General features: G+C 39.4%; 8 protein-coding genes and 1 long non-coding RNA gene across 10 annotated transcripts; 8 read left to right on the top strand and 1 right to left on the bottom strand.

The window, feature by feature from the left end:
* The first annotated feature begins 7,187 nt into the window (after nt 1-7,187).
* Nucleotides 7,188-8,976, top strand: LOC117299684. Its single transcript, XR_004520091.1, has 2 exons — nt 7,188-7,348; nt 8,767-8,976. It is a non-coding gene; the product is annotated as an uncharacterized LOC117299684 (long non-coding RNA).
* A 7,244-nt stretch (nt 8,977-16,220) lies between these two features.
* On the top strand, nt 16,221-16,580 carry LOC117299656 (perlucin-like protein). The gene has a single exon (XM_033783204.1). It carries the CDS (start codon nt 16,221-16,223, stop codon nt 16,578-16,580), a length of 360 nt encoding a protein of 119 aa, XP_033639095.1.
* Nucleotides 16,581-21,030: 4,450 nt separating this feature from the next.
* LOC117299657 (low affinity immunoglobulin epsilon Fc receptor-like) lies at nt 21,031-21,540 on the top strand. The gene has a single exon (XM_033783206.1). It carries the CDS (start codon nt 21,031-21,033, stop codon nt 21,538-21,540), a length of 510 nt encoding a protein of 169 aa, XP_033639097.1.
* Nucleotides 21,541-23,228: 1,688 nt separating this feature from the next.
* On the top strand, nt 23,229-23,642 carry LOC117299658 (perlucin-like protein). The gene has a single exon (XM_033783207.1). The coding sequence runs from the start codon at nt 23,229-23,231 to the stop codon at nt 23,640-23,642; it is 414 nt and encodes a 137-aa protein (XP_033639098.1).
* A 4,202-nt stretch (nt 23,643-27,844) lies between these two features.
* On the top strand, nt 27,845-35,467 carry LOC117299660 (lactose-binding lectin l-2-like). Its single transcript, XM_033783209.1, has 3 exons — nt 27,845-28,204; nt 32,127-32,290; nt 35,401-35,467. The coding sequence occupies exons 1-3, from the start codon at nt 27,845-27,847 to the stop codon at nt 35,465-35,467; spliced, it is 591 nt and encodes a 196-aa protein (XP_033639100.1).
* Nucleotides 35,468-36,339: 872 nt separating this feature from the next.
* LOC117299661 (perlucin-like protein) lies at nt 36,340-36,852 on the top strand. Its single transcript, XM_033783210.1, has one exon. It carries the CDS (start codon nt 36,340-36,342, stop codon nt 36,850-36,852), a length of 513 nt encoding a protein of 170 aa, XP_033639101.1.
* A 4,078-nt stretch (nt 36,853-40,930) lies between these two features.
* On the top strand, nt 40,931-41,353 carry LOC117299662 (perlucin-like protein). Its single transcript, XM_033783211.1, has one exon. It carries the CDS (start codon nt 40,931-40,933, stop codon nt 41,351-41,353), a length of 423 nt encoding a protein of 140 aa, XP_033639102.1.
* Nucleotides 41,354-46,615: 5,262 nt separating this feature from the next.
* On the bottom strand, nt 46,616-103,671 carry LOC117299286 (NACHT domain- and WD repeat-containing protein 1-like). Of its 2 annotated transcripts, none has more exons than XM_033782774.1 (24): nt 103,578-103,671; nt 86,387-86,485; nt 84,911-84,991; nt 82,802-82,909; nt 81,503-82,391; nt 79,441-79,643; nt 77,186-77,346; nt 75,071-75,247; nt 73,174-73,248; nt 69,389-69,544; nt 67,434-67,579; nt 65,201-65,415; nt 64,145-64,377; nt 62,850-63,008; nt 61,845-61,974; nt 60,954-61,172; nt 60,139-60,394; nt 59,051-59,348; nt 57,733-57,896; nt 56,017-56,612; nt 53,229-53,600; nt 51,622-51,787; nt 50,835-50,986; nt 46,616-48,492 (listed from the first exon to the last, which is right to left on the bottom strand). In XM_033782774.1, the coding sequence occupies exons 1-24, from the start codon at nt 103,632-103,634 to the stop codon at nt 46,954-46,956; spliced, it is 6,651 nt and encodes a 2,216-aa protein (XP_033638665.1). In that variant the 5' UTR covers nt 103,635-103,671; the 3' UTR covers nt 46,616-46,953. The 2 variants fall into 2 exon arrangements, with proteins under 2 accessions (XP_033638665.1, XP_033638666.1); XM_033782775.1 differs by lacking the exon at nt 103,578-103,671 and adding an exon at nt 87,103-87,476.
* Nucleotides 103,672-113,512: 9,841 nt separating this feature from the next.
* Nucleotides 113,513-113,980, top strand: LOC117299663 (piggyBac transposable element-derived protein 3-like). The gene has a single exon (XM_033783212.1). It carries the CDS (start codon nt 113,513-113,515, stop codon nt 113,978-113,980), a length of 468 nt encoding a protein of 155 aa, XP_033639103.1.
* Nucleotides 113,981-120,570: the final 6,590 nt, after the last annotated feature.

Below are 120,570 nucleotides of genomic sequence, written 5' to 3' on the forward strand. Positions count from 1 at the left end.
AGAAAGATACACAATTCTCTAATCTCTTGAAAAACAAACGACGATATTCCAATAATATTTTCGCGTTGCCCAGCCGCGACCCAACTGGTAGCGCAGCCAAAGGCAATTAATAGTAATGTCGTACACGAAATAGTAAATGTATATTACGGGCAACTGAACACAGGTAATGGCCTAGTACGATGCAATGCTTAGGGATTTACAGTTCGGCCAGTCGGTATTCACTGCTGGTTAATGACCTTGATTGGTTGCTGACCGCTGCTAATGGACCTAGCCGATGCTCGGCTCCATTAAAGGGGCTGAACGCTATTGGTAATTTCTCAAAATAACTGTTGGCCCGAAAACTTACTTGGTAACGGGCAATGTAGAGCTGATGTTTGTATAAAACAGTGTGAGAAACTGCTCTCCTCTGAAGTTGCGTGGTTTTTAAGAAAGAGGTAATTTCAATAATATAAATACTTAAAGACACTGGACACCTTTATAATTTGTCAAGACCAGTCTTCTCACTTGGGTATCTCAACATCTACACAAAATAACAAACCTGTGAAAAATTTGAGCTCAATTGGTCGTCGAAGATGCGAGAGAATGGACGAAAAAACACCCTTGTACAAGTTGTATGCTTTCAGATGCTTGAATTCGCGATCTCGGCAGCTGAGGTCTCTTAGATTCAATTTTAGTGAGGAACTATGTCTTTCTCAAAAACTACAATACTTTAGAGGGAGCCGTTTCTCACAACGTTTTTGTTTTAAGATATCAACAGCTCCATTGCTCGTTACCAAGCAATTTTTGATGCTACTAATAATTATTTTGAGCAAGGATCAATGTTGTCCTATGCCTTTCACAGCGGACAGCCACTCACCATGAACTATAAACTGTTATCATCTAAGCGAACCATTAATGTACTATGAAACAGCAAACGGCCATCCGATAATCATATTTCAGCATGAGGTCACGCCCATGAAAAACAATACTTCCTTGTTCCGCTTAGCCTAGGTATAAAAAACAATCAGATGTATGCACTGCTTCATTAGCGCCCTGGCCTACGACTTCTAAAAACTTCCACTAGCCACGATAAGCAAAATCACAAAGAACAACGTCAACATGAAGACTGTACTATTTGCTCTCGTATTTACTTCGTGTGTTGGTAAGTTACCTCGTAGAACATTTTAGTTATTACATAACTTTAAAGGCAGTGGACACTATTGGTCATCACTCAAAATAATTATTAGATGAAAACTTTACTTGGTAACGAGTAATGGGGAGCTGTTGATAGTAAAACAAAATACAAAAACATTGTGAGAAGCGGCTCCCTCTGAAATAACGTAGTTTTCAAGAAAGAAGTAATTTTCCACGACATTGATTACGAGAACTCAAAATTAGATTTTGAGGTCTCGAAATCAAGCATCTGAAAGCACACAACTTCGTGTGAAAAGGGTGTTTTTTCTTTCATAATAACTCGCGAATTTGACGACCATTGAATTCAAATTTTCACAGGTTTGTTATTTTATCCCTAATATGTTGAGCTACACCAAGTGAGAAGACTGGCCTTTAACAATTACCAATAGTGTCCATTGTCTTTCAAGTGAATACTATTTGCGACCTTATGAATGTGAATTATCGAATTTGACCACTGCCAAACTTAAATGAGATGGATGTTACGTTGATAGAGTGTTTTTTCGTTGTTAAAATTGGCAAGGAAAAAAATAGTTGAAACTGGACGGGAAAACTGTTGTTGAAATTTGTCAGGAAAATCTTGTTGAGTTTGGCCGGTAAAACCTTTTTGAAATTGGCCGGTAAAACATGACTGAAATTGGCCGGCAAAACTTTGTTGAAGTTGGATGGTAAAACCTTGGAGAAATTGGCAGGAACAACTTCATTGAGTGTCCAGGAAAATCTTTTAGAATTTGGCCTGGAAAATCTTGTAGAAATCGTCCGGTAAAACCTGGTTGATTGGAGCCCACAGTCTATTGGTTAATATTAGTACTACATGGCACTGATCAGACAATTGTATTACCATGTTGAGAAATTTTGTTGCCCAATCGTGAAGTAAAAACACAACGCTTGCAGGCAACCCTGCGCTTTTATTGTTGCCACGTTTTAAGGGAAGGTACTCCTTCACGTGGTCTCTTTCGTAAACCCAAGTGTGCAAACTACGTTTTTACAACCTTTTCAAAATCACGGCTTGTGCTTGGGGTTCGGCTTGGGTTACATCCGTTCGGTTCAGGAAGTAACCGATGGAGCTCAAGAACGAAATGTAGTTTCAAAAAGGGCCCGTGTAAAAGGCGCCCAGTGAAGGGCTACTCGTGTTACGTTGGGCGGATGTGATTTCTAACCTTCTAAACTGTGAGGTATATCCACTTGCAGTGATTTTTAAAAGCATTCGTGCTGCAGCGAAGTCAAGGCTCAGCAATCTGCAAGATATTCATTTCATTCAAGTTTCAGCATATCACTGTTAAAGGCACTGAACGCGTTTGGTAATTGTCAAAGACCACCTGGTGTATCTCAACATATGCATAAATTAACAAACCTGTGAAAATTTGAGCTCAATTGGTAATTGAAGTTTCAAGAAAATGATGAAAGAAAAAAAAAAACTGGTAGTACAAAATAGTGTGGGTTAGGATAGGAATAAAAAGCTTCTGGTACGGAAGTCTTTCATTAGTTTAGTGAGAAATTACCTCTTTCTCAAAAACTTTCTTCAAGTTTCAGCATATCACTGTTAAAGGCACTGAACGCGTTTTGGTAATTGTCAAAGACCACCTGGTGTATCTCAACATATGCATAAATTAACAAACCTGTGAAAATTTGAGCTCAATTGGTAATTGAAGTTTCAAGAAAATGATGAAAGAAAAAAAAAATGGTAGTACAAAATAGTGTGGGTTAAGATAGTAATAAAAAGCTTCTGGTACGGAAGTCTTTCATTAGTTTAGTGAGAAATTACCTCTTTCTCAAAAAACTACTTTACTTCTTAGGGAGTCGTTTCTCACAATGTTTTACACTATCAATAGCTCTCCATTGATTGTTACCAAGTATTACCACGTAAGGTTTTATGCTAATATAGATTTTGAGTATTACCAATAGTGTCCAGTGCCTTTAACCCGTGCAGTGATGCACTGTCCCTGTCAGATATACACGACTGACATTGGTTTAATTGCAGTCTAAAGAATCAAATTTTTGTGGATATAAATTTATGTTATATTCAAATAACCTGTACTTAGATGTTAAAAGTTTCCCAAAAGCATTGTAATTACCTGAAACATGCTTTTCTTTAAAAAAAATAGATAATTTCACACTCATTTATGCTTCCGGACTGAAGCCTTTTATTCGGCATCAGAAAACACACAACATTGTGCAACACGAGTGTTTTCCCTCGCATTATAATTCATTGCAACTTAGATGAGTCCGAATGTTAACAGATTCGTTATTGTATGCATGTTGGGATATACCAAGTGAGAATACTGGTCTTTGACAATTACCATGTGTTCAGGGCCATTAAGCACAGAATAGTATTGCTTAAAGGGAAGGTACACGTTTGGTAATTACTCAAAACAAATATTGACTTAAAAACTGACTTGTTAACGAGCATTGGAGAGCTGTTGATAGTATAAAACATTGTGGGAAACGATTCCGGTTTTCGAGAAAGAGGTAATTTCTCTCTAAAATAATAAAATACTTCTAGCTAGAAGTCTTTTATTCTTATTTGAAAGCACACAAATGCGTCCAACAAGGGTGTTTTTTCTGTCATCATTTTCTCGCAACTTCAATGACCGATTGAGCCCAAATTTTCACAGGCTTGTTATTTTATGGTTATGATGGGACACACCAAGTGAGAAGGCTGGTATTTGACAATTACCAAACATGTACCTTCCCTTTAACAGAAACAAGTTTGTACTAGCCCTTGTTTTCATTGTTGTGGCTGGTGCCAAACTCTGAGATCTTTCTCTCCCGCACTTTATCTGTGATACAGCTTTTGTATAAGAGTGCCATCTTATTTTGCTAAGCAACAACATTTTGGCTAGCAGTATTTTCTGCTTAAAGAGCTCTGTGGAATACTAAGCTTTGACAAAGACCAAATGTGTCCAGTGCCTTTAATGAGTTGATTGCGTTCGATTACTTGTAATAATATAACCAATACAAACATAACCAGTTTCTTAGCAGTTTCATTTTTTCACGCCCGATAGGCGTCTCAAAGCGCTTCCAACATTACTACCACTTTGGTCACTGGGCCGAACTAAATCATTCCTTTAACCATCTCAGCTACCTGGGCAGTGTACAGCCCTGTGCAACACTGATATGCGCTAATCGGCTAAACCAATCACAAGAATCATCTCTGCCCTCACATGTACCCATTTTACCCATGGATAGAGAGTTCAGATAGGTGTCTTTGCTCAGGGACACAAGTGTCACGAACGGGACTCGAACCCACACGCTGCTGAAACACCAGAGCTTGAATGATGTGCCTTTTTTCTGAGTTGCCACGACACCATACATGCTCTCTTATGGTTTGAATACGAAACTCATGGTCTGGTGTTTTTGTTCAGCAGGGTTGTGGGTTTGAGTCCCTGTCACGACACGCTGCCACAGTGTCGGGCTTTCGGGACGCTTGGTGGCAGCAGACCTAGCAGGTAAAGTCAATTGTTCTCGGTAATACGCGCATGCTCAGAGCTACGTAAACAATGGACATTTACCTGGTAAGTCTGCTGCCACCTAGCGTTCCAAAGTCCCTCATTAGTCACAATTATTGTAATTCCCGTTTGCAGGGAGTCTGTTTGCCGTCGAATGCTACACCTGCCTCTACTCGCCCGGGTCAGGGGGTGGTTTTTTTGGTAGTTCATCGCAACTTCCCAATCGACCGTATCGTGTAACGGCGCGTGTGCTGTAAGTGCAATTCTGCATCTATTTTAAGTGTTGTCTTAGGTCAATGCTTTAGTCCTTTTTTTCACCGTGAGGCCATCTTGAATTTCTCCAATTGGTATCAATTTAACAAACCGAGGCTGGAAGAACCAAATAGTCTGGTTCCTATTTTCAACATGAGTATAGCCTTCATTATTGTTATCCTATAACCGATGTGACCTCTGACGTCACACGAAAACCGTCAGCCAGCTAGAAAGTGTATGCAATCTTACCATGACTACGCGTCTTTTTGCCCTGTGAAACATTACGTATACAGTGTTTTCAACAGAGGGCGGTTTTAATGTAAACATAGGTCACATTGTATACAGTTACGAAGAACAAGATGGAGGCAGCATGATAACGGTCTCGAGACCTTTATCGTAAGTCCTAAGATTAAACCAAGTTAGGAAGAATTTTGCTGGAACAACGAATGGCACGTAAACCGATGACATAAACGAGACTTAAAGGCACTGGACACTATTATTGGTAACTACTCAACATTATTGTTAGCATAAAAACTTAACGAGTAATGGAGAGCTGTTGATAGTATTAAGCATTGTGAGAAAGGCTCCCTCTGAAGTAACGCAGTTTTTGAGAAAGAATTAATTTCTCACTGAAATATTTGAATTGAATTCAAACCTCAGCCGATAAGGTCTCGAATTCAAACATTTGAAAGCACAAAACTTGTGGGACAAGGGTGTTTTTCTACTGTTATCTTCTCGCAACTTTGGTGAATTTGTGAAAGAAAGACAACGCGTTATTGTTGCATTACTTTGTGTGTTTTCAGATACATAAGAACAGGTTTCAATTGAAGTCTTTTACTATTTGAGTGAGAAGTTACCTCCTTCTTAAAAAGTACGTTACTTCAGAGGGAGCCGTTTCTCACAATGTTTTATACTACCTTTAGCTACCGGGAAATATCGATGGTCTAGTTGGTAAATACGACACTGCTCTAGAATTGCAAAGGTCATGGGTTCGAATTCCACCCCAGTATTGTGCCTATGATCAACGACTCCCCATTACTTCTCACCAAGTAAGGCTTTTGCAAACAATTATTTTGAGTAAAATTACCAACAGTGTCCAGTGCCTTAAAGCCATTGGACCCTTTCGGTTCAGAAAACAAAATAAAAATTCACAGATTTACAAATAACTACAGAAGGCAATGGTGAAAGACTGCGCTTGAAATATTATTCCATGAAATGCTTTACTTTATGAGAAAACAGCAAAACAATATAAATTCTCAAACACATGCCATGACACGGCGAAACGCGCGGAAACAAGGGTGGGTTTTTCCGTTGTTTTCTTCCGACTCTGATGACCGATTGAGCCTAATTAATTTTCACAGGTTTGTTATTTTATATATAAGTTGTGGTACACAAACTGTGGGCCTTGGACAACACTGTTTACCGAAAGGGTCCAATGGCTTTAAAAGTAACATTCATAAATACCCTAGACAGTTTATCTACTCCTTTTGGTGTAGAGCGCGTCACGTGGGGGCGTTTAAACGGTTGATAATTACCAGTGTGTATAACCGGCTGGCTTCCGCGTGTCAGGCGCGCAAGATTATCACGCGGAATGCAATTCATAGCTATTAGTAACAATGCGTAATCTACTTCTAAGCGCGCGCGTAATCTATTTCTAAGCGCGCGCGTGTTCATACAACCCTCGCGCAACAGACTCTTCACAAAGTTTTTGAAACAAAATATTTCAAACCTTGAACTTTCAATTGTCAAAGTGTCTTTCATTGTAGTTTTCAACGTTGTTTAATGAAAAGGCATTTATGAATGGGAATAAAATGGTAGCGACGAGTTCTTACTCAGCCGTTGAAAGCCGGCAGGGTCGAATTGCCGTGTAATAAAGGCCCTAGCCGAAGGCGAGGGTCTTTAGCGCACGGCAGCGACCCTGCAAGGTTTTAAACGGACGTATAAGAACGAGTAAAACTAGTAAAATTGGCTTTTGTTAAACATTTGCTGGCAGTGTAAGTACTTTATGCAACCCACCATATAAATGAACTGACAAACCCGTAGAAGTTTGAGGTCGATCGGCCATCTGGGTCACCGGTCACGAGAGTATGACATTTCAGACTGATATATTTCAAGAGATGTTTTCTACTATCATCAGAATTAGAGCGTGCAAGGTTTATGTAAATCTGTGATCTTCACGATTGGTGTTTCTTACCAGCTCTGTATTACGTTCCTTTAACATTATATGACTATACATTTAATCATGTATGTTTCGTTTCAGAAAATTTCTAACCGTACAAACGGTGAGATCACGATTCTTGCTCGCGCGTGTCTCCCAGCAGGGCAATGCCCAGAGGCCTGCACCTCAATTGGGAACAACACCGAGATCTGTGTGTATTGCTGTATTGGGGACAAAAATGCAATGGCGCATCCACCGTGACTTTTTGTCTGATGACGGCTTGCGTCACTGCACTCGCGGTCTGGATGAACTCAGCCTGGTAAGAAAGTTATAGGCTTTTACCAGGGTGCAGCAATCTTGAATTCTTTCCCATTGATATCAAATGTAACCGTAACTAAAGCCCTGTTTGCGTTGGACTTAATTTGGGTAAACTAACCAAGCCAATGGGTAACTTACCCGTTTTAAGTCCACTGCGAACAGCCCAGGAAAGTTACCCGACCCGAATGGGTAGTTTAACCGAGCCAAATGTGCCCAGGAAGATTGACCAGGTCAGTTTAACCGAGCCAGAAAGTCCAATGCGGACGCGACGACTCGGTTAAATCTCCCATCCGTCTGTGGCCCGAAGAAGCTGACATGTTTTGTCATGGGAGAATAATATTTTCGTGATTATCGAACTATTCAATGTCACGCAGGGGGGCCAGCTCGGTTAGTTTACCCACGGTCTCGGTTAGTTTACCTGAGTCAAATAAATCCAAGTGCGGACGCTGGTAAGTTTCCCCTTTTGAAATGTTAACCACTGTCTCGGTAAAACGTTAGTCCAATGCGAACACGGCTCAAGACGAGGCTGGAAGTACAAAGAAGTCTGGTTTCATATTTGCAAAATGATTATTAGCATCCATTATAGTTATTCGATATAAGGATCTTGACCAAGATGGAGACAGCATGAAAATGGTCAGTTAGAAACTCGTATGTCTTTATTTTCATTTAATATTACAGGCACTGGACACCTTTTGTTATTGTCTAAGACCAGTATTTATGTTCAGTGTATCCCAAGCATACGCGTTAAAACCAAATATGTGAAAATGTTTACCAATCGGTCATCGAATGGCAAGAGAACAATGAAAGAAAAAACACCCTTGATGCTCAAGTTTGTTTGCTTCATATCCAGATGCAAAAAGGTGCATCAGGCCGGAAGTATTTTAATAATGAAGTGAACAATTAACCTTTTCCATTGGGAGTAATTTTTCACGGTGTTTTACACAACCACTCTCTAATGATCGCTTATACCAATAATTGTAAGGATAGTAATGACATTTTAGTAATTACAAATAGTTTCCAGTGCCTTTAAGTCATAACAAATAAAAACACATTTTAAGACAAATATTAACTAAAGTTATTCATGACAAATATATGTTCGCATATAGAAGTCGATAAATCAATTTGCCATTTTGTTTAATGAGCATTTAACCAGCTTTAGTTTCCTCGGAGTTTCAATGACAATTTTTGTCATAAGGAAAGTAAGCAAAATCAGGATTGTCTTAACACTTTTCATTTATGTTATACTACGGTGTATTGGAAAAAAAACAAAAAAAAACCAGACCCGCAATCTCACCATGTCAGCTGTTTGTTTGTGATGTTTGGGGAATGTATGTTTGTTTGTATGTTTTGGCTATTTGGGGTTTAGCTATCTGAAAAGTGTTTCAACCTCGTTCTCAACCCTCTTTCATTTCTCTACAGAGTTGCTGGATCAACATGTCACTTATGGGACTAGAGAGGAGCCAAGCTTCGCTACGAACCATCCTTGGCTCTCCCCCATCTGCTTCTAGTCTTTCATATTATTGTAGATAGCATGCTCCATATGTAGGGATGGGGGGGGGGGTAGGTTTACCTAGTCGCGTCTTTTACCTGAGTTTAGTTCCTCCTTTGTAAGTTTTAGAAGAGGAAAAAAGAAATGCAGGTTAATTTTAAAGGCAGTGGACACTATTGGTAATTACTCAAAATAATGATTAGCATAAAACCTTACTTGGTAACGAGTAGTAATTGGGAGAAGTTGATAGAACACAACAGTGTGAGAAGCGGCTGAAGTGATGTAGTTCTCGAGAAAGAAGTAATTTTCAACGAATTTGATTTCGAGACCTCAGATTAAGAATTTTGAGGTCTCGAAATCAAGCATCTGAAAGCACACAGCTTTGTGTGACAAGGATGTTTTTTTCTTTCATTGTTATCTCGCAACTTCGACGCTCAAAATTTCGCAGGTTTGTTATGTTATGAGTTATGTTGAGATACACCAAGTGAAAAGACTGGTCTTTGACGATTACCAATGGTAAATAGTGTCTTTAAGGCTGTTTGCTTCTTTATGATTTTGTCTGCACAAAGCCACCCAAAACACCTCAAATTGGACTTTTATAAACAGCTTTTGTTTCGGAAGCTGAAACTTTATCAACTTGTCTGATGGAGAGAGCTCTCTAGTTACTTTATTGTTACTAATCCTAAATAATTTATGAGCTTTAGGACCATTAAAGGCAGTGTACACTATTGGTAATTACTCAAAATATTTATTAGCATAAAACCTTTCTTGGTGACGAGTAATGGGGAGAGGTTGATGGTATAAAATATTGTGAGAAACGGCTCCCTCTGAAGTGCTATAGTTTTTGAGAAAGAAGTAATTTTCCACGAATTTGATTTGAGGTCTCGAAATCAACCATCTAAACGCACAGAACTTCGTGCGAAAAGGGTTTTTTTTTTTCATTATTATCTCGCAAGTTCGACGACCGGTTGGGCTCAAATTTTCACAGGTTTGTTATTTTATGCATATGTTGAGATACACCAACTCTGAAGGCTAGTCTTTGACAATTACCAATAGTGTCCACTGGCTTTAAATATTTTGTATGCAACTAATTATTTGAAATCAACAGTTATGTGTTTGAACCTGGTGAAATAATGTTAGCATCATTTTCATATGCAATTTTTTTTCTATCAGCATCCCTTTAATGAGTGTGTCTGACGTGGCGATACTTTTGTGAAGATGCGGTTTCTATGGAAACTGAAGTATGACGTCAGTGGTTCACTCAAACATGAAATAACCCCTGAGTGTATGTTTTTGGAATATGTTGAACAGAAACAAAGACATCTTATTTTATCAAAAACTGGCTGGTCTTTTCTTTTATTGTCATGACCCACTTTCGAATGGGAAACTTTTGGACTGCTTTTTCTCACATTTTGCACCAGGGCCCAATTTCATGGCTTTGCATATCGATCTCCATTCTCCGCTTACGATGCAAGCGCAGAATTTCTCACCTAGCTTGGGTAAGCCTAGACTACCTAGTAACGTAAAGTCCGCAAGCGCAGAAGCCAAAATTCCTCGTTAACCCGTGAAATACGCTTGACGTTAGCAGGGAAATTTCCTGCTTCCGTAAGCGCCGATTATTTGCTTACGGTAAGCAGAGCCATGAAATTTGGCCCGTTATTGCGCCTGCTCAGACCCACGTGCGCAATACTGAGCATGTACGCGCAAAATCAGAGTCGCAAAAAGGACCTTTAAATCTGCTGCCGCCAGCGTCTCAAAAGTCCCCAATTGCGGTCCCACCCGTTTTGTTTGTGTAAGCCAATACAGTAAAGTATCGAGTAATGCAAGAAAATAGATGACACTGTTGACCAAGTTAATACAGACCGTATCTTCAATTGTGAGATTTATAATTGCCGGCTTTGTCTTTTTTATCCCATCCTTAAAATTCACGGTAAATGTAAACTATTATTGCATTATTAACTAAGCAAAGGCTTGATTATGTGGAATGATGGGATGTCAATCATCAACAAATGAGCAAGAGTGCACGCCCTCATGTGATTCAGCTGTAAAAAGAAACACTATTTGACTGAATTCCAAAAATTCGTTGGTCTCGTATAGTTGCCTTTAAACGTTTAGACACAACGAGGGCAGGCGATGAAGCTCTACGCCCTCTATTGACCAGTATGAAAAAAGCTTGAAAATCCATTCGCTCGTCCCCAGTGCCTTGCTGTTAATGCGCAGTCCCATCCTGCATCACACTCACACTGCGCCATATTTATAAGCACTGTATGCATGACGTACTTCCTGAGCAAGAATGTCTGCGTTCGATTAGCTTCCCTGTTGGGTCAACCCCGCGGTGCTCACTCGGGTGAGCCCATGTCATGCGCTAATCGAACGATCACACTCGCCCTCTCGTGGTGATGTCATGCACCTCCGGTCACCCCCAAGTGACAAGGAGGCCACTGACCCGGGTGAGCCTTTGGAATGACGTCTAAGCTATTTGAATGCACCGGGGGCTGACCGGGGTGCGAATTTTTTTTTTCAAGGACGGTAAAGGTCAATAAATTTGCATACACGATCCCATTGGCTGCCACGCACTTGACGCTGAATTATTCATCAGTGGGAATTCAGCTATTGCCTTAATACACAACCACGAATTGTGTGTGTACCATAGAGCATGTATGCACTGTATATTGCTCTATGGTGGTACATACCATGGAGGAAGATGATTGTACACGTATTATGGCTGCAATTCATAGCTCTGTGCTGCAATAACCTAAAAGTAAAATCCACAATGTGTGGCCTAAACTACGTACGCGAACGAACGCCACTCACGTCATAGCAATTCTCTGAACTTTGCAAAAAAACACTAGATTTGAATTTCAAACTTTAATAATTCACAGTTGACTGCGGCTGTTTTGGCAGTGCATCAACCTTGGCTCCATTATCAGTGTGATATGCCTGCAAACAGCTCTTATTTCGGGAAGTCCCATGATGTGTTTTTCGCTCAAATGGCTCTGCTAGGCCTCCATGCTGCCGTAAGCAAAAAAACAACGCTTGCGGAAGCAGGGAATTCTGTGCTTACCTCAAGAGTATTTCACAAGTTGTGGGGGGATTTTGGCTTGTGCGCAAGTGCCTGCTCCTCGTCAGCACTGGCAGCCCATATTTTCAATCGACGCTTGGAAGCAGGGAATTCTTTGTTTCTTTCCAGCGTTTTACGGGTTAGCGAGGGATTTTGTACTCAACTTTAGCATTCTACGCTTACACAGCTAGCGCAGAAATTTGGCGCTTGCTTGCATATTAGCGGAGGATAAGGATCCTAAGCGCAGAATTTGGCGGTAAGCAGAGTCATCAAAGAGAAATTGTATCTCGACAGTGTTCTGTGCCAAATTTCATAGCTCTGCTTACCGCCAAATTCTGCGCTTAGGATTGTGAAGTATCACCGATGTGTGAGATGGAAATAAGTCACCAATATGAGAGGAATCACCAAAGTGTAGAATAATAGATTTGCCTTAACGATAATTGTTTTATTGCTCAACAACATTAACTCGTGAACTGCAATAATTGTGTGTCTGCATTGCATGTGCATTAAAACAAGAAATTTCTTCACTAGCTTTGTAAGCATAGAATTCCTCGTAACATGGAGTAGGCATGCGCACAAGCCAAAATCCCCTGTTAAACCGAGAAATACACTTGACATTAGCGAAGAATTTTCTTTTTCGCAAGCGTAAATTCTTTGTTTACGGTAAGCAGAGCCAATAAAATTGGGCCCTATAATTGCACGACAAGCGCAAAATTTCTGCGCTAGCTGTGTAAGCTTAGAATACTTAAGTTGAGTACCAAAATCCCTTGCCAACCTGTAAAACGCTTGACAGAAACAAAGAATTCCTTGCGTAAGCTTCGATTCTTTGCCCTTGCGGTAAGCAGCTGAAATTACGGGCTGCCAGTGCTGACGTGGAGCACGCATGCGAACAAGCCAAAATCCCCCCCCCCCACTATCTTATGAAATACTCTTGACGTAAGCACAGAATTCCCTGCTTCCGCAAGCGTTGATTTTTTGCTTACGGCAAGGCATGGAGGTAGCAGAGCCATTTGAGCGAAAACCCCATCATGGGGACTTCCCGAAATAAGAGCTGTTTGCAGGCATATCACACTGATGATGGAGCCAAGGTTGATGCACTGCCAAAACAGCCGCAGTCAACTGTGAATTATTAAAGTTTGAAATCTCGTGTCTTTTTGCAAAGTTCAGATAATTGCTATGACTATGAGTGGCGTTCGTTCGCGTACATAGTGTAGGCTACACATTGTGTATTGCTATTAGGCTATTGCAGCATAGAGCCATGTTCTTATGTATTGCAGACATAATTAATACGTTACCACCATAGAGCAATATACAGTGCATACATGGTACACACACACTTCGTGGTTGTGTAGCTGAATTCCCACTGATGAATAATTCAGCGTCAAGTGCGTGGCAGCCAATGGGAGCGTGTATGCAAATCTATTGGCCTTTACCATCCTTGAAAAAAATTCGCGACCGGGGTCGACCCAGGGAGGCTAACAATACACGAAACGCACCCTGTGTATGTAAGCGATCCCATCCAAGCGGTCCTGGATAGACTGGCCGCTGGGGCCGATCGAAGCAAAGCCCCATCCCTGTGGTTTGTTTTGAAACCTCGGCGAGGGTTGTTGTATATGTAAACTGTAAATTCTTGTCTTGATCAGAAGACTATACGTGGCAACGCTTTTTGAAATAATCATAATTATACTGGGTTTGCGCGTATAACATACATATATAAGAACAGCTGGACATGCCAAAACGTCATGACCTATCTGCCCTATACGCTGAGTATATACAGACTTTCAAGAAAGATAGGTTATTGCAGTGATGAATTCTGAGACCCATTTATGTAGCACCCTAAATAGTTTACAAGGTGCTACGGAGCATTCAGCCAGGAACACCGGGTGAACCCCTTCTCATTTCGAAAAGTGCACTTGGTCCTTTTATATAAGCGTTATACACAACACATGACAAACGGCTTTTACGAAGCAAAGGTCAAAACGGCCGGGAATCGAACCCATACTCTGATGATCAGAAACACCAAAGTTTGAATTCAGTGCTCTTAACCGCACGGCCACGACACTTCACCACGACACTTTAGGCTTCTCTACACAAAATACCGAAGTTTTACAGTGTAGACACATACTTAAAGGCAGTGGACACTATTGGTAATTACTCAAAATAATGATCATCATAAAACCTTTCTTGATTACGAGTAATGGGGAGAGATTGATAATATAAAACATTGTGAGAAACAGCTCCCTCTAAAGTAACGTAGTTTTCGAGAAAGGAGTAATTTTCCACGAATTTGATTTCGAGACCTCAAGTTTAGAAATTAAGGTCTCAAAATCAAGCATCAAAAAGCACACAACTTCGTGTGACAAGGGTGTTTTTTCTTTCATTACTATCTCGCAAATTCGACGACCGATTGAGCTAAAATTTCCACAGGTTTGTTATTTTATGCATATGTTGAGATACACCAAGTGAGAAGTATACTCTTTGACAATTACCAATAGTGTCCAGTGTCTTTAACTAATAGCTTTACAAAACTTTGCAACTGTATATTTGTAAACAAAAAATTGTTAAACTGAATAGAAACGCCTCGAAACTAATAGACATGGGATAAATAACACCTGTAAAATGGTGAGCTGGGTTCATGGTGCTTGGGTGTCTAGTTTGATTCAGGGCACACAAAGCACAGTGTTTGTATTTACGTTTCTAGGTAACAAACACCTTGATGTCAGGACACATCAAGGACATCGGTTTATCATTTTTAACAACGTGACTTGCACAATTTAAGACAGATACCCAGTGGGTTTGTGCTATTCCCCATGGGCGAAAAGGTCTTTTTGATCGCCGGTGTGGATTGGAGTAATAGTGAATGTCACGTGAAGTAAGTTCCACCAATCAAATGACAAGGATCTGTATGTCAGTTATATAATATAAAACATTGTGATAAACGGCTCACAATGAAATAACATAGTTTAGTTTGGGAGAAAGAGTTAATTTCTCACTCAAATAATAAAAAAAATTTAGCTGCAGCCTTTTATTCGGAATCTGAAAGCACACAACGTAATGCAACAAGGGTGTTTTTCTTTCATCATTGTCTTGCAAATTCGATGACCAATTGAACCCAAATTTTCACAGATTGGTTATTTCATGCATATTGTTGGATACACAAAGTAAGAATACTGGTCTTTGACAACAAACGTGTCCAGTGAATTTCAAAAAGTGTGTTGGTTGACACTTTTTTACATCAATAAACTTGTATTGTTAGTAAGTTGCAACGATTAAAAGCACTTATTTGAGTGAGTTGAAACTATAAAGGCACTAAACTTGATATTTTAATAATATATTCATATGTGTATTAACATTTGTAGGATGTAGTATTTTATTGCGATTAAATTATTGTTGGAAAATGTTAACTTCACAACAATAGACTTGCATCGTACAGTGGATGAATTTATTTGGACCCCGGGTAGCATACACACATTAAACAGGAAAAGATGCAATAGACCTCCACCCCCCCCCCCCCACCCCAAGCAACAAGAAAAAGAAAACACAATGCTAACTTTATTTGTGTAGATTGAAATAGCTGCATGCATAGATCTAACCATGCCAGACAGCAGCACTGTTGTATTAATAGTCACTGTAGGACGTGTTCTATAACGAGGTCTATAACGTGATTACAACAAATATTTGCGTGTGAATGGTTAGACGGCAGTTGGTGTTCATGTTTATTCATGATTAATCGTTGGCGTCAGCCAATCAAAGTGTGCGCATTTTAGAAGGAGAAATCAAGATCCCGGGTGGTTGCGAAATAGAAATAGGAGATATCACAACTTCGTCTGCGATGCAACCGTTTGGGTTAACATTGTCTTTCTGAGAAGAACCCCAATCGTTATATGGAGAGCTGAACCTTTTATCAATTCGCGTAGACCGACGTTGTGTGTTCGTGTACGGCGAGCTATTTCATTGATGTGGAAACCCCATTGCAACTCTTTTTAAGTAACCGCAATATGATTTGACTCTTGAGCATACAGGGAGGGAAACTCAATACGAGAGAACCATGCCAGCGCGCACATGGAACAGTCTGCCCAGGGAATAGTACAATAAATATGACATCGTTTACAACGTTGTTTGTACCAAGGGCCGATACAATTCAACTTACAGTGTGAACATTGTCTCATTTTGTTGTGTTTTCTTACCTTAATAATTTCAACGGTTTTGCTAAAAACCTCTTGTTTTGGAGTGGTTGCATCACAAGACCAGCAATGCTATACATTTAAGTACAACGATTCATCCTGTCCGGAGTCTTGGCATTACTGGGGAATCTCATGCTACATGGTCACTGACACGGCATTTACCTGGGCAGATGCAAGAGACGAGTGTATAAACCTGGGCGGTGTTCTGGCGGTACCAAGCTCTGATCAAGAAAACGAGTTCACTTTGCAATTATCTGATGAGATAGTATGGATCGACTGTAATGATCGAGAGGTGGAGGGGAGATGGAAGTGCAAAGAGGGTAAGGTTGAGGTTGCTTACAGAATCTGGAACCCTAACGAACCGAACAACCACGGAGATGAAGATTGTGCGGCCTTCTATACTGCCTCATGGGGAAACCGTAAATGGAATGATGTGAGTTGCAGCAAAGTAGAGAGAGCTCTTTGCAAAATGGCTGGCAGACCAGTCCTTCACGTGTGACAATTTAAAGTTTTGAGTCGATGCAGATATTTTAAATCTAGGCATGTTAATGGAAAATTCGCCAGAGCTCAACTTATCCAACAGTTGCATGTGACGAAGAAGTTGTTGCTACTAAAGCTCATGCAGTTTGTAGGAGAAAGTCTCTAACATTCAGCAGAGGAAAACAAATATGGAGGAAACGAGAAAAAAAACAAGTACATACGAAGAGGACAACAACTGGTAAAAAGAAAAACAAATAGTTACATGTGCGATGACTTACACAGAAATGTTTTGATAAGAGTCTTGAAAATGTGTGGCGATGGTTGCTTGTTTGATGTAATTCCGTGATAAATGAGGTACAGCAAACCGACACTCTGTTCAATAAAATATGCTTTGATCGCAAAGGTTGGAATAACTAGGTTGTCTTTGTTTGCAGAACAGGCGATTACTGACAAGTATGAGGTGAGCAGATCACTATTAGGGTAAATTAACACAATTAAAGACTAACAGATGAAACAAACATTTGGAAAGAGGCGATATCCGAGTGCGTGAATGATGGCGGTATTTGTTTGTGTATAATATTCAATCAATGTATATATAATCATTTATTGTTACTTAATCGACGTAACCACTTGTAATCCATGTGACTATTGTTAACAGTTTTGTGGGCAGTCATCGACGCATGGTGGCGCGCTATATAATGCACACTCCTACCGTTTAATAAAACACGAACTAAGTCTACCCATTGCGAAATGTGTCTTTCCCAATTACATTTTCATCATTTAGGAGCAGTCCGTTTATTTTGGTCAGTCCGTTTTGTAATAAAAAAAATTACGAATTCAGCTAAAGCCTTTTATTGTGTATCTGAAAGTACACAATTAAAGCTGTGTAACAATGTTTTTTTTCATCATTCTCATGCAAATTCGATGACCAATTGAACCAAAATTTTCACAGATTTGTTATAAAATTATATGCATTTGTTCGGATACACCAAGTAAGAATACTGGTCAGTGACAAGAAACGTGTCCAGTGCATTGTATGTGTTGGTGTGCACTATTTACATCAAAATGACTTGTATTTAATAAGTTGAATATATTTAAAGCACTTGTTGGAGTGCGTTAAAACTATATAAGCACTAAACTTGACATTTTAACAATAATGTATTCATTTGTGTATTAACAATTTGAGGATGTAATAGTGTTATTACGATTAACTAGTTGGAAAATGTGAATTTCTAAACAATAGACTTGCATCATACAGTTGATGTATTTATTTGATTCCCATGTAACCTACACATACTAAACAGGAAAAATATGCAATAGAACACCCCTCCCCCCAAAAAAAAGAAAAAAAAAGAAAGAAAAAAAAAGATAGTTATTATATTTTTAAGGCCGACAAAACTGCATGCACATATCGAGTCATGCCAGACAGCAGAACTGACGTGTTAATAGTCACTTCATAACGTATAAGAGCAACCTTTGAGTAATTATATTCTGAGTGGTGCAGAAAATTTGAGACCTTGCCTGGGTAAAATCATGGTAAAATCAATCAACTCTCTGACGAGTGCATTTCCACACGTGCACCTCAACTCGATAACAACACCTTTAATCAGTGACAGTTCTCTTACTTCTTTCCTGTCCCTTTGTTCAGGGTGGCCTTGCTAGTAATGGCGCGCGCTGCACAATCAAGTAGTATTGGCAGGTCCGAATGACAAACCCCATACCGACAATATGATTGGTTAACTATTTTGGTCACAAAGCTGCAATCGCTGCTTATTGGTGTAGCTAGGTAGGCCACACCTTCATCGGTTGCCATGTTTATTCATGAGGTACTACAGTAAAGGGCAAGCTATTAATAAAGAGGAAAGCAATTAGGACTTGAAACTTTGCATGGTGGATATACGATATTGAAAGGTTTGCGGTAACACCATGTTATGACTATCTCTAAAAGAGTTCGGGTGGTGTGAGTATGATCTGATCTTCTTCTGGAGAGAGCTGATTCGTACTCTAACGCTTTCGGTACAACGCGCCCGTTTAATAGCGTCGATATGTATAATGTGTTCCTCGTATCGCTCACTGCATTGCTATTTAGCTGTTATTTTGGAGTGGTTGCATCTCAAGATCAGCAATGTTCCACTTGTATGAGTGATGGCGACGCATCCTGTCCGGAGTCTTGGCATTACTGGGGAAACTCATGCTACGTGGTCACCGAGACGAGATTTACCTGGTCAGATGCTAAACGGGAGTGTAGAAACCTGGGTGGTGTTCTTGGTGTACCAAGCTCTGATCAAGAAAACTATTTTGTTGTAAACTTCATGCCAGAGGATAGCATTGTTTGGCTTGACTGTAATGATCTAGAGGTGGAGGGGAGATGGAAGTGCAGAGAGGGTAAGGTAGAGGTCGCTTACAGAAACTGGTATGATGGAGAACCAAATAACCAAGAAGGTGAAGATTGCGCAGTTCTGGCTACGAAGTATGCACATAATCGAACCTGGGATGTGAGTTGCAGTAGACTAGAGAGAGCCCTTTGCAAAATAAAGGGCAGACCAGTCCTTCACGTGTGACAATTTAACAATATTGTAACTGGAATTCATTGCAGTAAACTGAAAAATTCCTGAGGTTAAAACGACATCAAATTGACTTTATAACAAAGTAATTTCCAGGGGCGGGATTGTCCAAGATAAGTAACTGTCATAACCATCGCTTAACATTTTAAAACGAGATGACTGCAATAAATGACTCAAACTGGAACCCGTTTGTTATATTGATTTTGATACAACTTGTAGTCAACAATTGGAGCTACTCAGTGGACTACAATGGGAAAAAGAGCCAATGTTCTGCGTGTCAATCCAAGATGATTTGGAAGAAGTAAAGAGCTGTGTATATCACATTGGGTGCTACTTCAGATGTTCAGTCATCAAATGCAAACTTGCTATGTAGGGCGCCACAAGGAGTGTCATGGCACTCATGGTGTCAACAATCTAGCTCTCCGCGTTTACAATTTACGTTTTATTGCCCGTTAAAGGCAGTGGACACTATTGTTAATTACTCAAAATTATTCTTTGCATAAAACCATTCTTGGTGACGAGTAATGGGTAGAGTTTGATGGAATAAAACACTGTGAGAAACGGCTCCCTCTGAAGTGTCATAGCTTTCGAGAAAGATGTATGTTTCCAAAATTTGATTTCGAGACCTCAGAATTAGAACTTGAGGTCTCGAAATCAACCATCTAAACGCACACAACTTCGTGTGGTAATGATTATTTTTCTGTCACTATTATCTTGAAACTTCGATGACCGATTGAGCTAAAATATCACAGGTTTGTTACTTTATGCATATGTTGAGATACACAAACTGTGAAGACTTGTGTTTGACAATTACCAATAGTGTGTATTGCCTTTAAATTAATATCGAACCGAGAGCCGATTAATTTTACCCAGGCGCCAATATTGCTCTGAGCTACTTTGTGGAATCGACCAATGGTTCCTTTGTTGTGTGTGTGGGTGCTGTGAGGTGCCGAATGGAGGCCAAAATAAGAGATCGTAATTTCTCCGGGCGTGCTTTCAAGCTTTTTGAAAATCACACCATGACAAGATCTATAGAATCATTACGGAGTAACGGAGTGCGTCACATGATTCCCGTCATGTATTGGGAATCTAAATTAGTATCGAGCCCCCTTGAATTGTGTGGGCGGCGCGTGAGTTACGTAGGTGTGTACGCTGTGAGTTGCAAAATGGAGGCCGAAATGATCAATCTAAATTTCTCTGGGCGTGCTTTTTCAAGCATGTGAAGATGGATTAATTATAAAACCGCGAGCAGATAAATGTCCATTACGGAGTATGTGCATGCACGGAAATTACGTCGCATCGTGTTGAACTTTCGGCACCGTAGCTTTCCTCGCTTCTGAGTGGCTTGGTTATAATGTGTGTTCATGTTTTATTCATGAGTCAATAACAGTCCAGCCAATCAAAGTGTGCGCATTTTAGCAGACGATATCAGGCGGGCTGCAAAAGAGAAAAAGGAGACCACAACTTGTGTGCGATGCAACCGTTTGGGTTGACTCTGTCTCTCTGAAAAGAACTTCATTTGTATCAACAGCGAGCTGTACCATATCTCGTTGCGTGTAAGCTGCCATTTTGGGTGTTCATCTTCGCAGAACTGTTCATCGGTGCATCAACATAAAGTGTTCACCCAAATCAGTTGGTTTGTTTTCCTTCGTCACCTTATATGGAGAACGGACCTCCAATTGTTACAAGTTAACAGGTCATCTTTGTAGATTTGTTGGACATATACAGGTAGACGTCAAAACTGCAACTTTAATTATGAATGACAAATATGTAGTCTTATAGTAACATCAACCTGATGGGAAACACTTTCGGTGTCTCAACTTCAACTACTAATCATCAAAACAACTATGATGGTTCAAAAATGGACAACTAATATACTAGGTAGAAATAATTAGTAGCGTCAAAATGTATGTTTTGCTCCTCGTAACGTTCACTGCATTGCTAGATAGCTCTTGTATTCGAGCGGTTGTATCTCAAGATCAGCAATGTTCTACTTTTATGAGAGACGACTCAACATGTCCAGAGTCTTGGCATTACTGGGGAATCTCATGCTACAAGATCACTGAGACGGCATTTACCTGGGCAGATGCTAAAGAAGAGTGCAGAAACCTGGGTGGCGTTCTGGCTGCACTTAGCTCCAATCAAGAAAACGAGTTTATAGCGCAAGTGGTTTCAGCTGATTGGATATGGATCGACTGTAATGATCTAGAGGTGGAGGGGAGATGGAAGTGCAGAGATGGTAACGTCGAGGTCGCTTACAGAAACTGGTTTGAAGGAGAACCGAATAGCGCAGGCGTAGGTGAAGATTGTGCGGTCGTAGCTACATGGGGAGACAAGCAATGGCATGATGTTAGTTGCAGCCGAAAGGAGAAAGCTATTTGTAAAATGGCTGGCAGACCAGTCCTTCACAAGTGAATAATTCAACATCGAAGCTTATGAGTCATGGTACTCAGTTGATATCAAGGTGCGTTTTAAAAGCAGTGGACACTATTGGTTATTACTCAAAATAATTATTAGCATTTTCCACAGGTTTATTATCTTATGCATATGTTGAGATACACCAACTGTAAAGGCTAGTCTTTGACAATTTCCAATGGTGTCCACTGCCTTTAAGTAACGTTTCTCGATCGGTGTATTCCTATCATGTTTTATTCATCTTATTCGCTACGGATTTTCGGCGATATCCCCAAAACGCAACCAGATTTTAAAATTTAACTTTCCATATGTAAGTTTTATTGAACACATCTTTACAATTAATTATAAGAGATTCGAAAGGATACAAAAACCCAAGACTTTGCCTTAAAATCTCGCGGCAAAGATTGATGTTGAAGAGATTTTCGTGATCTTGTCTTTTAGCCCTTCCCGGGTTCCGTATCACAGTCTGTTTGAAAACAAGTTTCTTTGTTTGCATAATTTCCAACTCGTTACTTCATATCATATTTTTATGCCGGCGACTTATGTGGCTGACCAAAATACACGATGGCATACGTCACTACTGAGTGGTACTTGAATAAACTTATTTCTGGAGTAACCCTGGCCGTATATTGCAGGTTTTAATATCAATATCAAGCGACGTGACTTTAATTAGCTTCGGTTTGTATCGATAGATAGAGTTTGTTGAGGCGTTTCCTTGACCTTATTTCCTGTTTGTCAGTATCTTGCCTTTGTCGATGGATTACAGATTTGTGTTACTCGTGGAGCGTACAATTGTTTGGAGGCTAAGTTTGTAGAGATTTTATATAATTTCCAATCCAGATAGAATACCAAACACGTTTGGTTTGTGACTAAAGCTAATTGGTCTATAACGTCATCACAACAAATAGTGGCGTGTGAATGGTTAGACCGCTGTTCGTGCTCATGTTTATTCATGAATTATCGTTGGCGTTAGCCAATCAAAGTGTGCGCATTTTAGAAGGAGAAATCAGGATCCCGGGCGGTTGCGAAACAGAAATAGGAGATAACACAACTTGTCTGCGATACAACCGTTTGGGTCGACTTTGTCTCCCTGAGAAGAACATCATCGTATGAAGAGCTGTATATTATGTTATTATATCGTGTCAGCTGCAGTTGGATGTTCATCTGAGAAGAACATTATTCTGAGACATTGTATCTTATTATGCCATATCGAGTAAACTGTCATCGTGTGTCCATCTTCGCTGTACGTCATTATTGTTACAACATTAATTTGTCACACCATTCAGAGAAGGTGACTCTACACCAACGAATCACCACTTATTTGAGAGTTTGTTCGCCCAGGCAGCTTGAGTATTTCCTCCGAAGCTTCCCAAGGGGTAAGGATCTCGAAACTTCAACACGGCAGAAAGGACATGTTTGTCAAAACCTAACATAAACTCATAAATGAAATACATGATGTGAGTCAAAAGAATAATTATCAACATCCATGCGACAGATGCAACCTTCGGTAAATTCTTCTGGATGGTCAACAGTTTAAACAGTTCAAATTTACAAATAGTTACAAATTAATCTGATGTCCACTCATCAACTACAGCGTCAACATGTTCATGTTCTTCATATTATTATTCACTGCCGTGCTAGAAAGCTGCTGTTTTGAAACTTCTCAAGACCAGCAATGCTATACATTTATGTATGACGACTCATCATGTCCGGAGTCTTGGCATTACTGGGGAAATTCATGCTACCAGATCACTGAGACGGCATTTACCTGGTCAGATGCTAAACGGGAGTGTAGAAACATGGGTGGTGTTCTGGGTGTACCAAGCTCTGATGAAGAAAACGAGTTTATAGGGCAATTAGCTGATGGGGTAGTATGGATCGACTGTAATGATTTAGAGGAGGAGGGGAGATGGAAGTGCAGAGAGGGTAACGTAGAGGTCGCTTACAGAAACTGGATGTCCGGAGAACCGAATGACGTGGACGATGAAGATTGTGCGTTCGTTACTCCAAGGGGAAACAATCATCAATGGTTTGATTGGAGTTGCAGTAGATCAGTGAGAGCAATTTGCAAAATGGCTGCTAGACCAGTCCTTCACGCTTGAGCATGTTAAACATTGAAGTTTCGTGTCGTCGTACTTTTAGTTGAAATATGTGTTGAAATGGAGAACTCCCTAAACCCAAAACGACACCAATGAGCGCTTATTGTTTAAACCAAATCGGTCCAACTCATAATTGTGGCATAGCTTCTGGTTGAGTTTGAAGTGGCAAGACATTTCAAGTACAGGGTGGTGTTGAACAATCCCTCCAGGGGAATCGAGTATTTATGACATTTATGAAGAAATATCATGCTTAGCAAATTGTTTTAATGGGCAGCTCTATGAAGTTGGGCCCGGATTCTTAGTGAGAACAAGTTTTCCGTGAAAGCTAATTTCACGAAATACTTGGTAATGTTTTCAGTAACAACAGCTGCGTCTGAAAGCAGTCTCGGTGTTCAAGATTTATTTTTTTTCCTGAAACTTTCTGAGTCCGTTGCGTATTAAAATAAATTACTGAGTTTATTATTGGTAATTACTCAAAAAAATAAAACCTTTCTTGATTACCAGTAATTGGGAGAGGTTGATGGTATTGAACATTGTGAGAAACAGCTCCCTCTGAAGTGACGTTTTTTTTCGAGAAAGAAGTAATTTTCCACACATTTGATTTCGAGACCTCAAATTTAGAATTTGAGGTCTCGAAATCAAGCATCAGAAAGCACACAACTTCGTATGACGAGGGTGTTTTTTCTTTCACTATTATCTCGCAACTTCGACGACCGATTGAGCTAACATTTTCACAAGTTTGTTATGTTATGCATATGTTGAGGTACACCAACTGTGAAGACAAATCCTCGACAATTATCAATAGTGTCCACTGTCTTTAGGAACAAAGTACAGTAGACACCAGGTGCAGCAGTTCTTGCTTTCATTACATTTCTTTGTGTCAATTTAGAATTCTAATTGAAATTTGTGTTGTTACGGTGTGTACTAGACAGTACTCAGAAACTTTATGACGTATTAATTCAGAGCAAAAATAGTGTCAGAAGTTTTGGAACGCTGGGACTTTGCTAAGATCATCCCATAACAACGATTACTTTTGTTTAGTAGACACTATAGTGGTTGCTTTTATCAAACCTCTTGTGTTAAAGGCAGCGGACACTATTGGTAATTACTCAAAATAACTGTTAGCATAAAACCTTACTTGGTAACGAGTAATGGGAGAGGGTGATAGTATAAAACATTGTGGGAAACGGCTCCCTCTGAAGTTAGCTAGTTTTCGAGAAAGAAAAAAAAAGGAATTTTCTACGAATTTGATTTGGAGACCTCAAGTCTAGAATTTGAGGTGTCGAAATCAATCATCTAAAAGCACACAACTTCGTGTGACAAGGGTGTGATTTTCTTTCATAGTTATCTCGCAACTCCGATAACCAATCGAGCTAAATTTCTTACAGGTTTGTTATTTTATGCATATGTTGAGATACACCACGTGAGAAAACTGGTCTTTGACATTTACCAATAGTGTCCATTGTCTTTAAATCAATGAATATTTTTTGTGATCTATAGTCGTACAGCTTGTAGTGTTTGTAAAGTCAGTCTAACAGATAATTAAGAAACAAAATGATTATGTTTATCAGAATTGATGTTGTGATGTTGTTGTATCAGACAGTACTTAAATGTTTCACAAAACGTATTATTTAAAATGTTTAAAACAATCGCTATGACGGTCATATTGGCTTTATTTATTAGTTAGTATACAAAAACAACGGAACACGTTTTATTGTTCTCAAAAGGGTTGCGTTTGTGTTAAACACATTCATGTTTAAGTTGCTGCAATCATTTGCTGATTTGTTTTTAACATGCTATTTCCCCCACTTTGTACATTATGTCAGGCAGAAATTAGAAAAGAATAGGGAACCACCAACATGAACTTAATGAAGAATATCAAACTGAAACTAGAAATGTTTTCATGTGAAAAAAAGGGATTTGTTTCTCTTAAACATCAGTCAAAATGAGAACACATTGGTCAGGTTGTTAATCATCTTCTTGTGAGCAATTAAAGTGAAAATTGTGAGTTATTGTAGTTTTAAGAGTGGAATGGGAGGAATATTATCGCAAGGTAAAATTTTGACTGTTCCATTTCACTCGGCTTCGCCTCGTGAAATGGAACAGTCCAAATTTTACCGAGCGATAATATTCCTTCCAGTCCATGAATAAAAGCAACTCAATATTTATTTTATATAACTGACATATAGATCTCTGTCATTATTTTGATGTATTTTAAAAGTTACGTAGAACATTATGAAAAAATCACACAAATTACTGACAACCAAAAGTAATATAGTAACAATGCACAAATCGGATCACAACCTTTTGCACAGTGCTCCTATGTTTTACCAGCGGCGCGGCGGTGCTGTACTGCTCAAAAACATTGGGAACAAGGATGATCCTAACTGTTGAATGGGAAATGCTATTCCCCATGGGCGAATAGGTCTTTTTGATCGCCGGTGCGGATGGGAGTAATAGTGAATGTCAAGTGAAGTAAGTTCCACCAATCAAATGACAATGATATGTATGTCAGTTATACAATATAAAACATTGTGATAAACCGCTCACATTGAAATATCATAGTTTGGGAGAAAGAGTTAATTTCTCACTCAAATAATAAAATACTTCAGCTGAAGCCTTTTATTCGGCATCTAAAAGCACACAAAGTAATGCAACAAGGAATTTTTTTTTTTATATTCTCTTGCAAATTCGATGAACTATTGAACTCAAATTAATTTCACATATTTGTTATTTTATGCATATGTTGGGATAAACCAAGTAATATTACTGGTCTTTGACAACAAACGTGTGAAGTGAATTTAAAAAATGTGTTGCATGGTTGACACTATTTACACCAATAAACTTGTGTTTAGTAAGTTGAAACTATTTAAAGCACTTGTTTGAGGGAGTTTAAAACTAGAAAGGCACTCAACTTGATATGTTAATAATATATTCATATGTGTATTAAAAATTGTAGTATGTAATAGGTAAGTGTTATTGTGATTTAATTAATGTTGGAAAATGTGAATAGACTTGCATCGTACAGCGGATGGATTGATTTGGACCCCAGGTAGCCTTCACACATTAAACAGGAAAACATGCAATAGACCCCCCCCCCGCTAATTTCATGTTTTTAGGTTGAAATAGCTGCATGCATAGATCGAACCACGCCAGACAGCAGCACTGTTGTATTAATAGTCACTTAAAGGACGTGTTAGAGCATCCTTGGCATTAATATCAAATTAATATATTTTTCTGAGTGATGTAGGAAATTTGAGACCATGACCGGGTATAATAAATCAACTCACTGAAGTGTGAAGCAACCTATTATTTCCACACGTACATCACGACTCGATAACAATGGCTTTAGTCAGTGACCGTAACAAACTAAAACAAATCATTGTTCCACTCTCTTACTGCTTTCATATTCCTTTTTTAAGGGTGGCCTCGCTTACTAGTAATGGAGCACGCTCCATAAGCAGTTTAGGAATTTCGGACTCGAATGACAAACCCCATACCGACAATATGATTGGTTGACTATTTTGGTCACAGAACTGCAACCGCTGCTTATTGGTCTAACTATTGTAAGCCCCGCCTCTAGTGGTAATGATTATTCATGAGGCACTACTGTGAAGGGCAGTTTGCTTTATAGGCTTATACGCTCGAATTTATCAATATTCATGATTAAGTGTTGGTGTTAGCCAATCAAAGTGTGCGCATTACAGCAGGCGATATCAGAATCGGGCTTGGTTGCGAAACAGAATTATGAGATATCACAACTCGTCTGCGATGCAACCGTTTGGGTTGACTTTGTCTTTCTGAGAAGAACCCCATTCGTTATATGGAGAGCTGAACCTTTTAACAATTCGCGTAGACCGACGTTGTGTGTTCGTGTACCGCGAGCTATTCCATTGATGTGAAAACCCCATTGCAACTCTTTTTAAGAAACCGCGATATGATTTGACTCTTGAGCATACAGAGAGGGAAACTCAATACGAGAGAACCATGCCAGCGTGCACATGGAACAGTCTGCCCAGGGAATAGTACAATAAAGATGATATCGTTTGCAACGTTGTTTGTACCAAGGGCCGATACAATTCAACTTACAGTGTGAACATTGTCTCATTATGTTGTGTTTTCTGACCTTAATAATTTCAACGGTTTTGCTAAATACCTCTTGTTTTGGAGTGGTTGCATCACAAGACCAGCAATGCCATACATTTATGTATGACGACTCATCATGTCCGGAGTCTTGGCATTACTGGGGAATCTCATGCTACATGATCACTGGGACGAAATTTACCTGGGCAGATGCTAAAGAAGAGTGTATAAGCATGGGTGGCGTTCTGGCAGTACCAAGCTCTGATCAAGAACACGATGTTATTGTAAACTTGATGCTAGAGAATACCAATGTGTTGATCGACTGTAATGATCTACAGGTGGAGCGGAGTTGGAAGTGTGGAGAGGGTAACGTAGAGGTCGCTTACAGAAACTGGCGTTCCGGAGAACCGAATAACGCAGGCGAAGGTGAAGATTGTGCAACCATGTCTACATCTTGGGGAACTAAGGGTCAATGGATTGATGTGAGTTGTAGTAAATTATACACAGCTATTTGCAAAATGGCTGGCAGACCAGTCATTCACGTGTAACAGTTTCAGCATCAAAGCCAATCAAGTTAAGCAGGTACTTGACATTTTAGCATGTTAATGGAAAGCTCAAACAACACAAAATTACCTTTCTTTTTAAAACCGTGGACTTTGTTAAAGTATGGATTCCAAGCATCGTCCGATGATTTTTCCCTGATTGAACTGAAAAGTAACAATATTTCAGTAACTAACATTTGCCCATCGTCAGACATTTGACTGGATTGTTTACACTTGCACAATGCTTAAACAAAACCCCAAACCCACAACCTACTGAGGACTTCGCAGATGCTCACTGCCACGTGGATCGGTTATTGCATATTACACACAGCAATGGGACACTCAGTCAGTTCATGAAAACCGAAGGCATCGAGTGCCAAAACCTCCGCGGCTGCGTCGCAGTCTTCTGCGACGAATCTACATTCAGCGACCAAAACAGACGGTTGGAACTGGTGTCCGATAACCTGGTCCACGCGGCAGTGGGATACCACCCAAAACAAGCGGCAAATTTTACTCCCAAGTCCAAACAAACAATCATACACCGGATGAACCACCCGAAAGTTTGCGCATTGGGAGAAATTGGGCTTGACTACTCGGGCAGACACATTCGAACCAAGTTAGTCCAGCAGACGGTTTACAAACGTCTCCTGAAGCTTGCAGTTGAGTTAGACAAACCAATAGTAGTGCATTGTCGGGATGCAGAAGACGACTGTTTGAAAATTGCCATAGAAACCATCCCCCGAAATTGGAAAATTCACTTACATTGTTTTACTCAAGATTGGGGAAGGGCTAAAAAATGGTTGGCACATTTCCCTAATTTGTTCATAGGGCTGACCCTGCTTGTCTCTGGGAAAAATGCGGGCGTGAGGAGTGTCGCCTAACAGATTCCCCTCAGCCGACTCCTGTTGGAGACGGATGCCCCGTATTTTCCTCACAAGCATGGTAAGTCCTACAGCAATCCGACCATAGCTAAACTGCTGGCCCTAGAAATAGCCCACATTCGAAACATTCCCATCCAAGAAGTCCTCGCCCACTGCCTCAGAAACACATAGACGGTTTACAACAAAAATTTGCCATGATATTAAGTTAATTCTTGATGTTTGAGCAATCGCTAAGAGCACGACTCTGTGTATAACAACATAACAGAAGATAAATACACCACAAGTTGAACGGAATTTGTTTGCTCATGTGATAATAATGGGCTCAAGGTACGTACGTGCGCTGTGATGTGACAAACGTTTAGTACAAACCTTACCTTAGGTTGCACACTGAAGTACAAGTGCCCTGAACTACACCAAGATAAGTCATTTTTCAATGAAAGCTAATAACACTATTTACTTGGTTAAGAATGGCATGTAAGCTGCATCTGAAACCAGTCTCTATCTGAGATTTATGTGTTATTATTCCTGAAATTTTCTGAGTCCGTTTCGTATTAAAATAAATCACTCATTTACATCTTATGAAGCAAGTTAACAGACTGCGCAATGGCGCCTTTATTGATGAAGAATATAGTACAGTAGACACAAGTGCATTAGTTGTTTCTTTCATTACATATCTTTATAACAATATTTAGTAAAAACTAAATTGCAATTTGTGGTTTTAGTGTCCGTGATGTTAGTCTTCTGGAACATTTTGAAATCAATCAATGCTCATTAATATTTATGTTGTAACAGTCTTTATCAGACAGTACCCAGAGACTTCATGAACATTTCAATTAGAGCCAGAAAAGTTACAAGAAATGGGATAACGGTGGTACTTTGCTTCGATCATCTCATGAAAAAAATACTTAATTCAATAGACACACAAGTGCAACAGTGGTTACTTTTATCACACCTCTTGGGTTGATTCAGTGAATATTAGTTGTGATCTATAGTTGTACAACTTGTAGTGGTGGTGATGTCAGTCTTACAGATATTTAGGAAACAACATGATCATGTTTTATTGTAATTGCTGTTTTAATGGTGTTGTAGCAGAGAGTACTCACAGATTTCATCAAATTTTGTTGTCGATTCTTTTTAAACAATTGCAATAACGGTCATAAATTATCTCTTTCTTGTAAAACAAAAACTGGAAAGCTTTCAGGTCTTCACAAGGGATGCGTTTGTTTTCAACACATGCTTGTTTTAATTGCTGAAGTCAAAATGAGAACACATTGGTCAGGTTGTTAATCATCATCTTGTGAGTATTAGAGTGAAAATTGTGAGTTATTGTAGTCTTAACTTTAACTTTAAAAAGTGATTGATTCAGTTCAATGTATCATGTAAAGAGACCCCATGCACTTCGACTTTACTACCTAAAGGCACCTGAAACTATTGGTAATTCCTAAAAAAATAATTGTTAGCAATGCAGGGGTAAAGTATACAAATATTGAGTGGCTCAGAGTGGAATGGGAGGAATATTATCGCAAGGTAAAATTTTGACTGTTCCATTTCACGAGGCAAAGCCGAGTGAAATGGAGCAGTCTAAATTGTAACGAGCGATAATATTCCTTCCAATCCACGAATTAAAGCCACTCAATACTTGTTATATATAACTGACATATAGATCCTTGTTATTTGATGTATTTCCAAATATAGCGCCGCGTAGCGGCAACAATGCACAAATCTGATCACAACCTTTTGCACAGGTGCTCCTATGTTTTACCAGCGGCGCGGCAGCGTTGTACTGCTCAAAAACATTGGGAACAAGGAAGATCCTAACTGTTGAATGGGAAATGCTATTCCCCATGGGCGAATAGGTCTTTTTGATCGCCGGTGTGGATGGGAGTAATAGTGAATGTCACGTGAAGTAAGTTCCACCAATCAAATGACAAGGATCTGTATGTCAGTTTATAATTATAAAACATTGTGATAAACGGCTCACAATGAAATAACATAGTTTGGGAGAAAGAGTTAATTTCTCACTCAAATAATATAAAAAAAAATCAACTGCAGGCTTTTATTCGGAATCTGAAAGCACACAACGTAATGCAACAAGGGTGTTTTTCTTTCAGCATTGTCTTGCAAATTCGATGACCAATTGAACCCAAATTTTCACAGATTGGTTATTTCATGCATATTGTTGGATACACAAAGTAAGAATACTGGTCTTTGACAACAAACGTGTCCAGTGAATTTAAAAAATGTGTTGGTTGACACTTTTTTACATCAATAAACTTGTATTGTTAGTAAGTTGCAACGATTAAAAGCACTTATTTGAACGAGTTGAAACTATAAAGGCACTAAACTTGATATTTTAATAATATATTCATATGTGTATTAACATTTGTAGGATGTAGTATTTTATTGCGATTAAATTATTGTTGGAAAATGTGAACCTCACAACAATAGACTTGCATCGTACAGTGGATGAACTTATTTGGACCCCAGGTAGCATACACACATTAAACAGGAAAAGATGCAATAGACCTCCCCCCACCACAAGCAACAAGAAAAAGAAAAAACAATGCTAATTTTATTTGTGTAGATTGAAATAGCTGCATGCATAGATCTAACCATGCCAGACAGCAGCACTGTTGTATTAATAGTCACTGTAGGACGTGTTGTTAGAGCAACCTTGGCGTTAATATCAAATTAAGATATTTTTTCCCTGAGCGATGCAGAGATTTTAGACCGTGACCGGGTATAAGCAATCAACTCTCTGAAGTGTGAAGCAACCTATTATTTCCACACGTACACCAGGACTCGACAACAATGGCTTTAGTCAGTGACCGTAACAAATTAAAAACTTAATTGGTCCGCTGTAGACGAGTGTAGAAACCTGGGTGGTGTCCTGGCGGTACCAAGCTCCGATCGACAAAACGAGTTTAAAGGGCAATTTGTACCAAAGGATGAAAATGTATGGTTTGACTGTAATGATCTAGAGGAGGAGGGGATGTGGAAGGGCAGAGAGGGTAACGTTGAGGTCGCTTACAGAAACTGGCGCACCGGAGAACCGAATAACTGGCAAGATGAAGATTGTGTGGTCTTGTCTATGGGTTTGGGTGCAGATAAGCGCCAATGGGTTGATGGGAGTTGCAGTAATTCAGTGAGGGCCATTTGCAAAATGGCTGGCAGACCTGTCCTACACGTTTGACAATTTCAACATCCAGTCATTAGCGCGTTTTAACCAGACGCGTTTTAACGGAAAACTCAGACAATATTTGAAAACAAAGGAATTTATGGAGTAAGGGATTTCTACCAACGGTCCACATTAACCCTGATTTGCTTTCCTTCATGAAAACTTGAAATAAGAAGTTACATGGTTTTATTAACTACCGTAACATATCACCCGATATTCGAATAATTCTGAGTAATTACCACTAGTGTCAAGTGGCTTTGACGCGACACAATACATACATTCGACAAGATAATAGACTTGATTCAAGTCCCATTCACGTGTAAAATGTCCCTAAGCATATCGCGCCAACTAAACTACTAGCAAACAATCCGTATAGCAGTGTGCGCTCGACGTAAAAATGTGGTCCCGAAAATGTTGGGGTGTCGGGGAATGCAGAGCTTTATAAAACAATAGTTTTCTGGTGATTGCACGGGATTGGGACTTGAGTCAAGTGTAGACGAGATAGGACGCTTTGTTTAAGTGACGATTAGATTAGTTTGTTTAATTAAAAGTCACTCTTAAAAAGACCTGCTTGAACGAATATGCCAAGTCGTAAACTTTGCTGAAATTCACTTAAAATGCTTTCAAAGAATAGGGAAATCCAGTCATATGACTATAAAAAGATTTCAATTGTGTGAAAAAACAATCATTTTGAATGCCCTTGTCCAGGGCTTTTCTGAGAGATTTGCGAAAAGCCCTGTTACGTAATCACTCTCTAATACGTCATCTCTAGGAGCTCCAATTTGTAAAGCCGCTTTGTTTCAGCGTGGAGGCATAACAAAGCAAGCTCCTAGAGATGACGTCAGCGGCATTGTCCTTTGACGTGCGCTCTCAACGGCAGAAGTGTTTTTATTTTTACAAAACCTTTCGGTTGGGGCCTGATTTTGTAATCGATAATTACGAAAAATTCAGAAGTGTGCACATATCAAAACTACATTAAAATGGTGAAAAAGTGCATTATAAACAAGTTAAAATACCATTTCCGTTGAAAACATTCCGCTCAGGTAGCTGTTTAAAAGAATGGCAACAAAAGCTTTTGGTGAAAAGTCTACAACATTTCAGTCTGATTTGATTTGGCTCTCTTAGCATATATTTGTTTTTATGGCCCACAAATAGTTAATCTGAAAAACGCTACTGTAAGAAACGTTTCTCGGGCGGTGTATAATCAGAGATTGTTCATCCTGCGTGGACATTATTATTCATTCCGGATTTTAGGCGATATCCCCAAAAACGCAACCACCTTTTAATACTGAACTTTCCAGAATTGTTTATGTTAGTTTTTATTGAACACATCTTTACAATTAATTATTAGACATTCGAACGGCTCCAAAACTCCGAGACTTTGCCTTAAAATATCGCGGCCACGACTGATGTTGAAGAAATTTTACGTGATTGTGTCCTTCATATCCCTTCCTGGGTTCCGTATCCAAGCCTGTACGAAAACAAATTGATTTTTTTCCCCTTGATTACCAACAAGTAACTTCATATTTTCATGCCGGCATCTTCTGTGGCTGACCCAAATACACGACGGCAGACGTCACTAATGAGATATTGGTACTCGAATCGACTTATTGTTGGAGTAGCCTTGGCCGTATTTTGCAGATTTTTATATCAATATCAAGCGACGTGACTTTAATTAGTTTCAGTTTATATCGATGGAAAAAGTTAGTTAAGGCGTTACCTTGACAAGATTTCCCGTTTGTCAGTCCCTTGCCTGTATCGATGGATTACAGATTTGTCTTACTCGTGAAACGTATAATTTTTTGGAGGCTAAATTGGGAAATATTATATATTATTTTCAATCCAGACAAGATACCAAAACACGTGCCGTTTGTGGCTAAAGCTGACTGGTATATAACGTCATTACTGGAAATAGTGGCGTTTGAATGGTTCAAGGGCAGTTTTTGCTCATGTTTATTCATGATCATCGTTTGCGTTAGCCAATGAAAGTGTGCGCATTTTAGCAAGAGAAATCAGGATCCCGAGTTGTTGCGACATAGAAATAGGAGATATCACAACTCCACTGCGATGCAACCGTTTGGGTCGACTTTGTCTCTCTGAAAAGAACATCATTCGAAGATTTGTATCTTGTGTCAAATCAAGTAAACTGCCATCGTGTGTTCAACTTCGCTGAACGTCATTATTGTCACAACATTTGTCAATAACATTCAGAGAAGGTGACTCTACACAAACGAATAACCACTTATTTGAGAGTTCGTTCACCCAGGTAGCTTCATATTTGTCTGCAAAGGTTCTTCTTGGGAAAAGATATCCATTAGACAACAGCAGAAAAATATAGGAGATATCACAACTCGTCTGCGATGCAACCGTTTGGGTCGACTTTGTCTCTCTGAGAAAAACAGCATTCGAAACTTGTGGAGAACTGTTTACCGTTTCATATCAAGTAAACTGCCTTTGGATGTTCATGTTTGCTGAATTGTTCATTATTGCCTACACGTATATTCACATACGGTTGTCAGTAACAGCCAGAAGTTATACAACTTGTTTCAGAATATGCTAAACCCAGTTGAGTAGACCAGCAAAAGGTAACATTACACAGCCTGCGTAAGAACAACTCAAAAGCAAATCTTTCTCAATTTCCAGAACTTCACGAAGTTTCAAGAACTAAAAACTGCAAATACATCAGTGTCTGAAGTTTAAAAACTCAAAGAGAACGTGGATATGTATGCCGTGTTCCTCGTATCGTTCACTGCATTGCTAGTCAGCTCTTGTATACGAGTGGTTGCATCTCAAGATCACCAATGTTCTACTTTTATGGTTGACGACTCATCCTGTCCAGAGTCTTGGCATTACTGGTGAAACTCATGCTACATGATCACTGAGACGAGATTTACCTGGTCAGGCGCTAAAGACGAGTGTAGAAACCTGGGTGGTGTTCTTGCTGCACCAAGCTCTGATCAAGAAAACGATTTTATAGCGCAAGTGGTTTCAGCTGATTGGATGTGGATCGACTGTAATGATCTAAAGGTGGAGGGGAAATTGAAGTGCAGAGAGGGTAACGTAGAGGTTGGTTAAAGAAACTGGTTTGATGGAGAACCGGATAACGAAGGCGTAGGTGAAGATTGTGCGGTCTTGGATCCATAACCAGACACAAATAAAATGACTTGCGTAAAGTCTCACAAGGTATCGACTCATCAGTTCGGGGGAGTCGAGATGGAGAATCTATATTTTCACATATTTATTGGAGTGTATTGAAGTACGCGTAACATCAAAGACGCATTCAATGGTTTTCTTCGCGAACTACAATTTCAACAGAAGTAAATCAATTTTGCAGCCATCGTCAAAAACACAGCCAGGTATCGCTTGTGGCTGATGTTGATTGGTCAATATCGTCTTTACAAATTCATCGTGGCTTTTGAATGGTTAGACGGCAGTTTGTGTTCATGTTTATTCATGATTCATTGTTGGCGTTAGCCAGTCAAAGTGTGCGCATTTTAGCAGGAGAAATCAAGATCCCGGCGGTTGCGAAACCGAAACCGGATATATCACAACTCGTCTGTGTGGCAACCGCTTGGGTCGACTTTGCCTCTCTGAGAAGAAGGTGTAAACTGCAGTCGGATGTTCACTAATGGTACAACCTGTTTGAGAACTTGCTAATTCCAGTTGGTTTTTCTCCTGCGTCGATTATTAACGTTAAAGGACAACGGATCGGCAAAAAGGCAACAGTTCACTGCCTGTAAAACACAGCCCCTAGCAAATCTGTCTTAATTTGTAGACCTTCGCAAGATTTCTAGAAGTCATAACTGCAACTACAAACATCAATGAAAAAAGATGTAGCTAAATCAGAAACATCAACCTACTTGGAAACACGGTGTGTCAATTTCAAATACCCAAATTCGAACTAACTACCAGACTTTGAGAAAAAGACATATAATAATCGGTAGATTAACCTCAGTACACTCGTACTTATGTTATGGCGTTTTCTGTACAATTTGCCGGTTTATAATAGCGTCGATATGTATGCTGTGTTCCTCGTATCACTCACTGCCTTGCTATTTAGCTGTTATTTTGGAGTGGTTGCATCTCAAAATCGGCAATGTTCCACTTTTATAAGTGATGGCGACTCATCCTGTCCGGAGTCTTGGCATGTCTGGGGAATATCATGCTACAAGATCACCGAGAAGGCATTTACCTGGTCAGATGCTAGAGACGAGTGTATAGACCTAGGTGGTGTTCTGGCGGTACCAAGCTCTGATCAAGAAAACGAGTTTACAGCGCAATTATCTAATGAGATAGTATGGATCGACTGTAATGATCGAGAGGTGGAGGGGAGATGGAAGTGCAAAGAGGGTAAGGTTGAGGTTGCTTACAGAAACTGGGACCCTAACGAACCGAACAACCAGGGAGAAGAAGATTGTGCTGCCTTTGATACTCAGTTTGATGGAAACCGGCAATGGAATGATTTGGAATGTAGCAGACTAGAGAAAGCTCTGTGCAAAACGGCTGGCAGACCAGTCCTTCAAGTGTGAAAAAAGAACATCAAGAAAGCTTCGAGACCTTGTACTTAGTTGAAATTTAGGGGAAACGGAAAACAAATACTTACATGTACAGTGACTTAAATGGAGATGTTTTGATAAGAGTCTTGAAATGTGTTTTGCTTGTTTGATGATTGTTCCATACTTGAGGTTCAACAAACTGACGCTGCGTTGACTATATGCTTTGTACCCAACAGTTAGAATAACAAGGTTGTATTTGTTTGCAGAACACAGGGTTCTTGAAAGGTATGTAAATGGTGAGCATATCACTTTTAGGGTATCAGTAAAGTAAATTCAGTATCACTCAAGACTTACCGGAAAATACACATTTGGAAAGAGGCAATAGTCGTGTGCCTAAATGTTGGCTGTACTTGATTGTTTTAGTATCCAAACAATAATATAATACAATTAATCATTATTTAATCCATGTGAAGCAAATGTAACTAGCTTTGTGGAAACTGGGCAGTCATCGACGCATGGTGGCGTGCTATATTGTGCACCCAATATCCCCCGTCGAATTAATGTTAGTCATGGCGAAATATACCTTCCCCATTACATTTACTTTGAAAGCAGCTGCCCATTGAACAAGTTGATATTGTAAATTAAACAGAAGTTGTTCGTCCATCTGATGTGTACTCTGTGGACGTACGCTGTGTCAACCTTTTTGTTCAGACCTAAGCACACAAATTTGCTTAGCATGACATCTCTTCCTTGATAAAAACAGATTTACCAACCAAATTTCCATGTGATTTTCAGGATCTAGCAAATAAAAGCTGGATACCAGTTGCAAGCACTATTCAACAAATGAAAATTTGGCTGGTTATCCTATTACAAATGAATTGAATTTAATGTATTTAATTTATTTTTAAATTTGATTTATTTCATCGGTGAAGAAATGTCATGCTTAACAAATTGTTGAAAGCAGTCTCTGTGCTCAAGATTTATTATATTTTTCCTGAAATTTGCTTACTCGGTTTCGTATTCAAATAAATAATTGAGTTACATTTTGTGAAGCACGTTAACACACTGCGCAGTGACGCATTTATTGATTAAGAACATAGTACAGTAGACACCAGGTGCAGCAGTTGTTGTTTTCATTACATTTCTTTGTGTCAATTTAGAAACAATGTATTGCAACTTGTGGATTTAGTGTTGGTGATGTTAGTATTAAAGACATTTTAGAAAAAATCAATAATTTTTCATTGAAATTTATGTTGTTACGGTGTGTACTAGACAGTACTCAGAAACGTTATGACGTTTTAATTCAGAGCAAAAATAGTTGTCAGAAATTCGAGAACGGTGGGACTTTGCTAAGATCATACCATAACAACAATTACTTTTGTTCAATTTACACTAGTGGTTGATTTTATCACACCTCTTTTGTTAAATCAGTGAATGATATTTGTGATCTATAGTCGTACAACTTGTATTATTGGTGACGTCAGTCTTACACATAATTAGGAAACAAAATGATCTTGTTTATCAGAATTGATGTTGTGATGTTGTTGTATCACACAGTACTTAAATTGTTCATAAAACGTAATATTTAAAATGTTTAAAACAATCGCTATGATGACGGTCTCAATGGCTTTATTTATTAGTTAGTATACAAAAACAACGGACAAACGTTTCATTGTTCTCAAAAGGGTTGCGTTTGTGTTAAACACATTCATGTTTAAATTGATGCAATCATTTGCTGATTAGTCGTTAACATGCTATTTCCTCGACTTTGTACATAATGTCAGGCAGAAATTAGAAAAGAATAGGGAACCACCAACATGAACTTAATAAAGAATATCAAACTGAAACTAGAAATGTTTTCATGAGAAAAAAAGGGGTGCGTTTTTCTTCAACTTCAGTCAAAATGTGAACACATTGGTCAGGTTGTTAATCATCTTCTTGTGAGCAATTTAAGTGAAAATTGTGAGTTATTGTAGTTTTAACTTAAAGTGATTGATTCAGTTCAATGTATCATGTAAAGAGACTCCATGCACTTCGAATTTACTACTTCAAGGCATCTGAAACTACTGGTATTTCCTAAAAATAATTGTTAACAATGTAGGGGTATAGTATACAAACATTGAGTGGCTCAGAGTGGAACGGGAGGAATATTATCGCTCGGTAAAATTTGGACTGTTCCATTTCACAAGGCGAAGCCGAGTGACGTGGAACAGTCCAAATTTTACAGAGCGATAATATTCCTTCCAGTCCACGAATTAAAGCCACTCAATATTTGTTTTATATAACTGACATATAGATTTCTGTCATTATTTTGATGTATTTTAAAAGTAGAACAATATGAAAAAATCACACAAATTACTGACAACCAAAAGTAATATAGCGCCGCGTAGCGGCAACAATGCACAAATCGGATCACAACCTTTTGCACAGTGCTCCTATGTTTTACCAGCGGCGCGGCGGTGCTGTACTGCTCAAAAACATTGGGAACAAGGATGATCCTAACTGTTGAATGGGAAATGCTATTTCCCATGGGCGAATAGGTCTTTTTGATCGCCGGTGCGGATGGGAGTAATAGTGAATGTCAAGTGAAGTAAGTTCCACCAATCAAATGACAATGATATGTATGTCAGTTATACAATATAAAACATTGTGATAAACCGCTCACATTGAAATATCATAGTTTGGGAGAAAGAGCTAATTTCTCACTCAAATAATAAAATACTTCAGCTGAAGCCTTTTATTCGGCATCTGAAAGCACACAAAGTAATGCAACAAGGTTTTTTTTTTATATTCTCTTGCAAATTCGATGAACTATTGAACTCAAATTAATTTCACATATTTGTTATTTTATGCATATGTTGGGATAAACCAAGTAATATTACTGGTCTTTGACAACAAACGTGTGAAGTGAATTAACAAAAATGTGTTGCATGGTTGACACTATTTACACCAATAAACTTGCGTTTAGTAAGTTGAAACTATTTAAAGCACTTGTTTGAGGGAGTTTAAAACTATAAAGGCACTAATGCTTGATAAGTTAATAATATATTCATATGTGTATTAAAAATTGTAGGATGTAATAGTGTTATTGTGATTAAATTAATGTTGGAAAATGTGTTAGAGCATCCTTGGCATTAATATCAAATTAATATATTTTTCTAAGTGATGTAGGAAATTTGAGACCATGACCGGGTATAATAAATCAACTCACTGAAGTGTGAAGCAAATTATTATTTCCACACGTACATCACGACTCGATAACAATGGCTTTAGTCAGTGACCGTAGCACTAAAAAAATCATTGTTCCACTCTCTTACTGCTTTCATGTCCCTTTGTTAAGGGTGGCCTCGCTTACTAGTAATGGAGCACGCTCCATAAGCAGTTTAGGAATTTCGGGTTCGAATGACAAACCCCATACCGACAATATGATTGGTTGACTATTTTGGTCACAGAACTGCAACCGCTGCTTATTGGTCTAGCTATTATAAGCCCCACCTCTAGTGGTAATGATTATTCATGAGGCACTACTGTGAAGGGCAGTTTGCTTTCTAGGCTTACACTCAAATTGATCAATATTCATGATTAATTGTTGGTGTTAGCCAATCAAAGTGTGCGCATTACAGCAGGCGATATCAGAATCGGGCTTGGTTGCGAAACAGAAATAGGAGATATCACAAAACTCGTCTGCGATGCAACCGTTTGGGTCGACTTTGTCTTTCTGAGAGGAACCCCATTCGTTATATGGAGAGCTGAACCTTTTATCAATTCGCGTAGACCGACTTCTTGTGTTCGTGTACGGCGAGCTATTTCATTGATGTGGAAACCCCATTAAGTAACCGCAATATGATTTGACTCTTGAGCATACAGAGAGGGAAACTCAATACGAGAGAACCATGCCAGCGTGCACATGGAACAGTCTGCCCAGGGAATAGTACAATAAAGATGACATCGTTTACAACGTTGTTTGTACCAAGGGCCGATACAATTCAACTTACAGTGTGAACATTGTCTCATTATGTTGTGTTTTCTGACCTTAATAATTTCAACGGTTTTGCTAAATACCTCTTGTTTTGGAGTGGTTGCATCACAAGACCAGCAATGCTATACATTTATGTATGACGACTCATCATGTCCGGAGTCTTGGCATTACTGGGGAAACTCATGCTACAAGATCACTGAGTTGAAAGTTACTTGGGCAGATGCTAAAGACGAGTGTAGAAACATGGGTGGTGTTCTGGCTGCACCAAGCTCCAATCAAGAAAACGAGTTTATAGCGCAGTTGGTTCCAGATTATTGGATATGGATCGACTGTAATGATCTAGAGGTGGAGGGGATATGGAAGTGCAGAGATGATAGCGTGGAGGTCGCTTATAGAAACTGGCATGATGGAGAACCGAATAACGCGATAGAGGAAGATTGTGCGGCCGTGGCTGCTTGTGCTACATGGGGAAACAACCAATGGTTTGATAGGAGTTGCATTATATCAGAGAGAGCTCTTTGCAAAGTGGCTGGCAGACCAGTCCTTCACGTTTGACAATTTGAATATCAAGGCAAGACGCGTGTACTTTTTTGTAACACAAAACACACTGTCCACAGATTTACATTAAAATTACACCATTTGAAGATACAATGATAGTAGAAAGCGTACCTTAAAATATTAGTTTTTGAGGCGCTGTATTTTTTTGAGAAATGAGTTAACAATGTCATGAGAATGTTAACATGCTAAAATTATTTTCGTCTCATGATCACTGAGACAAAAATTATTTTCATGACATTGTCATACTCATTTCTCAAAAACTACAGCCCCTCAGCAAGTAATATATTCAGGGAAGCTTTCTACTATTATTTACGAACTGTAAGTTTAGTGTAAATCTGTAGACATCGTGGTTTTTGTCCTACATAAAGTACCTAGAGAGCCTTTAACGGAAAACTGCACGATTTGAAAATAACATTTTATCATGTAGTAAGGAACTCAACCATCGGTCCAATTCATCATTTTTAGGATTTGCTTTATTGCTTGAAGTTAGAAGTTACAATGGTTTTCTACACAACCATAGATGTTTAATCCGACATTCCATGTACGAGATGACTTCACTAATATAAAATGCTCCTTCGCTTTGCTTATACGGTTTACTATGACCGATAATCACAAACTAAAACCATATCTACCAATTGGAAACAAAAATTTCACTGGCTGAAAAAAATGTACATGTATTTCTTATTTGCCCTGTGGAAACCTCCCAATAAAAAAAAAAACCTTGTTTTCAGAGGTAGCAAAGCATCTACGAATACGTTGAATTTTTTTAATTTTGTGTTAATTAATTTTGAATGAAGGCAGCGGGTACTGCAACTATGTGTAAAGAACACCAATAGTTTTACATCGGTGTGTGCTAACCAAAGATTATATAGCGCCGCAAGGAGCAAGATGCGGAGCTCGGGCTGGAATGCGAAATCCCACTGGACGCCATTTCGGCAAGTAACTATTTTGATACAACAGTAGATCAGTGCAGATCAGTGCAGACAATGACCATTCCTATCAATGGGAAACAAAACATTCACTTGCTGAAATGGCGCCCATGCGTATTTCACGTTCCAACAATAGATAAAGCTTCGGTTCCGCATCTTGCGCCTTGCGGCGCTCTATAATCTTTGGTGCTAACTCACCCTCTCCGGCGGAGTCTTGGCATTTCTTCTGAAACTCTTTAGACAGCCTCACTAGGGACGAGGTTTTTTGCTCGTCATGGAACTGTAGGCCGTGTTGACGTCCCGATGGTTGGTGCATAGAGAAAGGACCACGGAAGGAATTCGAACTTCCTTTTCTTCACTAGAAACTTGATCACAGCCGATTATACATTTCAGTCACTATGTGACTGCTGACACAAATATTTGAATTTTTTTTAAGACAGCCTAACCGGAGGCTAATGTGTTTTTGATCGTCTATAACTGTACGTAACAGCCTGACGGTTGGTGGATAGAGAAAGGACCACAGAATGAGTTCGAACTTCCTTACTTAAGAGATTCCTGCCGCTAATACATTGCAGTCAATTCTGACTGCTGACACAAACCTTTGGGAAATTCTTCAGACAGCCACTACGGGCTGATGTGTTTTTGATTGTCAATATACTGTACGTGTTAACAGCCCGATGGTTGTTGCGTGCATGTATAAATAGACCACGGAAGGGGTTCGAACTTCCTTACTTCAAAAGAAGCACGTTCGTCGCCGCTAATCCGTTGCAGTCATATGCTAATCATATTGTCACTGCTGACACAAACTATTAGGAAATCTTAAGACAGCCTTGTGTAAAATGCCGCGACGCACCTCCTCCAAAAAGGGTTCGTGTGGCTCATTGACTTCTATATTGCCCGGGAAGTTCGAACTCCAATTCCGTGGTCCTTTCTCCGTGGTTGGTGTGAACGCGAGTATACCAAAGCCCAATTTCATGGCTCTGCTTACCGCCGAATTCTGCGCTTACGATCGCGATTCCCCGCTTACGTGCAAGCGCCGAATTTCTGCGCTAGCCTTGTAAGCGTAGAATGCCTGGTAACGTGAAGTACGCACGCGCAGAAGCCCAAATTCGCCGGTAACCCGTGAAATACGCTTTCCGTAAGCACATAATACCCTGCTTCCGTAAGCGCTGATTCTGTGCTTACGGTAAGCAGAGCCATGAAATTGGACCCTGTTGATGTCAGTCTGTAAAGGCAGTGGACACTAAGTAATGCAACAAGGGTGTTGCTCTTAAAGGCAGTGGCCACTATTGGTAATTGTCAAAGACTAGCCTTCACAGTTTGGGTATTTCAACTTATGCATAAAATAACAAACCTGTGAAAATTTGAGCTCAATCGGTCATCGAACTTGCGAGATAATAATGAAAGAAAAAAACACCTGTGTCACACGAAGTTGTGTGTGTTTAGATGGTTGATTTCGAGACCTCAAGTTCTCAACTTGAGGTCTCGAAATCAAATTCGTGGAAAATTACTTCTTCCTCGAAAACTATGGCACTTCAGAGGGAGCCATTTCTCACAATTTCTTCTAAACTTGAAGCAAGCAATCTTTTACATAAGTTGCAATAACATTTAGTTGTACGTCACTTAGGCCGGTAGCAGTAACAAGATATTCCTTTGCATCGAGACAAATATTTGTGTGCTTCGGGGCTTACAAAGATTTAGGCTAAAAAAATTATCAATTCATGATGTGGATAAGAAGCGAGGTGTTTAAATGCTTCATAAAACCACGTTGATTGATATCGGTCTACGTCTAGAATCTGGGTCATATTGACCCTATAAGGGTATTCCACATTAAATCCCGACTCGGGAAAGATCACAAAGTGTAAACAGGCCGTGACTTTGTGCAGGTCATACGTAAAAGTGTATAAGTAGTTTAACAAGTTATTGTTTTAAAGGCAGTGGACACTATTGGTAATTACTAATATAATTATTATCATAAATCCTTTCTATGTACGAGTAATGGGGAGAGGTTGATAGTTTAAAACACTGTGAGAAACGGCTCCCTCTGAAGTGACGTAGTTTTCGAGAAAGAAGTAGTTTTCCACGAATTTGATTTCAGATTTAAAATTTGAGGTCTCGAAATCAAGCATCTGAAAGCACACAACTTCGTTAATATCTCGCAACTTCGACGACCGATTGAGCTCAAATTTCCACAGGCGAGTTATTTTATGCATATGTTGAGAAACACCAACAGTGAAGACTAGTCTTTGACAATTACCAAGTGTCCAGTGTCTTTAAAAACATAGCATTGAGTCAATGTGGAAGCTTGTAAATGCAAGGTATTTTTAAAATGTTGCGAGCGGTAATGTTTTGAGAGCTTAGTGTAGTAGTACGCCTCTTGCTGTTCAGTATATATTTTTAGAATGATGTAATTTAGAAACAAAGTCAGAGGGGGGCTGCATCCGCTCACAAAATCACTACACCTCTAAATCTAGACTTGATTCAAGTCCCTTGATCGTGTAAGGTCCGAAACACAGCGCGCCAGCAGTCAAGTACATAGACCTTTTCGCAAATTCCATTACGCAAGCGCAGACTGTTGAATGAGGTGCATTGTGGGATATATATATGGAGCAAATTTGAATACACGCAAGACCACAATGCACCTAATTCCAAGCTTTATGCGCGCGCCCCGGTATTTGCGAAAAGGTCTAAACGGCTCTGAGTCACATAAGACAAGTGCGCCCCCATCGTCAAAATGTAGTTAGAACAGGTTGGGGCCCGGAAAACAATTATTTTCTGTGGCGCTGGCACGGGACTGGGACTTGAGTCAAGTCTACTCTAAATCTGAAACGATTCACGGTATATTTGAACAGAATATCGTTCGAAAAAGTGTGGTTTTCTTTTTACTTCGTGAACTAATACAGTCCCGGCCGCCCTTTTGTATAACCAAATGGTGGAACTGCTTCTGTAGAGCAAAGCAAAATAATACAAACAAAAAGGAAGAACATAATACTGTACACTAAAGTCAAGCGAATTAAACTGATTGATTTACAATTGATATGGTTTATTAATAAGTCACTATCAGTATCTACACTATGTTTATACATGGCTTACATTATCAAAATACATTATAGGCATTTCAGTTTATTTAATTGTTTTGTTACAACAGGCTCTTCATACTATTAACAAGAACTGAGCTGCGCTTGCGAGAGGCAAATTTGGATTGGTCAAAAGGTTTATAAAATAAGCGTACAAGGTGCCTTCTTTTGATCATCGATTACAATATAATTTGCATAATTTGCATGAAATTTGTTAGTTCTGATCGGCAATGTTATATAAAAAATAGGTTTCATGCAAATTTTATCTTTTAACATAGACTTTACTGGAAAGTGCCATTAAAGAATATCCAAGTTTGGCCACAAAAACTGAGAGCCCACCTTTTTCAGTGAGTGTTTGTGTTAACATTGAATTACTTGGGTCATTAAACAAAGAGATCAGCAGTTCATCTGCAAGTCAGTAGCCCTACTGGTTTGTGGATGATCCAATTAAATCCACAGTCTGGAAAAGGAGTTACTTGAAGATAACAGGTGTGAGTTGACAGATACAAATGATGTTTCATTATGGCCTCTTTCTTTACACATGCTATACAATAATGAATTAATGCCTGAGAAATTTGCTCTGGTAAAGGCAGTAAACACTATTTTTAAATACTCAAAATAATTATTAGCATAAAACCTTAATTAGTAACGAGTAATGTGGAGCTGTTGATAGTAATAAAACAGTCTGAAGTGAAGCCATGCGCACATCATTCCCTTATAAGGAGTTGTTTACCCGAGGGCCTTACCATTTCATAGCTGGAGGGGTGTTGTGTTGAAAGAAATCATTGAACAATTAAAATTGTTGCATTTATTTTACTTTTTGATCAAAAAGTGTTGATGTTTTTTGACCAAAAAGTATTTATGAATGGAAATCAAATTGGTCAAAAAGTAAAATAAATGCAAAAATTATAATTGTTCAATGATTTATTTCAACACAACACCCCTCCAGCTATGAAATGGTAAAGCCCTCCACCGCCCTCTGGTACACAACTCCTTGTAAGGGAATGCTGTGCGCGTCGCGCGCATCGCGTGATCTGGCACAACTGTTCCAGCTGTTTCTCTCGACCAATAGGAATGAAGAAACTGTCTTCTAAGAACAGGTGCAAGCTTGCGTGTCACGCCCATGTTTCAACACTTTTTACTGGTCATAAACAAAGGTTTATACACACCCACGTGACGCACTCTCCACCAATAGGAATAGAGAAACTGTCTGAGGTATTTATGAATACATTTTAAAACTAACATCTGAAGCCTTGATCGTTTCTCCAGGCATGCAACTCTTCAGAAGAAAAAGAAAACGCAGAAAATTAAAACAAACTTATATTTTCCGTGAACCAGACTGAAACTAGCCGCATATTGCGCTTGGATTTCTGTTTTAAGAACCGTTAATCCGTGGAAGAGTTGCATGCTTGTTTCTGATAACAAAGGCCCATTTCCAAACTACGACTTCGGCTTTGGATTCGTATTGAGGCTCTGTTCTCTCGTCTGAAGCCCTAGGTGCGCGCATACGTAAAGCAAGAGCAAATTGTCAAATCAACCAGCAGGGCCAGAAGCCCATGCCGTCGTTTCGAAAAGGGCAATAGACTTGATCTTAATAGGATTGTTCTGATCCTTTATTTGACGCAACTTCACTCTCCTCTTCATCTTCCTCGTCTTCTTCTTCTGTCGTGTCGCCCGTCGTCTCACCGAACAGTTCCTCTCCTCCAGCTCCAGAGATCAAATCAACCGCTTTGATATCACGCCCTCGGAGTTTCAGCGTGATGAGATCTGCGCTTTCTCTCAACCCCAACACAATGAGTTTCCCGCTCATCACCACTTCCACACATGTGATGCGTATATCGGGAGTGAAGAGAGCTACCATTGTTCCACGATCGAGGTCCCAGAGTGAGATGTCAGTGGCAAAGACGATCGCCCTGGCTCCATCGTCGATCATGAATATCTTGCTCTCCATCGTGAGCTTCATGCCCTTGTAGCCTCGTAGCTTACGGAGAGTAGATTTCCGTCGGACGTCCCAAATTTTGAGGATGTTGCTCTCCTTACCGAAGAAGACACGTGTTGCGTCGCTGTTGATCCCGACGCAGCAAACATTCGGCTCGTTCTTGATGCGCTTCCTGACCTGCCCGCTTTGTAAGTCCCAGAGTGTGACGTAACTACACTTTGCACAGTCGTCGTAGTTAGCATGGGCCAGGAAACTTCCGGTGTGCGTCAGCGCAGAGTTGAAGAGATAAAGCATGGAGCTCTCATTCTCCAGCGTCTGTAAGTGAGACTGGGTCTCAACATCGAAGACGCACATGTGATGAGCGAAGTAACAGCAGACGATGACCTTCTCATCTTTGCTCATGACATATTGCTCGATGGCGTTCTCTTTCTCCTTCCTCAAATCATCCAACCTCTTCTTCTCTTCGCTGAATTCGCTGTCCCGCCGTCGCTGCCTGGCAGTGTGAGATTCCGACCTCCGATCCCATGGAGTCATCTTGGCACTTGTCCCTCTCTTAGTTCTCTGCCTCAAGGCTTCCTCTTCATCTCGCCTCATCCCTCGCCATCTCTCCAACTCCTTGAACTTACTCTTAATCCTAAACTTAATATGCCCTGTCACTAAACTCCAACAGATCAGATGGTCCCGGCTCTCTGATAACCCGAGCAAGAGCTCCCCATCCAGGAGACGGTACTCGTGCGCCGGGGACGGAACGATAAAGACACCCGTAAGCTTACGGTAATACTTCTTAAGCTTCAAATTATACATGAAGACCGTCTGGAAGACTGGCGTCGGCTTCTCGCTGACGGACGACATACCGCGGTCGGACAAGATCACAGCTTTGTGATTACGGATCAGAAACACGTCATGCTGGTCGACCAAACCTCGCTCTATGCGGACAGCATTCCCAGAGCATTTCCCTTTCAGGACGTTCCAAACACTCAGAGGGCCATTGTCGATGGACTTCGCGACGACGTACCTAGGGTTGTTTATCATTGGGACGAGGCTGGACACTCCTTCTCGTTTCTTACTTTTGGAGTCGGTACCCTCACGGTCGTTGACGTTCTTACTGATGTTCCAGATGCGTAACGCTTTGTCCTGTCTGGAGGCACTCAGGCAGAAGCTCAGATCAACGCAAGCTCCCATGGTAGACATCTAGGAAAATAATGGTAAAGAATTAGCTGAAGTTGCTGGCTAATCTTATCTTAAAAACACATGCAGTATATTAGAGATGTTAAATTTGCATCGAGATAAAGAATTTTTTTTTTTTTTTTTAGTGTGTTTGGTTTTTACCCATACACGGATGTATGGGTAAAAAAACCAGAATAAACACAAAGCAGTTTATGACAATTAACTGTTAGCTTTTTCTTAAACAAGCCCAGAGGCCAGTAAATTGTTTAGTTTTACTATCCCGTATTTGAAACTTGTGTCATAAATATATCTTTCTGATATAATAAAGGTAGTGATCACTGCTTTCCAAGCTTTTCCAGTTTTTAAAGAATGAAAAAGTTGTCCAAATCAAGGAACTTTTCTTGCAGATATGACCAGGATATCAGTTAAAGACAGTATTAGCGCATAGTGGAGTTCTAAGTGGAACAACAGTGGAATTACGGCACTTTTACTAAACAGAGTAAGTTATCTTTTGTTTGTGTTTAATTATAACGTGTATGATATGCAAGAGAATCTCTCTGATGGCAGGACAATAAACTGAATTGAATTGAGTAGACAGGTACCTGTGCATGTTTAGCCATATGTTTGTGATCTTCTGTCTCTAGATTCCAGACTGATATATGGCTGGTGTTGGATTGTGCCGATGGGCAGAGACTGAATAAACTGAATTGAATTGAGTAGACTGGTACCTGTGCATGTTTAGCCATATGTTTGTGATCTTCTGTCTCTAGATTCCAGACTGATATATGGCTGGTGTTGGATTGTGCCGATGGGCAGAGACTGATTAAACTGAATTGAATTGAGTAGACTGGTACCTGTGCATGTTTAGCCATATGTTTGTGATCTTCTGTCTCTAGATTCCAGACTGATATATGGCTGGTGTTGGATTGTGCCGATGGGCAGAGACTGAATAAACTGAATTGAATTGAGTAGACTGGTACCTGTGCATGTTTAGCCATATGTTTGTGATCTTCTGTCTCTAGATTCCAGACTGATATATGGCTGGTGTTGGATTGTGCCGATGGGCAGAGACTGAATAAACTGAATTGAATTGAGTAGACTGGTACCTGTACATGTTTAGCCATATGTTTGTGATCTTCTGTCTCTAGATTCCAGACTGATATATGGCTGGTGTTGGATTGTGCCGATGGGCAGAGACTGAATAAACTGAATTGAATTGAGTAGACTGGTACCTGTGCATGTTTAGCCATATGTTTGTGATCTTCTGTCTCTAGATTCCAGACTGATATATGGCTGGTGTTGGATTGTGCCGATGGGCAGAGACTGAATAAACTGAATTGAATTGAGTAGACTGGTACCTGTGCATGTTTAGCCATATGTTTGTGATCTTCTGTCTCTAGATTCCAGACTGATATATGGCTGGTGTTGGATTGTGCCGATGGGCAGAGACTGAATAAACTGAATTGAATTGAGTAGACTGGTACCTGTGCATGTTTAGCCATATGTTTGTGATCTTCTGTCTCTAGATTCCAGACTGATATATGGCTTGTGTTGGATTGTGCCGATGGGCAGAGACTGAATAAACTGAATTGAATTGAGTAGACTGGTACCTGTGCATGTTTAGCCATATGTTTGTGATCTTCTGTCTCTAGATTCCAGACTGATATATGGCTGGTGTTGGAATGTGCCGATGGGCAGAGACTGAATAAACTGAATTGAATTGAGTAGACTGGTACCTGTGCATGTTTAGCAATATGTTTGTGATCTTCTGTCTCTAGATTCCAGACTGATATATGGCTGGTGTTGGATTGTGCCGATGGGCAGAGACTGAATAAACTGAATTGAATTGAGTAGACTGGTACCTGTGCATGTTTAGCCATATGTTTGTGATCTTCTGTCTCTAGATTCCAGACTGATACATGGCTGGTGTTGGATTGTGCCGATGGGCAGAGACTGAATAAACTGAATTGAATTGAGTAGACTGGTACCTGTGCATGTTTAGCCATATGTTTGTGATCTTCTGTCTCTAGATTCCAGACTGATATATGGCTGGTGTTGGATTGTGCCGATGGGCAGAGACTGAATAAACTGAATTGAATTGAGTAGACTGGTACCTGTGCATGTTTAGCCATATGTTTGTGATCTTCTGTCTCTAGATTCCAGACTGATATATGGCTGGTGTTGGATTGTGCCGATGGGCAGAGACTGAATAAACTGAATTGAATTGAGTAGACTGGTACCTGTGCATGTTTAGCCATATGTTTGTGATCTTCTGTCTCTAGATTCCAGACTGATATATGGCTGGTGTTGGATTGTGCCGATGGGCAGAGACTGAATAAACTGAATTGAATTGAGTAGACTGGTACCTGTGCATGTTTAGCCATATGTTTGTGATCTTCTGTCTCTAGATTCCAGACTGATATATGGCTGGTGTTGGATTGTGCCGATGGGCAGAGACACAAAGCATGGGATCCCATACGATTGACGTACAGCTCGTTCACAACGTCATGAGTACAACCTAATCAAACAAAGAAAACAAACAAATCAATTATTATTAGATTCAAAGGGCTAATATCACTACCAGTTGTGTGTTCTACATGTATGTAACGCGCCAAGTTTGCTAGAAGATAAATATGTTATCACACGCCCGCTCGTGGAATAACGGAAAATAAAGCGTGTCTGCATCCCATACACAACGAGGTCAGGTCACGTTGGATATGGGACGCAGAAGCGCTATATTTTTCCGTATTCCGCTCATGCTTGTATGATAACTTATAATAAGCAGCAAACGGAAATTTGGTTGGTAATCCTGTTGTTTTCCAGGAAGAAATTTCATGCAACTATTTTGTCAACTCCAACAACCCTATTCCTTTCAGGGCCCAATTTCATAGAGCTGCTAGGCACGAAAATTTGCTTAGCATGAAATTTCTTTTCTTGACAAAAACAGGATTACCAACAAAATGTTTATTTGTTGCATATTGCTTGTTACTGGTAATCAGCTGTTGTTTGCTTATCCTGAAAATCACGTGGAAATTTGGTTGGTAATACTGTTTTTATCAAGAAAAGAAATTTCATGCTAAGCAGATGAAACAAATAAAATAAAAACACTGAGCACATCACCGATGCAGTAATATGACTAAACGGGTGTCATACCTTTGACAGCTCGTTCGTACTTTCCGGTCTTGACGTCGTAGAGTTCCAATTGGTGGATCTCAGAGAGCTTCATGTAGAGATAACGACACACCACGATGTAGTAATCTTTGGAGATCCCCAGAGCGGTCACAGAAGCAGCCTGACCCGGTGCTTTTAACTCATGCAGCTATAAAAACAAGAAACTATGTTGAAAGGAACAGTACAAAATTGGTTAGCAGAAAGTTGTCTGATAACACACTTACATAAAACTTACACGGTCTACTGATGGTGATAGAAACATGGGGTGTCGTGGCCAAGCGGATAACAACATCGAACTCAAGCTCTGCTGTTTCTGTTCAGCAGAGTGTGAGTTTGAATCCCGGTCGTGACACTTGTGTCCTTGAGCAAGACACTTAACTATAATTTCTTCTTTCCACCCAGGGGTAAATGGGTACCTGTGAGCATGGTGAGGGCAGAGATGGTTCTTGTGATTGGTTAAGCCGAGTAGCGCATTTTAATGTTGCACAGGCTGCGTACTCCCCACCAGGGAGCTGAGATGGTTTAAGGAGTGATTTAAGGCCCAGTGACCAGGGGTAATAATGTGAAGCGCTTTGAGACGCCCTTCGGGTGTGAAAAGCACTATATAAAAACGGGTTATTATTATTACTATTATTATTATTATTATTATTATTATTATTATCCCTTGAAATATTTCTCTTATCTGAAATGTCTTGATTATTCTGTGCGAATAAATAACACTAATATGTCTGTCATACACACTGGGGAGAGACAATGAAGTGTTTTCTAAAGCAAAAGTAGGATTATATAACAGAAGTGATCTTAGCCACATTTCACAACCCCTAACCTGAAACAATATAATAATAATTTAAATGCACCAATTCCAGACTACGCAACAAAGAGGTAGCAATAAAAGTATACATTACAATGTTTAACATTTCTGAAAACGACCAAGACAACTTGAAAAAGAGACAACAAGAAATTAAGAGCTCAAGTTGAGGCAAGGCAACGTGAATTTAAAACATTCACTTGAAGAGATATGTTGACATTATTTGGCATTTAAAGAAAAATTAAATTTTTACATGAAAAACGAAATCTAAATGAAAATTTTCAACAACACTGTCTAGAAAATCTTGTTCTATCACCCCCATTCTGAAACAACTACACTGGCTCCCTATCTCTCAACGAATCATCTTCAAGCTGATGCTCATTGTCCACAAAGCTCTAAATGGCAAGGCTCCCCACTATATTTCTGAACTGCTTCAAGTTTACACTCCATCAAGAAATCTTCGACCAAGTTCCATGCTTCTCCTCATTGAACCCAAGTCTCGACACTCATGGGGTGACAGGTCTTTTTTTTCAGCCGCGCCACGCATCTGGAACTCTCTACCACTTAATCTTTGATCTTGTCTTTGTACCGCAAAGTTCAAGTCTCTTCTCAAATCTTATCTTATGTCACAGGTTTTCAAGGATTAATTTTGTTGTGTCTGTTTTTCTTTGTGTTATGTTTTGTTTTTTTTGGTTTAACTGCGCCTTGAACACCCAGCAGGGTGGATATGTGCGCATTACAAGTCTTATTATTATTATTATTACTATTATTAACAACTTACTCTCTGTCCTGTCTTAGCATTCACAACGTAAGCCTTGTTGTCGCTCCGGAAAGCATACAGCACTTTCTCCCCAGACGTTCCGATGGAGACGCACACCGACTGGTCCTTATGTATCCCCTCCCCAGCGATCTCCCTTCCCGCCACCAAGCAGCACTCCCCACCCCCAAGCTCCCACGTCCTCATGGCGTTGATCCCGCTGAAGAACGCGCAGAGGTACTGCTCGTCCTCTCCAGCGATGGTTATACTTGGGGGGTCGATGTATTCTTCCATGGTGCCGACGAGGATACATTTATCCAGATCCCAGACGTGGATTTTGTTGTATGTGACTGCAATAAGGATGTGGTTCCGTAGGGCAAAGCGGATGATGCTCACCTAAAATAATAATAATAGTAATAATCAGTCAATCGATCAATAAATAAATCAATAGTCAATTATAGAGCTTAAAAATCAAAAGGTTTGCTCTAAGTCGCTGGGACACTGTTTGAATAATTTTGGGGAAAATTGCAAAACTAAACATGCGGTATTCGCTCCGGTACCTGTGTCTCTTCCTGCGGTACCGGTGTAGCGTTTGGTGAAACTTAGTATAAATAGATTCTTGTAAACTAGAATAATCGTCATACATGAGAGGTCATTCCAGGCTCATTTAAGACACTGGACACTATTGGTAATTGTCAAAGACCAGTCTTCTTAATACTTGGTGTATCTCAACATATGCGTAAATTAACAATCGGTCAATCGGTCGTCGAAGTTGCGAAATATTAATGAAAGAAAAAATACCCTTGTCAGACGGTGTTGTGTGCTTTCAGATGCTTGATTTCGAGACCTCAAATTCTAAATCTGAGGTCTCGAAATCAAATTCATGGAAATTTACTTCTTTCTCAAAAACTACGTCACTTCAGAGGGAGCCGTTTCTCACAATGTTTTTTACTATCAACCTCTCCCCATTACTCATTACCAAGTAAGCTTTTATGCTAATAATTATTTTGAGTAATTACCAATAGTGTCCACTGCCTTTAAGAAGATGCGACTACTCAAAAGGACTATGGTTTCAATGGCTTGAGGTTTTTAGGACAATACTTTATTATTACATTTGCTTTGTTTCTTTGTCCTGTCTTGTCATTGTCTCCATGAGCTATTTAAAGGCAGTGGACACTATTGGTAATTACTCAAAATAACCAGTATCACAAAACCTTTCTTGATTATGAGTAATGGGGAGAGGTTGGATGGTATAAAACATTGTGAGAAACAGCTCCCTTTGAAGTAACATAGATTTTGAGAAAGAAGTAATTTTGCACGAATTTGATTTCAAGACCTCAGATTTAGAACTTGACGTCTCGAAATCAAGCATCTGAAAACTCACAACTTAGTTTGACAAGGGTGTTTCTTGCTTCCATTATTATTTTGCAACTTCGACGACCGATTGAGCTTAAATTTTCACAGGTTTGTTATTTTATGCATATGATGAGATACCCCAAGTGTGAAGACTGGTCTTTGACAAATACCAAAGGTGTCCAGTGTATTTAAAAGGACAATACTTTATTATGACATGTCCTGTCTCGTCCTTGTCTCTACGTTCTGTTTAAGTTCTGTTCAGAAGTCCACTATGTTGTTGTATAAGGCATCTCTTTACAAGACTTTGTCTTTTGAATATGCCTCCATAATATTATTGCCTCTATTTCATGAATTTATTTGAATTATTTTGAGGGGGGGAGGGGTCACCAAGGTAAGCTTGGGCGGTTCCTTCGGTTACCCGGTTCTACCCGGTTCCAAATTGAAAACCGGACCGGCGGTTCCACTCTTCTGTGGAACCGGGTACCCGCTTTTGTCAGTTCCGATTTTTTAAGAGTCCCAACTATAAAAGGCTCTGTGGAGCCGATCCTGCGAAGAACCGGCTCTAGAAATTGAGGCTTGATGTTGAAAGCGGTGACCGCAGACACAGTGTGCAAAGGCTTCAAGCCGACATGAGTATCAACTATCACGTGTGGCTGCATACACAGTGCACAGCCCCCTCCAATGCATAGGCATCTATACATGTATATCTCATGCATATACATGTACATGTACAGAGTCCAAAGTCCAAATAGACAGCACGTTGTGATTGACTGCCGATATATCCATATTCATAAAAGCTTGCCCCATGCACAAAACACACAGTACTGTATGCATGTACAGGCATGTACAGGCATGTACACTTGTATGTACAGAGACGACTCACTGCTACACAACGGACGTACTGCCGGCTAAATCAAAGACTTTTTTAAATGCAGGGAGAATAGGTGCTCGGTGGCATGATGTCTGATTGACTTGGGGTGGGTTTTCTGGTATTTTCGTTAAAAATAGATCGGCTCCAATTGTGTGTGTGTGAGCTCGGGACCGATGTCTGATTAACTTGGTTATTTTCAGTTAAAATAGATCGGCTCAATTGTGTGTGTGTGAGCTCGGGACGGGCGGCTTATGTTTTATATTGAATTGGAACCGGGTATGTCTCAGAACCGAGCTTTTTTTCGGAACCGGAACCGAGCCCCAAATTTCTGGAACCGCCCAAGCTTACACCAAGGTGGTGGGTACCAGATATCCGGTTAAAATCGAAGAAATCTTAACCCTTGTTTTAACACAAATTTTTACTCATTCAAATGTCACTTTGGTTTTCACTTTTCACTTATTGTATGTCATTTTCTTAATCTTTTGCAATTTTTACTGTCATGCGCCCTCAAACAGGCCAGTCCGCAATATAAGATCAATAAATTACTATTATTATTATTTCATCTCCATCTGTACTCTGTCCTACCTCCATTCCCATTTTCGGCAGAGTCTTCAGAACCTTCCGACTCCTTAAATCCCACATCTTCACCGTTCCATCCGTCGAGGCCGTTCCAGCGATGCTACCATCCGATGAGACGGTCACCGCCGTAATCTCGCTTGTATGACCCGCAAGTAGATCGAACAACACCCCGCCAGGTTGGGATAAACAAGTTGCAGACGGCATGAGAAGTGGCACTGAGCTACGGTTCAAAGCTCCGAACATCACAGCGACAGACGGGTACTTCTTTGGGTCCCCCACAGACATCGGTTTGTCCGTTGCGATGATGTTGTACAACCGTCCCATCAACTGAGACCCGAGTTGGTTGGGATCTTTCCCCAACGCCACCGCTGAGAGCTGTAGGGTGTCACTCATGAGACGCAATTCTAAATCGTTGGGTTTGACAATGAGGGCGCTTTGGACGTCGTCCAGGAGGATGCGTAAGGAGGTGGCTTTGAGTTTGGCGAGGGTCCATTCGTAGTTGATTAGGACTTCGGTTTTGAGTTTGTCTAGTTGGTTGGAGTGGAGTAGGTGGTAAGGAAGCTCATTCAGTTTGCGGAGGTTGTTGACTGGTTTGGATTCACCTGAAAAAGTCAAAAACAAAACAAAGAAAACTTGATAGTTTGTTATCCAGTGTTGTAGCCACAGTGTGTCGACCCACCCGGGACTCACTCTGGGCAAAATACACTGTGCCACCCACCACAGACTTCCCTTAGACCAACTAAAAAATGTGTCCACTATGCAAATTATCAAATAAACAAAGTGGACATGCCATTCAAGTCATTGTATATCACAAACAGTTTGGAAACCTGGCATCATTCCTGAAGCTTGCACTGTAGCAAATGATGGCCCTGTAATTAAACATGAATAATTTTGTTGACGGGCATGCACAAGATTTCTGCGCTAGCTGTATAAGCGTATAATTTTTATTTTGTATGCAAGTTGCCAGACACACAAGGTCAGAGGGCCACTTTGAGGTGTGGGCTACAATTCTTTTTGTCCAGAGGCCGCTGTCACCTACTCCTAGGGCTGAAACAGGGTTACCCCTATCACAGTCCATACAAATCTAGGCTTGGGTATCTTCAATTTGAATGCCTAGTATTGTGGAGTACGCTCGTGCACAAGCCAAAATTCCCTGTTAAAGGCAGTGGACACTATTGGTAATTACTCAAAATAATTGTTAGCATAAAACCTTACTTGGTGACGAGTAATGGGGAGAGGTTGATGGTATAAAACATTGTGAGAAACGGGTCCCTCTGAAGTGCCATCGTTTTCGAGAAAGTAGTAATTTTCCACGAATTTGATTTCGAGACCTCAAGTTTAGAACTTGAGGTCTCGAAATCAACCATCTAAATGCACAGAACTTCGTGTGACAAGGGTGTTTTTTTCTTTCATTATTATCTCGCAAGTTCGATGACCGATTGAGCTCAAATTTTCACAGGTTTGTTATTTTATGCATATGTTGAGATACACCAACTGTGAAGCCTAGTCTTTGACAATTACCAAAAGTGTCCACTGGCTTTAACCTGTGAAATACGCTTGACAGAAGGGCAGAATTCCCTTCTTCCACAAGCGCTGATTGCTTAACACTGTAAAAAAAAAAGGAGAGCCATGAAATTGGGCCCTCACAGCAGTGAGAGTCAATGGTTATTTCAGGCGAATTTACAAACGCCGCTAACAGCAAAGCATTTACCAAAAACCTACCATTAGGGAAGAGGTGGTTCCAGACCAGCGGCATGGGATCAACGAATCGTTCCGCTCCTCCGTCGTTACCAGGGAACGGTTTCTTTATGTTTCCCCACTTCCCCATGAAGAACTCACTCAGGGCGGAGTGGTAGGAGGGCGCTTTGTCTCGTTGTTTTAGATATCTAGAGAAGAGAAAAGTACATCAGTTTATTATAGAACAAAGATATATTTTATGTAAACAAGGCTAACGACCACTCTTGGTTTGGGCACTACAAGAAGAACAATTATTTAACGTAAAAAGAACTTAGGGGAGCTGTAGGTTGAAATTTATATTCTTCAAATAGACCATGTGAACCTTGATTACAATAAGTGTGACCTTTTGTATTCTTTGAGTATTCTGGCAGGCAGGAAACTGTACTGTTCCTATATGGGAAAGTTGATATTTTGTGTCATTATTTCTACATAAATCCAAGAGTTATGAAAGTAAAAGCTGGACAAGTTTTGAGATGCGCTCCCTTTCATCATATTAAAACTTGATAATGATTAGACAGTGCAATCTCCATAAAATATAAGATTTTATATTTTCTTCCATTAGGCTGTGTACAAATCGTGCCTGCAGGAAGTCCAGGCTCTGTCGCTCTTTGGTAAACACGTGATGTCACAGGTCACATCGTCTATAGTATGGATTGACAAAATAGGGAGATCGTCAACAACTGGCTGTACATGGCGTCAGGAACCCTCAACCAAGTTAACCATGCATGTGTGCTATCAATAGATATGATAAGGAGGAAGGGTGCTTGCTTGACAAAGCTGGGTAGGATTGCATAGTTCCATGTACAGCCACAAGCCATCACGATAAAATTTTGTTTGTATACTGTTATTATTATTTCTGTATTAAAAAGCGAACGAGCTTAAAGGAAGTGGACACTATTGGTAATTACTCAAAATAATTATTAGCACGAAACCTTACTTGGTAACGAGTAATGGGGAGAGGTTGATGGTATAAAACATTGTGAGAAACGGCTCCCTCTGAAGTGCCATAGTTTTTGAGAAAGAAGTAATTTTCAACGAATTTGATTTTGAGACCTCAGATTTAGAACTTGAGGTCTCGAAATCAACCATCTAAACGCACACAACTTCGTGTGACAAGGGTGTTTTTTCTTTCATTATTATCTCGCAAGTTCGATTGAGCTCAAATTTTCACAGGTTTGTTATTTTATGCATATGTTGAGGTACACCAACTGTGAAGGCTAGTCTTTGACAATTGCCAATAGTGTCCACTGTCTTTAACAATGGAATAGTTACAAGCTTCAATGACGACAGAGCAAGGACAAACCTTTCTGTTGCACATTCAAAGAATTCTCTGTGCAGCCATCGATAAGTCCAACACCCATCAACGACCCCGAGCGATAGATACTGCTCCAATTCCGCCCGTAGTCGACACCACAAGACAGGGGGTAGACGCCTGAGGGAGGTCCCATTCTGAGCCACGACGTCGTTCATGACGGCATCGTCCAGTGAGAGGAGGTCTTCTAGCTCTGACCAGGAGAGACCGTTCTGCGAAGCTGTGATGTAGCCGAGGGTACGTCGGACGAGAGGCTCACCGTAGGTGGATTCCAGACGAATTATTATATCTGGTTCAGAACAAACATTATAAGTTTTACTACGTCAACTCAACAACATTTATTTCCAAATTCCTCAACCAATATATACATAAATAGGATTCGAGGCATTGCATGGTGAGGTATCAATATATTTGGTTAACGGTAACACCATGTGTGTACATATGTATCTACTTGCCAGGTAGAGTTTGTTCTTAGAAAACTGACGACGACTAGAGCAAACTAGTTGAAACGTTGAGACCAACCCAAGAACTGACCTCGCGGTAGTACAGTTAGTTACGATCCTATAAGCTAAAGCAGTAGTCCCAGACTATTTCTATACCATCTGCCCAGGTAATAGTTAATAACCAGGACAGTGCTTTTCAGAACTGAGAAGTCTCCCGAACACCCGAACAATCTACTCCGCGATAGTAGAATTAAGCAAGACAGTTCCCTAAGAACAAACTCTACCTGGCAAGTATACAGTTTGTAGATACACACATGGTGTAACCACAAACCAAACATATATCAATATAAATAGAACGTAAACAAAGTGATAAAAGAGTTTAAGAAATTGGGGGCACAGCCAAGTGGAAATTTTATCTTTTTCAGAAAAGACAACACAACAGGTAGGTTTTGTTTACTAAATGTTACGTGAAAACCAATTAAAAGTAGACCCAAGTTTTCCTAAGACAAACTTGGGTCGGTTGGATTTTGTTTTCTCACAAAACTCGGGAAGATACTAAGTATACAGTATTTAATAAACATGGTGTACCTCAGTCACCTTTAAAAAAGACAATTATAACTTTTCAACAGTTCTTACGATTCACGAGCTTCTTTAGCGTTCCAGGTAGGAATAGCGCCCTCCCGGTCAGCTGACTGTTCCATCTGGCCGCTTCGTCAGCGGCTAACGTCACAAACAGCGGGGAGGCATTCTCCTCGCACGCTTTCATAACGGCAGACCGTTGCTCTGAGGTCAGGCGTCGATTCTTGAGGGCAAGGCGGTGACTGAGAATGAACGACGTGTCGGTTGGACTGAGGTTTGGAATTGGGAGGAGACTCGCCTCTGGGAGTACTTTCTAAAAATATAACAAACCAAAATATCATTGTCACAACGAAACCATGACTTAATATTCAATTAAATTCTATTCAATATGACGTTTATTCCACACTCTTTTATGAAAGATTTCAATATGATCAGTAGGCCTACATCTAGAAAGTAACAAAATGAAACGCACTTATAAATTATACAAAATTATTATATTGGTAAAGGAACATGTTGACTTGGATCGGGTTTACGTGGAAAGTAACAAACGTTCACTTCATACGCAAACAACGTTTTCAAACTTGTTTGATCCCCTTATGTTTCCAACCTGAAAACTTGAATTTGGTGACGCACACAAAAACAACTATGAAAATCATTCAAAAGATAACTTCACCCTCTACAAAATAAACTCAACTTGTAACACAAGAAAATAATCACACCGACAGTTATCCGATGGTTTCTGGGTACGACCAAAAAACGGTTGAATTTTCATGGCGCATTTAGGAGTGACTGACATTATGTTTAATATTGCGTGCTAAAGGGTTAAGCATAATATATGAAATTGTATAATTTCTTTTCAAATGAACTCTGACCTTTAAGACTTTGAAGCACTCATGTTGTTCCTCTTCAATGGTCACCGTGGTAACCACCAGATGTACGTGTTCAGGGAGATTCTTAGGTAGCCACATGAGATTGCGAGCGTTGTTCTCATCGGAGAGCTGATCGAGGGCATCGAGGAAGATAACGAGGGGGCGTTGAGATGAGGCCGCGCGGAAACGATTCTCTAGATCATTCATCAGACCAAAATAATCCTGAAAATGCAGAAAATTTCACTCAATTTAAATTTTAGGTACACGTTTGGTAGTTACTCTAAACAAATATTAACTTAAAAACTGACTTGGTAACGAGCATTGGAGAGCTGTTGATAGTACAAAATGACTCCCTCTGAAGTTAGTTAGTTTTTGAGAAAGAGGTATTTTCTCACTAAAATAATAAAAGACTTCTAGCTAGAAGTCTTTTATTCTTATCTGAAAGCACACAAATTCGTCCAACAAGGGTGTTTTTTCTTTCTTCAGATTTAGAATTTGAGGTCTCGAAATCAAGCATCTGAAAGCACAAAACTTGATGTGACGAGAGTTTTTTTTCTTTCATTATTATCTCGCAACTACGACGACTGATTGAGCTCAAATTTTCACATGTTTGTTATTTTATGCATATGTTGAGATACACCAAGTGAGAAGACCAATAGTGTCCACTGCCTTTGAACTGATGTGTAAAAGAAATGAAAACACGTTACTACTACGGATCTGAAATAAAGACACAGCTCTAGAATTGCAAAGGTCGTGGGTTTGAATTCCACCCGAGTAATACATGTGTAGGCCTGTGATTTGTTCACTGAACTCAGAAAAGTACTGAGTATATAACAGTGTAAACACACATCGGTAAAACTAAAATTACTAATGTCAATAAAATAGTAACAGTACCTCTGGTATGGACGAAGCATCCTGGCCATAGATATGACAAATCTGTCGGCAAATATCCGTAAGGATTTTCCTGATGTGATGAGAGTCTGATGTCAGACCAATGAACCGAACGATGACGGCCAACTCTTCACTGGGGGAACATACAGAGACAAATCATTAGCTCCATTAAAGATGGAAGCCAGAATAATACATCCTTTTCACCTGAACCAACTCACACCTGTTATCTACATATAATTCCTATTTGGGAGAGCCTTTTATCCAACCAGTTCTCTTGTCTCTATCTTTCTTGTATTATATACGTTTCAGTGGTTTCTATTATTGCGTTAGATGAAATTAATTAATCATTAAAGAGGCCACAATAATTATCCATTTCCTCTTTACCAATTCACACCTGGCATGCCTGGGCCCAATTTCATAAAGCTGCTAAGCACAAAAATTTGCTTAGCATGAAATTTCTTCCTTGATAATAACAGGATTTACAACAAAATTTCCACGTGATTTTCAGGATAAGCAAACAACAGCTGAATACCAGTAACAAGAAATATGCAACAAATGGAAATTTTGTTGGTAATCCTGTTATTATCAAGGGAGAAATTTCATGCTAAGCAAAATTTTTGTGCTAAGCAGCTCTATGAAGTTGGGCCCTGTTATCTACTTGTAAGTCCTTATCCAAACAGTGGACCATATACTTGTAAGTACAAACCAATTTTTAAGCGATCTAAAAAATCGCTACTACCTTTCAAAATTTACATTTTCACAGGTTGGTTTTATTGTATGTCTTCATTTTCAAAGGGATTAAAACCATCGAATGGTGAACAAAAAAAAATGTATATTGTTTTTTGTTTGCCTTTAATAATAATTATCTCTTTTTTGAAAAATATTGGTTCTGAGAAGAACCAGGTCTAGAGACACAGTATGGCCTAAACATTTCATACAGTGTGCTCAGCTGGTCTTCAGGAAAGCTTCCAATCTTACTCTCCGTGCTGATTGGTTTACACCCCATACCTTTTCGTCCAATCCCTGACCAGCTCAGCTGCTTTGGCAACAATGGACGTCTTCCCACTTCCCGATGGCCCGTGGATGGCAAGCGGATGTTTGGCGTTGCTCCTGATGTAGTGTTTGATACTAAAGAGTGTTTCTGAACATCCGTGGAATGATTTGATGCTGAAAATTGAAGCAAAGCACACATTTTTATAAATGAAAGAAGCAGAAATTTTGTTTTTCTTCATTAACGCCATAAACCAAACATGTGTTTTGAATTAACTTTAAAAAAGTAAAGCCCGGTTCACCCTTCGCAGAAAGTAATGCATTAAGAGAAAGCTCAATCAAAGAATTTTTCTTCTCACTGAGCGAATGTGTCTACACTATCATTACTTAATGATAATAATAATAACACAGCATTTTTAAAGCGCACTTTAAGAACAAGAAGAAAATTTTACACGATATCTTTATAGGCTAATCTGAAGAAATGGGTCTTGAGAGAATGTTGGACTCGTGAGATGTCATGTGTGTCCTTGAGATGTTGAGGCAGAGAGTTCCAGAGGCGGGGTGAAATGTTACTGAATGCCCCGTCCCCATAACTGGATAAACGGGTCAGAGGAACATAGAGCATGCTGCTCGATGACCTCAGACCCGGCCTGACACTACGGGGGTGAAGCATGCTCTATATATGTAGGTAGGGGCTAGTCCATGGAGAGGCTTGGGTCATTATACTTCACAGATGTGCAGTTAATCTACATGTGGCATTCAGCAACCTTACTGGTTTGTGCATGATCCAATAAGGTCCACTGTTTTGTAAAGCACTTACATGAATATAACAGGTGTGAATTGCCAGCAGATAAGGAATGTGTCTTTTGCAGGCATGCAAATGCCCGTTGAAAAAAAGAGAGGACAGTTTTCAAAGGCACAACGCAAGTGCGGAGCGAGGCAGCCGAACTGCCACGGGACATGATACCCACATTGGTACCCTAGAAAATGTTGAGGTTTGTTATGCTTTTAGGTGCATTTTTAGCATGTACTAGGCTTATTTTACATGATTGTAGTTGTACACTGTTTATTTTATTTTTTTTTTTTTCACGGAATTCCGCTGAAACGCGGAAGAGTTGCATGCCTGCTTTTGGGAAATCTTATTTTTTTTCCTCAAATAAAGCCAACCAAAAATGTTTTTTTTTTTTTTTTAAAAGATTGATGCTGAAATAGCATGGAATAAAGTAGGTCCCTCACTCAAAATAAAGTCCCTTGGGGAATAGATGTGTACTATTAACCTCATTGCCAGTCAATAATGTGTATATAATACCTACCAATTTTGCACGAAATTAACATGAGGTGCGACGCACCAGTAGAAGGCATTTTCTTCCGGCACGATGCTTGACCTGTCGTTGACACTGGTGGCGCTATCTATCATGACCTTCAACGAGTCGTGGAACTCGTTGGCAAATTTATCCAGGTACTGTGAGTGGGAGCGGTTGCTGGATGGGTTTATGCCGTCTTTATGCCACTCTGTAGTGAACTCGTGGATGTCTGTGTACTTCAACTGTAAGCAAAATCATATAGAAGAATTTTGAAGTGATGTGGTGGGTAACTGCTGCACCTCTAGACAAATGATGGATTCAACATTTTTGTGATCATCCTGTGACAGATTTTTGCTGTTTTCTTTGCAACTACTCAGCTGAAACTTAAACAGGGACGCCAGTGACTCTTTCCTTCGGAGCCTGAGAAAAATTTGCTGCGACGGAAAGGGGGTCACCGCTCCAAATGAGCGCTGGAAATCTGTTTTCAATAAAATATGTTTTCTATGGCCAGATGAAATATGGAACGCCGGATATCCGTTTTCAATAAAAGATTTTTTTTTTTTTCGGCCAGATAAAACACGGAGCGCCGGAAAAATATTGAAAAAGCCGGAATTCCGGCAATAGCCGGAAAACTGCCGCCTGTTTTTAAACATCATTACGTTGGCAAAAACCACAATATATGACCCTCTTAAGTGTCTTGCCTAAGAACCTAAGAGCTGCTTTAAACAACAAAATTATGCGTACCAGAAAAAGGTTGCCAGCCCAACTATTTTGCACATGTAAAACTTTTGACTGGTATTCAACTAATTTTTACTAAGCAAAAAACTCTTATGCAAAATATTCTGCTAAGCAGCTCTAAGGCCAAGGGCCCAATTCCATAGAGCTGGTTAAACAAAAACATAGTGCTTAAATTTGTTCTGTTGAGCAAAATTAAGCAGGATACCAGTTACATTTTTACTACATGGTATTCTAGCTGGTAAGCATATTTTTGTTGTGCTGAGCAAAATGTTATATTAAGCTGCTTTATAAAATTGGGCCTAGAAACACAACAAATAATTTGATTACCTTTTCTGTGATCTGAACTTCCCTAAGATCGTCAATTTTCTCCAAGGATGTCAGATCTACCTCCGGCCTCATTGGATGCAGATTGATGTAGTCTCTAGCGTTGTAGTCTTGAAGATGTAGATGAAGATCTGTGATGAATCTCTTGAAGGAGAGAACTTTACCGTGGACGTCTTGAGGAGAACCCAGAATGCCAGTCTCAACTTCTTTTTCTGTGACTATTAAATGGAGTGTTTGGACAGAAAATATAAGCTGATAAATTTTCCTCTGTTGTACAGACACTAGACATAATGTCTGTTGTAAGGCTCTTGTCCAGTCTGTTCTTGGTTGGCCATACAGCCACTGGACACATTTTGTAATTGTCAAAGACCAGTATTCTCACTTGGTGTATCACAACTACATGTAGCTGAGATAGATTGAATGGCTTCTCACTTGCACCTCCGAAAAAAGATATCGACAAAATATGGAGACCACAAACATAGGGCTTGAAAGCTTAGTTGGTGAGTGCTAGCACGTTAAAGGCAGTGGACACTATTGGTAACTACAAAAATAATTACGTATTAGCATAAAACTTTACTTGGTAACGAGTAATGGGGAGAGGTTGATGGTAAAAAACATTTTAAGAAACGGCTCCCTCTGAGGTGTCATAGTTTCGAGCAAGATGTAATTTTCCACGAATTTGATTTTGAGACCTCAGATTTAGAACTTGAGGTCTCGAAATCAACCATCTAAACGCACACAACTTCGTGTGACAAGGGTGTTTTTTTTCTTTCATTATTATCTCGCAAGTTCGATGACCGATTGAGCTCAAATATTAACAGGTTTGTTATTTTATGCATATGTTGAGATACACCAACTGTGAATGCTCGTCTTTGACAGTTATTACGAATAGTTTCCACTGCCTTTAAATGGTGACCGTTTTTATTGCCAGCCGGACCACAGGCAATATTTTTGACTCGGTCTCGGTTTCACAGGTTTGTTATTTTATGGATATGTTGAGGTACACTATCTGTGAAGACTAGTCTTTGACAATTACCAATAGTGTCCACTGCCTTTAAGTGGGAGTTCACAGGTTTCCTGTAATGGTACTTTTCCATAACAACACCCATAAGACACACTAAACTGACGCTCCCAAATAATTTGAGCTAAAGTACATGAATTTATACACCATGTGACCTCTGACGTCACACGAAACCATAACATGATTCGCGCGCATACCGCCGGGCAAAACCTTTGTGTTTTGGCAGCCAGCTAGAAAGTGTACGTAATCTTACTATGACTACGCAACTCAGTGCCTGGCGAAACATGACGTAATGGGTCATTCCATGTCAGACCAACGCACTTTTTTACCTCATGTCTTCCGATTTTGATAAAAATTGCTGTGATTGTAGGTCCTTATGAGCAATGAATGCACAGCAATTTTTAGCCCGATCGGACTTACCATGTGGTCAGGGCAGAAACCACTAAAATCTGACATTTTTAGGGTAAAATACCACCTTTTTGGTAAAAATATGAAACAACCATGTCAATTGTCATCACATATGCAAATTTGGTATCAAAATGATGAGAATTGCATGCTCAAATCAGTTCTTTTGTCAAAAATAAATTTTCTGAAATGTAGGTCACTGTTATCTTTAATATGCTATCGTGACCTTTGATCCAGTTTTTGAAATAATGTATCATTCCAAAAATCAATGAAATAAAAATCTCTTGATAGAGCATGTCTTCCACTATCAGAATCCACTAAGAAACAGTTGGTGTGCATTCATTGCTCATTAGGACCTACAAGCACAGCAATTTTGATCAAAATCGGAAGACATGAGGTAAAAAAGTGCGTTGGTCTGACATGGAATGACCCACATAGTGTTTTGTCAACAGAGGGCGGTTTTAATGTAAACATAGGTCACATCGTCTATACACCATGTACTTTTCTAAATTTTGACTTGAGCCTTGTGCCCACTACTTTACTTATCAGGCACTTTAAAATAATTTGAGGAAAGAAATAACATTTTCCAAATTTGTTGTTGAGCTTGCGCCCATTACTCACCTGATAATATCTGACACTCCCAAATAATTTGGAACAATAAACCGTAACTTCTCAAGAAAAAATTAAACTTGCGCTCACTATTAACCAGGCACAAACTTAACTTACACTCCACAATAATTTGAGCTGATACACCAAACTTTTAACATGTTTAATAACAATTTTGTTTTGAGTTTTGGGCCCACTACTCACCAGACATGCAATAATCTCTTCTCTGGTCCTCCTCCTTCATGTAACGATGCATGATCTTAAGGAGACGGATCTGTACAAAGAACCACTGGTTTCTTGCTCGTTGCTTCTTCTGTTTATCATTGCTCAGTACATCCTTGAACACGGAGCTGTGGAACGAGAGCAGGAATTATTAATATCTTATTTGTATTCATAAATACCTCAAACAGTTTCGCTATTCCTATTGGTGGAGAGCGCGTCACGTGGGGTGTTTAAACCGTTGATAATGACCAGTGTTTATAACACGCTAGTCTTGATGCAAGACGTTTCTTGTTACGGGCGATGCAGGCGCTGTTGGTGAGTTGGCCGAGCTGTGTGTGAACGGAAACCCTGCGAATATGCACCAAGACTATACGCGCATGCGCACGAATGGAACCGGAAGACACACACGTATAGACATCTTACATGTACATACTGAACATACCATGGAGGTGGAAACAGAGCTCAAGCACTCGGAAACGGATAAGTTTTACAGAGTTTCTTACTTTATTACGCCTTTTAACCAAAAGGTATTTATGAATGGGAATCAAAGTGTGTTGAATCGGTTTTTAACTAGTGGTTTAAACCCGCCGAGGCCTGGGTCTTGATAATTTACCTCGAATTTGTCTCGGTAAAATTATCAAGAACCAGGCCTCGTTGGGATTAAACCACTAGTTGAAAAACCTCTTCACCAGACAATGATTCCCATAAGTAAGAAACTCTGTAAAACTTATCCGTTTCCGTGTGCTTGAGCTCTGTTTCCAAAATTATATTTCATGCTGGTTTGCCCAAGGATAAACGCCACTAAAAGTAATACCTCAAGTACAAATTTAAGCGAAAACACAATGCAGAAAACAAAAAGAGAAAACAGAAACCACCAAGAAAATTTGTAAGAAAAAAAACAATAACTGTCCAGTAGGATGTCATGGCTGAGAGCATAAAATTCAAGTTCTGATGGTTAAGTCATCTGAGTGTGGGTTCGAATCCCGGTCATGACACTTGCGTCCTTGAGCAAGATACTTTACTATAATTGCTTCTCTTTACCCACGGTTTATATATGGGTACCTGTGAGGGTAGAGGTTGATAATGTGTACAAAAAAAACCACTGGCGCCATACGGCAGCTCATGGCTGTATACTCTCAAGGGAGCTAAGCAATTACAGAGGCGTTATTAAAGGCTAAGCAGAAATGAGCAGGATACCAGTCACAAATTGTACTTGTGACAAAAAAGTTTGGCTGGTAACCATATTCTGCTTAAAGGCAGTGGACACTATTGGTAATTACTCAAAATAATTATTATCATAAAACCTCACTTGGTAACAAGTAATGGGGAGAGGTCGATAGTATAAAACATTGTGAGAAATGGTTCCCTCTGAAGTGACGTAGATTTCGAGAAAGAATTTATTTTCCACAAATTTGATTTTGAGACCTCATAATTATTAATTAAGTCTCGAAATCCAGCATCTGAAAGCACACAACTTCGTTGACAAGGTTTTTTTAGTTTTTTTCATAGTTATCTCGCAACTTTGACAACCAATTTAGCAGCTTCGTTATTTTATGCATAATGTTGAGACAGCAAGTGGGAAGACTGGTCTTTAGCAATTACCAATAGTGTCCAAAGCTTTAAGGTAGAGGGAACAGTCATTTATTTCATGACCATCTTGAAGTAATATTCGTCTTAAAACTGTCTGGAGTGTAGAAATGAGAGAAACTTGCATGCAGGCAAGGAGTTGAAGCTGAAGGTAGGAATTTATATTCTTCTAAAACAGTCTAGATTTTAGGATTGAGGGGAAAATGCACCAGGAAAAAAAATTCAAAGAGGTGCAGTGTGTGTAATAAAGCTGTTTTCAGTGGCTGGTTGGCTGGCTCTAAGCGAAAGTGTATGAGTAAAAGAAGTCTGGTTTCACGTACAAACTTGAGAGGAGCATGATCTTGACTTACCTGATATTCTGGAGTCTGTAGCAAGGAGCCAGACTATTTTCATCCAGTTGAAACCAGTTCCTCAACAGGGTAATCTCCGCATCGTATTCCTTCTCGGTCTGCTTTTCTTGCTCACTGTCGACATCGTACACCCCTCCACCTTCAATGGAATCTTCTCTGCATTGTTAAGAACACAATCACAAAAGGGTCATACTACATTCATTTAGGGAGGGGATGAGGGTGGTGGTTGCTATGAAATTGATTCAACTACAAGATTGGCACCGCCGACAGCAAACACCCCTCCACCTTTAATGGAATCTTCTCTATAGTGTTAGGAACACACCAGACATGAGTCATACCACTTTTTCATTTAGGGGGGTTGGAGTGGTACTTCTACTGAAACGAATTCAACTAAAAGATTGGTGAAGACTAACCAGGAAAGTGCAAGTTTTAAACTCAATGTATAAACAAAATAATAATAAGGACTAAGAAGATAAAGTTTAAAGCCCGAACACTGAAACTAACCAACTCTTTTTTTGTTTCCTAAACAAAGTCCAGAGAATTGTAAAATGTAGATTTTTTTTTTCTCCCACACTGCAAATTTTTGTTAAAATAATGCCAGAACCATAACATTTTGAGTAATAAAATTATGAAATAATGTTCAGTCCAATTCAAGAGAAATTAGAATTAAACTATTATGAAAAGATATTTAAGAAATTTAACAATTATTGATTGTGGCTAAGATGACACTTTCTTTAGCAAGCACTTTCTTACAAGCACCTTGTAAACCCTTATAAGTGCTACATAATTGGGTTTCAGAATCCATCATCGCAATAACATATCTTTCTGAAAGTTTCGGTATACTCAGCGGTGTGAGTACCTTGTTTGGTAGATACGTGCGCTATACAAGACTTTAGATATTATTTCTCACCAGGTTGTAGCACCTTTATGACACTACTACAAAAAGTTGTGAATGTTAGTGGAGGTAAACACTGTGCTAAAAAACAAAATGATCTGTGGATCATAAAATGTGTATTAACATTATGGGTGCAGGAAAACAACATCATGTACCTGTGCAAACTGAAAGACAACACAATGTTAAAGGCAGTGGTGGACACTATTGGTAAATACTCAAAATAATTATCAGCATAAAACCTCACTTGGTAATGAGTAATGGGGAGAGGTTGATGGTATAAAACACTGTGAGAAACAGCTCCCCCTGAACTGGTGTAGTTTTCGAGAAAGAAGTAATTTTCCACGAATTTGATTTTAAGACCTCAAGTTTAGAATTTGAGGTCTCGAAATCAAGCATCTGAAAGCACACAACATCGTGTGACAAGGTTTTTTCTTTCTTTCATAGTTACCTCGCAACTCCGACGACCTATCAAGCTCAAAATTTCCAAAGGTGTGTTATGTTATGCATATGTTGAGATACACCAAGTAAGAAGACGGGTCTTTGACAATTACCAAAAGTGTCCAGTGTCTTTAAATGACAAGTTCCGTTAAAGGTTTGCTATCACAGTGGTTGAATATAATACTGGGTTCATAATCACACTTTATCATAAAGTATCCGCCAATACAGTTACAAAGGCGCTTGAACAAAGAAAATTAGCCATTTTCATGATTTATCACCCAATTCATGTAGCACCTAATAAAGGTTTAACAAGGTCGCGCAGGTCTGTATGCTTTGTTTTTGAGGGCAAGGGCACAGGGCACACAGGCATTCTCTCCTTGGTAAAGGGCACCCTAGGAAGAAATTCTAAAATTCTCTTGGAGCAATTCAAGGGCACAAAGGCAACGACCAGGTGGATAAAAGTGCTTTAACACTGCCATCAACTGTTTTGCTAACAAAACCATATCTGTAATGTTCCTTTAGCAACAGCCATATCCGGCCATAGTAGCTGTATATAGCCTCCAACTTGGCGGCTACATCTGCGGCTATGGCTAGATATCCGCATCACCATGCATTGAAGTATAGGTCTTCCTTAGTAACACCCTTAGCAACAGCCGTAGCCGTAGCTGTAAATGCCAATTTGGATACGGCCTTAAAGATGCATATGTCAGATTTTTTGCCTAAAACATTAAAAAAGAAATTTGTTTGAGTGAATGAAATTTCAAAGAGTATCACCCGCTCTAACAAAAAAAAAGTTTAACTTTTACTTTTAATGATCAGGAACCATGACAAAAATTTGAAACGTTTCTTACAAATTTACCCAGTCAGTTTCCCTTGTGGTTTATATTGCTATCTTATAAAACACATAAGAATTGGTCACGTGATATATTGTCGGGATCCCGACAAAAACAAATTTTTAGCACTTTATTTCACTGCTAAAACTAATAATTGGCGGACTTTTTTGAGCAATGGCTCAAATGAAAGCTTGTAACTTTCTCGACCCCAATCAAAATACCCATTGAATTTTAAATCAAAATTTTTGGGGTAAAATCGGCCAAAAATCTGACATAGCAACTTTAAGTTTGTTGCACCCAAGGTTGACAGTCTATTACTTTGACCTTTGACATAATTAACGATAACGAGGAGCGTTATGAACTTTTACTTAAATTGCCATGTGACTCAGTATTACTAAAATTGTTAAGTTATAGATGGTTATTTTTCTCTTAAGTTGTATTTCATAAATTGTCAGGTTATGAATAATTATTAAACTAAATTATTCAATTAATAAACCACATATCGAACATTGCCTATTTATCTATTTTCAAACTCATGATTGTAACTTATTATTTATATGTATTCTTTTTGAAGAGGCCAGACCCTGTACAAGCCTATAGGCTTCCTGTCTGCGACCTCCACATACTGTTGTTAAGTTCTATAATTATTTGCCCCTTACAAATGGTATGGAAATAAACCTGAAACCTGAAACCTGAAATTCTCAACAAACATATTACTCACATAAATATCAGTAGGGTTGTAGGCCAGCTACAGTACGTAATGGTAAGCATGCAAATGAGATGGGCGGAGACAATAGTAAATTAGGTGAGAGTACAATGAATGAAAAACAACAACCATGAATATAATTTGCATAATTAAGAAACTTGGTATGAATGATATTAATAATATGCTTTAAGGTATTAGTTTAAACCCAACACCTCCCGAAAAAATAACATGTACATTCAATACCAAAGGTATTCGACTGTACAAGAAAAAGAGGATGTTTCGACCTTGTCCAAAACAGGCATTAGGCCTACCGACGACTGAAAACCAGTTTGGAAGTGATAAAGAATGATTATCATCCCGTAAAGCCATTTGACCCTTTCGGTACAGAAAAAAAAGTTCACAGATTTACAAATAACTTACAGGGTTTACAGCAGGTAGTGGTGAAATACTTCTCTTGAAATATTAGTCCATGAAATGCTTTACTTTTTGAGAAAACAGTAAAACAATATCAATTCTCGTTAACGAGAATTACGGATTTATTTTAAACGCATGTCATGACACGGCGAAACGTGCGGATACAAGGGTGGGTTTTCCCGTTATTTTCTCCCGACTCCGATGACCGATTAAGCCCAAATTTTCACAGGTTTGTTATTTGATATAGAAGTTGTGATACACAAAGTGTGGGCCTTGGACAATACTGTTTACCGAAAGGGTCCAATGGCTTTAATAAACATCATTGTACCATGTTATCTAAGTAAGTAAAAAGCTGGATTAAAAAAAAAAAACTTTTGTCTTTTTCTCTTAGTTCAACCCCAAATTAATGAAAAATATCACCAGTCACTTTCAACCATGGTTTAATCTACTTGGATTAAAGATAGTAAAAGGCATAAACCAGATCAAAATCATCATTTACCGTCTCTTAACCTGGTCAGTAGCTCTAATCGCATTTACAACCAGGACCCCTCTCTCTTTGAAGTAAGTTGATGAACTGAAAAACATTTTCCAGCAAGCAGCAGTCAAAAAAAGACACACATGTATGTTAATATTAGTAATAATATATTAAACTTCTGCGAGTTAAAGGCAGTCAACACTATTGGTAATTGTCAAAGACCAGTCTTCTCTCTTGGTGTATCTCAACATATTATATGCACAAAATGACAAACCTGTGAAAAGTTGAGCGCAATTGGTCGTCGAAGTTACAGAAAAATAATGGAAGAAAAAACAACCTTTTCACACAAAGTTGTGGGCTCTTCGATGCTTGATTTAGAGACCTCAAGTTCTAAATCTGAGGTCTCAAAATCAAATTTGTGAAAATTACTTCTTTCTTGAAAACTACATTACTACGGAGCTGTTTCTCACAATGTTTATGCTATCAACCTCTCCCCAATACTTGTCACCAAGTAAGGTTTTATGCTACTAATTATTTTGAGTAATTACCAACAGTGCCCACTGCCTTTAAAGGCACTGGACACGTTCCTTTGGTCTCAAAATATTAGCAGGATGACTACCTTGGTAGGCCTAACGAGCAGCAGAGAGCTTTAATAGTGTAAAACAATGCGAGAAACGATCGACACCCTCTGAAGAAGCATAGTTTTAAACGACACCCTCTGAAGAATTGTAGCTTTAAACCACACTCTCTGAAGAAATGTACATGGAGTTTTTGAGGAAGAGAGAAGTTCTCACTAAAATTGTTGAATCTGAGAAAGACCTGAAGCATTTCTCAGGCACCTGTGCCAAAAGTGTGCTTATGAATCTTCTATCATTCTCCATTGCATCTTCATTGACCGATAGACTAAACATTTTCACAGATTTGTTACTTTGTGCATTTGTTGGGAAACACCAAATGAAAAGAATACTGGTCTTTGACAATTACCAAAGGTGTTCAGCTGCGTGCTTAGCAGTTACTTAATGAAGATTAAAGTTGCAACTTGATGTACAACACGCACATGCAATACATGTATTTAGTATGAAATGTTAAAAAAAGCATATTTTTAATACATCAAACAATCACTGTACTTGACAAGCATTAAGTATATATGACAGAGTTGAATTAGTTGTGTCAATGCAAGGCGTTGAAGGTCAAACTGCTGAGTTTAACTGCATTGGGACTCCAGGGGTCGATTTCACAAAGCTAGGATATATACAAATTGCATGGATAGTCCTAAGTTAGGACGAGTAACTGGTCCTAACTCGAGATAAGACTAGTCCAAACTCTTTGTGAAATCGACCCCAGGACATTGCAGAAAAAAAATAAATAAAAATTTCCATCAATTACCGGTAATACACAAAAATTGTTCTGACTTATAGGCAGTGGACACTATTGGTAATTACTCAAAATAGTTATTAGCATAAAACCTTAATTGGTAACAAGTAATGGGGAGAGGTTGGCAGTATAAAACATCGTAAGAAACGGCTCCCTCTGAAGTGGAGTAGTTTTCGAGAAAGAAGTAAATTTTCCATGAATTTGATTTTGAGACCTCAGATTTAGAATTTGAGGTCTCAAAATCAAGCATCTAAAAGCACACAACTTTGTGTGACAAGGGTGTTTTTTTCTTTCATTACTATCTCGCAACTTCACTGACCAATTGAGCTCACATTTTCACAGGTTCGTTGTTTTATGCATATGTTGAGATTGACCAAGTGGAAAGACGGGTCTTTGACAATTACCAATAGAGAACGCTGGAAACACTGTGCCACATTTAAATTATTTCATTTGAATTGTTCACAATTTGTCTTCAAAGTGAGATCATCCTACAATGCTCTTGACCGCTAGGCCATGACAAGCAAAATAGACTGTGTAAATAACTTACGCAATTTGTGGCTTTCGATGATCAGATATTTTTTTGGTACGGGACTGCAGTTGAGGTTGCTCTCCATCCTCCAGGGTAGAAGCGAGGGTGGACTTCGGGGGATCGTTGCTGGAAGTTCTCTTTTCATCCAGTGTCGGTAGAATGCTACCCCTTCTCTCTCGAGTCTCAATGTACTCACTGTTATAATAAAATAAAAAAAATATTCCACAAAATATAATACTAAAATTATGATCTAGTTTCTTAAATTGTGCTTTATCTACATGTTTGGGCGTTTCAAAGTGCCACGTAAAAAAAGTAGGTCTCGTACTCTGAATGTAGTCCCAAACACCTTGCAGGAAATACTCAATGGTAAAGCGCCTTGAGTGTCACTAAGTGACGGATATGCGCGCTACATAAGAACGCACTATAATTATTATTATTGGGAAGGTGTGGAACAGTCTACCACATTCTATCAGAGCCATCCAGACAATAGAAACATTCAAATCAACCCTGAAGACCCATCTTTTTCAAAGACATTTCAGTAACACTCACTAGACATTGGAATTTGTTTTTTGCACTGCTGTAGAACAACCAAGGGGGAATATTTTTATTGGAGCAAGCGCCATGAGCACTTTTTGTGGATACCGGCGCTATGGAAGACGTCATTTTTATTTATTATTATTTATTATTAATATTTCAAGAGAGATTTTTATTTTAAAGTTGATGAATTATACATGTAAGACCAATTTCTATAATACCTTGTCAGAGTACCGCAAACCCCTTCTCTTTGGGTGCGTTCGTTTAGCTTCCCTGGGTCGACCCTGGTGTGTGGTGTTTTTTTTCCAGGACGAATGTGTGCAGATAATTACCTACGTTCGTCCTGGAAGTAAAAACCGCCAGTGGTTTGTGTAATATGATCCCATTGTGGTCTGCAGTTCGGCGGCAAGGCGGCGCACAAGGCTCAAGGAGGTAAATGACACTAGGTAAATAGCTAGAGTCTTTTGATGTTTTTTTTTTCAAAGAAACCCTGGTACTTCCGGATCAATTGTGGAATCTTGCGGTTGTTTCTGGGACTTTATATTTTTTTAAACAGCCCTTCTTGGTTGCAAGATGTCTCAATTAGGGAAGACATCAAGATACTTCATCAAAACCGCGATTTGCCGATAATTCACTTAACAAGAAATCAAGACAATTACCAATAGTGTCCATTGTCTTTAAAGGCACCGGACACTATTGGTAGTTGTCAAAGACCAGTCTTCTCACTTGGTGTATCAACATATATGCCCAAAATAACAAACCTGTGAAAATTTGAGCTTGATTGGTCGTCGAAGTTGCAAGACCTCCAAATCTAATTCTGAGATCTCAACATCAAATTCAAATATTTTAGGGGAAAATTACTTCTTTCTCGAAAGCTACGTTACTTCAGAGGGAGTCGTTTCTCACAGTTATTATACTATCAACAGCTTACCAAGTAAGTTTTTATGCTAACAACTATTTTGAGTAATTACCAACAGTGTCCAGTGCCTTTAAAGCCATTATACACTTTCGGTACAGAAAAAAAAATTAAAGTCCACAAATTAAGAAATAATTTACATGGTTTACAGAAGGTAATGGTGAAAGACTTCTCTTGAAATATTATTCAATGAAATGCTTTACTTTTTGAGAAAACATTAAAACAATATCAATTCTCGATAGCGAGAATTACGGATTTATTTAAAACACATGTCATGACACGGCGAAACGTGCGTAAACGAGGGTGGGTTTCCCGTTATTTTCTCCCGACTCTGATGACCGATTGAGCCTAAATTTTCACAGGTTTGTTATTTTATATATAAATTGTGATACACGAAGTGTGGGCCTTTGGACAATACTGTTTACCGAAAGTGTCCAATGGCTTTAAGCCACATCAGCCCATTATGACCACGGAGCACAGAAGCCAAGATCGAAAGTGTTTGATTTTTCCCGACGGAGGAAAACCCTCGTGGCACAGCAGAGAACCAACGCACAACTCAACTCCATATGTCCCTGGGCGGGAATCGAACCGGGGTCACCTTGGTGAGAGGCGAGCGCTTTACGCACAAGCCAACCGTGCCACCTTAACATCCAACATATCTGAACTGTCATGAAATGACTCACCCATTTGGACTAGCCTCGGACACTGAGGAAACCCTTGACGTTCTCCTGGTTGCAAGACTGAGTTCCTTAGCATTCTGCAGCCCCGTGATCAGACCTTCGAAATCATCCACGGAAATACTGGCAGGCACAGGCTCAAATCCACACTTCTGACCTAAAATTGACTGCATCAAAGAAAAGAATGTGTTTCAAATATTAAACAAAATGGAATAAACTGTTATTTTTCTTTAAAGGGTCTATGTAACTTTTGTAGGACAAAAAACACAATGTCCACAGATTTACACTAAACTTACACAGTTTGAAGATAATGATAGTATAAAGCTTCCTGTAAAATATTACGTGCTGAGGTGCTGTAGTTTTTGGGGAAATGAGTAAAACAATGTCATGAAAATAATTTTTGTCTCATGACACGAAAATTATTTTAATAATTTACAAACATATTTTCATGACACTGTTTTACTCATTTCTCAAAAACTACAGCACCTCAGTAAGTAATATTTGAAGGGAAGCTTTCCACTATCATTATCTTCAAACCCTGTAAGTTTAATGTAAATCTATTGGACATTTTGAAAAGGTACCAAATCCTTTAAAGACACACAGGACACCCGAGTATTCTCACTTGGTTTAGCCAGATATTAATGGAAGAAAACAAAACCTGGTCACACGAAGTGGTGTGCTTTCAGATGCTTGATTTCAGGACCTCAAAATCTAATTCTGAGGTCTCAAAATCAAATTCAAATATTTAAGTGGAAAATTGCTTCTTTCCTTTAAAACTACGTTACTTCAGCGGGAGCCGTTTCTCACAATGTTTTATAATATCAACAGCTCTCCATTGATTGTTATCAAGTAAGTTTTTAGGGTCAATTATTTTTAGTAATTACCTATAATGTCCAGTGCCTTTAACAATCATCCCCCATCAGACCTTTTCACACTGTATTTCTTATCCCCATCGAGTAGAGCCCTGGGGAGGCCCCTTGACTTTTTTAACCCCACAGTTACTCCGGCGCACTTTTACGCTTTCCCCATCCAAGTCCCTATTTCATAAGGTCCCGGCTGCATGTTCAAAGAATATCCCAAGATATTACAGCTTAACTACCCCGACTTGGAGCAGGGGTGGCTATTATCTGCGGTTGCCAGGGCAGACCAGGGTAATGCGACCATACTGTGCAAAAGGACAGTCGCTACTAAGTCCTTAAGTAGTGTGAACAGCCGTCGATTTCACCAAACTCTTCCTAACTTAAAAATTAATCTTAGGACTTAGGACGAGTTCCAACCCTGCACTGTAGCATGCAGACCTTAAGATTAAAGGAACACGTTGCCTGGGACCAGTCGAGTTGGTCTTTGAAAAGCGTTCGTAACCGTTTGTTATAAATTGCATGTGATTAGAAAGATATTTTAACAGTAGAATATAATGATCCACACAAGTATCACTCAAAATAGACCCTTCCCATGAAATATGTAAATTGCACATAGCCAAGCGCACTAACATTTTGGTTGGCAAAATTAGGGAACATCGCGCTGTTTTGTACACGGCTAATGGATGCGTGACGCAGACACGATTGCGCGTCTGCTTAGTGCACAACTCTATGGCGTTTGCCAACCAACAGGGTCTGTACGCATGCGTGAATGTAATTAGCATATTTCATGGGAAGGGTCCATTGCGTGGTTTTCCTTTTACCTCGTCGACATACACGGTCGGCCATTTTGACTCCCATAATTGGCTGACCGTGTTAGTTCGCAAAGTAAAAGGAAAACCACGCAATTTCGAGGCAAATGTTTGTGGATCATTGTATTCTACTTTCAAAACATCTTTCTAATCATTGCATTTTATGACAAAATGTTATAAACGCTTTTAAAAGACCAACTCGACCGATCCAAGGCAATGTGTTCCTTTAATCCTAACTCGAAATAGGAGTAATCCTAGCAGTTCGTGAAATCGGCTGCAGGGTAAGCTTGGGCGATATATCGCCGACAATAAATCGCGATATTCTATATAATCGCGATTAATTAAATTTGACATCATCAGTCTTCAAACTCCAAGTGAAAGTTGTAGAAGAGACAGTCATAGCATAAGAGAGGTGTTCTAATGACCTATTCTTCTGGTTTTACTCCAAACCCATGGGGTGCAATATATCGATATTTCGATTAAAACCAAATCCATCCGATATCGAAATCATTTCCAAATTAATATCGCGATATTCGATAATATCGTGATATCGCCCAAGCTTACTGCAGGGCTCACACAAAGTCCTTCTTACCACAAAATTGGGCCCCTTGGAGACCCTTTGGCACTCTTCAAGTTCTGATAAACAATGTTGAGCGTAAGTGTGGCTGTCGTTACTGAATTCTTTAATTCCCCAGTGCGGATCGCAGACCTGGAACTCATACCCGCGTTCCTTACAGTAGCTCTTGAGTCGAGGGTAGACTTTAGAAACCAGAGCAGTCCTCTCAGCTTCAAAATCTGAAAAGAAATATTCCATGCCACGGTTAGCCCTTAACTTGTTTCAGTGCATTTATTGTAAAGTGTTCCTGTTTTGATCGGCTGCATATTGCGCCACAGCACCTTGTCGACAATTACACGGTACAGTGTACTAGTACCACGTCAAAGAAAAGGGTGGATTTTTAGAATTATGTTTAATCTAATTGCTTGTTTTTACTTTGCTAACCTTTTTATTACTGGGTCAAATTTGTCATTGTTTAGCTCATCGTTCTATTGTAAGGCGCTTTTGATCATTTTTAAAGTATGGAAAAAATGTGCGGTAAAAATATCATTTCTGTTATTACTATTATTATAATAATAAAAACGTCCTACTTAAAAAAAGAAATAGCTCTGCATACCTTAAAAAAAAAACTTAACGCTTTGATACACCCATCGGGAGTGGATAAAGCGCGATATACGAACCCAGTATTATTATTTATGACTACAGGTGGAAAAAAAAGATTTCCAGCCTGATAGGCCTATTTGTACTAAAAGGTCCTACTTAAAAAAAAAAATAGCTCTGCATACCTTGAAAAAAAAACCTGAAGCTTTGATACACCCATCGGGAGTGGATAAAGCGCGATATACGAACCCAGTATTATTATTTATGACTACAGGTGGAAAAAAAGATTTCCAGCCTGATAGTCCTATTTGTACTTTATATAACTGACATACAGATCCTTGTCATTTGATTGGTGGAACTTACTTCACGTGACATTCACTATTACTCCCATCCGCACCGGCGATCAAAAAGACCTATTCGCCCATGGGGAATAGCATTTCCCATTCAACAGTTAGGATCATCCTTGTTCCCAATGTTTTTGAGCAGTACATCGCCGCCGCGCCGCTGCTAAAACAAAGGAGCACCTGTGCAAAAGGTTGTGATCAGATTTGTGCATTGTTGCCGCTACGCGGCGCTATATGATTTTTGGTTGTCAAACAAACAGATTTTTCATAATGTTATACTTTCAAAATACATCAAATGACAGTTATATCAAACAAATATTGAGTGGCTTTAATTTGTGGGATGGAAGGAATCGCTCTGTAAAATTTGGACTGTTCCATTTCACTCGGCTTTGCCTCGTGAAATGGAACAGTCCAAATTTTACCTTGCGATTATATTCCTCCCATTCCACTCTGAGCCACGCAATATTTGTATAATAGTTATTTAATGGGGGGGATGTTGTCATGATCAAAGCAAACCTGTGGCTGCACATTCTCATGCAATTACGAACTCTCACTCAAATACAGCATGCATTCCTGCTCTCCATAGCTATGATATTCACAGAGGAAGTGCATGCAGTAACTGGGTGAGAGCTCATCCATTATAAGGTTTATTGCGATTAAGAACTGCAATGCGTTATGGGTAGGCAGATGGGGCATTTGCTATCGGCGGTGTATGTTGTCATGCACGACGTGCGCACGCATGGCCTACATCTTTGTGTGGGTTCAACAGCGCCCTCTCTTGATATTTTGCTATTCGCGATAAACCTTATGTAAAGCCACAACAGGCCTGCTTTCGCAATTATGGTAAACATGAGCCACTTGTGTATTTCTACCCCTGAACTTCGCTCGGCCCCAGCGGCCAGTCTATCCAGGACCGCTGGGATGGGCTAATCGCTTGCACAGATTCTTGTTCAGGAAGTACGTCATGCACACAGTACATAGAAATATGGTGCAATGTGAGTGTGATGCATGATGGGACTGCGCATTATTAAACCAATGACATTACATGATACGTTTGCCCATCCCAGCGCCTTTGGTTAAAGCAATGCGCTGGGGACGAGCGAATGGCCTGCTTTGATCATGGCGTCACAGCCCCTTTAACAATTCAAAAATACCTGAGAAAGTTGAAGATATGAAGATTCTTATGATCTTTTTCTCCATTGGAAACTCAGCGTCAAAATAGCCCATCATAAGACGATTGATGCATTCATCTTCTTCGCAATCAACCGTCATCCTATCATGAGGTAAGGGGTATTGACTCGGAACGGGACTAACTTCTTCCCTCGGAGGGATACAACCATCCGTGTCATCAAGAGGTAAAGTGGTTTCATCAGCCGCATCACTGAGTATCAAACCTTTAGATCCGTCCCCAGAATCCAATTTCAACTTCTCCGATCCTTCATCAGATATTGACGTTTCGTCCGGTTGCGAAATTGCTTTGGAGTCCTTTCCAATCACTGGTAACCTTACATCCTCATCTATTGATAGTGCCGACGCCGGCCGGTGGGTACCAGCACTCACGGTGCTCCCGATTCTAGGCAAATGCGTCAGACTCTGAGCGCTGTCGTAGGAACCATCGTGACTGTCACCGCTTCCAGTGGATTTCAGCGATTTTAGACTCAGAGCAGGGGAGCCACTCCTATAGCCCTTTTGGTTGGCATCTACAGTCCTGGGTGCCAGTGCTTTTGTAGCTTCTACCTTAGTGGGAGTGTTCTCCCCCGTTTTCGATGCAGCATCTATGTTAGTTTTGCTTTCAGTGAGTGGTGGCATTCTACCATCGCCTTGAGCCCAGCCTTCGCTAATCTTCACCTCTGGACCTCTGCTTCCGCCCCGTACCCTGTTAGGTAGAACTCCTTGAGCGCTAACTTGTCTCAATGGTGACAACTCACGACCTTCGACTGCCTCCTCACTTGACTTTAGACCTTCTGGACTGTCTGGTCTCACACGACTTTGCCGACCTCCATAGTCTGTGTACCTGGAAAACATATTGTGTCTTCCATACTTCTGTAAAACAATTTGAAAAAAAAAGAAATTGTTAGGTAGGATCATACAGTACAATCATATAAACGGACACCAACCCTCACAAGTTTGAAAAATCTTTCTTTATCCGATCTGCAGTGGTTGTCACTGAGTGGCCTTATAAATAGTAAAGGGGGGCACCAAGGCCAACCAGGGGCTATAGGCAATGGCCTTTTCAGCCTTTAGTGTAACTCCAGGCCTGTGAGGTTGATGAGTACATTGTACATGTAGGTATTCAAACGGGGACCTATAACAAAGAGAAAAATATAAAGTTTGCGTTTCGGGAAAGGTCCACAGTTGTGAAAAACGTGTACAAAACCAATGGGAGCTGTTGCAAAAAAAGGTCCACGGTTGCAGGCATATATATATACAAGCTTGGGGTAGTGTGTTTTTACCGCATTTGGAGGCACTTGGAATGAAGGGTCGTCCAGCGATTCTTCATAGCTGTGTGATAGAGCATCATCTGGGATTGATCCTTGGAGAAGACGCTGTCGTAACTGCTTCTGTTTAAAGATTAAAACATACAAAGGTAAGCTTTTAAAGGGAAGGTACACGTTTGGTAGTCAAAACAAATATTAACTTAAAAACTGACTTGGTAACGAGCATTGGGGAGCAGTTGGTATTGTTGGAAACGACTCCCTCTGAAGTAATGTAGTTTTTGAGAAAGAGGTAGAAAGACTTCTAGCTAGAAGTCTTTTATTCCTATCTGAAAGCACACAAATTCGTCCGACAAGGGTGTTTTTTCTTTCATAATTTTCTCGCAACTCTGATGACGAATTGAGCTTAATTTTTCACAGGCTTGTTATTTTATGCTTATGATATGATACACCAAGTGAGGACACTGGTCTTTGACAATTACCAAACGTGTACCGTCCCTTTAAGGCAAAGTTTACTTTGGTTTTGGGATTGTTTTAGACCCTAGATAGACCATGTGAACATTGTTTACAATAAGTGTGACCTTGTACATTCTTTGGCTCGCCTGGCAGGCAAGATACTGCACTGGTCATAAGGGAAAGTTGGCATTTTGGGTCATAATTTCCACATAAATCCAAGAGCTATGAAAGTTAAAGCTGGACAAGTTTTAAGATGTGCCCCCTTTCATCATATCAAAAGTTGATAAGAATTTGACAGTGTAATCTCCATAGTATAAGATTGTATGTTTTCTTCCATTGAGCTGTGTAAATACCATGCCTGCAGGAAGTCCAGGCTCTGTGGCTCTTTTGTAAACATGTGACGTCACAGGTCACATCGTCTATATAATGTCCCCAAAAAATGTAATAGAAAAATTTTGTCCAACAGATTAAGCCAGAAATATTGCTCAAATCGCATCACAGAGCATCTAGAATGAAAACAAAATATTGGGCCCATCGTCGGGCTCCGAACACCATGACAAATAGCAACATGCTTCCTGCTCGTTCAGTCCTTCTACAAACCACCTACTAATATTTTTTAACCTGCTAGTTCAAAAGCTGTGGACAACCCAAATTACAGTAAAAATTACAATTTATACAAAATAGTTAAAACTATTTTTGTCTGTAAACTAATTTTGTAAAAATTTCAATTTTTACTGTAATTTGGTCATTGGCCGCAAAAGTAAAAAACAATATTTAAACCAAACTATTTAAACTATCTTACTTGGGACAATAGCAATTACCCATACACTGATGTGTGTTAGCACTGTATACTCAGTACTTTCCCAAGTCATGTGAAAAACTATCACAGGCGTGTTACTCGGGTGGGATTCAAACCCACGACCCTTGCAATCCAACTAGACTACCACGGTTGCCCGGTAGCTAGAGGCAGTTTGAATCCTATGTTTTGGCAGCGGGTACCGCAACGATATAATAGATGTTAAATTTGCATCGGGGATAAAGAATATTAATTTTGGTTTTACCCATACACCGATGTGTGTTAGCACTGTATACTCAGTACTTACCCGAGTCCTGTGAAAAAAATATCACAGGCATGTTACTCGGGTGGGATTCGAACCCACGACCCTTGCAATTCTAGAGCAGTGTCTTACCAACTAGACAACCGAGGTTGCCCAGCAGCTAGGCAGTTTGAATCCTATGTTTTGGCAGCGGGTACCGCACTGATAATAGAATACATTATTTGAGTGAGGTTTTTGGGGTGGGCAATCCCTTTGAATATAGTGCTCCCCACCTCTGGAACAAACTCCCCCCTCATATTAGGAGCGCTGGCAGCCTCGATATTTTTAAATCTGACCTTAAGACTTATCTTTTTAAAAAAGCTTTTTACTGATTGTGCATATAAATATATTGTTCCTTTACTAGTTTGTTTTGGTCTGTCTTAATGTTTTGCAATTTTAACTCTTCGGATTGTCCTGTAAGCATGGTAAGGTTCTTGTATTTTCAGTTTGTTTGGATTGCTGTATATTTTCCTGTTGTAAAATGTTATATTTTTATAATTATTTTGTTATGCGCTTGTGTACATTTTATGGAATGGGCGCAATATAAATGAATAAATTATTTATTATTACCTACCCTGAGATAGGAGACGATAACTTTGCTGTTTCTTGTACTGATCCGTCTGTCTGTGCCTCGGAGATGCCCATGGTCTTCAAGCTGCCAAAAAATATTTGAAATTTGTTTAAAGCCATTATACACTTTCGGTAAACAGTATTGTCCAAGTCCCACACTTCATGTATCACAACTTATATATAAAATAACAATCCTGTGGAAATTTAGGCTCAATCGGACATCAGAGTCGGGAGAAAATAACGGGAAAACCCACTCCTGTTTTCGCGCGTTTCGCCATGTCATGACATGTGTTTATAACAAATCCGTAATTCTCGTTTTTTACTGTTTTCTCAAAAGAAAAGCATTTCATGGACTAATATTTCAAGAGAAGTCTTTCACCATTATCTTCTGTAAACCCTGTAAAAAAAAATTTTTTCTGTACCGAAAGGGTCCAATGGCTTTAAAGGGTCTATGTAACTTTTGTAGGACAAAAAACACAATGTCCACAGATTTACACTAAACTTACACAGTTTGAAGATAATGATAGTAGAAAGCTTCCCTGAAAATATTACAGGCCGAGGTGCTGTAGTTTTGGGGAAAATGAGTAAAACAATGTCATGAAAATAATTTTCATCTCATGAGACGAAAATTATTTTAATCATTTACAAATGTATTTTCATGACATTGTTTTACTCATTTCTCAAAAACTACATCACCTCAGTAAGTAATATTTCAAGGGAAGCTTTCCACTATCATTATCTTCAAACCCTGTAAGTTTAATGTAAATCTATGGACATTTTGAAAAAGTACCCAAATCCTTTAATTAGTGTACTTATGGCACAAGCGGCTATTGTTCAGGCCTGAAATTACACGAAGTCCACGTCCTCCGTGGCCATGCCCTCAGGACAGTTGCCCCCGATCTTGGCCTTGGTGCCCTTCAAAAGTTTCCCTTTTTAAGATGTTTCCAATGGAATTCCCACTTTTCAAATCGAATGCCCTTGCCCTTTCCATTTCCAGGCCTGATGATTTTTTTAACCCATTGTCACATTAGGCCGAGTAAAAAAAAAACATGTTTCACGTCCGGGTTTTTCAAAAAAAGGAGGAAGAGGGGCTTTTTGTTTTTCATTTGTTATTTCAAGATGGCCGCCATTCTTTGTTAAAATGTCAAATATCTATTGTTTTTTCTTCTGCTGAAATACACAAAACATAAATGAAACAATTTAGTCGAGGCATTCAGACAAGACATTCAGATTGTTTTTGCTGAGATCATTTAAAATAACCCTATTTAAAAAAAAAATAATAAAAAAATGTGCATAAAAAAATAAAATAAAAAAGGAGGCAGCCTGTAAAAAGGAAGCGGGCGGGGACGCGAAACATGTTTTTTTTTTTAACTTGGCCTTATCAGGGATGCACAAAACCTTGTTTTCAGTAAAAAAATATGCTAGGTAACCATGCCACAAGTCGTAACAATAAAATACAAATCACAAATTTCTAACTTACGCTAGTCTGTCCTGGAGCAAATGATGCTGAAGTGAACCTACGCCCATTTGGCCCTAGTCGCACTTCTTGAGACATTGGCTGCAGGGAACCTTTCTTACCCTAAAAAGACAATAACAGAAAAACAAATCCATAAATATTTATAATATGTATTTTTAAATGGACACAGTTGACAAAAATATTTTGAATAATATAATTTCAATTCAGTGTCATTTTATACTTCAATGTTGACATTTAATAATACAACGCTACTTACTTTATTAAATTAAAATCACATAAACATAAACAAAAAGCAAATCCCAAACCTTGCAAAAACAACATCCGTAAAAACACCAAAGAGGCAGGGGACAACAATTTAAAACCCTAGCTATACACAAGGTCCAAACAAGATCCCTAAAGGTAAAGCCCAACACACACGAATGTTCTTAGTGATAAACCACTCGGATTCCAAACACCCTAACTTTAAGTCCAAAAGCCATAAATTATGGCTTTATTATGGCATAATAAAATAGCTTGTTATGTTTTTTGTTATGGCATAATATTATAAACACTCTTCACTGGTACCAAATAACTAGAAAAACAGGGGGGATAAATTGGCGGCGACGTGTGGATCCAAATATCCCCTTTGGATTATTTCCCCTGATCTGGACTTGCTAAGTGTTTAGCGACCATTACAAACACACTGTCAACTGAACTGAACACCGTCCGTGATACTGAACCTGATGGCTGTTGCACCGTCCAGACCCTGGGCGAAACGCGACGATAGACGGTCATGACAGCCTGTCCAAACACGCTGGAAAAATACTACTTGTTCCTGACGACATCAGTTGAAAAGGTCACCCAAAATCGTGACGTTCACCCGACAGTGGCATGATTCTAATTTGCAAAGTCATTATTAGGAAAGTCAGACTACAACAATGTGCAGAAATCACTGGAAGCAAATCATCGTCCACATGAAATTAAGTCGAGAAAAGTCCACAAACTTAAAACAACAGAGTGCACAGTTTTCGATCCTCGTCGCGTCCGATAATAATTGCCACCTGCAGCGCCCTCTGTTGTTTTAACCTTTCTTATTCTTCGCCGAGGAGAGAGAGTGCACTAAAATACCAGGTCCATTCAATCTGACATCACACTCTATTGTCAACATACCCACCCAGAAATCACTGCAGGCTCAAAACAAATGTTAACTTAAAAGCTGACTTGGTAACGAGCATTAGAGAGCTGTTGATAGTGGAAAAACATTGAGAAACGACTCCCTCTCAAGTAACGTAGTTTTTGAGAAAGAGGTAATTTCTCACTAAAATAATAAAAGACTCCTGTAGCTAGAAATCTTGTATTCCTATCTGCAAGCACACACAATTAATTCGTCCAACATGGGTGATTTTTCTTTCATAATTAATTTTGTTCTCGCAACTAAGATGACCAATAATATTGGGCCCAAATTTTCACATGCTTGTAATTTTATGATGATGGTGGGATTCACCAAGTGAGAACTTATTGTCTCTGACAATACCAAACGTGTACTGTGCATTTAAAAACAAATATCGGCGGAATTGATTCACACCTTTTTGTATTTAGAAAAGTAGGAAGCGTGTTGTTAGCTCATGTGCAATAATTATTTTACGTCAAACGTGTTTTTTTTTTTGCAATATTAAGCTGTTCCCATTACAACAAAACAGAATCAACATAAACACATTCAACCGAAGCCGAAGGGTTTTAAAGTCAGTGGACACATTACTCAAAATAATTATCAGCATAAAACCTCACTTGGTAACGATTTTATGGGGAGAAACGGCTCCCAGAAGTGACGTATTCGAGAAAGAGGTAATTTTCCACAAAATTTGATTTTGAGACCTCAAGTTTATAATTAATTTGAGGTCTCGGAATCAAGCATCTAAAAGCATACAACTTCGTGTGACTTAAGGGTGATTTGTTCTTTCATAGTTATCTCGCAACTCCGACGACCGATCGAGCTCAAACTTTCACAGGTTTGTTATTTTATGCATAGTTGAGATACACCAAGTTAGAAGACTGGTCTTTGACAATTACCAATAGTATCCACTGTCTTTAAACAAAATTGATAACGGAATCAACAATGCATCTTTTCGAGCAGCCACTGACAAAACTTATGCTGGACCCAATACAAGCTGCATTGACGGGTATAATTATTTTATACCCGTGATACAATACAATAATTATTGTTATTATTACTTAACAATTATTGTTAAATAATAATTGTGTTTGTGGCACGATTCTGGTTCTTCGTCTAAACAGAATTAAATTCACTGGAAGCACACATTAAAGATTGAAGCATTTCGAAATGCTCGCATAATCATAAGTTCACAACTTTCGAAAAAAAATAATAATAATTATAATTCTTTTTAAAACCCGCACCCTTTGTAATGGGCCAAAATCCCTGCCAATCGCACACAATGTTGTCCACCTTTGAGTCTGAGTTAAAAATAAATCAATATAAACCACAAGGGAAACTGACTGGGTAAATTTTTGAAATGATTGTTGGTGTTCAAGCCCAAAAATCATTTTTAAATTAAATCAGCAGAATTCCACACATTAATTTCGTAATGATTCAAAGAGCTACGAAGCTGATCGAGGGTCCGTCGGGATACACACATTTTGATTCCGGGACCTCGGATATAGAATTTGAGGTCTCGAAAGCAAGCATCTGAAAGCACACAACTTCGTGTGGAAATTGTGTTTTTCTTTCATTGTTATCTCGCAACTTAGACGTCCGACTGATTGAGCTCAAATTTTTACAGATTTGTTATTCTTATGCCTATTATAATTATGTTAATTGAGATACACCAAGTCACCATGTGAGAAGAATGGTCTTTGACAATTACCAATCGTGTCCAGCGTCTTTATAACAAAAAATCGTGTTTAAACCCAAAATCATGATCACAGACAAACTTACCTATCAGTAAAACCGTGGTTTTTGCAATAATTATTGAGTTTCATCTGCAGCATACACACACAAAAAAGGCAACAGTGCAGTTTGTAACTGAAACTTAGTGCCTATCACCAGCACAGTGCATACCATAGAGCAAGATCAAACACAATGTTCGATGAGCCAGGACCTAAAAACAACAGGCTCCACAACTTGTCCCATAATCACTCATATTTTCACTTCCAATTAAATCCCAGCGGCTTCATTGATTTCAGCATAAAATCCGATCAAACATAGTAGTACACCATTGCATGTTTAGTAACAGGTATTTCCACCACATAGCTTTCTATACAATAGTCAACAACGTAAAGCCCAAAGGTCGACCCCTGCCCGTTGGAGGCCAACCGAGTGTAGCTACAGGCTTTAGTTCTCTATACCATAATAGTGTTTACTTGCTGTTACCGGGGCAACGGTGAGTGTGGTATGATGGATGTAGTTATATCATGACAGGGAACCAAATACACAACTTTGATGATAAGGGCAGTGCTGGAATTTCGTGGTCTATTTTATGCGGAACTGAGGAAGCTCGGAACAGAATTTAAGGGGTGTAAATGAATTGTGTAAAGGGCTTACCGTGCAAAACGCATTGATTTGATATTATGTTGATTTTTGTATGTAAAGCCGAATTATTCTGATCAAAATGTTTATGTAAGGAGTTGAGTAGCCTAAAGCAATGAAATACTAATAATAAATTGCCAATTATTTAGAATCAACACATTTCTACTCGTGTTGGGGCTACAATAACATGATGTAGACGATGACAGACGCGGACGACAACAATACAACCACCTTTCAGCTTGTATCTACTGCAATTATTATGCGGACATTTTGGAAACAAGATGTAAAAGTACCCATCATGGTATAGACATCCGACCCCTGCTCCGACATCCCTGTGTTCCGGCAACCCCCACTGACTCAAATCATGGTTGGCTGTAGATAGGAGACGGGGCATTGCCAACGTTGGTGTCAAAAGAGCGTCGGAACTTAGGGGTGCAACCAACTTCATCAGTGACGAACCAGCGCGACCAATATTATCAAACGTTGTCATTCGCAAAGTTTACATCAGCAGTCTATTTCTATGTGGGCCCGGGGTTGTTTTTAAAGGCAGTGGACACTATTGGTAATTACTCAAAATAATTATTAGCATAAAACATATCTAGGTGACGAGTAATGGGGAGAAATTGATGGTATAAAACATTGTGAGAAACGGCTCCCTCTGAAGTGCCATAGTTTTCGAGAAAGAAGTAATTTTCCACGAATTTGATTTCGAGACTTCAGATTTAGAACTTGAGGTCTCGAAATCAACCGTCTAAACGCACACAACTTCGTGTGACAATGGTGTTTTTTTCTTTCATTATTATCTCGCAAGTTCGATGACCGATTGAGCTCAAATTAATATTAACAGGTTTGTTATTTTATGCATATTATTATGTTGAGATACACCAACTGTGAATGCTCGTCTTTGACAATTATTACCAATAGTGTCCACAGCCTTTAAATGGTGACCGTTTTTATTGCCAGCCGGACCACAGGCAATATTTTTGACTCGGTCTTGGTTGTTTGAATTGGCGTTTAGGTGCAGCAGTGCTTTTAATAATGGAGGAACCGCATGCCTGCCAAGAAATACTCTGGATTATGTTCCAGAGGCTAACAAGGTCACTGTTTTTAATAAACAAAGGTTTGTCTAGTCGCCTTTTCATCGATTTCCTCATAACGCCCTTCTTCGAATCTGAAGCACCGGTATTGACCTTCCTCCTTTGTTTTGTGAAGGTCAAACCGATTTAGATACTTTTTTTATTGGGTAACTTATCAGTAACGCTGGTTCTACTCTAAGAAAAGGAATGTGTGTTTTGGGTTCAAATTATTAAAGGCAGTGGACACTATTACTCAAAATAATTATGTATTAGAATAAAACGTTACTTGGTAACGAGTAATGGGGAAAACTACATCACCTCAGAGGGAGCCGTTTCTAACAATGTTTTCTACTATCAGCAGCTCCATTACTCGATTACAAAAGAAGGTTTTAAGCTAATAATTATTTTTTAGTATTTACCAATATTGTCCATCTGCCTTTAATACAATACAAATGAAGTTCCAGTACAATGAAATCGCGAGCCCAGGTTTGGGTGAGACAGGATGCACAATTCCAATATGGACACAGATTCAAAGGCCACAAAATGGTGTAACTCTATCAGCAACGTATTGGTAAACGAATATTTTAGTTGGCTTATTACCGTGTCAAGAATATAAGTAATGATAGATGTTATTGCACCAGGTGCGATTACTGTCGTCGCTTGAACGGGCAGCAGGGCGTGCTTAGTTTCCCCGTTGCTATGCCCGAACAAACTGATAGTTCACGGTTGGCTGGTGGCATTGGAAGTCTATAGTTAACCCACACCAATAGTAATGACCCATTCGGAACTCATTTGACAGAAACTGTTGTTCCAATTTGGGCAGCTCTGAATTTGAAGTTTTTTCCCCAATTGAGGATGATTACTAACCGTTCCCAATCGGGGCAACCGCTATTATAATTTAATTCTCGAAGATATAATTATGTTGGAATTGTATATCTACCTCCATGATTTGACAGAATGTATTTTGACAGAGGCTATTTCAATTTTGGCAACCCTAATTTGATTCCTTCCTCCATGATTTGTTATAGAAGGGTTTGACGTTTCGATGAGTATGCTCTGATCGTCGTTTGGGGAAAGCTGATTTGAATCTTCTTTCCCAATTGAAGATTATTAACCGTTCGCAGTCGGGCAAAATTAACTACCAAAAAAAAAAAAAAAAACAGAGGCGTTGTTTTTCTTGTATTTTTTTTTTCTTTTTTGTCTTTTTAGATGCACTGGAAATGGCTTTAGGTGAAGTAATTTGTTGTCCTTTGTGCTATAGGCCTTCATCCCTACTTTGTTTTGCGCACAGCGAACTGATAAGGCTTCCCTAAAAATAAGACAGCCAGAGTGTTTGTACAGACTTTAAAAAAAGAAGACATGTTTGTTATTTTAAGATCTTTTCACGCGTCAAGACGGTTAATTCTTCAGCACTGCATTTTAGGTAATTGATCATCTCGCGGTAGTTGCTCTTTTGTACAGTTGCCCGAAGGCTGATACCGCGACCAATACCGTGGAGTAATTAAATGGACCCGTATGTTTAAACAAATTAGTTTGGTGTTACCGCAAACAACTGAAAATACACTGATAACTCTCCATCATGTCTCAAACCCCATATTAAACTCGATAGAACCACTCGTGTGGCCTAGTTGCCCACCATTTTTGACCACAAGTTTTTATCCATCAATATAATCCACGTTTTACCCATGTGGGCCATGTAGTCAATAGAGAATCGATACGCGATCGATACGCAATCAATACTCTGTGCGAATGAGTGATCGTAAATAACCCATCAACACGTTTGATAAAGTGTGGGCGACCGGGAGTGAGTGTGAGTTAACACCTTGGGATTTTCAGAGCTCAATATTGCATGAACCTCGTCAATAATTAATACACAGATAAAGTGTGATTTCAGATGAGAAGAGTCTTCACGGTGCTTACAAGGGGCTGTAAAGTTGGTTACACCAGACGCACAGGAAACCGCACCTGAAGACAATGTTGGCAAATAGGTATCAAGGCAGTGGACACTTTTGGTAATTACTCAAAACAATTATAATATGTGTTTAAATAAATCCGTTATTCTCGATATCGAGAATCGATAATTATTTTAATAATTTCTCAAAAAGTAAAGCATTTCATGGAATAATATTTCAAGGGAAGTCTTTCACCATTGCCTTCTGTGAACCCTGTAAGTTATTTGTAATTCTGTGATTTTTTTTTATTTTTTTTTTTTCTGTTCCGAAAGTGTATAATGGCTTTAAGGCTAACCTTCCTACAAACCACAACTTAAAGGCAACTGATATTAAAGGCAGTGGACAATAATTATGTGTAACTACTCAAAATAATTATTAGCATAAAACCTTACTTGGTAACGAGTAATGGGGAGAGGTTGATAGAAAACTTGGTGAGGAACGGCTCCCTCTGAAGTGACGTAGTTTTTGAGAAAGAAGTATTTTTCCACGAATTTGATTTCGAGACCTCAAGTTTAGAATTTGAGGTATCGAAATCAAACAAACTGAAAACTAGTTTGAAATTAATCGGGTTGACCAACTACATAAAAACATGTACTAGAGTGGGATTTGGACCCAAAGATCGCTGCATTATAGGTCTACATGTACCCATGTTGGTGTCTCTTTTTTTCTTTTTCTGTTTTCAGGTTGCAGGTCAGAAGCCATACGTACACAACCTGTAACTGTCGTGTAGCCTTGGATCAAACCCAATTTTCGATACAACTTGTAATGGGAAATGGCAGGCAGAGGATTCAAATTTGTATTTCAGTAATCAAATTATAAACCGCTATGGGAACTGACCGGGAAATTAAAGGAGCACGTTGCCTTGGATCGGTCGAGTTAGTGTTTCAATAGCGTATGTAATCGTTTGTTATAAAATGTATAATGATGAGAATGATATTTTAAAGGTAGAATAAAATGATCCACACAAGTATATCACTCGAAATTGCGTGGTTTTTCTTTTACCTCGTCGACTAACACGGTCGGTCATGTATGGGAGTCAAATAATTTTTGACTCCCATAAATGGCCGACCTTGTTAGTTCGCAAAGTAAAAGGAAAACCACGCGATTTCGAGGCAAATGTGTGTGTATCACTGTATTCTACTTGTTAAACATCCTTCTAACCATAATATCAGTTATAAACGCTTTTTCAAAGACCAACTCGACCGATCCAAGGCAACGTGTTCCCAATGACCTTTGTACATTTTGCGTTTCCACGAAGTGACGTATCACAATAAAAAAAATACGTCACTCTATCTATTGACATTAGTGACAAACACGCCGGGTAGGTATTCTGTGTTTCCATGAAATAATATATACATGTGTGCTATGTTGACAATTGACCATATCATTGTAGCGTTTTACAGTTAGGGTTTATCCGTACTTTAATTTATTGTAAAAACAAACCAAAAAAAAAAAAAACAGTATCATTATTTGGTGAATCCCAACTATATATGAATTAGAACAACAAACCTGGGACCTAGTGGGCTTAAAATGCACTTTAGACACCTTTTGGTAATAGTCAAAGTCTTCTCACTTGTTGTACCCTGACAATGCAGGAAAAAAACAAACTTGTGAAAAGTTGAACTCAATTATTGGTCGTCGAAGATGCGAGAGAATAATGGATTAAGAAAAAAAACACCCATGTCGCACAAGTTGTGTGCTGTCAGATGCCTTGAGTTTGAGACATCAACTGAGGTCTCGAAATCAATTGAAATCTTTTAGTGAGAAATTTCTTCTTTCTCAAAAACTACGTTACATCAGATGGAGCCGTTTCTCATAGTGTTTTATTCCATCAACAGCTCTACGTTACTCGTTACCAAGTAAGTTGTTATGCTAACAACTATTTGCGTAGTGCCTTTTTAAAGGCACTACGCAAATAACATTGGTCTCAACGTTTCAACTTGTGATCGTCATGAGACAAACCACGGGTTGTTTTGATGTGATGCACGACCGAAAGACCGAAAGACGAGTACACCCACTCGCACTTAAAGTTCACAATGTGTCTAGTCATCCATTGTGTACTCTTAACTCCTCTGGAGACCCACTGGTGCTACCTATAAGCCGCATCTTTTGTCTTGCCACCTCGAGGCGACCTCGGCGGAGGACATAAAGGAAGAGGACGGCTCAAGTTGCTCCGGTAGTCACACCCCTCAAAGGAAGAGACTTGTGTCTTATGCTTCGCTACTTAGGCCTCTACAAGAAACGCTTTTATTTATTAGGCCGAGTAAAAGCAAAAAACAGTTGATCGTCTGGGTTTTCCAAAAAGAGGAGGGATGAGGGGTTTTTATATTCCAAAGGTGTCCGCCAAGCATTTTCATTTAAACATGGGAACCAATTTTTCAGTAAAGAGTCATCACTTACTTTATGTAGTTACAAGTTCTTAAAGGCAGTGGACACTATTGGTAGTTACTCAAAATAATTATCGGCATAAAACCTCACTTGGTAACGAGTAATGGGGAGAGGTTGATAGTATAAAACACTGTGAGAAACGGCTCCCTCTGAAGAGACGTAGTTTACGAGCAAGGAGTAATTTTCCACGAGTTTGATTTCGAGACCTCAAGTTTAGAACTTGAGGTCTCGAAGTCAACCATCTAAACGCACACAACTTCTTGTGACAAGGATGTTTTTTCTTTCATTATTATCTCAAAACGTCGACGACCAATTGAGCTCAAATTTTCACAGGTTTGTTGTTTCATGCATATGTTGAGATACACCAAGTGAGAACACTGGTCTTTGACAATTACCAATAGTGTCCACTGTCTTGAAACGATATCAATATAAACCACAGGGGAAACTGATTGGGTAAATTTTGAAATGATTGTTGGGGTTGAACAAAGAATTGACTAGAGTGGGATTCGAACCAACTACCTCCGGATTAACGTGCCGGTCCTCTATATCAACTGAGATATCTAGCCCTATGTTGTCAATATCTTTGTTTAAAGCCATTGGACACTTTCGGTAAACAATATTGTCCAAGGCCCACACTTATACCACAACTTATATATAAAATAACAACTGTGAAAATTTAGGCTCAATCGGTCAACGGAGTCGGGAGAAAATAACGAGACAACCCACCCTTTTAAAATGTGTTTAAAATAAATCCGTAATTCTCGCTGTCGAGAATTGATATTGTTTTAATGTTTTCTCAAAAAGTAAAGCATGTCATGGAATAATATTTCAAGATAAGTCTTTCACCATTACCTTCTGTAAACCCTGAAAATTATTTGTAAATCTGTAAGTTTTTAATTTTTTGTCTGTGCTGAAAGTGAATAATGGCTTGAAGGAGAATTACACAGAAAATTTGTCTTTTTGAAAAATAAATGAAAAATAAATAAAAACAACTTATAAAAAAAGAATGCGGCCTCATAAGCATTGAGGGAGGGGACGATCAACTGATTTTTTTTTATTTGGCCTTATTTAAGATTAGTGTAGATGCAACAAAACCTAACCAGAATCTTAGAGAGCATGTACTAGAGGGATTTCCCCCTTTATCCAATGTGGCTCTGATGGGATTAAGAATGTGAAGACCCTGAGTTTAAGTAGGTGCTTTATTCAGCATCGTGGATGGATAACATAGTAATATATCAGGGATTAACAGGTGGAGAGGTAATCTCTGAAGATGGTTTTAAGGGTCAAAGAAACCCCCTCGCATCCCACCTTCGTTTCGTTTGAGTGTGGATTTAAAAAGCGCACATTCTTGGTGCTTCAACATTATACCATGGACACTGCAAAAAACTTGAACAAAAGACCAATTGTACCTCACACTCTTCAGTTTCCTGAAGATGACTATATAGAGAGCAAGCTAGTCGAAACGTCAAGGCTTTGAAGAACCCACTCTTCCATAATTAGCTAGGAGAGTGAAGTCCCGCCTGCAGATTTTCTATAGGTACATTGTAGTAGTTAAAAAGCAGGACTGTTCTTTACAGAACTGAGAAGTCTCCTTAATTCTGATTCAATCTATATCTCCGAATTCCGAAACATAGAATATTAAGCAATCCAACTTTTTAAAGGAATCTATCAGCAAACCAAATTAACAAATTTCAACAAACTAGTATGCATCTGTACAGAGCAGTGTAATCGGTTCTATTTTAAAAGTTTCCAGAGGAATAACGTTAAGAAGGATGAAATTGTGAAGTATTTTCAGAGAACAGGACAAAAAATGTGTGAAGGCCCATTCACTGGGTGAGAATCCAGAACGAGGCGAGTACCTGTAGTTGCACTGCTTTATCTTGAGCAAGTAATAATTATGATTTGACCATGAAGTGAAGATCACATATAATCATCTTGTCAATAAACTATATCTTATCAGAATTAGTGGCATTACTATGCGGGGCAGACTTGACGACACGTCGTTAGGCGCTACCTATAGTATTTGTTACAAACACACATTATGCCGTTCATGTAACAGTCACAGTGCGATTATACATTCATGCAACGGTCGTTGGTAGCGCACATACTGGGATCGAGGATGAGTGTACGGTCCCCGTTACCGCACCGCGCTTAAAGAGAGTGGACACTATTGGTAATTGTCACAGACTAGCCTTCACAGTTGGTGTATCTCAACATATGCATAAAATAACAAACCTGTGAAAATTTGAGCTCAATTGGTCGTCGAAGTTGCGAGATAATAATAAAAGAAAAATAATCCTTGTCACACAAAAATTGTGTGTGTTTCACATGGTTTATTTCGAGACCTCAAGTTCTAAATCTGAGGTCTCGAAATCAAATTCGTGGAAAATTGCTTCTTTCCCGAAAACTATGGCACTTCAGAGGGAGCAGTTTCTCACAATGTTTTACACCATCAACCTCTCCCCATTACTCGTCACCAAGAAAGATTTTATGCCAATAATTATGTTGAATAATTGCCGATAGTGTCCACTGCCTTTAACAATTACCGACTTGATTTCAAGACTAGAGGGTGGGGGCATAAAAAAGGTCCTATACTTGCTGAGTGAAATGAAAATAATAAGGAAATTGTATAACCATCGAGGTAAAATAACTAAAACACTAACAAACACATAACTCTGAGCCCTCCAACCAATCAGAGCAGTTCTAACTCTTCACGGAAACTTCTGAACAAGTAAGAGAGTGGGTCTACGTAATATCCTAGCAGGCGCCATGTTTCCCCGTCCATGCTACTGTTTGTTGTGAAGTGTTTTGACAGCTTCTGTGCCAACCTAAAGAAAGGACAGTCTCGCACTTGACCGAAATCTCTCTAACTGCAAAAGCCACACAAAATACTTCAGTAAATCTCTGTAGGTTTGAAGCACATACCGTGGAGACTGTACACAATCATAAGGCGCTGATGGCGTCTCACCCCTCATAGATCAAGGACCACAGAGCATCGTCTGAACACAAAAGCGGCTCCATCAGTCGCTCTCAAGTGAGGTTTAAGGTAATACCATGTGCCTGTCTCTTCTGAGTATGTGAGGGTTCTGCCACCGGTTCGTAATCACACGGTGTTACCGCAAAACCCCTCTTATGTTTCCCTTCCACCACTCAAAGTTTAAAATCCCACTTCGAGTTGGTCTGTGAAAAGTGTTTGTTATTAACTGCATTGTGCTTAGAAAGATGTGATAAAAGTAAAATATAATGTTCCACACAAAAATATGCCTCGAAATTGCGTGGTTTTCCTTTTACTTGCGAAATAACGCGAAATAACGCGGTCGGCCATTTTGTGGTGTAAAACAATTTGACTTAACACTAAATAGTAAGAGTGCCGTGTTAATTCACGACGTAAAGGGAAAATAGTGCAATTTCGAGGCATATATTGTGTGGATCATTCTATACTTTTAAACAACCTTCTAACCATGTCCATTTCATAACAAAAGGTTTCAAATGCTTTTCATTTACCAACTTGCCCGATCTATTATTATCTCCCTTTTAGTTTCCCTTCCACCATGCAAAGTTTTAAAAGGCACTTCTCACCAAGTCTTCTTGACGCCTCGGGGATGCAGTGTCTAAACAACCATTCTCAAAGAGCATCTCAACAGAGTTTTACGGGGAAGTCGATACACTGACAATGGATTAAGAATTCTAGGCAAATACGAAGGTGTAACAGTTAGACGATGAACAAACATGTACGGTCTGACGACGTCACCGTGATGACGTCAAATTAATGATATCATACTCTCTACTCTAAAGCACTCTTTGAAGAGCCATATGAAACTCTTTTTCGAGTGGTCTTCCATACTTTTTGAGTGATTTTCACTCGGTCCTTGAGTGAAACCCCTCTAAAAGTGTGAATATACCACCACTCTTTTTGAAGAGCCATATTATGAGGGACAGCTCGAAATGTAAAGAGTGGTGTTTTTCACTCTTTTACATTTAGAGAGTACATACTGTCAAATGCATATCATGTACATAACTTGCGTCTCGGATAAAAACACATAAGGAAAACTAACTGGGTAAAAATGTTAAATGATTCGGGGTTGAACGAAGAAAAAATACTAGATATAGCGGGATTTGAACCAACGACTCCCGGATTAACGTCCACTAACGAGTTTCCAAATGAGATATCTATAGCCATAAACTATTCATGTGACGTCACTCATTGTAGAATAACTGTGCGTATCTTTTTGAAGAATCTTTTAAAGGCAGTGGACACTATTGGTAATTGTCAGTTGGTGTATCTCAACCATTTTGCATAAAATAACAAACCTGTGAAAATTTGAGCTCAATCGGTCATCGAAGTTGCGAGATAATAATGAAAGAAAAAACCACCCTTGTCACACGAAGTTGTGTGCGTTTCGATATTCGTCAAAAATTACTTCTTTCTCGAAAACTAAGGCACTTCAGAGGGAGCCGTTTCTCACAATGTTTTAAACCATCAACCTCTCCCCATTACTCATTACCAAGAAAGGTGTTATGCTAATAATTATTTTAAGTAATTACCAATAGTGTCCACTGCCTTTCATGTGACGTCATTCATTAAAGTGTATAATATGTACGTATCTTTTTGACGAATCTTTTAACGAAACTGTTCTATATTCAATAGGGAAATAGACTCTTCGGTGTAGATACGGGACTATTATTTATACCCACCTTCGGCTCGTATATTCTACTCACGAATCACACTTTCTCGTCTATTCTCCTGAACATAATTGTCTGTATACAAACTCCATAAGGCCAGACAAAAAAATCTGGATCTTTGGCTGTTATTGAAACCACGACTAAGTATTGGTTTGAAACGTACACGTACTTTGATATTATATAGAAAGGTATGCGGTAACACCATGTTAATGACTATCTCTTATGATATGGGGTGTTTCTGAAAAGAACCGTTGGTTTCAACGGTGGTTTGTGTTGAAACCAACGGTTCTTTTCAGAACCACCCCAACTCATTTGAGATAATCATTACATACATTGTAGTGTTACCGCAAACCTTTCTATATCGTATTTCCACCATGTTTTAAATCCTACTTATTTTGATAGTGGTGAAATAAATAGTGAAAATATTGAACAAAACTTGTCTAAGTTTCTTTTGATTTTGCAATGGTTTGATGAGAAACTAACATGAATTTTGCATTTGCACTATACAACACATCGGCTGTAATATGCCTGTCACAATCTTCGACACAAAAAATCTGTTCAAATTAATTGACGTTACGTTGTTGACATACCATCTAAAAGGTCGTTTTGTATTATTTTACGATTTTACAATAAACCGAAGTCCAAAATCAATCTGTTAACGATTTTGCCCCATAATTACCAACCAATTATTGTTATGTCGCTACAGGTGCCCGAAAATATATTGATGAAAACGGACTTTGGAACCATTGAGTTGTGCGGCACCTCCGTTTGTTTAAAGACACATGGACACGTTTGGAAATAATATTTTCAAAGACCAGTATTCTCGCTGGGTGTATCCAAACAGAGTCATAACAACAAAACTGTGAAATTGTTTGCTCCATTGGTCATCGAAGTCGCAAGTAAAAAAATGTGGGTAAAGTTGCACAAATTTGTGTGCTTTCAGAGGCCTTAAAAGACTTCAGGCCTGAAGTCGTTCTCAGCTTCAAATAATTTACCGAGAAATTACCTCCTTCTCAAACACTATAGACGTTATACATGTACATCATATAGAACCGTTTTGGCACAATGTATACATAAACAGCTCTCCGTAGTCGTTAGCGAGTAATTAAGTTGTTATGCCAATTGTTTGAGTAATGACAAAACGTGTCCAGTGCCTTTAGACGCCTGTGAAGTTGTCCTATGTGCAATCCGGACTCCAAATAACCACTCATCGTCGACATTATGGTGTTCCGAGGACCCGAAGGAGCGTGTCTATGGCAATACACGCACCATAATCGCTCTACCGAACACAAATAAAACTTCCGGTGTTATTACTAATTACCAAATTTATAATCATATTTTTAAAGTGCTCGCAACATTATCAAGGACATATCTTTGATCAGTTTACATTTATGTTTTTAAAATCAGAAAATAATTGTTTTAAAGCCATTGGACCCTTTGGGTACAGAAAAAAAAAAAAAGTTCACAGATTTACAAATAATTTACAGGGTTTACAGCAGTTGTGGACTCCCATAAATGGCCGACCGTGTAAAAGTTAGCAAAGTAAAAGGAAAACAACGCAATTTCGAGGCAAATTTGTGTGGATCATTGTATTCTCCTTTTAAAACATCTTTCCAACCATAATGCATTGTATAACAAACGGTTACAAACGCTTTTCAAAGACCAACTCGACCGATCCAAGGCAACGTGTTCCTTTAAGTTTTTAATATCTACATGTACTAGGACTAGTCCTAAGTTATGTTAACTCGTTGTGAAATCGACCCCACTGGTTATTTATGGTCCGACTGAGTAGGTGTGAAATATTTACGCAACGGGAATTTTGTTTCCTTATAGTTACTAGACATATACCATAACCGAAACCGTACCCTCTTTTGTAGAAATGTCGTTTTGCTTACAATTGTATGGACCGCGGATCACGTCTACAAGGTGGTCGACAATAAAGAGCACGAGTACAAGATGAACAGGAGAAACAGGGGCTGATCCGAGCAGATGTCTTACCAACTATCGAGATTGCCCGATATATCTAGCGAGAATGTTTGAAATGCTTTATACACATCGGCTTTAAAGGCAGTGGACACTATACCTATTCCAACAAACGGGACAGCACATTCGTGGCTCCAACAAAACAAATCTGTAAATTTTGAGGGAATTAAATATCTTAATCCGTGCGATCAATGGCGAGGTAAGTTTACACTTCGAACAAATCGTTACAGCATCTGTAAACTGAATTTAGCGTATGGAATGTTGATGAATTATACACAATGGATTTACCGTGTAACGTGACAATGGATTCGTAGGGCGCTTTCGGTTTTTGCAAACGTAAAGGTAAAACATGCACGTGATGTTTAGTGTACACACAAAAATAGCATAACAAACTACAACGTCCGAGAATGTGAATTAGAATGTCGTATGATTTTGATAATGGATTAATTTTCTTGAAAACTGTACATGGAAACCTATGAAAAAAAAAATAACCGAAAAACTGATTGTGTAAAATAGTTTGAAAACTAAAGGATCGCTATTTATCATGACATACGAACCGTTGACAACCGGCGGACTTTGACGTGACATGCTAACGACAATAACCTTATTAACAGAGATTTTTTACAAATTTGATACAAAGCGCACAATCAGCTTACACAAAATTAATGAACAATTATTTCTACAAGTAAGCTCCGTGTGTTCACTGCATAAAAAGTGGGATGTTAAAGTTATAAATTTAGTATCTGATTTACTCAAACCAAAGAGTAAGGACAGAGCTCTCAAACCATGCCCAAACGAGTTTATCCCTTTGTAAAAGTGCGAACAGATTGTGGCCCTCATTCCCTCATGCCTGCCAAAAGGGCCAAGGAAAACACAATTATAAACAATTCGTAGAGGTAATGGCCGGCTCGAAGTAACTGTGTAGAAGGCTCTGGAATTTTGTTTCTATATCCAGTCTTCACTATTCACCCATCTTTAGGAATATTTGGGTACATTAGGGAGACATTCCTACCACAACTTTTTCATTCGTTATGAAACAAAATAGTATATAATTTACTCAATGAAATACTATTCCTGTTGCCAGTTGGTAAACATAAGGGACAAGGTGTGGCAGTAATAATAATAATAATGCATTTATAATGCGACATCTATCTAGTGTCTAAGACCCTATTCCGAGGCGCAGAACAAAAAAACAATACATACAACAAAAAAGAAATGTAGAACACAATACAAAATTATACAATGAATAATCTACTGTCAAGACATGTAACGAGCTAAGTGTAAGAGGATTTAAATAAATGAGTTTTAAGCAAGTTTTTAAACAATGGAAGAGAACTACAGCGCCAGATGTTATTAGGTAAAGCGTTCCAAAGTTTAGGAGCATGAGCGGAAAAGGCACGATCGCCATATGATGAGGAAGTTCTAGGAATAGTTAAAAGGGACTTAGCAGAAGAACGAAGAGTGCGAGAGGGGGCAAATGGTAAAAGGAGATTTGCAATATAAGACGGAGTCAAGCCGAACGGAAAATTTTCCAAGGGTCAATTTTCCAAGGGACAATTTTCCCAGGGTTTGTTTGGCAAGCAACTTACCCTTGACTGTGCACTTGGACCACGGCTTTCAAACTGTAAACTCATCCTCCCCCTCATTCGTGGGTTGAACTCCGTAGCACTCGCTGACTCAAAGCCCCCGTCGGAGGCCCGTAGCCGCCCCGCGGTGGACAAGCGATGTGGGCTGGTCATCATTAAATCAGCTATATCCGACATCGGTGTAAACTGCTCTACTTCTGTAGTTTCCATTTTATGGGTCCAAGCCTGAACTTCAGCAGGAGATTATTTCTTATCAGAGTAAATTTGTCGAGTGTAAAAATGGAGATAAAGTTTACGGCTATGCAGATCTAGATAACATAATTCCGTTAAGTGGTAAAAGGCACAAGTTTCTACCTATCATCCATGTATGTGATACCAACCACTGCAATGAGATCACTCGATTCACTTTACCTTATGCATTAATTAATTAATATCCAATCAGAACACGCCCATGCAGCTCCATCAGAGTGACGTCACATCTACGATCACGGGCAGTCGTTGACTTCATCTGTATTATCCGTTGTCATGGTTTCCGATATGAGAGGGTTAAAAAATCTCCAATACAAAAGTGCAGTGTTATGATGTCAACAAGTGCAAAAACGCAGTATCATAGAAAATACACTAATATGTCAATAAACAACATAGTTGATCGGGTGTATATTATAGCAGTAGGCGCCCTTTCCCGCAACAACTCCAAATTTATTGCAATTTAGTTTATCACACAGTCCGGGCCAGCACTCGATTCCTTGGCCAACAGACCCCCGATGGTGGCAGTTTCCGAAGTCGGGGTTAAACCATAGAGCAAAGGGTTACACCACGGTTGGTCTGCTCCTTGCTCAATACACGGTAACGAAGTATTTACGCAAAGATCACTTGATAACAAGTGTCATTACTTCATTCGAACGGTCAAGGTATATCCATTATAGCTTGTGGCAGTTGAAGTCAAATAGAATAGTCAATAAAACCATAATCAGGTACCAGTTTTATCTGCGTGTTATTCGTAGTTAAGTCCAGTTCGCACTGTGAACAGCAACAACAAGTTTTTAGAACGAGCAGCCGTGTTTTTTTTTACGCATGCCTTTGCGGTACCCTGCCTTTGTGATCACCAAACCATAGCCCCATACACTGATTGTTCCCTATTGTTAACCCCACATGGCTGCTTTCCCATGTGGTTTGTATACAGTATTGTTAACCTATAATAGCCGTAGGGGGGTCTTAATCCAGACGCTTTTCAAGGGCATTATGTGTATTGACGGGGCCTGACTAATTATTTGGACACGGTTCGACGACTGTTGTTTGTTGTCCTGGTTACACTGGCACTGAGCAAGTTGTTTTGGTGTTCGCTGTATTGGCAATACGGTGGGGTTCGAGGGCGTAATTTATTACGTAATTGAGAAACGAGTTTGAGCAACTTTTTTGAGAAAATGTCCTTGCTTTAGGTCGAGCACTTAAAGGCAGTGGACACTATTGGTAATTACTCAAAATAGTTATTAGCATAAAACCTTACTTGGTAACGAGTAATGGGGAGAGGTTGGTAGTATACAACATTGTGAGAAACGGCTCCCTCTGAAGTGGAGTAGTTTTCGAGAAATAAGTAATTTTCCACGAATTTGAATTCGAGACCTCAAGTTTAGAACTTGAGGTGTCGAAATCAACCATCTAAAGGCACACAACTTCGTGTGACAAGGGTGTTTTTTCATTCATTATTATCTCGCAACTTCAACGACCAATTGAGCTCAAATTTTCACAGGTTTGTTATTTCATGCATATTTTGACATACACCAAAATATGAGAAGACTGGTCTTTGACAATTACCACTAGTGTCCACTGTCTTTAAAGATATAACTTTAGTAACTACACTCACTGTACAAAACAATGCTGAATAATTTCAACACATTATCTTGACTATAGTGGACTAATGAATCTGAGCATGAGAAACGATTCGAATCAATTCAAATCTTCTCAGACTTCTGATGGTTGGTGTCCAATCGCGACTGCGTTGACAACAATTAATCAATGCCCCAAACATTTAGAGATGCTAGTCCGACTTGTCGCACACCTCACCCAAAAAATAAATGATGTTAAATGTTAATACAGCTTTTCGACGACAAACATTATAGGGTTTCGTTATTTCAAAATGTTGTTTAACGAAAATCGTGTGCTTGTATTTAACACGAGTTCCAAATTATTAAATAGACCTATGCATTGACGTCGTCCAGCCGCCATCTTAGAGGAAAAACGGTGACGAAAAGAATAAAATCGCACAAATTTATGGGTGCGTTCGTTAAGCTTCCCTGGGTCGACCCCGGTGTGTGGCGTTTTTTTTTTCCAGGACGAACGTGTGCAGATAATAACCCACGTTCGTTCTGGAAATAAAAACCGCCACACACCGGGGGTCGACCCAGAGAAGCTAAAGGAACGCACCCAATGTGTACGCGCGACGCACATGTGCACAGGATTGGCCAATGAACCTCCTTTTGACCTCTAGGTGAGGGCGCCCTATCCTGAAATGAAGTCACGTGCTTTTAAGGTCTATACGAATAATTAGGTCGATACAAATTACCGCCAAGACTGTTTCATAAGTGTATGAAACAATGGTCACGCGAAACCTTGTCTCATTCGTGAAAAGGTAACAATGGAGTAATGTACTACTAAAATGGTACCCACGATCATATCTCACAAGAGGGCGTCCTCACATAAAGTGGAAAGTTTATGTTGACAAGAGTGCACCACACTCGTCATTATCATCATCATGCGTTCGTTCGCAACAGAGATTACATGCACAGCGTCACGCCAGAGGTGTTTATCCCTCATCATGTTTGGAAGGTCAGACTCCGTATCTCTACCGATCACGTCGATGTAGTTGAGTGGTCTTCCTCTAGGGCACGGTATTCTCCAATGTAACACATCGTGTATGATCTGGTCTTTAAAGGCAGTGGACACTATTGGTAATTGTCAAAGACTAGCCTTCACAGTTGGTGTATCTCAACATATGCATAAAATAACTAACCTGTGAAAATTTTAGCTCAATCGGCCACCGAAGTTGCGAGATAATAAATAATGAGGTAAAAAACACCCTTGTCACACGAAGTTGTGTGCGTTTAGATGGTTGATTTCGAGACTTCAAGTTCTAAATCTGAGGTCTCGAAATCAAATTTGTGGAAAATTACTTCTTTCTCGAAAACTATGGCACTTCAGAGGGAGCCGTTTCTCACAATGTTTTATACCATCAACCTCTCCCCATTACTCGTCACCAAGAAAGGTTTTATGCTAATAATTATTTTGAGTAATTTCCAATAGTGTCCACTGCCTTTAAAGGAACACGTTGCCTTGGTGAATCGGTCAAGTTGGTCTTTGAAAAACGTTTGTAACCGTTTGTTATAAAATGCACATGATAAGAAAGATATTTAAAAGTAGTATATTATGATCCACACAGGTTTCACTAGAAGTTGCGTGGGTTTCCTTTTACCTCGTCGACAAACACGGTCGGCCATTTATGGGAGTCAAATTTTTGACTCCCATAATGGCCGACCGTGTTAGTTCGCAAAGTAAAACGGAAAACCACGCAATTTCGAGGCAAATTTGTGTGGATCATTGTATTCTACTTTTACAACATCTTTCTAACAAAAATATGCATTTTATAACAAACGGTTACAAACGCTTTTCAAAAACCAATCGACCGATCCAAGGCAACGTATTCCTTTAATTATTAGCACGAAATCAGTGACAAGCAAAGCGGATGTTGCGTTGAGCACGGAGCAGAGATTGGTGGAATATCTCCGTAGATCTGGGCCAAATTTCATGGCTCTGCTTACCGTTAGCACAGAATCAGCGCTTGCAGAAGCAGTGAATTCTGTGCTTACGGCAAGCGTATATGGCAAGCCATATGCCCAATAATTCGATAAACATTGTTTTTCGAGAAAAACTTTGTTTATCACTGGATAAACTTAGTTTATCTCGATAAACACTGTTTTTCGCCGATACAGAGTTTATCGAGATAAACAGTGTTTATCAACTGATAAACACTGTTTATCGAAAAAATGTGTTTATCAAGCGATAAATAGAGTTTTTCGAAGTGATAAACATAGTTTTTCGATAAACACTGTTTATCAATTGATAAACACGGTTTATCAAAAAACAGTGTTTATCAGATCGATAAACACAGTTTTTCGATAAACACAGTTTATCACTTGATAAACAAGGTTTTTTGATAAACATAGTTATTGGCCAACGCCAAATGCTCATTAGTTCGATAAACTATGTTTATCACTCGATAAACACAGTTTCGGCGATAAACATAGTTTTTCGATAAACAGTGTTTATCAGTTGATAAACAGAGATTTTCGATAAACAGTGTTTATCAACTGATAAACACTGTTTATCGAATTATTGGGCATCTGGCGTAAGCGTGAAACTGTGTTTATCGACTGATAAACACTGTTTTTCGATAAACCGTGTTTATCACTTGATAAACACTGTTTATCAAATTATTGGGCATCTGGCGTCGGCGTGAAACTGTGTTTATCGACCGATCAACACTGTTTTTCGATAAACCGTGTTCATCACTTGATAAACAAGGTTTATCACTTGATAAACACTGTTTATCGAATTATTGGGCATCTGGCGTCGGCGTAAAACTGTGTTTATCAGTCGATAAACATAGTTTTTCAATAAACCGTGTTTAGCACTTGATAAACATTGTTTATCAAATTATTGGGCATCTGGCGTCGGCGTAAAACTGTGTTTATCAGTTGATAAACACAGTTTTTCTCGATAAACAATGTTTATCAACCGATAAACACTGTTTATCAAATTATTGGGCATCTGGCGTCGGCGTAAAACTGTGTGTATCGACCGATAAACACTGTTTTTCGATAAACCGTGTTTATCAATTGATAAACATAGTTTATCGATAAAAACTCTGTTTACCACCTCGAAAAACTGTGTTTATCGCTTGACAAACATAGTTTTTCGATAAACAGTGTTTATCATTAGATAAACGTAGTTTATCTCGAAAAACAGTGTGTATCGGTCGAAAAACAGTGTTTATCGGCGATAAACAGTGTTTATCGAATTATTGGGCATATGGCTTGCCATAAGCGCATTTCACGGGTAGCGGCGAATTATGGCTTCTGCGCGTGCGTACTTCAAGTTACTAGGCATTCTACCTTACAAGGCTAGCGCAGAAACTCGGCGCTTGCACGTAAGCGGGGATTCGCGATCGTAAGCGCAGAATTCGGCGGTAAGCAGAGCCATGAAATTAGGCCCTGGTCTTGTGCTCATGCCATGAGATGTTGTGCACCCTCATAAGAAGCCTGGTGTATCATGTGCCGCTCCATGTTCTGCACCCTCATAAGAAGCCTGGTGTATCATGTGCCGCTCCATGTTCTGCACCCTCATAAGAAGCCTGGTGTATCATGTGCCGCTCCATGTTCTGCCCACTCATAAGAAGCCTGGTGTATCATGTGCCGCTCCATGTTCTGCACCCTCATAAGAAGCCTGGCGTATCATGTGCCGCTCCATGTTCTGCACCCTCATAAGAAGCCTGGTGTATCATGTGCCGCTCCATGTTCTGCACCCTCATAAGAAGCCTGGTGTATCATGTGCCGCTCCATGTTCTGCTCACTCATAAGAAGCCTGGTGTATCATGTGCCGCTCCATACAGAAGGATGCTCTCTGCACAGGCTCTGAAGTAGTCTTGAAGTCAAGACGGTAATTGTTAAGCGCGGTGTGTAGTTACAGCGCGGTGTAGCTGCGGGGACGATACACACACCCTCGACCCCAGTATGTGTGTGTGAGTCAGTCTGCTTCGCGCTACCTACGACTGTTGAATGTGTAACATCGCACTGTGACTGTTGCATGAAAAGCAGACAAATAGGCAGCGCCTAACGACTTGTCATCAAGTCTAGCTCTGAAGAAGACCAGGGGCCGATTTCACAAAGATCTAAGATTGATCGTAACTGCAAATCAATCGTAGTTGCTATGAAAATGGTGATGTCACAATACAAATTACTATGGTGATTCTGAAAAATTGTCTTGCGATGAATTTTATTGCTTTGTGAAATCGGCCCCAGGGCCCAATTTCATGGCTCTGCTTACCGTAAGCACAGAATCGGCGCTTACGGAAGCAGGGAATTCTGTGCTTACGGCAAGCGTATTTCACGGGTTAGCGGCGAATTTTGGCTTCTGCGCGTGCGTACTCCACGTTACTAGGCACTCTACGCCATAGAGTTATATATAAGAACTAGAGGGCGCACTGGCCTAAATACGCGCCCCGGCATGCGCACATGCCGCCATTTTCTAAGTTGACAAAACTAGCATCACACAGCGTGTGTTTGTGCGGCCATTTTGTAAGTTGAATTAACAGCATCGCGTGAGCGTTCAATACAAAAAAACTCAAACGTGTATTTCATATTCAACGCGTGTGCAGAATGGCACGCTTGTCATCTTGCGGTCCTGTGGCGTTTGTGCACGAAGCATCACTCGTGCGCCCTCTAGTTCTTATATATAACTCTATTTTCTACGCTTACAAGGCTAGCACAGAAATTCGGCGCTTGCACGTAAGCGGGGAATCTTGATCGTAAGCGCAGAACTCGGCGGTAAGCAGAGCCATGAAATTGGGCCCAGCTTTGTTGTAGTTGCTATGTTTGACTGCCAGATGTTATGAAGCTTGTTGCAGGCATTCTAAAGCACCACGCTAAAATAGGCCAATAAAATACAACATCGTTTGTTGATCCGATGGTTGATATACAAAAGTTTGCTCGAACCATTATTTTGACACAGAAACTGTCCGATAAATTATTTTAAACGGTAGCTTGTGACAAAGCAAGTAATATCTGCTTCCCAAGAGTCTTTACTAACTATTTATTGTCAAAACCGGATCAAGTTTTCCAATGTTACAAGTTATTATAATGTATTCTGAACAATCACACTATGTATTGATTGACGTTGACATTAAATAATAAATGCATCTGAAATTAAATGCAACGAAATGAATAATAAACTACTGAAAATAAAATTGGTAAATTAATCAATACACCACATATGAAAACACGATAGAATCAAATGAACCAATTGAATAAGTAATGGGCGAAATGTTCATACAACTTGATGTCCCGGAAAAGTCTGTTACAACTATTGGCGGCCCTCTGCGCTTTATATTTATTTAACAATTGAAATATATTTTTAATGAAAAACAAAAATTGCTTCACTTTAATTCATACACAGAACCAAATGTAATTATACGTTTTAATACTTGTAAAGTAAGTGTGAAACATAATTTTAAAGAAAAACAATCACTTCCAAGTAAGTAGGCCGGTGATAGTGGTGAACGGCGTGATGTCCTTTGTCAGGAACTGTCGGTGCGATGATGCTTCCAGTGTAACCAAATGGCGGCAGTAACAGTCATTAGTTGCACACCAGCCATTAGACTAAAAGCTAACGTGTAGTCTCCAGTAAGGTCATAAATCAATCCTTGTGAAAAAAAGAAGAAAAAAAAAAAACAAAGGAAAAAAAACAAAAATCCCGTTCAACCACAACTCGCAACATCAGCCGATTTGTAAGTAGATTCACAATGAAGATCACAGTTAAATAATGGAAAAACAGCAAAACTTTCAAAACACCATTATACACCAATAGAAGTAGGCCTACGTGTACTACCATTAAGCAATACATTTGCACACTAGATATATTAGAGCAAATATAATGCTTGTGTGTCAAATTAAAGGCACTGGACACTATTGGTAATTGTCAAAGACTAGCCTTCACAGTTGGTGTACCTCAAACACCTTCAAAATCATAAGGAGGAGGAGGGGGAGGAGGAGGAGGAGGGGGAGGAGGGACACCTCCATGAAGATGATAGTGGAGAATCCACAGAGGAGGATTATAGACGATAGTGGCGAATCCACAGATGAGGAAAGTTATGAAGACGAGGAATTGAATGCATGTTAATGAAAATAAATGATTTTTTGCTGAAATTGGCCGGGAAAACCTATATTATTATTTTGTTTTGAATAATTATGTTTAAAAAAGAATAACAACTCTCACCTGGGAAATAGAGCAGAAGGAGTACTGACACACCAGACAAAGATGCCGTCAATCCCAATACATGGCCCATCTGTACTTGACCGAATATCTCCCTAGTGACAACATCTAGGAGTATACACGTCAGAGTGAATGCAATTCCAAACATAAAAGTATTTGCAGCAATCGGCCAGTTGGACGTCAACCATGGATCGACAGCATAATAAATGGCAAGTTTAAGAAGAGTTAAAGCAAGCCAGAGGTATTTACTGACAACTTGCACTTGCTGAATTATTGGGGCGATCATAAGGCAGGCCACTGTTCTCCCTATTCCATAAGCAACAATGAAATGCGACGCATCTTCCATTGTGAAATCTTTATACACAGTAGTATACTGCACATAGTAGATTATCCAAGCACCATATGTTATTCTCCAAACAGTCGCTACAAATACAATAAACCAGAATGATGCGGATGAGAATAAACCAAGCTGGAATGTATCTCGAGTAAATGAGTAGATTTTGTTAAAACAAGAACAGCCACAGCGGTTGCTTGGTGCCACTTTGTCTTCCATGGTCTCTTGCTCCTCGTCTGTGAGAGCTGCCTCGTAACCATCTCGACTCCCACTAGCTGCAGATGGTTTCATCAGAGCTCCACATACAGCGAGATGTAATAATAGTGCTCCAAGTAGTAGCATTGGTCCTCGCCAGCCGTATATATCTATGAAAAGTTGTATCAAGGGCACAACAGCAACGAAGACAAATGATGCGCCCATGGACCCCAAACCGTAGACTGTTGTGAGTGATTTGGTAAAGTAACCTCCGACAAGATGCTTTGTTATTACGAAAGTGATGCCAATTGCTGATCCTGAATAGTACAAAATCAATGTGAAGAGCATTGGTAACACACAGTCAAATCACCATTTCACACAAATCAAACAATGATAACTAATTTGTTTATGATTTGTTTTCTTTCTTTCTGTGATTCACTGTTAAATTGACCAGATGGACACACAGTAGTCATGGGTCGTAGTCATTACAGTAAGACCACATGTTCCAGTAAGATACATGTCAAGCTCGGTCCAAAGTCAACTCGGTCCAAAGCCAACTTGGTCGGTCCACTGTCAAATCGGTCCCAGAGCCAACTCGGTCCGAAGTCATATCGGTCTGAAGTCAACTCATTCCAAAGTCAACTTAGTCCAGAGTTAAAATCGGTCAAAAGTTAACTTGGTCCGAAGTCAACTTGGTCCGAAGTCAACTCGGTCCAAAGGCATCTCAGTCCGAAGTAAACTCGGTCCGAAGTCAACTCGGTCCGAAGCCAGCTCTGTCATCTCGGTCTGAAGTAAACTCGTTCCAAAGTCAACTTGGTCCAGAGTAAAAATCGGTCCAAAGTCAACTCGGTCCGAAGTCAACTCGGTCCGAAGTCAACTCGGTCAGAAGTCAACTTAGTCCAAAGTATTGGTCCGAAGTCAACTCGGTCCGAAGTAAACTCGGTCCGAAGTCAACTCGGTCCAAAGTTCAATGGGTCCGAATCCAACTCGGTCCGAAGTGAACTCGGCCCGAAGTCAACTTTCATATGTTTTGTAAATAAGTGTTTTATTTCCTACATGTAATTAAAGGCAGTGGACACTAGTGGAAACGGCTCCCTCTGAAGTGCCATATAGTTTTTGAGAAAGAAGTAATTTTCCACGAATTTGATTTCGAGACCTCAGATTTAGAACTTGAGGTCTCAAAAATCAACCATCTAAACACACACAACTTCGTGTGACAAGGGTTATTTTTTGTTTCATTATTCTCTCGCAACTTCGATGACCGATTGAGCTCAAATTTTCACAGGTTTGTTATGTTATGCATAATGAGATACACCAACTATGAAGGCTAGTCTTTGACAATTACCAATAGTAATAGAACTATCTGATGCGACATCACCATCTGTTTGCAGATAACTTTTTCTCATCTTTACCTCTTGTGGAGGATCTGTTTGCTGCTGATACGTACTACTGCGGTACATTGCGGAAGGACAGGGTAGGCATACCCAGACAGCTGCAGAATGTGCGTTTGCAAAGATATGAGAGTGTCAAATGGCAGAAAGATCATTCTCAAGTAACTGTAAATAACTGGAAAGATAACAGAAATGTGTACACCATTGCAACCAATAATGATGGCAGTGATGTTCAGAGGGCTCGTACAAGGTTTCGACAAGATGAGATGATTACCGTTCCTTCCGTCATTGCTATGTACAACAAGTACATGGGAGGAGTTGACCATTGCGACCAATACCGTTCCTACTATAACGTTGGACGAACAGGAAGACGTTGGTGGAAGTACTTGTTTTGGGGATTGTTCAACCAGGCTCTTGTGGGAGTTGTCATCAAGACCGCATAAGAAAGAAAAGCGGAGCTGGTCACTGAAGGCCTTCAAGACGTCAATTGTTCATCAGCTGATGGATGATTCTCATCGCGTAAGAGAACATCAGTGGGTCTTGTCAAGTGACCTATTTCTCGAACCCTGACAAAAGATCTACGCCCTGGCCACCCCCTTGTTCAGTTTGGAGATAGAAAGCGCGTATGCGTATGCTGCAAGCACATCCAAATGTGGTCTAGACCACATTTGGATGTTCCACATGCTCAGTGAACTTGTGCAAAATCAATTGTTTCGGTGAATGGCATACTAAACAATGAATCCTATATTTTGTACCAACATGTACTTTGCACAAGGATATGTTCATTGTTATAGTTGCTGCTTTCATGGGGGACACTAAGACGCATGTTTTATGGTAACTTTTCAAGCCGGGTAAATTCAAGCCATAGTCAGTGTTTACATGTATTTGTTACGAAAAAGTGTTGAGTAATTTTGGACCAATGTAAACAGTGTGTAAAAAGACTAGAATGTTAGGTCAAAGGTCAACTTTATCAAATGCAACAATACCCAGGGATAAATTCATTGCTGTATTTACTGTTTCATGGGGGACACTGAGACACATGCTAACTTTTTCAAGCAAGATAAATTCAAGCAAAGTCAGTGCGCCTTTGTATGGATAAAAATTTAACGTGTTCAGTAGTTTTGGCCTTTTCAAGGTCAAAGGTCATTTGTGAATTTTAACAAAACATCCCTTTACCTAACAAAATCTGCAGTGTGTTATATTCACTTGTTCATAAGTGAGACTAGCTGATACATTGTACCTATAAAGTGAATCACTGAGACTAACAAGAGTGCCAAGCTAGGTTTTTTATTGTAAAACTGGATTTTTGTATTATTTGACACATTTCAATGTCAAAGGTCAACCCTGGGCATAAGGTTACTCACTAATTTTGCCTTTTTTGTTAGGGTACTCATTCCACCACTTCATGAAATACATAAAAGCTGATGAAAAAACACAGTACACACCAGCAGACAGGAATGTTGCAAATCATATTGTTATTTCAAGATGTTTGAAACTCAAAAGGTCAAAGGTCAATTATTGGAGGTCAACCTGAAAAAAAAATTTCCTGTGAGTAAAAGTATCTTATGGTCTACCAAATAAATAAAACATGTAACACAAGATGAGTCACAGAAAAATAAGTATACCGAGTTGTTTGTTGAGAGTGGTTTTCAAGTATATTATAGGGTTCCATCAGTGAGTAACTGACCATTGTATACAATACGTGCAGTTGCTATTGGGTTAACATTAGGCAATGCGGCGTTCACACGTAAACCTTTTGCCCAACAAAAAAGGTAAGCGTAGCACTACAGTCGCCGCACTGTACGGTGAATAGGGGTCAATATATTTTCAAATTCATTCCTTTAATTGTGGAGGTATTTCCTTGGTAAAACAAAAATCTGCGCATATTCCACAAAATATTACCCAATCATTTTCAATAAGTTAAACACAATTGTGACCCGCTCTGTGAAAATGATGTAGACAATTTTAAGAATTGAGTTATGTGCATGGTTGGAAAGAACACATCAGCAGCATTAATTTGGTATGTGTCCAAGCTTTGGGGTGTATCGCGTTGCTGAGTTACTCCCGTTTAAAATTAGCCACTACACCATTTTTGGTGAAAAACGATTTACAAGTAAAATGATATTTTAAACTACCATTGTGTGCAAAAGGATACAAATTAGACATAAGTATGATCACAAAATTGTTGTATTCATAGCTTTATTGCCTAAAAATAAGTGTTCTACAGGTTAACCATGCATTTAAAGATCTTAAAAAGAAAAGAAGAAAAAAAAAACATTTTCACAGAGTGGGTCACAATTTTCATCACCGATGACAGGTTGAGGAAAATAACAATAGTTTGGATTTAAGGAAATGTTGAGGGCGTCTGGTAAATCAATTTCCAGTGATGGTATTTATAGTTGACACACAAATTCCCCTTTATTGGTTTCTTAGCCTTGCTGTGGATTGTAATCATCAATACATGGCTCAGTGAAAATAAGTTCAGCTTCTACAGCAGAGTAGGTATGAAAACTCACATACCAGCTGGGTTGAGGTGGAGATGTGACGTCAGAGGTCAGTGTAGACTCTTGCACCCCTTGGACTGCCACCTCGAATTGACCGTCATCGTAAGTGATTATGACTGGTACTCCAATGTAGTCGTTATACTTAAACTGAACTTGTTCCCACCATTGATGGTAGTACCCCCGTTTGCGCATGTCAGCATTAGAAGTGGTCAGATCTGCATCAGAAGAAAGAAGTTACAACGTATAAGGATCAATCATTATATCAACATCGTTAATAATATCTAACGAACATAATTTAGACTCGTGAATTTATGCTTATTTATTTGACCTCAACAAATACAAGTACATCAAAAAGCACAGCAAAAGTTAAACGAAAAGCAACGAACCAATTAAAATAATAACGAACACAATAGTTATTCAAGCAAAAAGCACACAATAAACAAAAAAAAAAACCAGAACAGAACATGACAGTTGTAAAAGATAATAAAACTTGTATTTAATATTTATTTTTTAATGTTAATCGTTTATACTTACATACTCGGTACAAAGCTTCTTCGATACCAAGACCATTTGGGGAAAAGTACACGTACACATTATCACTGACTTTGAACTCAAGACGCATTGGTGACGTCATCGGCATCTGAAGCTCCATGTCCCACATAAACCGAAGCGTATTTTGAGCGCAGTCGAGTGAAGCTCCCTGAACTGCCGTTCCTAAAAAAAAAGGAGAGTTAAAGGCAGTGGACACTAATGGTAATTGTCAAAGACTAGCCTTCACAGTTGTATCTCAACATATGCATAAAATAACAAACCTGTGAAAATTTGAGCTCAATCCGTCATCGAACTTGCGAGACAATAATGAAAGAAACAAATACCCTTGTCTCAAGAAGTTGCCTGCGTTTAGATGGTTCATTTCGAGACCTCAAGTTCTAAATCTGAGGTCTCGAAACCAAATTCGTGGAAAATGACTTCTTTCTCCAAAACTATGTCACTTAGGAGGAAGCCGTTTCTCACAATGTTTTATACCATCAACCTCTCCCCATTACTCGTCACCAAGAAAGGTTTCATGCTAATAATTTTGGGTGATTACCAATAGTGTCCACTGATGATCAATAAATCGCCGAGAATGTTACAAATACACCGTTGTTCGGAAACTCAGAATTTTAATTTATTTCCAGCGTCGCAGTTTCAGTTGACGTTTCATCCAACAAGAGTCCTGTATGTAGTGCAGGCAACGAGAGAAAGGTTTTTGAACACGTTCGTATTGGGCTCCTATCGGTTGATTGGCAAAATCGGATTCAATTGATACAGTGGGGTCTACTGTTTTTTACAGCATTGAAATGGAAGTCAAAATTGATTTTGCTGTTCTCTTTAAAGCCATTGGACACTTTCGGTTTAACAGTATTGTCCAAAGGCCCACACTTCGTGTATCACATCATAAAATAACAAATCTGTGAAAATTTAGGCTCACTCGGTCATCAGAGTCGGGAGAAAATAACGGGAAAACCCACCCTTGTATCCGCGCGTTTTCGAAACGTCAGACTATGGCTTGAATGCAAGTGCACGTACGTGTGCTCGATGCTCGATCCAGGCAAAGTCTGCCTTGATTGACGTCACAAAAGGGGTAAGCGGAGTCACCCCCACACAACTTTATAATTTTGTTTAACTTATAAATTGTTAAAAACAATTACTCAAAAACATATTTTATTGAAAAAAAATATATTTCTAGGTGACTTTAAGACAACAACAGACTCTTACCACTCTGATCCTCTTCACAGTCAAGTGACCGTATTATCTGACCCTGTTTGTCGACAGACACGCGTTTATCTTGACCAATCTTCACTTCGTATGGCTTCATTTGAGGCTTCATATTCACTCCGCCCAGACGAAACTCAGTACATTCACACGGTCTCTGCTCTGCTAGTGACAAGCCGTAGCGGTTACCAGCTCCATCTGGTTCCTGACCCACGTAGCAAACACATCCATAAACTGCCATCAAGTAAATATAATACTAAAAGTAGGCAGGATTTAAATTATTTAAAAATAATTGTTATGTCCCGGGGATCTTGACCCTATTGTGGATCAGTTTTATCCGGATTCTGAGTCAAATTGACGCGGATATCATTTGATTTGTGACAAAAAGCCAAGAAAAAAGTCCCGTTTTTATGAGCATTATTTTTAACAATGTTTGCGAGTGTGCTTGAGCAAGACCCATCATATAGAGAGTTAACGCAGGAAGAATAAGTCCGACGGTTGCTTTTGAATTCTCACTCTAAACAAACACATTCTTTAAAAATTCATTATAAAGTTTATGGCATACAGTGCTTCGTTCAAGTACGTTTTATGGTCATTAATTTTTGGAGTGAACTAGCCCCAAAAGACACGAACACGAACACAAGTTTCTACGCATGAAATCTTTTTGCAACATATCCCATTGATTTTGTACACGCTATCAAACTGTGGACCTTTCCCAGATTAAGGGGGAAAAAAAAAGGATAGCGACGAGTTCTTACACGGCCGTTTAAAACCGGCAGGGTCGAATTGCCGTGTGATAAAGGCCCGAGCCGAACGTTTAAGAACGAGTCACTACTCTTTTATTGCCATTCATAAATGCCCTTTTGTTAAAAAAAAGTAAAACAAAAAAATACATTTATGCAGACAGTTTGACAGGTGAAAATTCGAGGTTTGAAACATTTTTTCAAAAGCTTTGTGAAGAGTCTGTTGCGCGTGGATTGTGTGTACGCGCGCGCGCTTAAAAATAGGTAACGCTCGCGCGCTTAGAAGTAGATTACGCGCTGTTACTAATAGCTATGAATTGCGTTCCGCGTGATAATCTTGCGCGCCTGACACGCGGAAGCCAGCCGGTTATAAACAATGGTCATTATCAACCGTTTAAACACCCCCACGTGACGCGCTCTCCACCAATAGAAGTAGAGAAACTTTCTGGGATATTTATGAATCCTCTTTTATTATATAGGTCCACGGTTTAAATGCGTATACATCCTCTTACACACCCCAACACAAATATATCTGTATTGCATGCAGTCACTGTGTGGACATGTCTGAAAATCCCCATAGCGCTTTGTGCACAATCGTAAGTCCACAAGGTGTTAGAAGTTCATAATGTTATGTGCGCATGTTGTTTTGTTCAGAGGTTCGTATGTTGTGTTACACACACTTTCACGAGGGCTCTATCTCTTGGAAAAATGGGTGCACCCCAAACCTTGGAGCCCCGCTTTAACATGTTGTTTTCGTATGCTATAACAATATTTATACAAAGTTTGCGTTTATTTAAAATGATCAATAGGCCTTCTTACCTTGAAGAGCAGCCGCGCCAAAAAGCACTAACAGTGCTAGACCAGTTTGATCCGGTACCATTTAGAGTGCATAGGTGTCGCTTTCAGATTGAAACTGATGAACAAGGCACAACCAACACCACCACAGGATATCTTGGTAACCACACTGTTGGCACTTACTTCAGTAGGAACAAAATGAGCAGGGCCGCTGAAGTCTAGTTGGTTATAGATATTTTCAGAAATTATAATATTACAATCAAATTAGCGCGCCAAGTAGACCCTCAGAACAAAATTAGCAGTGGTGCCGTACGTGTGGCTGTCGCCTACCTAAATGATTATAAGAATTTTCAGCAAAACGCTTTGTTACAGAAGGACAAAGGAAACCATGGGAACGTTTTACCGGCCATGCCAGAACGAGAGAGCGATGGTGTGCGATATTGAGCAATTATTCTAACTTTCTTGGCGAAAGCCTCAAGGTTGGGCTTGCCAGTTTGCCTAATTAATTGGTTAAAAACCTGCCGTTTTCTAGCAGAAACAATTATCGTTGAGAGAGATGTCGGTCCCCGAGGCTGTCGCCAACTAATTATTTTCAATTATTTTTTAGCAAGAGCTCGGTCGAATAACAAAGGGAACTATTGTTAAGTTTCCGGCTACGCTAGGAAGAAAGCGCTTTGGTGTTGTTGAGCTTGGCATTGTAACTTTCTTAAGTGGTGACAGCATCACGGTTGGACTTGACAGTTTGCCATTTCGAGCAGAAATAATAATCGGTGAGAGATGCCGGTCCGTGCGGCTGTCGCCAGCCTAATTATTTTCAATTATTTCTGAGCAAGAGCTTTTTTGAATAACAACGGGAACTATTGCAAGGAAGGAAGAAAAAGCTATGCTAGGAAGAAAGAGCTTGGGTGTTTTTGAGCTACGTATTCTAACTTTTTAGCGACAGCATCAAGGTTGAACTCGACAATTTTGCCTAATTTATAGTTTGAAAAACCTGCCATTTTCCAGCAACAACAATAGGAGACTTTCCAACGCTAGGTGGCAGCAGACATACCGGGTAAATTTCCATTGTTTACGTAGTTCTGAACATGCGCATAATTCTGAGAACAATGGATTTACCCGGTAAGTCTGCTGCCCTCTATCGTCCCAGAAAGTCTCCCATTGCAGTGAATGGTGCCGGTCCATGCGGCTGTCGGCGGCAACCTAATTATTTTCGGCAAAGCTCGGTCGAATGACGAT

This window comes from Asterias rubens, chromosome 14 (genome assembly GCF_902459465.1).
Source record: "Asterias rubens chromosome 14, eAstRub1.3, whole genome shotgun sequence".
Taxonomy (NCBI): Eukaryota; Metazoa; Echinodermata; class Asteroidea; order Forcipulatida; family Asteriidae; genus Asterias; species Asterias rubens.

Bases quoted from the DNA above. Each gene is read 5' to 3' on its own strand.
- LOC117299656 (XM_033783204.1), top strand. From the start codon at position 16,221: ATGGTCACTGACACGGCATTTACCTGGGCAGATGCAAGAGACGAGTGT.
- LOC117299663 (XM_033783212.1), top strand. From the start codon at position 113,513: ATGCGACATCACCATCTGTTTGCAGATAACTTTTTCTCATCTTTACCT.
- LOC117299286 (XM_033782774.1), bottom strand. From the start codon at position 103,634: ATGAGGGGGAGGATGAGTTTACAGTTTGAAAGCCGTGGTCCAAGTGCA. The intron at 64,378-65,200 runs GTAATCAAATTA...TTTTGCTTACAG, and splicing joins AAGTTCAGATCACAGAAAAG to TTGAAGTACACAGACATCCA. The intron at 60,395-60,953 runs GTCAGAGTTCAT...TTATATTTTTAG, and splicing joins AGTGCTTCAAAGTCTTAAAG to AAAGTACTCCCAGAGGCGAG.
- LOC117299658 (XM_033783207.1), top strand. From the start codon at position 23,229: ATGTATGACGACTCATCATGTCCGGAGTCTTGGCATTACTGGGGAAAT.
- LOC117299660 (XM_033783209.1), top strand. From the start codon at position 27,845: ATGTATGACGACTCATCATGTCCGGAGTCTTGGCATTACTGGGGAATC. The intron at 28,205-32,126 runs GTGAGTTGTAGT...GTAATGATCTAG, and splicing joins CTAAGGGTCAATGGATTGAT to AGGAGGAGGGGATGTGGAAG. The intron at 32,291-35,400 runs GTGAGGGCCATT...GGTTGGTTAAAG, and splicing joins ATGGGAGTTGCAGTAATTCA to AAACTGGTTTGATGGAGAAC.
- LOC117299662 (XM_033783211.1), top strand. From the start codon at position 40,931: ATGTATGACGACTCATCATGTCCGGAGTCTTGGCATTACTGGGGAAAC.
- LOC117299661 (XM_033783210.1), top strand. From the start codon at position 36,340: ATGTATGCTGTGTTCCTCGTATCACTCACTGCCTTGCTATTTAGCTGT.
- LOC117299657 (XM_033783206.1), top strand. From the start codon at position 21,031: ATGTATGTTTTGCTCCTCGTAACGTTCACTGCATTGCTAGATAGCTCT.